The sequence below is a fragment of the Pongo pygmaeus genome, chromosome 13 (genome assembly GCF_028885625.2).
Source record: "Pongo pygmaeus isolate AG05252 chromosome 13, NHGRI_mPonPyg2-v2.0_pri, whole genome shotgun sequence".
NCBI lineage: Eukaryota > Metazoa > Chordata > Mammalia > Primates > Hominidae > Pongo > Pongo pygmaeus.
Window position 1 is genome coordinate 113,093,177 of NC_072386.2, and position 144,179 is coordinate 113,237,355.

Sequence of the window (144,179 nt, forward strand, 5' to 3'; positions counted from 1 at the left end):
TTTCTACAACAAGATTTATTACTAGACATTCTATAGAATTGCAATAATTCCGATAAGATGCTCTTGAAAGGACACTTGCCCAGTAATGGCATCTTCACCAATGAACCAGTAATGACTCTGGCTTTGATCCTCTGAAACCAGTGAACTCTGTTTCTAAGCAGCTTAGATGAATCTTTCCCTTTTTAACCAATAAAAGCTTCCCTTTACGCTTCCCTCTTTGGATGCACCAGTTCTTGCACCCCTGGTTGTAATACTCATTTCTCATTTCTGAATAAACTCAATGTAGTTGGACATTTCTTTAATCTCAGAGAAATGTCAGTACTCTTTAAAAAAATTTCAATAAGTTTTTGGGGGAATGGGTGGTGTTTTGTTACATGAATATTTTCTTTAATGGTGATTTCTGAGATTTTGATGCACCTATTACCTGAGCAGTGTACATTGTACTCAATGTGTAGTCTTTGCTCCCTTCCACCCCTCCCACCCTTTACCTTGAGTCTCCAAAGTCCATTGAATTAGATTGGTGCAAAAATAATTGCGGGTTTTGCCATTAAAAGGGGCTTTTAATGGCAAATAATGGTAAAACCCATACTTATTTTTGCACCAACCTAATACTATTCTTGTGACTTTGCATCCTCATAGCTTAGCTCCTGCTTATGGGTGACAACATATGATGTTTGGTTTTCCATTCGTAGGTTACTTCAGTTAGAATAATGACCTCCAATTCCATCCAGGTTGCTGCAAATGCCATTATTTCATTCCTTTTTATGGCTGAGCAGTATTCCATGGTATGTATATGTGTGTGTGTGTGTGTATATATATATACACACACATATATATATATATATGTATATATATATACACACACACACACATAAACATATTATATGTGTATTGAAGTCCTTGATGTATATATGTGTTTACGTCCTTGATTCATCTTGAGTTGATTTTTGTATAAGGTGAGAGATGAGGATCTAGTTTCATTTTTCTACATTTGGCTTGCCAATGATCCCAGCACAATTTGTTGACTAGGGTGTCCTTTCCTCACTTTATGTTTTTGTTTCCTTTGTGAAAGATTGGTTGACTGTAAATATTTGGCTTTATTCTGGGTTCTCTATTGTTTCCTTGGTCTATATGCCTGTTTTTATACCAGTACCATACTGTTTTGGTGACTATGGCCTTATAGTACAGTTTGAAGTCAGGTAATGTAATGCCTCCAGATTTGTTCTTTTTGCTTAGCTTTGCTTTGGCTATGCGTGCTCTTTTTTTGGTTCCATATGAATTTTAGGATTGTTTTATCTAGTTCTCTAAAGAATGATGGTGTTATTTTAATGGAAATTGCATTGAATTTGTAGATTGCTTTGGGCAGTATGGTCATTTTCACAATACTGATTCTTATGAACATGGGATGTGTTGCCATTTATTTGTGCCATCTATGATTTCTTTCAGCAGGGTTTTGTAGTTTTCCTTGTAGAGGTCTTTCACGTCCTTGCTTAGGTATATTCCTAAGTATTTTATTAATTTGTTTATTTTGCAGCTATTGTAAAAGAGGTTGAGTTCTTGATTTGATTCTCAGCTGGTCCCTCTTGGTGTATAACAGGGCTACTGATTTATGTACATTAATTTTCCATCCTGAAACTTTGCTGAATTTATTGACCAGTTCTAGGAGCTTTTTTGATGGGTCTTTAGGGTTTTCTAGGTATACAATCGTATCATCAGCAAACAGTGATAGTCTGACTTCCTGTTTACTGATTTGGATGCCCTTTATTTCTTTCTCTTGTCTGATTGCTCTGGCTAGGACTTCCAGTACTATGTTGAATAGAAGTGGTAAAAGTGGGCATCCTTGTTTTGTTCCAGTTCTCAGGGGGAATGCTTTCAGCTTTGCCCCATTCAGTGTAATGTTGGCTGTGGGTTTGTCTTAGATGACTTTTATTACCTTAAGGTATGTCCCTTGTGTTTTGATTTTGCTGAGGTTTTAATCATAAAGGGATACTAGATTTTTGTCAAATGCTTTTTGTGTATCTATTGAGATAATCATGTGATTGTCTTTTGTATTTTTTGTTTCAATTTCATTTAGTTCTGTTCTGATCTTGGTTATTTCTTTTCTTCCACTGGGTTTGGGTTTGGGATATTATTGTTTCTCCAGTTACACGAGGTGTGACCTTAGATTGTCTATTTGTGCTCTTTCAGACTTTTTGATGTAGGCATGTAATGCTATAAATGCTCCTTTTATCATTGCTTTGCTGTTTCCCTGAGGGTTTGATAGATTTTGTCACTATTATCATTTAGTTCAAAGAATTTTTAAATTTCCATCTTGATTTCATTGTTGACCCAATGATCATTCAGGAGTGGGTTATTTAATTACCATATATTTGCATGGTTTTGAGGATTTCTTTTGGAGTTGATTTCCAATTTTATTCCACTGTGGTCTGAGAGAGTACTTGTTATAATTTCAGTTTTCTTAAATCTACTGAGACTTATTTTGTGGTCTATCATATGGTCTTTCTTGGAGAATGTGCCATATGCTGATGAATAGAATATATATTCCGCCATTATTGGGTAGAATGTTCTGTAAATAAGTGTTAAGTCCATGTGTTCTAGGGTATAGTTTAAGTCCATTGTTTCTTTGCTAACTTTGTCTTGATGACCTGTCTAGTGCTGCCAGTAGAGTGTTAAAGTCCCCCACTATTGCTGTGTTGCCATCTATCTAATTCCTTAGGTCTAGTAGTAATTGTTTTATACATTTGGGAGCTCTAGTATTAGGTGCATGTATATTTAGAATTGTCATATTTCCTGTTGGATTAGTCCTTTTATCATTATATAATGTCCTTCTTTGCCTTTTTAACTGTTGTTGCTTTAAAGTTTGTTTTATTTGACATAAAAATAGCTACTCTTGTTTGCTTTTGGTGTCCATTTGCATGCAATAGCTTTTTCCACCTGTTTACCTTAAATGTATGTGAGTCCTTATGTGACATATGAGTGTCTTGAAGACAGCAGATACTTGGCTGGTGAATTCCTATCCATTCCGTCATTCTGTGTCTTTTAAGTGGAACATTTAGACTATTTACATTCAACATTAGTGTTGAGATGTGAGGTGCTATTCGATTCATCGTTCTATTTGTTGCATGAAATCCTTGTTTTTGTTTTTCATTGTTTTGTTGTTTAATAGGTCCTGTGAGATTTATGCTTTAAGGAGATTCTATTTTGGTATATTTCTAGAATTTGTTTTCAGATTTGAGCTACTTTAAGTAGTTCTTGTAGTGTTGGCTTGGTAGTGGTGAGTTCTCTCAGCATTTGTTTGTTTGAAAAAGACTGTATTTTTCCTTCATTTATGAATCTTAGTTTCACTGGATACAAAATTCTTGGCTGATAATTGTTTTGTTTATGGAGGCTAAAAATAGGACCCCGAACTCTTCTAGCTTGTAGGGTTTCTTCTGAGAAATCTGCTCTGTTAGTCTGATAGGTTTTCCTGTATAGATTACATGATGCTTTTGCCTCACAGCTCTTAAGATTCTTTCCTTCATCTTGACCTTAGATAACCTCATGACTATGTACCAAGGCAATGATCTTTTTGCAATGAATTTCCCAGTATTCTTTGAGCTTCTTGTATTTAGATGTCTAGATCTCTAGCAAAGCTGGAGAATTTTTCCTCAATTATTCTCTCAAATATATTTTCTAAACTTTTAGATTTCTATTCTGTCTTGGGAACACCAATTATTCTTAGGAACACCAGTTATTCTTAGGTTTGGCTATTTAACATAACCCCAAACTTCTTGGAGGCTTTGTTCATTTTTAAATTCTTTTTTCTTTGTCTTTGTAGGAGTGGGTTTATTCAAAACCCTTGTCTTTGAGCTCTGATTTTCTTTCTTCTACTTATTTGATTGTATTGCTGAGAATTTCCAGTGCATTTTACATTTCTCTAAGTGTGTCCTTCATTTTCAGAAGTTGTGATTATTTTTTATTTATGCTATTTCATTAGAGATTTTTCCATTCATATCCTGTATCTTTTTTTGATTTCTTTAAGTTGGACTGCATCTTTCTCTGGTGCCTCCCTGATTGGCTTAATAGTTGATCTTCTGAATTTCTTTTTCTGGCACTTCAGAGATTTCATCTTGGTTTGGATCCATTGCTGGTGAGCTAGTGTGATCTTTTGGGGGTGTTAAAGAACCTTGTTTTGTCATATTGCCAGGACTGTTTTCCTGGTTCCTTCTCATTTGGGTAGTCTTTGTCAGAGGGAAGTTTGGAACTCAAGGGCTGCTGTTCAGATTCCTTTGTCCCACAAGGGTGCTCCCTTGATGTGGTGCTCTCTCCTTTCCCCCTGAGATAGAGCCTCCTGAGAGCCAAACTGCAGTGACTGTTGTTTCTCTTCTCAATCTAGCCACCCAGTGGAGCTACTGGGCTCTGGGCTGGTACAGGGGAGTGTCTGCAAAGAGTCCTGTGATGTGATCCCTCTTCAGGTCTCTCAGCCACAGATACCAGCACCTGTTCCAATGGAGGTAGCAGGGGAGTGAAGTGGACTCTGTGAGGGTCCTTGGTTGTATTTTTGTTAAGTGTGCTGGTTTTGTGTTGACCTCCAGCCAGGAGGTGGTGCTTTCAAGAGCACTTCAGCTATATCAGCACATCAGCACATCAGTATAGGGAAGATTAGGCAGTGAGTGGGACCATAGGGCTCTCAAGGGATTATGTTTTTTGTCTTTGGCTACCAGGTCAGCTAGAGAAAGACCATCAGGTAGAGGCAGAGTTAGGCATGTCTGAGCTCAGGCTCTCCTTTGGTGAGGCTTGCTGTGGCTGCTGTGGGGGCTGGGAGTGTGGTTCCCAGGCCAATGGAGTTATGTTCCCAGGGGGATTATGGTTGCTTCTGCTGTGTCACACAGGTCACTAGGGAAGTGGGGGAAAGCCAGCAGTCACAGGTCTCACCCAGATCCCATGCAGCCCACAGCCTGAAAGGCTGGTCTCACTCCCAAGGTGGACCCCCGCCCCCACCGCCCACCAGCAGCAGCGAGTTTATTTCTAGGTAGCCGGTGAGCAGGGCTGAGAATTGTCTGCAGGCTCCAAGCCTCTCAGCTGAGAAAGCAAGCAAACTCACAGTTCCTCAGTTGTCCCACGGAGCCTGCAGCGGCAATCCACCTCCCTCAAAGGGTCTGTGGATTCTCTCAGCTTTCCTGGTATGTTCTTGTGGTGGTTCTTAGAGCTAAAGTTCATGGTGTGTGTCTACACATGCCACTCTGTCCATCCTAGTGGGGGCTGCAAGTTAGTTTTGCCTCCTATCTGCCATTTTCCCTCTATTGGAAGTACTCTTGAAGTGAGAGTACCTTTGGAAAAGATTGGTTACTCTTGGAACTGGGTGAGGAACTGGGTGAGGTAACCACAATTGAGCCCTTGGCAATCTAAGCTTCCATGGATCATCTTTCTTCTGCCCAGGTAAATCGTCTTTCAGATTGCGTTCCCTCCCTTTGGTAGCAGCTCCCTGTTGACTTATTCAGGATCTGATTGGGTTAACATGCCTTGCATCCTTTTTGGGACTATATAAGACTTTTTGTCTTTTTTGGAAAGTTATTTCTATTAGAAAGACAGTTTGTCTTTCTGGTCCTGGTAAGTGCACTTTTGGTTTCAGTTTTGTTCTGACTTGTTTGTGTATGCTTACACTTTCATTTGTTGCTTGATTCTTTTCTTCCTCTGTATCTAAACATCTTTTGAAAGAAAAATTTACTTTCTCAAAAGGTAGGCACGAGTTGGCCGTTTAAAATCGCCCATTAGGGCGATTGCCACCATTCTATGAGGGATGTCAGTATCCGAAGAAAAAAATCTCTTGTGTCAGGATAAACTAGTGCACAAACAGCCAAGTTACCACTAGGGGGCCTGCCAATCTCAAGAAAAATTTTGTGCGTCTAGGGAAAACTTGGTCATGGGACAGGCAATGAGAATGCAGATTGCTTGCCAAGTAAAACAAAAATCCGGTGCCAGGCACACTGTAAAACAAAACACCAGTCCAAACACCTATCATTCCCTGACAGGGCTCTGCTCTTAGGGCTTTTATTTTGCTCTCAAGAGATTAATAAGCAGAATGGGATCCCAAAATCCTAAAGCACGTAATTATAATCCTCCTGGGACCCCTGCTCTCTCTATGTTTAAAAAATTATGGTCCTCTGTCTTGTGTACAATTTTAAATCAATAGCTATAGCACACCAAAACTAATTTGGATCCTCAGTGGTCATACTAGGGGGCATTTGAGCTCCCCAAACTTGTTTTGTTAGAACAAAATTAGGAGACTGTGGTCCTAATATTAAACAATCTGAATGGGAAACATACTTTAATTGGTATCTCGAAGCTTCTAAGTACATTCAGGATTCTACAATTGCCTCCTTATGAGATACCATGTCAAAATTAACTGAGACAAACAAATAGTTAAGGAAGGACAAGGCTTGAGGATCCCAGACTTGTTCCTCGTTGGAGGAGACCTCCTCTTCTCTTTCCCCTGTTCCTCCTCTCTATTTCTTCTTTGAGTGAATTACCTTTCCCTCTGGATTCCTCAGCTCCAACTACCCCTGAACCTGGTCCTGTTAAAACCTGTCCCTTGAAAGTTAAATTCACTGATGATTCCTCTAAATCCTAAATTTATTTTGTTCCTTGGAGCAAGGCTGAACTTTAAGCCATTGCCACAGAATTCCCAAAGGTCATGGAGACCTTTCCAATTTGCTGATAAAATTAACACAGTATTATAATTTCGACTTATCATCCAGGTTTTTCTCACCTATGCCAGTTGGTTCATATACTTTTTGTGAAGGCCAGGCCCAATATTGAACGGCCCAGGCTCCGTGATGTGACCCTGAGAGGGCTTTAGGCAAGAACACCCCAAAAGACTATGACAGAGCCTGAAGCATAGTGAGCAAGCAAGCAAACAAACAAACAAAAACAACAAAACTTCATGAGGCTATTCTTGAGGCTTTTCCTGAAACCTGAGATGAATAAAATCCAAGACTGTACCCAAAACCTAATGAACCAGATTACGACTATTACAGTTGGCTCCAGGTTGTATTTGTAGAAAATTCTGGATTACCTATGGATGCCGAATCTACTCAAGTAGGCTGTAATTCTAAGTTTGCAAATGGCCTTACTCAAGAACTTTCTCAGCTTGTCAAAAGAGCACACATGGAATGGAAAACTATGTCCACTTCTGATTTGGTTAATCTGGCAAATCAGCTTGCCTGCACCCCTGAGGACAGTACTAAAAAGAAAACCACTAACATTCTTAATCTTCAATTACAGCAAACCGAGGCTCCCAGACATAACACTAAGCAGAGACTCCCTGGGTTATGCCAACATTCCAGATGGCTGGAAGAGAGATTGCTGCAAGAGAAAGGGGGAATTTCATTCTCAACTACCCCATCTCCTCTCCCATCTGAGAGCACTTTCAGTGAAGGGGCTCCAAGGACTTATGGGGGATTTTCCCACTTCTCCCACTTAATTTTCTGAGTGAAATGATCCTTCAAATTAGGAGTGGTTTTCTTTTTGAGATAGAGTTTCTCTCTTATCTCCCAGGCTGGAGTGCAGTGGTGCGATCTCGGCTCACTGCAACCTCTGCCTCCTGGGTTCAAGCAATTCTCCTGGCTCAGCCTCCTGAGTAGCTGGGATTACAGGTGCCCACCACCATGCCCAGCTAATTCTTTGTATTTTTAGTAAAGATGGGGTTTCACCTTGTTGGGCAGGCTTGTCTCCAACTCCAGACCTCATAAGCCACCTGCCTTGGTGTCCCAAAGTGCTGGAATTACAGGCATGAGCCACCGCATCCGGCTGGGAGTGTAGTCTTAACTGTGTTCATTGATGCCACACAATATTTATCGTCCTTAATCCCCCTAGCCTCAGTCAGCCCCTGCCTCAGAGTAATAAAAAAATTACAAATGGTGAGCGTTTCCAACAAGCCACTGACTGCTTTTGTTTCACAGCCCATTTCTTTCCATCTTGGCCTTCTGTCCAAGACACCCACACCTTTTGCTTGTTAATTCTGCCCCGCTCCACCACCTTGGATGTGATTTTTTTGAAAAATACCATGCTAAAATTTCTTTTTCCCAAAAGGGGGAAATAATTTTAGACTTTGATAAACTAAACTGTCCTCACTCAACAGACTCCCCCAATTCTGTCATTTGTTATGTCATTCCCTGTTCAGAAAACAAAAATAATGTCACTCATTTAGTGCTAAATTAAATACCTGTCTCTTTAAAGGCAAAATCTTTCACTGATATTTTCAAAATTCATAGTGTACCTCTTATTAAAATCCAGATTAACCTATTAAAACCCTTGCTTAATATTAAACAGCCACTAAACCAGATGGCACTGCAAGGTATTAAACTTATTATAAAAGAATATAAAAAACAGTCTCATTATTCTCTGTACCAGTCCTTGGAGTACCCTGTTCCTACCTACTAAAATACCAAACAACCATGGGAGGAGGTTCGTTCAGGAACTCTCTCTCAGTTATAAACTATAGTATTATTACAAAGCACCCAGTGGTTCCAAATCCCTGTACTGTATTAAACCCAATACCCATTGATAGCAGATTCTTCACCATCACTGATCTGTGTATTACATTATTCATTATTCCAGGGGATCAAGCCAACCAATATCTTTTTGCCTTCACCTGGGAAGGCCAACAGTTTACCTGGATAGTAATGCCTCAGGGTTTTACTGAAAATTCTTCCTATTTTCTCAAATATTAAAGGCAGACTTAAAGGATGTAATTTTTCTCCAAGGCTCTTGTTTACTACAATACGTAGATGACTTCCTTCTTTGCTGTCCTTCACAGGCAGCCTGTGAAAAAGACAGTGTACATCTATTAAAGCAAATGGCTGCTTAAGGTCATAATGCCTGTAAAGAAAAACTGCAGTGAATAAAAACTCAGGTGAAATAATAAAGCCATTTAATTTCAGAGAATGAATTACATTTAGAACCAGAACAGATTCAAGGCATTTTACTATTTCCTCAGCCCAAAACAAATGCCAACTTTGTGAGTGGATTTCTTGGACTCACTGGCTACTTTTGAAACTGAATTCCCAACTTTTCTCTTCTGGCCCACTCCTATGTGCTTTATATAAATTTACCAAACCTGACCCCATTACTTGGACAAAATCATAAGGGTAAGTTTTTAAAAAGCTAAAGGAGAAATTGATAAATTCTCCAGTTCTAGGTAATTCTAATCATAAACTCTTTTTTTTTCTCTTTGTCTGTGAAAAGGAAGAAAATACTTCAGGGATCTTAACCCAAAAGCAAGGAGGCCCACACCATCCTTCAGGATACTACAGTTAACAACTGGATCCCATCTCCTGTGGATTCCCTCTCTGCCTAAGAGCAGTCCCTGCTGCATCCTTGTTAGTCAAGGCGACTGAGGAGATAGTCATGGGATTCCTCCCTGACTGTGTTTTTTCCTCATGCCATGGAAGCCCTTTTACACACTCATCACACTCGGCATTTTTCTGCTAGCTGACTAACCTCCTATGAGCCTCTCCTACTTACTATTCATCATATTATTCAATCATGCTGCAATAACCTTAACCCTGTGGTTCTTGGGACCTCTCCTGCAGATGAAACAACATATGGCTGCTTAACTCTGACAGACCAGCTTTCAATTCCTTGGGAGTGATTCCTGTGGACAATGCTGAGTTGTCCTGGTTTACAGACGGCTCACATTTAAAGAATGAGTCTGGCAAGTATTGTGCAGGCTGTGCAGTCATGACTTCCTTTGAGATTGTGAAAGCAGCTCATTTACTATTAACTACTTCAGCCCAGCAGGCAGATCTGTTCGCCCTTACTTGAGCCTGACTCTTTGCTACAGGAAAGACTATGTTTATGTAAGCAGCAGGTAAGTGATATGGTTTGGCTCTGTGTCCCCACCCAAATCTCATCTTGAATTGTAGTTCCATAATTCCCATGTGTTGTGGGAGGGACCCAGTGGTAGATAATTTGAATCATGGGGAGCAGTTTCCCCCATACTGTTCTCATGGTAGTGAGTAAGTCTCATGAGATCTGTCGTTTTATCAGGGGTTTCAACTTTTGCGTCTTCCTCATTTTCTCTTGACACCACCATGTAAGAAGTGCCTTTCACCTCCCATCATGATTCTGAGGCCTCCCCAGTCATGGGGAACTGTAAGTATAATTAAACTTCTTTTTCTTCACAGTCTTGGGTATATGTTTATCAGCTGCATGAAAATGGATTAATACAGTAAATTGGTACTGGAAGTGGGGCACTGCTGAAAAGATACCCGAAAATGTGGAAGCGACTTTAGAACTGGATAACAGGCAGAAGTTAGAACAGTTTGGAGGGCTCAGAAGAAGACAGGAAAATGTGGGAAAGTTTGGAACTCCCTAGAGACTTGTTGAATGGCTTTGACAAACATATTGTTAATGATATGGACAATGAAATCCAGGCTGAGGTGGTCTCAGATGGAGATGAGTAACTTTTTGGGAACTGGAGCAAAGGTGACTCTTGTTATGTTTCAGCAAAGAGACTGGCAGCATTTTGCCTCTGCCCTAGAGATCTGTGGAACTTTGAATTTGAGAGAGATGATTTAGGGTATCTGGCAAAAGAAATTTTTAAGCAGCAAAGCACTCAAGAGGTGACTTGGGTGCTTTTAAAGGCATTCAGTTTTAAAAAGGAAGCAGAGCATAAAAGTTTGGAAAAATTTGCAGCTGGACAATGTGATAGGAAAGAAAATCTTATTTTCTGAGGAGAAATTCAAGCTGGCTGCAGATATTTGCATAAGTAATGAGGAGCTGAATGTTAATCTCCAAGACAGTGGGGGAAGTGTCTCCAGGGCATGTCAGAGACCTTTGCGGCAGCCTCTGTCATAACAGACCTGGAGGTCTAGGAGGGAAAAATGGTTTTGTAGGCAGGGCCCAGGGTCCCCATGCTGTGTGCAGTATAGGGACTTGGTGCCCTGTCTCCCAGCCACTCCCACTGTAGCTGAAAGGGGCCAACGTAGAGCTCAGGCCATGGCTTCAGATGGTGCAAGCTTCAAGCCTTGGCAGCTTCCATGTGGTGTTGAGCCTGTGGGTGCACAGAAGTCAAGAATTGAGGTTGGGAACCTCTGCCTAGATTTCAGATGTATGGAAATGCATGGATGCCCAGACAGAAGTTTGCTGCAGGGGTGGGGCTATCATTGAGAACCTTTGCTAGGGCAGGGTGCAAGGGAAATGTGGGGTTGGAACCCCCACATAGAGTCCCTACTGGGGCACTGTTGTTGAATGGCTTTGACATTGGCCTAGTGGAGCTGTGAGAAGAGGGCCACTGTCCTCCAGACCTCAGAATTGTAGAGCCACCCACAGCTTTTACCAGGTGCCTGGAAAAGCCACGGACACTCAATGCCAGCCCGTGAAAGCAGCTGGGAGGGAGGCTGTACCCTGCAAAGCCACAGGGGTGGAGCTGCCCAAGACTATGGGAACCCACCTCTTGCATCAGTATGACCTGGATGTGAGACCTGGAGTCAAAGGAGATCATCTTGCAGCTTTAAGATTTGACTGCCCTGCTTGATTTCAGACTTGCATGGGGCCTGTAGCCCCTTTGTTTTGGCCAATTTCTCCCATTTGGAATGGCTATATCTACCTAATACCCATACCCCCATTGTATCTAGGAAGTAACTAACTTGCTTTTGATTTTACAGGCTCATAGGAGGAAGGGACTTGCATTGTCTCAGATGACACTTTGGACTTTTGGGTTAATGCTGAAAAGAGTTAAACTTTGGGGGACTGTTGGGAGATTGGTTTTGAAATGTGAGGACATGAGATTTGGAGGGGCCAGGGGTGGAATGATATGGTTTGGCTCTGTGTCCCCACCCAAATCTCAACTTGAATTATATCTCCAATAATTCCCATGTGTTGTGGGAGGGACCTAGTGGGAAATAATTTGAATCACGGGGTGGTTTCCCCATACTGTTCTCATGGTAGTGAATAAGTCTCACGAGATCTAATGGTTTTATAAGGGTTTTCTGTTTTTTCATCTTCCTCGTCTTCTCTTGCTGCTGCCATGTAAGAAATGCCTTTTGCCTCCCACTGTGATTCTGGGGCCCCCTCAGCCACGTGGAATTGTAAGTCCAATTAAGCCTCTTTTTCTTCCCAGTCTCAGGCATGTCTTTATCAGCAGCATGAAAATGGACTAATACAGTAAGCCTTTGGAGTTGTTCATAATTTTGGTATGGTTTGGAAGTAAAGAGGTTCCTCACTTCCAATGGAGAAAAAATAAAGAATGTCCCTTATGTGCAAGAATTATTAGATGCTATACAGTTACCTGATGCCCTAACCATGATCAAAGTCTCTGGCCATTCAAAATTAGAAACTATGGAATCTAGGGAAAATCACTTTGCTGATAATGCAGCAAAGAATGCTGTCCTTAAAAGATCCTATTGATCAAATTTCTATCATGGCCCAGCTAGAAAGTTCCCACCAAATAATTCTGAAACAATTACTAAAGAAGCACAGAATTGGGCATCTGGGGCCAAAAAAATAAACTGGAGAATAGTGAATACTGATTCACTGGTAAAGATATACTTGGGTTTGGGCCAAATAAACAAACCTGTCCTGCTAGACTCCATGAAATTTCCATTGTTTACTACTGTACATAACTTAAACCACTGGGCTACATAAAATACAATTACTTCTATAAAACAATACTGGTCAGGTACCATCAATAAAGGAGCCAAAAATACTTATTTTACCCTGGCTTACATTCCCTAAATCCAATCCTGGGAATGTGGGGTGCATAACCCTGGACATTTTAACCTCCCTAATGGGCCTTTCAAAGTTGGGTTTTATCCAGCTCCCTCCCTTGCATGGATACAAATATGTGTTAGTCTTGATCTATGTGTTCTCCCCCTGGATTGAAGCATTCCCCTAAAGATAAGCCACCACATTAGCAGTAGTTAAAGTCCTATTAGAAAAGATAATCGATACCAGGGCCATCTCTTGAGCTCCCAGCAACTGAGGAACTGATTTTACAGGATAGGTTATAATACAAATGTGGGCCATCTGGCCAATCTTACAGCACTTTAATTGTGCTTATCATCTCCAGCCCTCTGGACTAGTTGAAATGCACCAATAGTACTCTTAAGACCCAACTGGCAAATTTTGTAGAAACCTTATACTTGCCATGGCCAAAAGCCCTGCCTATAGTGCTTCAGAGCTAAAAGGTCTCCCTTTGGAATACATAAGATCTCACAATTTGTAATTATTACTGGGCACCCCATGCATTTGGCCCCAACTTAAAAGACCCAAAGTTCATAAAAGGTGAAATGCTTCAATATTATAAAGGTATAATCAAGGCTATGGATAAAAAGTATGCTCTGGTAGAACAATCTTTCCACAGTGCATTCCCAGGAAATGAAGACCTAAAACACCATAATCTACAATCAGGAGATTTTGTCTATTTGAAAAGATATTTAAAAAAAGACTCCCTCCAACCTCATTGAGAGGCCCATTTCTGGTCCTGTTAACCAACCTTTGTGCTGCCAACCTTAAAGGAATTGATTCTTGGATATATGTATCTTATCTAAGGAAAACATCAGCTCCTGGGTGGATCTGCACTCCTGTCAACGAATTAATACTAAAAATTTCTAAGAACTGAACTTAGTTTATAAAACTAAAAATTTCTAAGATTTGAAGCAGGTGGCATCTGTTTCTCCCAAGGTGTTTGGATGACTTCTGTATACCCTTTCCTTATTTCTAATTCTTACTTTATCTTATCCTTTTTTTTCCCCTGGAAGATGATATTCCTGTCCGCATTTCCCAGTCTGTTGGTACAGGGGAAAACTTACTGATTGTTGGATCTGTCATAAAAAATCCTGACCTGTTCATGACTCTAGTGATCTTTTAGTACAATCTGTAACAAATTTTGCTAACATCTCAGCTCCAACCCTCTGTACAAAGTGTATCATGGGACCGTCCTATAAGGTTAAGCTTTCTCGTTCACCTTCTACTCCTGTCTCCTGTCTCATATACTCAAAACAATGATCTCCTAGTAGGGCCCTAGAGATGTGCAATGAATCATCTCTCTTAAAGTGTTCCTTGGGTCTCTTTACCATATGTACGAAAACTTGTTGGGACTGATTTTAAGAGAAAGGGCCATTAGCAGTTTATAGTAATATAACTGACCCCTGGTTTAATCCTGCCATACACGGAAAATTTACAGATGGAAGAATTCTTTGTTTTCCTATCGGATATATTTACTTTTGTGGGTGGGATATGTCAATATGGGCCTCCAGATATTTAGACACTTGGACAACAGGAGGCTAATGTGTGTTAGGATGTTTTGTTTCTCTGTTGTCAATGCATAATAGATCTGAAACTGGTCACGGGACTAGTCATTGGACTAGTCCCCTCTTACTATATCAAAGGGTTAAACATGAGTTACCAGGTGGGCATGGGACTCTGGATTGCTTTCTTTGTCAGGAACTAATGAAGCCACTAATGAAGAAATGGTAAAAGATTTATTTGCTACCCTAGGAATTCTTGCAGACTTCACTGCAAGTATACAATAGCATTCATTGGCTTCTATTGCCAGGGTAGTGTTGACAGAATTGCTCTTGATTATCTATTAGCCGAGCAAGGTGGTATCTATGCGATTGCTAATACTGCATGTTGTACCCAGGTTAACTCTTCCAGATAAGTTGAAACTCAGTTACATAAACTAAAAGAACAAGCCTATCTGGCTACAAGTCTCACCCATTTCTCTGGGGTCATTTTATCTATTTAGTTGGTTGCCTTTGTTCATGGTTCGAAAGCATCATGCAAACTGGACTCGTCATATTGTGGCTGTTTTTGCTCTGTATTTTCCTTTTTAAACTGTATACCTGTTGTCTGTTAAATCTTTGCAGAAATACAACTCCTGACAAAATAACATTGGCCCAGCAATTTGAGATGATAGTCAATGCCTATGGAACAGACAAAATTAAATTTAATGATGAAATCCAGATGAAATAAGCCTAAGAGCTTCTCCTTCTGGCCTCCTTCTTGCTCAAATGTGGCTAAAAGGGTCTTGAGACTGACTTCCAGCTTCCGCCTGATGTGGGATGAGATCAACTAACTACAACAGGTCTATCCCAGCACCAAAGGACAATTCAAACCTGGCTACAGGCTAGTTGATCAATATTTTTAGAGAAAAATCGTTATCAAAAGAGGGAAATGTGAAAGTTGCAGGTATCAGGATGAAATAACTTTTGTCACACCCAGACAAAATAGGGCTGGGAAGGCATGAAGGAGAGGGGGCTCATGCTTACATGTCTGAGATAAGAACTATTTCCAAGAACTTTCTAAGAGCTCCAGAAGACATCTCTTTGTATCTTTCACTCATCTGCTTTGCACAGCTTGCAGGTTTCACACATATACATATGCTTCTATGGCAAGGTTTATCACTAGACATTCTTTAGGACTGCGGTAATTCAGATAACATGCTCTCAAATGGTCATTTGCACAGTAACAGCATCTCTACCAATGAACTGATGACAACTTTAGCTTTGAGCCTCTGGAGCCAGTGGACTCCGTGTCTAAGCAGCTGACACGAACCTCTTCCTTCTTGCCAATGAGAGCTTCCCTTTACCCCGCCCTCACCAGATGCACTGATGGCTTGTCATTTTGTGCACCCTGGGTTGTAATCTTCATTTCTCATTCCTGAATAAACTCAACATATTTGGACATTTCTCTAATGTCTTTTTTTTTCCTAGGTGAACACTTGGCAGGACAACAGGCAGACAAGGAGCAGCCTGGGCTACACCCTCCTCCATCCAGCTTGGCAGGGAAGGTTGGGGCAGGGGCTGGCTAGGAGATAGGGGCTGGAGGGCCAGGCCAGGGGCAGGGTTAGGCATGGGGACAGCACCACGGTGGGGCCTTCCTGGCTAACTGTCCACTACCAGGTACTGGGACCCCCAGTTATTTTATTGCCTCACCATGAAAAGAAGTGAAAGCATTCCCTAAACATAGTTTCATCATTGTCTGTATCTCTCTCCCACCACATTTCTTCTTTTCTATTGCTCTTTCTCTCACAAAAGCAGGGGATATATATCAAACTTGCTAAGTGGTTCTATTGAAGCTTCTTCCATTAAGCTTGAGATAAGGAGAAAAACACCCCTCTCCCTGTTAGGAGGATTTGGGGTTCACTATGCAGCTTTCTCCGAAAGAAGACTCTTTACAGGACACTCTCTTACCTCCAGCTCTCAGCTCTTTTTAGATCCACATTAGATTGAGAGGCTCAAGTGTTACGATATTGATTATTATTATTGAGTATTTCCTATCAATATCTTCATTTTGTGTGTCACGATTCACTTTAATATCTGTTGTCTCCCAGGTCTTGGTGCCTCAGTTGAAACTTCCAATTTAACATCCTGACACATACTACTCCCTCTTCCTGTGATCATCAGAACAAGATAAAACCTTGTGTGTCTGGATAGTTCTCATCTGATAAGATTCAGGTAAAGAAACGCCTTCTTTGGGAAGTTGTTTATATCCTCTTCCATCAGACTGAGCTAATTATTCCTCTTCAAACCCACACAGTGTTCCATGTAAACTATTATAGTCTTTGCTACACTGAGTCACTCTGGAATCAGATGCCAAGATTCAAGTCTTCCTTTCACGAACTATATGATCTTGGGGTATTCTTCCCCTTTTAGAGCCTGAGTTTTTTAAACTTACCTTTTGGAGTTTTTGTTGGGATTAAGTTAGATGATTTTAAAGTATATTAAGTTCTTAGATCAGTCCCTGAGAGAACTGAGGTGACATTTATTTTGTCACTGAACATCTGTATGTGTTTGGGGAGAAAGGAAGTGTGGGCTATATTCTGGAAGGACAAGAAAGCAGTGTGTTAATTATTATGTAAGGAGTGAGAAATGTCATATGTTTTTCTTAAAATTTCTGAAAGGGCTTCAGCTTCCTGGATATCTGGTGCCTGGGCGAAAGAAGAGCCATATCTTCACAAAAGTGGAAAATTCCTAAGAAATAGAGGTATGAAGGGCCAGACACATTTTATAACAAATTTAAAATTTGGGAAAGGTCAGCCCTGATGACTTCCTTTTCATACCAGCCAAAGTGACATAACATGCTCAGAATATTTTCCAATTCCATTACCCAAGAAAAGAGCAAACAAAGTCCTATACAACATATCCTATTTTACTAGTCCCTCAAACAGATGCAAGAATAATATCAGGAAAGCATTTCAGAGTGACAGCTGTGGAAGAAAGAAAAGTGAGATATATTTTCAATAATTTGTATTTCTGTATTATTGAGGAAAAATATTACATGGGATGTTTTAAAAGAAAGGTAAGTATCAGTTAGAATAATGGTTTTTTTTTACTCAAGAATTTTTTTTTCTTTTTTTTTTTTTTGACAGAGTCTTGCTCTGTCACCCAGGCTGGAGTGCAGTGGCACGATCTTGGCTCACTGCAACCTCCGCCTCCTGGGTTCAAGTGATTCTTCTGCCTCAGTCTCCCGAGTAGCTGGGACTACAGGCATGCGCCACCATGCCCGGCTAATTTTTTTGTATTTTTAGTAGAGACGGGGTTTCGCCATGTTGGCCAGGCTGGTCTCGAACTCCTGATCTCAGGTGATCCATCTGCCTCGGCCTCTCAAAGTGCTGAGATTACAGGCATGAGCCACTGCGCCTGACCTACTCAAGAGTTTTCTTAGGGCTCCTTTAATGTCTTTATTTCTCAGACTGTAAATGAATGGGTTCAACATGGGAGTGACTACTGTGTATATCACTGAAGCAATTATGTTCTTGTCATTGGTGTTGCTGGATGGGGGAAGAAAATAGAGACCAATAATTGTCCCATAATAGATAGTCACCACTGAGAGGTGGGATCCACAAGTGGACAAGGCTTTGCATATGCCCTTGGTGGAGGGAATCTGGAGGATGGTGACCCCAATGTGACCATAAGAAACCAGGATGCACAGGAATGGAAGCATAATGGCTGTCAATCCTGCTGTAAAGATTGCTAACTGATTGAGGGAGGTGTCTGAGCAGGACAGCTTGAGCAGGGCACCAAGGTCACAGAAGAAGTGAGGGATGATGTGGTCAGCACAGAAGGAAAGCCGGGCCAGAAGGAGGGTATGCAAAAGAGCACACGCACAAGCGATGACCCAGGACCCAGCCACCAGCATGACACACTGGCTCTGACTCATGATGGTGGCATAATGTAGAGGGTGACAGATGGCCACATACCTGTCATATGCCATTGAAGTGATAAGGAAACTGTCTAAGTCAGCAAAAAATATGAAAAAATATGTCTGTGAAATGCACCCCTTGTAAAAGATGGCTAGGTGCTGGGTCTGCATGTTCATCAGCATCTTAGGGACAGTGACAGATGAAAAGGATATGTCAGTGAGGGCCAAGTGGCTGAGGAAGAAGTACATGGGGGTGTGAAGGTGAGAGTCCAGCCGGATGAGCAGGATGATGAGCAGGTTCCCCAGCACTGTGGTCAGGTACATGCCCAGGAATAGGGCAAAGAACATGGCCTGCTGCTCTGGCCAGATGGGGAGGCCCAGGAGGAGGAACTCGGACATGCTGCTCTGGTTCTCAGGGCTCATGTTTATATCAGCTGGAGGGCACTAGGGAAATTTGAAGGAAAGAAGTGGTATGTCTTAGAATAAGAAATGATAACCGTGGCATAGTATAATAGAGATGTTCTTTTGACTTAGGGAATGTCTTCATATTTTCTTACATTTGCCACATATTTTGCTGCAAATGTGCTGAAAAAGAAATGTAAGTTTAGTTGATATAGCTACTTTCTTTCTGAATCTGGTCTCTGTAAATGATAGTACTAAAAGTTGTTTGCTAAATGTTTTTTAATACACTGTTCCAATAGCTGATGTATTGTAAGTGATTCAATAGCCTTCAATATATGAGCTGGGTGGTACTGTTATTATTTCTACTCTTTAGATGTGAAAGCTAAGGCGGACAGTCTTATAGTCACAACAATAGGAAGAGGAGAAGCTGGGATTTGGACCCAAGTATCTTGACTCCATAGTTTCTTCTGTGGAAACAAAGCAATTATTTGACATTGGAAATCTCATTGCCTTATTTTGTGTGTAATGACCTATTTAATTCTGTATACCCTGCTTGTCTACACAATGCATGAGTATTTCTAATTTATTCATTGTTTATAGACCCCTAATCTTTTTTTAAGACATAACACTTTATTTATTAAAAAACTCTTCCATGTAAACAATTACTCCAAAAGACAACAAAACAAGTTATTTTGAGTGATTTTTCGAAGGACATGCCCACACATTTTATCATGATATATATGTACTATTCTAGAAGGTGGGGAGGGTGGTACTGTTGAAAGTCCAGGTAAATAAATCATAATACGAAGTAAGCAACAAGATAGAAAATCCTTCTTATGGTTTCAGATCCATACATTAATTGCTCTGATCTTTTGTTTGTTTGTTGTTTGAAACAGAGTCTCGCTCTTTGCCCAGGCTGGAGTGCAGTGGTGAGATCTCAGCTCACTGTAACCTCCGCCTCCTGGGTTTAAGCGATTCTCCCAGCTAATTTTTTATTTTTAGTAGAGATGGAGTTTCACCATGTTGGTCAGGCCGGTCTCGAACTCCTGACCTCATAATCCACCCGCCTCAGCCTCCCAGAGTACTGGGATTACAGGTGTGAGCCACTGCACCCAGCCTAATTGCTCTGATCTTTTTAAAGTTTAAGTGTAAGATAAGTGTAAGATATTTAATTCCATGTTTGAATATTAATGTGTAGCATAAAAACATATATATATATATTCCTCCTGGCTCAACCACACATGTGACAATGTCTCTTGGGGACCCAGTGGTGAATTCTTCTCACAGTATGTCTAAGGAGCATTGGCTAAGTGAGATTTCACATTCGGTGGATTTCAGCCATCTCATCAATTTCTCCATGCTACTGAAATCTCATTGTTCCACTCAGAATTTGTCTTTTCCCCAGGATGGCTTTCAAAGCATTTTACTGACTGTGTCAAGCCAGAGTAAGCAAAATGCTGATGAGTTTGGATTTCCTCCTCCAGTCTCTCAGCCTTTCTGTTTTATTGTTTGGTATCTCATTTCTATATGACATCAGATGCCATATTAGAAATTCCTGCTTGATCTTGAAATAGGTACTGACTGATGAGGCATTAAACACAACTTAAATTCAGTCTTTAATCACTACCACTTTTAAAACATTTAATAGTGTAATTAGGAAAAATTCATAAAGACTTGGAAACTTCACATCATAATAAATTCAGATATTAGCGAGGCTGTCAGATGCTGTTACTCTATTCTAAATACCAGTACCAGAAGGACGAGACAATATCTCAACATACTTGGAAATAATACTTCAGGTTAAGATATGAGCTGGGTGTCTTATTTTTTGTCTGTTCTTTTTCATGTTTCCATGTTCCTTTCTCTTTTTGTTGAAAGATTAGACCTAGAATCTATCATAACCAACTAATGCATACTCTATATAAATTTGTTGATCAAATAAAATGTTGGATCTATTTAAATTTATCATAACAGCTTTATTAAAAAATTTTTACTGGGCTTAGTTCAAGAACCAGCTTTTGCTCTAACAATCCTGGGGCCCCATGTTATTTAGTTGCTACATGGCCTCACATTCAAAGAAATACAATCTGAAAGCTAAAAGTAATTTTAACAGGAATTCTATTTTTTCAGCATCTCTGAAATAGCTTATAAGCGATTTATTTTTCAACTCACATCAATATTTATCAAAGTACTCTTTTTTTATAAAAAGAGAAGGCAGGGATTCACCATAACATATCATGGCTTGTTACAAATAATAAATATTTGCAAGTGATTAAAACAAACAATAAATATTTGCAAGGATAAACCAATAAAATAATGAAGAAAAATACAGAGCTTAGAAATAGACATGTTTATGGGGGAGGAGCCAAGATGGCCGAATAGGAACAGCTCCGGTCTACAGCTCCCAGCGCGAGCGACGCAGAAGACGGGTGATTTCTGCATTTCCATCTGAGGTACCGTGTTCATCTCACTAGGGAGTGCCAGACAGTGGGCGCAGGTCAGTCGGTGAGCGCACCGTGCGCCAGCCGAAGCAGGGGCAAGGCATTGCCTCACTCGGGAAGCGCAAGGGGTCAGGGAGTTCCCCTTCCAGGGGTGACAGACGGCACCTGGAAAATCGGGCCACTCCCACCCGAATACTGTGCTTTTCCGAAGGGCTTAGGAAACGGTGCCCCAGGAGAGTATAGCCCGCACCTGGCTCAGAGGGTCCTACGCCCACGGAGTCTCGCTGATTGCTAGCACAGCAGTCTGAGATCAAACAGCAAGTCGGCAGCGAGGCTGGGGGAGGGGCGCCCGCCATTGCCCGGGCTCGCTTAGGTAAACAAAGCAGCCTGGAAGCTTGAACTGGGTGGAGCCCACCACAGCTCCAGGAGGCCTGCCTGCCTCTGTAGGCTCCACCTCTGGGGGCAGGACACAGACAAACAAAAAGACAGCAGTAACCTCTGCAGACTTAAATGTCCCTGTCTGACAGCTGTGAGGAGAGCAGTGGTTCTCCCAGCACGCAGCTGGAGATCTGAGAACGGGCTGACTGCCTCCTCAAGTGGGTCCCTGACCCCTGACCCCCGAGCAGCCTAACTGGGAGGCACCCCCCAGCAGGGGCAGACTGACACCTCACACGGCCGGCCAGGTACTCCAACAGACCTGCAGCTGAGGGTTCTGTCTGTTAGAAGGAAAACTAACAGAAAGGACATCCACACCAAAAACCCATCTGTACATCACCATCATCAAAGACCAAAAGTAGATAAAACCACAAAGATGGGGAAAAAACAGAGCAGAAAAACTGGAAACTCTAAAAACCAGAGTACCTCTCCTCCTCCAAAGGAACGCAGTTCCTCACCAGCAACGGAACAAAGCTGGACAGAGAATGACTTTGACGAGCTGAGAGAAGAAGGCCTCAGACGATCAAATTACTCCGAGCTACGGGAGGATATTCAAACCAAAGGCAAAGAAGTTGAAAACTTTGAAAAAAATTTAGAAGAATGTATAACTAGAATAACCAATACAGAGAAGTGCTTAAAGGAGCTGATGGAGCTGAAAACCAAGGCTCGAGAACTACGTGAAGAATGCAGAAGCCTCAGGAGCCGATGCGATCAAATGGAAGAAAGGGTATCAGCCCTGGAAGATGAAATGAATGAAATGAAGCGAGAAGGGAAGTTTAGAGAAAAAAGAATAAAAAGAAACGAGCAAAGCCTCCAAGAAATGTGGGACTATGTGAAAAGACCAAATCTACGTCTGATTGGTGTACCTGAAAGTGACGGGGAGAATGGAAACAAGTTGGAAAACACTCTGCAGGATATTATCCAGGAGAACTTCCCCAATCTAGCAAGGCAGGCCAACATTCAGATTCAGGAAATACAGAGAACGCCACAAAGATACTCCTCGAGAAGAGCAACTCCAAGACACATAATTGTCAGATTCACCAAAGTTGAAATGAAGGAAAAAATGTTAAGGGCAGCCAGAGAGAAAGGTCGGGTTACCATCAAAGGGAAGCCCATCAGACTAACAGCGGATCTCTCGGCAGAAACCCTACAAGCCAGAAGAGAGTGGGGGCCAATATTCAACATTCTTAAAGAAAAGAATTTTCAACCCAGAATTTCATATCCTGCCAAACTAAGCTTCATAAGTGAAGGAGAAATAAAATACTTTACAGACAAGCAAATGCTGAGAGATTTTGTCACCACCAGGCCTGCCCTAAAAGAGCTCCTGAAGGAAGCGCTAAACATGGAAAGGCACAACCGGTACCAGCCACTGCAAAATCATACCGAAATGTAAAGAACATCGAGACTAGGAAGAGACTGCATCAACTAACGAGCAAAATATCCAGCTAACATCATAATGACAGGATCAAATTCACACATAACAATATTAACTTTAAATGTAAATGGACTAAATGCTCCAATTAAAAGACACAGACTGGCAAACTGGATAAAGACTCAAGACCCATCAGTGTGCTGTATTCAGGAAACCCATCTCACGTGCAGAGACACACATAGGCTCAAAATAAAAGGATGGAGGAAGATCTACCAAGCAAATGGAAAACAAAAAAAGGCAGGGGTTGCAATCCTAGTCTCTGATAAAACAGACTTTAAACCAACAAAGATCAAAAGAGACAAAGAAGGCCATTACATAATGGTAAAGGGATTAATTCAACAAGAAGAGCTAACTATCCTAAATATATATGCACCCAATACAGGAGCACCCAGATTCATAAAGCAAGTCCTGAGTGACCTACAAAGAGACTTAGACTCCCACACATTAATAATAGGAGACTTTAACACCCCACTATCAACATTAGACAGATCAACGAGACAGAAAGTCAACAAGGATACCCAGGAATTGAACTCAGCTCTGCACCAAGCGGACCTAATAGACATCTACAGAACTCTCCACCCCAAATCAACAGACTATACATTTTTTTCAGCACCACACCACACCTATTCCAAAATTGACCATATACTTGGAAGTAAAGCTCTCCTCAATAAATGTAAAAGAACAGAAATTGTAACAAACTGTCTCTCAGATCACAGTGCAATCAAGCTAGAACTCAGGATTAAGAATCTCACTCAAAACCGCTCAACTACGTGGAAACTGAACAACCTGCTCCTGAATGACTACTGGGTACATAACGAAATGAAGGCAGAAATAAAGATGTTCTTTGAAACCAATGAGAACCAAGACACAACATACCAGAATCTCTGGGATGCATTCAAAGCAGTGTGTAGAGGGAAATTTATAGCACTAAATGCCCACAAGAGAAAGCAGGAAAGATCCAAAATTGACACCCTAACATCACAATTAAAAGAACTAGAAAAGCAAGAGCAAACACATTCAAAAGCTAGCAGAAGGCAAGAAATAACTAAAATCAGAGCAGAACTGAAGGAAATAGAGACACAAAAAACCCTTCAAAAAATAAATGAATCCAGGAGCTGGTTTTTTTGAAAGGATCAACAAAATTGATAGACCGCTAGCAAGATTAATAAAGAAAAAAAGAGAGAAGAATCAAATAGATGCAATAAAAAATGATAAAGGGGATATCACCACCGATCCCACAGAAATACAAACTACCGTCAGAGAATATTACAAACACCTCTATGCAAATAAACTAGAAAATCTAGAAGAAATGGATAAATTCCTCGACACATACACCCTCCCAAGACTAAACCAGGAAGAAGTTGAATCTCTGAATAGACCAATAACAGGAGCTGAAATTGTGGCAATAATCAATAGCTTACCAACCAAAAAAAGTCCAGGTCCAGATGGATTCACAGCCGAATTCTACCAGAGGTACAAGGAGGAGCTGGTACCATTCCTTCTGAAACTATTCCAATCAATAGAAAAAGAGGGAATCCTCCCTAACTCATTTTATGAGGCCAGCATCATCCTGATACCAAAGCCTGGCAGAGACACAACAAAAAAAGAGAATTTTAGACCAATATCCTTGATGAACATTGATGCAAAAATCCTCAATAAAATACTGGCAAACAGAATCCAGCAGCACATCAAAAAGCTTATCCACCATGATCAAGTGGGCTTCATCCCTGGGATGCAAGGCTGGTTCAATATACGCAAATCAATAAATGTAATCCAGCATATAAACAGAACCAAAGACAAAAACCACATGATTATCTCAATAGATGCAGAAAAGGCCTTTGACAAAATTCAACAACCCTTCATGCTAAAAACTCTCAATAAATTAGGAATTGATGGGACGTATCTCAAAATAATAAGAGCTATTTATGACAAACCCACAGCCAATATCATACTGAATGGGCAAAAACTGGAAGCATTCCCTTTGAAAACTGGCACAAGACAGGGATGCCCTCTCTCACCACTTCTATTCAACATAGTGTTGGAAGTTCTGGCCAGGGCAATTAGGCAGGAGAAGGAAATCAAAGGTATTCAATTAGGAAAAGAGGAAATCAAATTGTCCCTGTTTGCAGATGACATGATAGTATATCTAGAAAACCCCATTGTCTCAGCCCAAAATCTCCTTAAGCTGATAAGCAACTTCAGCAAAGTCTCAGGATACAAAATCAACGTGCAAAAATCACAAGCATTCTTATACATCAATAACAGACAAACAGAGAGCCAAATCATGAGTGAACTCCCATTCACAATTGCTTCAAAGAGAATAAAATATCTAGGAATCCAACTTACAAGGGATGTGAAAGACCTCTTCAAGGAGAACTACAAACCACTGCTCAAGGAAATAAAAGAGGATACAAACAAATGGAAGAACATTCCATGCTCATGGGTAGGAAGAATCAATATCATGAAAATGGCCATCCTTCCCAAGGTAATTTACAGATTCAATGCCATCCCCATCAAGCTACCAATGACTTTCTTCTCAGAATTGGAAAAAACTACTTTAAAGTTCATATGGAACCAAAAAAGAGCCCGCATCGCCAAGTCAATCCTAAGCCAAAAGAACAAAGCTGGAGGCATCACACTACCTGACTTCAAACTATACTACAAGGCTACAGTAACCAAAACAGCATGGTACTGGTACCAAAACAGAGATATAGATCAATGGAACAGAACGGAGCCGTCAGAAATAATGCCACATATCTACAAGTATCTGATCTTTGACAAACCTGACAAAAACAAGAAATGGGGAAAGGATTCCCTATTTAATAAATGGTACTGGGAAAACTGGCTAGCCATATGTAGAAAGCTGAAACTGGATCCCTTCCTTACACCTTATACAAAAATCAATTCAAGATGGATTAAAGACTTAAATGTTAGACCTAAAACCATAAAAATCCTAGAAGAAAACCTAGGCATTACCATTCAGGACATAGGCATGGGCAAGGACTTCATGTCTAAAACACCAAAAGCAATGGCAACAAAAGCCAAAATTGACAAATGGGATCTAATTAAACTCAAGAGCTTCTGCACAGCAAAAGAAACCACCATCAGAGTGAACAGGCAACCTACAAAATGGGAGAAAATTTTCGCAACCTACTCATCTGACAAAGGGCTAATATCCAGAATCTACAATGAACTCCAACAAATTTACAAGAAAAAAACAAACAACCCCATCAAAAAGTGGGCGAAGGACATGAACAGACACTTCTCAAAAGAAGACATTTATGCAGCCAAAAAACACATGAAAAAATGCTCACCATCACTGGCCATCAGAGAAATGCAAATCAAAACCACAATGAGATACCATCTCACACCAGTTAGAATGGCAATCATTAAAAAGTCAGGAAACAACAGGTGCTGGAGAGGATGTGGAGAAATAGGAACACTTTTACACTGTTGGTGGGACTGTAAACTAGTTCAACCCTTGTGGAAGTCAGTGTGGCGATTCCTCAGGGATCTAGAACTAGAAATTCCATTCGACCCAGCCATCCCATTACTGGGTATATACCCAAAGGACTATAAATCATGCTGCTATAAAGACACATGCACACGTATGTTTATTGCGGCATTATTCACAATAGCAAAGACTTGGAACCAACCCAAATGTCCAACAATGATAGACTGGATTAAGAAAATGTGGCACATATACACCATGGAATACTATGCAGCCATAAAAAATGATGAGTTCACGTCCTTTGTAGGGACATGGATGAAATTGGAAATCATCATTCTCAGTAAACTATCGCAAGAACAAAAAACCAAACACCGCATATTCTCACTCATAGGTGGGAATTGAACAATGAGAACACATGGACACAGGAAGGGGAACATCACACTCTGGGGACTGTTGTGGGGTGGAGGGAGGGGGGAGGGATAGCATTGGGAGATATACCTAATGCTAGATGACGAGTTGGTGGGTGCAGCGCACCAGCATGGCACATGTATACATATGTAACTCACCTGCACATTGCGCACATGTACCATAAAACCTAAAGTATAATAATAATAATAATAATAAAAGAAAAAAAAAAAAAAAGAAGTACAAAAAAAAAAAAAAAAAAAAAAAAAAGGAAAAAAAAAAAAAAAGGAAAAAAAAAAAAAAAAAAAAAAAAGTAACCAAATGACTATTCAAAGTAAAGCCTGATGGGTCAATATGTTTTCTGATTTTGGCCTAGTTGAAACCATAGGAACAGAAGGGTATTAGAATAACTTGGAGTCACATTAGTTAAATTACCAGTTTAGAAGCTATTGAAAATGTTCCTGATATTTAATGTCATACAAGTTTTGGAAAAATAAAATTATTTATCCAATTTAAAAAAATAAAAAAAAAAAAAAAAAAAAAAAAAAAAGAAATAGACATGTTTATAATGAAGACCATGAGATTGACAAAAATGCATTATAAATCAGTGATAAAGTAGTAAAAAGGAAGAACTGCTCAATAAATGGTGCTGAGGAAGTCAGCTATCAATAAAGGAAAAATAATACTATATCCCTACCTCACATCGTTAGAAAACTTTATAGATTATGTTTATGGCCTTAGGGTAAAGCATATTTCTTTCTAACTTGTATTTTATGTTCAAGGGTACAAGTGCAGGTTTGTTACATAGGTAAACTTGTGTCATGGGGGTTTGTTGTACAGATTATTTCATCACCCAGGTATTTTTTTTTTTGGCTGTTGAATCCTTTTGAAGGATCTAAAAACAAATTTTATTAGAAAGAAAATGTATTTGCTTCTTTTTTTATTATTATACTTTAAGTTCTAGGGTACATGTGCACAACATGCCGGTTTGTTACGTATGTATACATCATCACCCAGGTATTAGGCTTAGTACCTATTCGTTATTTTTCCTGATCCTCTCCCTCCTCCCACCATCCACCCTCTAAAAGGCCCTAGTGTGAGTTATTCCCCTCTATGTGTCCATGTATTCTCATCATTTAGCTCCCACTTACAAGTGAGAACATGCAGTATTTGGTTTTCTTTTCCTATGTTAGTTTGCTAAGCATAATGGACTTTGACTCCATCCATGTCCCTGCAAAGGACATGATCTCATTCATTTTTCATGGTAAAGCACATTTCTTAATCAAGATCCCCAAAGCACACAGGATGAATGAATCTTCTGTTAAGTTTGATAACATTAAAATGAAGTTTCATTACGACAGCAACCACCAACACCACAAAACCACAGATGGGAGAATATATACTGCCACAAATCAACAAAACACTAGTATTCCGGACACATAGAGAACTCCTATAAATCAATAAAGAAAAGACAAAAGCTCAATAAGGAAAAGACAAGCTCAATTAAAATATGGCAAAAAATACAAACTAGAAACTCTCAGAAAATGAAGTCCGAATGGCCAATAAACATATTAAGCATGTGAGGGGTCCACTTTCAAAGTGATAAAGTAAATAAAAGTTAAAACAATGGTAAGATAGCACTGATGAAATTTTAAAAATATACATGAAGACACCATGAATTGGCAAGTATATGAAGAAAAGGAACTCTCATACATTGCTATAAGATAGTTAAATTGGGAAGGATAGTCTCTTCAATAAATGGTGATGGAAAAACTGGATATGCACATGCAGAACGATGAAGCTAGACCCCTATCCTTTATCATATATAAAAATAAACTATAAGAGGATTAAGGACTTAAATGTAAGATCCAAAACAGTAAAACTATTAGAAGAAAACACAAGGGAAATGCTTCATGACATTAATTTAGACAAGGATTTTTTTGACAAGACCTCAAAAGCACAGGTAACAAAAGCAAAAATAGACAAATAAGATTATATCAAACTAAAAAGCTTCTGCACAGGAAAAGAATCAACTGAGTAAAAAGACAACCTACAGAATGAAAGAAAATATTTTTGAACTGTGTGTCTGACAAGGGGTTAATATCCAGAATATATAAGGAACTGAAACAACCCAATGGCAAAAGCAAACAAAAACAATAAATTTTAAAATGTGCAAAAGACCTGAATACATATTTCTCAAAAGAAGACATACAAATGGCCAATAGGTATATAGAAAGCCACTCATATAACTAATTATTAAGGAAATGCAAATTAAAACCTCCATGAGCTGTGACCTCACCCCAAATAGAATGGTTATTATCAAAAAGACAAAAAAAAAAAAAAAACAAATACTGGCCTGGATGTGGAAAAAGGGGGAGACTTATACATGGTTGGTGGGAATATAAATTATATAGTCATTTTGTAAAACACTATGGAGATTTCTCAAAAAATTAAATGGAGCTACCATATGATCCAGCAATCTCACTACTGAGTATATATTCAAAGGAAATACAGTCAGTAACTTGGAGAGATATCTGCATGTTTATTGCAGCACTATTCACAATAGCCAAGATGTAGACTCAACATAAATGTCCATCAGTGGATAAATGGATAAAGAAAATGTATATATACACAATGGAATACTATTAAGCCATAAAAAGGAATAGAATCCTGTCAGTGTGGCAACAGGATGAACCTGGAGGACATTACGTTAAGTGAAATAAGTTCTGGCACAGAAAAACAACTACTGCATGATCTCACTCATATGTGGAATCTAAATAAGTTGATCTCATAAAAGCAGAGAGTAGAATAGTGGTTACCAGAGCCTGGGAGGGTAAGCAGGATGAGAGATGGGAAGAAATTGGTCAACAGCTACAAAGTTACAGTTAGATAAGAGAAATAAGTTGTCATGCTCTATTGTACAGTAGGGTAAATATTGTTAACAACATTGTATATTTCAAAAGAGCTAGAAGAGAGGATTTTGAATGTTTTATTCACTAAGAAATGATGAATGAGGTGATGGATATACAACTTATTATACAATGTATATATGTATCAAAACATGACACTGTACCCCATAAATATATACAATTATTGTGTGTCAATTAAGCATAAATAAAAAGGTTCATCGATTTAAATCATCTATTTGAACACTTTAAATTGGCTTATCTTTTAAACATTTCTCATAAAACTGAAGATGTACTTCTCTTGATGTGTTTCTCCATAGATGCTGTAAAAAATTGCTCCCAATTCTCCAGAAGGAAAAAGGCCACATTACTATTTAGAGCTTTGTTTGTAATAGTGAAGAACTGACACAATTAATTGCTCAGTAGTCAAGAACTAGATAAACAGAAGTCAATTTATTTATGTAATTCTATCCTGCGATAAAAAAGGAATAAACTGTATGCCATATGTGTCTACATAGATAGATATTTAAAAATTAATTTAGGGTTAACATGCAAACTATGCTCATGTGTAATATATCAATTAAAACGTGGAACAACACTATACATTATTTATGGGCACATATATGCAGTAAAAGTACAAAAACAAGTATAAAAAGTATTTAAAAAGGTATTAAAAATTTCTTTGTAGTGGTTAACCCTAGAAAAGGAGAAAGCAAAGGGGATATGTGGGGTGCACCTTTGGCTGTGCTGATAACATTCTGTGTTGTTTGTTTTAAAGGTCAGAAACAAATGTGACGACATGTCGATGTTTGTTAAATCTGAATGATTTAGGTCATATGTTTTACTTCTCTTTATTTTTGAACTACTAAGTAATTAAGCTATTTCTCTAAATAAAAAATAAATGCTTCTAAGGTCACATTCTCTAAAAAATGTCATTAGTTTAAAAGGGTGAGAGTGTAGAGAATTAGGTTTTTTCCTTAGCAGACAGGAGGTCAGACAGGAAAAATTTGTCTCAGGTAAACCCAATTTATAATAAGAGTTATTAGTTTGGTGAGTGCACTGTATATCTCAGTAATATATATATCTTAAAAAGCATGGCTTCATGAAGTAATCAATATTAGCAACGCATTGTGCCTTCCTCTCTTTTTCTCCATCAATTTCCAAGGTTCTCTTATTAATGTTTTCCCATCAGCAGTTAAAATAAATTTTACTATTTTTTTGGTTTTTTTGTTTTTTTTTTTTTTGAGACGAAGTCTTGCTCTGTCACCAGGCTGGGGTGCAGTGGCGTGATCTCGGCTCACTGCAACCTCTACCTCCTGGGTTCAAGAGATTATCCTGCCTCAGCCTCCCAAGTAGCTGGGACAATGGGCATGCACCACCATACCCAGCTAATTTTTGTATTTTTAGTAGAGATGGGATTTCACCATGTTGGCCAGGATGGTCTCGATCTCTTGACCTTGTGATCTGCCTGCCTCGGCCTCCCAAAGTGCTGGGATTACAGATATGAGCCACCGCGCCTGGCGAATAATTTTTACTATTAAATTTAATGGAACTACTTTGGCCAATCTATACAGCCAATGGGCAGATTATCCTATTGGCCTATGGTAAAGAACAAATCTCCTCCTCTTAGGCCAGGTAGTCAAATCTAAAGAGATTCTTAACATAAAGACACTATAATGAAGCACAGAATCCATGCTCTGAAAATTCTCTCCCATTTAAAGAAGGGGCAAAAATTTCTGCTGTTCATTCCTACCTAGTCACGAGCTATCCAACAAGAGAAAAAGAAAAAAAAGTAGGACAAGAAGACAGAGTGTAGGACCAGGTGCGTTGGCTCACACCTGTAATCCTAACACTTTGGGAGGCTGAGGAGAGTGGATTGCTTGAGCTCAGTAGTTCGAGACCAGCCTGGGCAACATGGTGAGACCCTGTGTCTACCAAAGATATAAAAAATTAGCCAGGAATGGTGGTATGTGCCTGTGGTCCCAGCTACTCAGGAGGCTGAGGTGGGAGGATCACTTGAGCTCGGGAGGTCGAGGCTGCAGTGAGTTGAGATTCTGCCACTGCACTCCAGCCTGGGTGACAGAGCGAGACCATGTTTCAAAAACACAAAAAACAGTGTGCAGAAGCCCCACCATCACTTTCTCAACTGGATTCAAAAGGCAACCATGTCCTATTAGTCCTGGTTCCTCTTCCCCACCGAGTGACAGGAAGAGTGTAAACATGAGCCAACTTAATCTAGTAGGTGAAAATTCATGCCAAATGATAACTTTCAGTAACTACAGCAAAGTAGCCAACTGGCTCCATGTAATATTGAATTAGAATTTCAGCAGAATTAGAATATTTATGAATGCTTTACTATTAATCCCAGAAACATGTGAAAGCTAGTTTGCTACTTAGTCTTAGAGGCTAAAGGCTTTCTGCACAGACTCCAGCACTTTGGACTCAAACTTGACCCCCGAATCTTCATAGATTGTAGAAAATGAGTGATAGAACCATGTCTCTAAGTTTCTCACCATTCTTCAGATTATCTGGGTTAGTTTTGTTTTCCAAGTTAACGTGCAATGTGATGTGATTTTCAGAACAATATTGAGCCTTCTCTATCCCTACCCAAGACATCACCCTCAATAGCTTGCTGATATCTGAAATTCTTTTAGCAAGAGAAAAAGGGCTTTAAGTTTCCAACTAGAGATTAGGTTACAAGGTAAGTTTTCCTGGGAGAGAGAGCCCTATGGCCAACACTCTCACTCAGGTAGAATGGCTGAGAGCAGTTTATTTGGGGATCCAGGTTTGGATGGCAGAACAAATGCACTGGCTTCCTCAGACAAAGTGAGGAGACAAGGTTGGGGATTACAGGCAGAATGAAAGCAGAGGCTGCAGACACTGAACAAATTTACTATCTTTCTAATTTGGCTGTGATGACTGCTATAAGGCTGGGCTGTAGAAATAGTTGCATTGTTAAGAAATCTGATATAGTGCTTAATTTGTACCAGGTGATTTTCAAATAATATTCACCTGTTCCCACATAGCCTTTTTTTTTTTTTTTTTTTTTTTTTTTTTTTTTTTTTTTTTTTTTTTTTTGAGGTGGAGTCTTGCTCTGTCACTCAGGCTGGAGTGCAGTGGAACCATCTCGACTTGTTGCAACCTCTGCCTCCCGGGTTCAAGCAATTCTCCTGTCTCAGCCTCCCAAGTAGCTGGGATTACAGGTGCCCACTACCATGCCAGGCCAATTTTTGTATTGTTAGTTGAGAGGGGGTTTCACCATGTTGGCCAGGCTGGTCTTGAACTCCCAACATCAAGTGATCCACCGACCTCGGCCTCCCAAAATGCTGGGATTACAGGCATGAACCGCTGTGCCCAGCCAGTGTAGGCATTCTGATCCTCACTTTGGAGAGGAGAACACTGGGATTCAGTGATGAAACTTGCCCAATGTTATAGCACTAGTATGTTGTGAGCCTGGGATTTGATAGCAGGTCCATCTGGTTTCAAAGACTATATTCTTCCCACTCTATTAAAAGCCCTTATTAAATATATCTTCAAATAGGACAATATTTGCTGCCTGAGAGCACTCAAGAATTTCATGAAGTAAATCGGAGAGTTTAAGGATGAATAAAAATCTATAGTTTCAAGATTTGTGCCATGATGGTGATGTCAATAATACTGATAATAAAAATTAGAATAGCAATCATTCATTAATCACAGGTTTATTGTGTGAATAATAATATAGGCCAGCTGCTGTGATGCAATTTATATCATATCAGCCTAACAGGATCACAAAATAGCATTATTCTTATTTAACCAATTGGAAAGTAGGGTTTACAGAGTATAAATAATTTGCCTAAAATTCTACATCATGAAAATGGGGAGGTCATTCAATCCTATGTTTGTCTGATTTCAGACTCATGCTGCTAATCATCATGTCTTATTGCCTCCAGCAGACCATTGATGGAAAAGACGTCTGGATGTGCACCTGTCATTAAAGAGGTGGTATTTGTAATTTCTTAAAAGCCTTTGCATAGATGTATTGCTTCAGTCTTTAATCAGATGATCAGAAGAGAATAGAGAAACCAGGAAATCGGTTACTAGATTTACGAAGGCAGCTTCCCAGAAAGTAAATTTCTCGGGGTCCCAGGAAAAAAGCAAATAAGACCCTGGCCAATGTTTTTGATGGATACCTAGTTTCCATCAGTAAGGGAAAGGTTAAGGCAACTATGGTACACATTATTGAAACGAATATGTAGTCAATAAAATAAATTCATTAAAAGTTTATGATATAATTTTTAAAGGACATAATAGGAGATTGCATATAGGTATGTTTATAACTATTTATAAAAATGCAGATTATTATTATTTTTTAAACCTTGAAGAATGTGCTCATAGCTGGGATGCAGGCCAGATATTCAGCAAAACTGTGAGAGAACATTTTCCTAAAGAGGAAAGTACAAACACCAGAGAATAATAATAATGATGTCCACCCTAAATTATTTGATGTGATACAAAAATTATATAAACCACCTGGCACATGTGTACTCATCTGCAAGATTTTGGAGGAGATGATTAACACACATGCGTGCGCACACACACACACACACAAACTGCTTAGTGGAGTCTGTAAGCATTGGTCTTACCTAGTTCAGTGATAAATTCAAATATTGTCAGCTCCTTGGTATGAACTAATTATTCATTTTCTCTCCAAAAGTCTTAGAACGGGAACAGTGAGAAAAGTCATGAGCTCAACCCTGAATGGAGAAGAGGCACATTCTTTGTTTTTCACCAGCCACAAGGCTACAGCAAGAGTATCTCCCTTTACCTGCCTGGTTGGGAACCCAGGGGACTGGTGCCGGAAGTCTGTGGTGAGAGACAGTTAGGGGCTAATTACTGTATTTCCCTTAATATTCCCAGTCGAGATGTGCCTTTGCCAGACACCAAAGACAGTCAACTCCTATGGGAATATAAATAAGAACTTTTATTATGTACAGATTTTTTTATTTATAAAGAATTTTCACATCTATAAGATTTTTTAACCATCACAATAATATTTGATGTAGATAGTATTTTTCCCATTTATTGAGTTTGACAATGTCTCAAAAGTAAATGGTTAAACGAGTATTCAAACATAAACACGTTAACTTCAAACCTAAAGCCTGGTTTCATTCTAGGCTTTCTTTCATGTTGCCTCCCTTATATTAGTGAGCTCTATATTTTAAATAATTATTTTGGGTTTTTTGTTTGTTTGTTTTGTTTTTGTTTTATTTTTGTTTTGAGACAGTTCTGTTGCCCAGGCTGGAGTGCAGTGGCATGATCTCAGCTCACCGCAATCTCTGCCCCCCGGGTTCAAGTGATTCTCATGCCTCAGCCTCCCAAGTAACTGGGATTACAGGTGTGTGCCACCAAGTCCAGCTAATTTTTTCTATTTTTAGTAGAAATGGGGTTTTGCCATGTTGCCCAGGGTGGTCTCAAACTCCTGAGCTCAGGTGATCTGCCCACCTCAGCCTCCCAAAGTGCCTGGATTATAGGTGTGAGCCACCGCTTCTGGCCTATACAGACTTCCTCCTTCCCACATTCAATTTGGACCTGGGAGGAGAGGTGTTACTAGTCCCTGAGGAATAAGAACACTTTTCAAGGACTAGAGATTTATTTTCCTCATGGGAAACACCTGAATACATGCAGGATTTATTTTTGGTTAGTGATGACACATAATAATAGTTGGAACAGACTCAGGGCTCAAAAAGTATTCTTTGACCATAAAAATGAGTGTGAGAATCTTCAGAAACCTACTACATTCAGATTGGCAAAAATATAAAAGAGATGGAGAATTAAGTGGAGGAGATTGCTTTTTTCATTATTTCTTTCAATAATTTGTGCATTCATTTACTCATTCAGAAGAATATTGTTTAGTATGATGTGGCAAGAATTTTGTGAGGCACTGTAAAGAAAACACAATTTTCTTTTTTTAAAATTTATTATTATACTCTAAGTTCTGGGGTACATGTGCAGAACGTGCAGGTTTGTTATATAGGTATCCACATGTCATGGTGGTTTGCTGCACCCATTAACCCATCATCTACATTAGGTATTTCTCTTGATGCTATCTTTCTCCTAACCCCCCAACCTATTGACAGGCCCTGGTGTGTGTTGTTCCCCTCTCCGTGTCCATGGGAAAACACAATTTTCTATCCCCAAAGAGCTCCCAATCCATTGAATGAGATCGACAAAACCGTACACATCAGACACTGTAATGAAGGTAAGAGCCGAGTGCTGTGGGAGCACAAAGCAGGGCATCAAACCCAAATTAAAGGCATTAAGCAAGTGTTCTGTGTGGGAAACTCATGAGGGGAGAAGAAAAGACACACACACCATACCTTTATTCCATATATAAATATATATATATTTACACTCACCAGACTGTGGAGGATTCACCACCAGACTGGGAAGAAACAGCCTGGGCTCCAGAGTCGGCCACTTGGCCGTGCACAGACAAGGAGAGGTCTCATGAAGCTTTGGCGTGGTCTGGGACCCTAGCTCTTTTTGTAAGAAGTTGTTTTGCATGAGGCCCAGTGACGAGGGCCCTTTGCGACTGGGCTCAAGGAACACAAAAAGATAACTTGTTTTTGCAATTATCTATTGTTTTTCAATAACTAATGTATAGGAATGGATTGAAATAGAGATTTCTCCGAAACAGTGCTGGATGAATGCCTCAAGGGGCTCACACAACCTGTCCCGGGACTTGGTGACCATTGTTTGTGTCCACGTTCAATTGAGTTCAAATTAATATTTAACTTTTTCTCCACATTGGGCCTCAATTTGATACTCAATTGTAGGAAAATACCCTTACAGATACATGGGGAAGGCACAATTGATAGATTACAGATACATGGTAAGCACAGGAGAATTAAAAACACAATTAATAAAAACCACACCCACGATAGCTTTGCAAGGAGAGTAATATTGTGAGGATTGTCAGGAATAGACACATAACATTTAGTATGCAGTAAGGCACAAACCCCTCCTTGGGCTGCGGTAAGCATATCTAATGCCTCTTGATTTTGCAATACAACAGTGCACGGCTGAGCAAATTCATCTGATAACAACATAAGTCCAGTGCTACTATCATTAAGAGCTTTTTCTACATGTAAGCTTAATATTTTAATTTGTTGCTGAAGCAGGATTGTACTGGTGGCAGGGGAGAATACTGTGATAGGGTACCATCATCAGGGAGTCTGACGCATTCATAACCAGTGATATTTGTAAGCATCTAGATTACTGGGGAGGGAATATTATCCCAGATGGTGAATGGAATTAATGGCCATCCCCAAATGCATCTCCCCATCCAATGTGGGATGGTGAGTGTAAATATATATATCTCTTTTCCATTATCCCCTTCCCATCGCAACTTGCTTATTATATCAATTTGCTTATTATATCATTGGCTTGTTATATCTGCATTGCCATTTACATGGGATAAAGCTTGTTTACCCTTAAAGATATTGTGTGTATGTCTTTTCTTCTCCCCTCATGCGTTTCCCACACAGAACATCAAGGTAGGCTTGTAGAAAGTTACAAGTAAGCAAAAACTCAAGAAAATCAAAGCAAGTAGAAGGTGATGTCAACAACATAGAGGCAGAGCAAGTGAAAGGGAGAGAAACAGAGGAATAGGAAAAGACCTAGAGAAGAGAAAGGATGGCAAATTTAGGAAACAATTATCAGAAAAATTAGAATGGCTGAAATGTATGCTTGAACAGGGGAAGAGGTTCAGGATGAGTCCAGAGAAACTAGAAGGAATAAATCATGCAGGACCTTAGAAGCCATATTGAAGAATTTGCATGTTACTTAAAAGGAAAGAAAGAGCCATAGAAGGACTTGATCAGCAGATTGACAATCGTACCAAACACAGTTGGTATAGTTCAGAAGTGGATAATGAGCATGTGTTTGCAGTGGGCGGAGGACATGTTGGCAGAGCAGGCATGGGGTAGTGGAATGCAACACCAGAAGCAAAGAAACTCATTAGGAGAGATGACAGTCATTTAGGTAAGAGATTATGAAAGTCTGTATAAGAGAGTGACCATGATGTTAGAGAGAACTATATTGATTTAAGTCTCCATAGTCAGAATCTAATGGATATAGTAATTTTGATGTGAGTTGATTTTGATAAAGATGTAGAAAATAAGGAGAACAAAGGAGTTGAAAACCTCTCTAAATTTATGGCTTGGACAGCTGAGGGTATGGTTGTGCTATTCACTGAAGGCAATATAGAAGAAGAAAAAGATTTGAGAAGTTTTATTGCATAGAGTATGAGGCACCTATAGGTCATCCATGAGACAAATTTAGTAGGCAGGTGGATATATTTTGGATAGAGACAGAAATTCATAGACTGTCAACATAGAGGAGGATGAGACTGCCTAAAAACAAATGAGGTTAGTAAAAGCTGAGGAAAAAGAAGGAGGGGAGAGAAAGGGAGGAGAGGAGAGGAAAGGAGAAGGGAGAAAAGCAAGGAAAGGGAAGGGAATAGTTGCTGAGGACAGACCATAGGGAACATTGACAATTAAGATAGTAGCGGAGAAGTAAAGTCCCCAAAAGACATCAAATAACAACCAGAGATGGAGAAGGAGAATATAAAAATGTAGAGCCAAGGTTAAGTGCTGAAACCATTCACTGGATTTAGTAATAATGAGGATTTCAGTGGCATGACTAGGAGCAATGCGAATAAAAGGTGGGAATGGAATCTAGATTACAGTGGATTGAATAATAAACAGGATGTGCACATGGTGGATGGTTAGATTGATTCAACATTGAAGCTTTGGTGGAAGAGTGGAAAGGAAGGACCTTGTGGTAAAGACAGGCAAATTGGTAAGAGAGCTATAAACCTTGCAGTTCATCCTGAAGAGGTAAGAGTGAAGGAAAAACAAATTTTGGGGAAAAGTGAACAGGATCAGAGACTGGATAGATTTATGAGGCTAAATATCCTATATAATGGGTAGGATAAAAGAGAGAGAAAAAAGAATTGAATGTTTAGATTTAACATTTTTTCTTTTTTAACTTTTATTTTAGATTCAGGGGGTACATGTGCAAATTTGTTATCTGGGCATATTGCATAATGCTGAGATTTGGGGTATGAATGATCCCATCACCCAGGTACTGAGCATAGTACCTAACAGTTTTTCAACTGTTGCCTCCTCCCTCCCTCCCTTCTCCAATAGTTCCCAGTGTCCATTATTGCCACATAAGTCCTTGACTACCCAATGTTTAGCTCTCACTTATAAGTGAGAACATGTAGTGTTTGGTTTTCTTTTCCTGAGTTAGTTCACTTAGGATAATGACCTCCAGCTGCATTCATGTTCCTGCAAAGGACATGATTTCATTCTTTTTATGGCTTCATAGTATTCCATGGTATATATGTACCACATTTTTTTATTTAGTCCACCATTGATGAATACCTGGGTTGATTCCATGTCTTTGCTATCATGAATAGTACTGTGATGAATATGCAAGTATATTTGTCTTTTTGGTAGAACAACTTGTTTTCCTTTGGATATATACCCAGTAATAGGATTTCTGGGTCAAATGGTAGTTCTGTTTTGAGTTCCTTGAGAAATCTACAAAGTGCTTTCCACAATGGCTGAACTAATTTACATTTCCACTAACAGTGTATAAACATTCCCTTTTCTCCGCAGCCTCACTGACATTTATTGTTTTTGACTTTGTTCCTCTTTACTGATTTTACTATTTCTTTCTCTTGTCTGATTGCTCTGGCTAGGACTTCTAGTACTATGTTGAATAGAAGTGATGAAAGTGGGCATGCTTGTTTTGTTCCAGTTCTCAGGGGGAATGCTTTCAACTTTTCCCCCTTCAGTATAATGTTAGCTGTGGGCTTGTTGTAGATGGCTTTTATTACCTTAAAATATGTCCCTTGTACACCAATTTTGCTGAAGGTTTTAATCATAAAAGGATGCTGGATTTTGTCAAATGCTTTTCCTGTGTCTATTGAAATGATCATGTGAGTTTTGTTTTAAATTCTGTCTAAGTGATGTATTACATTTATTGACTTACGTATGTTAAATCATCCCTGCATCCTGGTACGAAACCCACTTGATCATGGTGGATTATCCTTTTGATATGCTGTTGGTTTTGGTTCACTAGTATTTTGTTGAAGATTTTTGCATCTATGTTCATCAGGGATATTGGCCTGTAGTTTTCTTTTTTTGTTATCTTTCCCTGGTTTTGGTATTAGGGTGATACTGGCTTCACAGAATGTGTTAGGAAGGATTCCCTCTTTCTCTACTTTTTGGAATAGTGTCAATAGGATTGGCACCAGTTCTTCTTTGAATGTCTGATAGAGTTCAGCTGTGAATCCATTTGGTTTTGGACTTTTCTTTGTTGGCATTTTTAAAAATTACCATTTCAATCTCGCTACTTGTTATTGGTCTATTCAGAGACTCTATATCTGGTTTAACCTAGGAGGGTTGTATATTTCCAGGAATTTGTTCATCTTCTATGTTTTCTAGTAAATGAGCATAATGGTTTTCATAGTATCCTTGAATGATCTTTTGTATTGCTGTGGTATCAGTGGTAATAGCTCCCATTTCATTTCTAATTGAGCTTATTTGGATCTTCTCTCTTCTTTTCTTGGTTAATCTCACTAATGGTCTATTAGTTTTATTTATCTTTTCAAATAACCAGCATTTTGTTTTATTTATCTTTTGTATTGTTTTTTGTTTGTTTCATTTAGTTCTGCTTTGATCTTCGTTATTTCTTTTATTCTGCTGAATGTGGGTTTGGATTGTTCTTGTTTCTCCAGTTCCATGAGGTGTGATCTTAGATTGTCTATTTGTGCTCTTTCAGAGTTTTTGATGTAGGCATTTAATGCTATGAACTCTCCTCTTAGCACTGCTTTTGCTGTATCCCAGAGGTTTTGATAGATCACGTCACTATTATTCAGTTCAAAGAATTTTTAAAATGTCATTGTTGACACAACAATCATTCAGGAACAGGTTATTTAATTTCCATGTATTTGCATGATTTTAAGGTTTCCTTTTGGAGTTGATTTCCAATTTTATTCCACTGTGGTCTGAGAGAGTACTTGCTATAATTTCGATTTTCTTAAATTTACTGAGACTTGTTTTGTGGCCTATCGTATGGTCTATTGGGAGAATGCTCCATGTGCTGATGAACAGAGTGTATATCCTGAAGTTGTTGGGTAGAATGTTCTATAAATATCTGTTAAGTCAATTTGTTTTGTGGTATAGTTTAAGTCTATTGTTTCTTTGTTGACTTTCTGTCTTGATAACCTGTCTAGTGCTGTCAGTGGAGTGTTAAAGTGCCCCACTATTGTTGTGTTGCCATCTATGTCATTCCTTAAGTCTAGTAGTAATTGTTTTATAAACTTGGGAGCTCCAGTGTTAGGTACATATACATTTAAAATTGTGATATTTTCTTGTTGGACTAGTCCCTTTATCATTATATAATGTCCCTCTTTGTCTTTTTAAACTGCTGTTTCTTTAAAGTTTGTTTGGTCTGATATAAGAAAAGCTATTCTTGCTTGTTTTTGGTGTCCATTTGCATGGAATATCTTTTCCACCCCTTTACCTTAAGTGTATGTGAGTCCTTATGTGCAAGGCGAGTCTCCTGAAGAGAGCAGAAACTTGGCTGGTGAGTTCTTATCCACTCTGCCATTCTGTATCTTTTAAGTAGAGCATTTAGGCCATTTACATTCAATGTTAATATTGAGATATGAGGCAGTATTCTATTCATCATGCTATTTGTTGCTGAATACTTTGTTTTATTTTCATTGTGTTATTGTTACATAGGTCCTGTGAGATTTATCCTTTAAGGAGATTCTATTTTGGTGTATTTTAAGGATTTGTTCCAAGATTTAGAGCTCCTTTTAACAGATCTTGTAGTACTGACTTGGTAGTGGTGAATTCACTCAGCATTTGTTTGCCTGGAAAAGATTGTATCTTTCTTTCATTTATGAAGCCTAGTTTTGCTGGATACAAAATTCTTGGCTGATAATTGCTTTATTTAAGGAGGCTAAAAATAGGACCCTAATTCCTTGTAGTTTGTAGGGTTTCTGTTGAGAAATCTGCCGTTAATCTGATAGGTTTTCCTTTATAGGTTACCTGATGCTGTTGCCTCATAGCTCTTAAGATTTTTTCCTTCACGTTGACTTTATATAACCTGAAGACTATGTGCCTAGGTGATGATCTTTTTACAATCAGTGTCCCAGGTATTCTTTGAACTTCTTATATTTGGATGTCTAGATCTCTACCAAGGCTGGGGAAATTTTCCTTGATTATTCCTTCAAATATGTTTTCCAAAATTTTAGATTTCTCTTCTTCCTTGGGAACACCAATTATTCTTAGGTTTGGACATTTAATATAGTCCCAAACTTCTTAGAGGCTTTGTTCATTTTTTAAAAATTATTTTTTCCTTGTCTTAGACAGATTGAGTTAATTCAAAAGCCTTGTCTTTGAGCCCTGAAGTTCTTTCTTCTGCTTGTTTGATTCTATTGTTGAGACTTTCCAGTGTATTTTGCATTTCTCTATGTGTGTCCTTGATTTCCAGAAGCTTTTTTTTTAAATGTATGCCATCTATTTCACTGAAGAATTTTCCTTTCATATCCTGTATCATGTTTTTGATTTCTTTAAGTTGCACTTCACCTTTCTCTGATGCCTCCTTGATTAGCTTAATAATCAAACTCCTGAATTCTTTTTCTGGCAATTCAGAGATTTCATCTTGGTTTGGATCCATTGCTGGTGAGCTGGTATGATCTTTTGGGGGTGTTAATGAACCTTGTTTTGTTGTAGTACCAGCATTTTTTTCTGGTTCCTTCTCATTTGGGTGGACTATGTCAGAAGGAAGATCTGGGATTCAAGGGCTGCTGTTCAGATTCCTTTGTCCTACCAGGTGCTCCCTTGATGTGGTGCTTTCCCCCTTCCCCTAGGAATGGGGCTTCCTGAAAGCCAAACTGTAGTGATTGTTTTTCCTCTTCTAGGTTTAGCCATGCAGTGGAGCTACCAGGCCCTGGGATGGTACTGGGGAGTATCTACAAAGAGTACTGTGATGTGATCTGTCTTCAAGTCTTGCAATGTGGGTACCAGCACCTGCTCTGGTGGAGGTAGCAGGGAATGAAGTTGACTGTGTGAGGGTCCTTGGTTGTGTTTTTATTTAGTGTGTTGGTTTGTGTTGGTTGAACTCCAGCAAGTAGTTGGTGCTTTCAAGAGCACATCAGCTGCGGTCCTATGGGGAGGATGCAAACTTGCCCTAGAGACACCTAGTTAAGTATTCAGGTTTCTCAGGTGGGCAGGGCCATAGAGCTACCAAGAGATTATGATCTTTGTCTTCGGCTACAGGGTGGGTAGAGAAAGACCACCAGGTGGGGGCAGGATAGACGTGTCTGAGCTTAGACTCTCCTTGGGTGGGGCTTGCTGCAGCTTCTGTGGGGGTCGGCAGGTGGTTCCTAGGCCAATGGAGTTATATTCCCAGGGGGATTATGGCTGCTTTTGCTATGTCATACAGGTATGAATCCCAAATATCTGAGACGGTCTCAGTTAATTTAGAATATTTATTTTGCTAAGGTTGAGGACATGTGCCTGAGACACAGCCTCAGGTGGTTCTGATGACACGTGCCCAAGGTGGTCAGAGCACAGTTTGGTTTTATACATTTTAGGGAGACATGAGACATCAATTAACATATGTAAGATGAACATTGGTTTGGTCTGGAAAGGTGGGACAACTCAAAGCAGGGAGGGGGCTTCCAGGTCATAGTAGATAAGAGACAAATGGTTGCATTTTTTGTTTCTTATTAGCCTCTCCAAAGGAGGCAATCAGGCATGCATTTATCTCAGTGAGCAGAGGGGTGACTTTGAATAAAATGGTAGGCAGGTTTGCCTTAAGCAGTTTCCAGCTTGACTTTTCCCTTTAGCTTAGTGATTTTGGGGCCACAAGATTTATTTTCCTTTCACACAGGTCACCAGAGAAGTGGAGGAAAGCTGGCAGGTGAGAAAGACTCACCCTGCTCCCATGCAGCATGCATCCTAAAGGCCAGTCGTGCTCACACCGTGTCTCCTTCCCCTCTCTACACCCCGACAGCACTGAGTCTATTTCCAAGCAGCAGGTGACCAGGGCTAAGAACTTTCCCAGACCACAAGTCTTCCTGTTGAGAAAGCAAGCAGACTCACAGTTTTTCGTCATCTCAGGGAGCCTGCAGCAGTGATCCAGTTCCTTCAAAGGGTCTGTGGATTCTTTTGACTTTCCTGGTATGTTCCTGCAATAGTTCTTGGAACAAAATTTCAGGATGTGAGTCTCCATGTGCTTCTCTGTCCATCAGAGTGGGAGCTGCAAGTTAGTCCTGCCTCCTGTCTACCATCTTCCTCCTGATATTGGCCTATTCAGTGTTTCAATTTCTTCCTGATTCAATCTTGGGAGATTGCATATTTTCAGGAATTTATCTATTTCCTCTAGATTTTCTAGTTTGTGTGTGTAGAGGTATTCATAATAGTCCCTGAGGATCTTTTGTATTTATGTGGGATTAGTTGTAATGTCACCTTTGTCATTTTTTATTGTGCTTATTTGGATCTTCTCTTTTTTTTGTTAATCTAGCTAGTGGTCTATTGGTATTTTTTATTCTTTCAAAGAACCAACTTTTGGTTTCATTTATTATTTGTATGCATTTTTGGGTCTCAGTTTCATTCAGTTTTGCTCTGATTTTACTTATTTGTTTTCTTCTGCCATCTTTAGGGTTAGTTTGTTCTTGTTTTTCTGGTTCCTCTAAGTGTGATGTTAGCTCATTAATTTGAGGTCTTTCTAACTTTTTGAGGTAGGCATTTAGCACTATAAACTTTCCTCTTAATACTGCTTTTGCTGCAGTGTTTGTGGCATTCCAGAGATTTTGGTATGTTGTGTCTCTATTTTCATTTATTTCAAAGAATTTTTTGATTTCTGCCTTGATTTCATTGTTTACCAAAAAGTTATTCAGGAGGAAGTAATTTAACTCTCATGTAATTGTGTGGCTTTGAGAAATCTTCTCGGTATTAATTTCTATTTTTATTCCATGATCGTCTGAGCATATGATTGGCATGATTTTGGTTTTTTTTTTTAATTATTGAGATGTGCTTTACAGCCAAGCATGTGGTCAATTTTGTAGTAGGTTCTATGTGCAAATGAGAAGAATGTATATTCTGTGGTTGATGTATACCTCTCTAGCAATATTAGAAAAGTTTTCTTGAATTATTCCCTCAAATATATTTTCCAAGTTGTTTGTTTGTTTTTTTCCTCCTTCCTCAAGGATGCCAATAATCCATAGGTTTGGTCACTTTACATAATCCCAAGGACTTTGCTCATTAAAACAAATTTTTAAAAATTATTTTTTCTTCATTTTTATTAGACTAGGTTGGTTCAAGAAGCTGATCTTCAAGCTCTAAAATCTTTATTCTGCTTGGTCCAGTCTATTGATAAAGCTTTCACTTATGTTTTGAAATTCCTTAAGTGAGTTTTTCAATTCCAGAAACTCTGACTGATTTCTTTCTAAGAGGTTTATCTCTTCTTTCATTTCCTGGATAGCTTTAGAAGATTTTTTGTGTTGATTTTCAACCTTTCCTTGAATCTCATTAAACTTTTTTGAAATCCATCTTTGAATATTTTATCTGTCATTTCTGAGATTCCATTTTGGCCAGGGACCTCTGCTGGAGATCTAGTGCAATCCTTTGGTGGTGTCACTACATTCAGATTTTTCATGTTGCCGGAATTCTTGCATTGGTTCCTTTTCATCTGGAGATGCTGGCACTTCTAATTTTTGTGATTATTTTTGTGCAGATAGGATTTTTTCTTCTTCTTTCTTTCCCTATAATGTTATTATTTATTATTTCCCTTTTCTTCTCTCCCCATGGGGTGTAACTGTAGAGAATACTGGTGGGTAGGGTATTTTGGCATTGCTTCTACAGCTCTATGTGCTGCTTTTTGGCAAGTTTTATATTGGGCTGTGCAGTTCATCCCACAAGCCTATAGAAGGCACTATAGGTAACAGCTGGCTTCAGCCAACAAGGTTGGGTCTGTACTTAATCCTTGTTTACTGGCAGAAGCTCCCTCTTGCCTCAGGCAGTGATCTGATTTGAGGAATGCACAGTAGTCTGAGCTCCCTGCCCAGGCCTGTGGGTTGAGCCATGAAGGGCAGGGCTGGACTGGGCAGGTTTACCTGCAGGTCCCTTGATGGCAGGCATAAGAACCAATGCCAATGGAGAATCCAGTGAGTGGCCACCAGGATCCCAGAGGTGTGTCTAGGTGTGGAGCAGGGAAACCTCCTTAGTTCCAAGTTCTCTGCATGGGGACAGGGGGCTGCCTAAGCTTTTAATCCAGGAGAGTAAGGGCTCAGATCCCTGGAGATTTGCATGGCATGAAGCAGAGGGGAGCCCCCTAAACCAAGATCTCTGCACAGGAGGGATGTGGCATCTCAGGTTGCTGAACCAGGCAAACAGGTGCTTTGAATGCCTGGAGATCTGCCTGGGCATGGATCAGAGAGAGCCCCTTTGCACCAAGATCTCTGCACAGGAGGGGTGGAGGCTACTCAGGTTGCTGGATGAAGCAAGCAGGTGCTCTGACTGCCTGGAGATCTGTCTGAGCATGTAGCAGTGGGGTCTCCCTGCACCAGGATCTCTGCACAGGAAGAATAGGGTGGGTCAGGCTGCTGATCCAGGTGAACAGGTGCTCTGAATGCCTGAAGATCTGCCTGGCTGTGGAGAAGGGAAGAGCCTCGCTGCACCAAGATCTGTGTCCAGGAAGGGTTGGGCAGCTCAGGCTGCTAGTCTGGACAAACAGGGATGCCAAATGCCTTGATTTCTGCCTGGAAGTGGAGCAGAGAGGGCCCTGCTGCACCACAATCTCAGGGGAGCAGGGTGGGGCTTCCATCAATGGCACACATAGATCAGTTTCAGGGCACCAGGCTGGCCTTGGCTGCAAGTGTTGCTGCCCAGGAGAAGCCGCAGCTATAGCAGCTCTCCTCCCACTGCAGGCTTGCAATAGGAGCACAATTATAGCACCTGCTGCTGAAACACTTTCCATAGTTCTGGCTATGGAGATTGTTACTGTGTTCCAGAGCAGGTGCTCCAATTTCTGGCCTTAGACTAAAATGCTTGCACAGCCACACTGCCAAAGAATAGCTGACTTTATATGCACTTGGATTAAAAATGGCATCTGGCTCTCAGTCCTGGGTCTGGGAAAATGTCTGCAGTTTTTTTGGTGTGTTTTCCTCACGGTGTCTCCAAGCTTCTCCCCAAATTAACTCCAGGGCTTGAGAGAAGTGAAATTGTCTCTCTCAGCCTGGGTTGCTCAGATCTCCAGTGGATAGGGGAGTCACAGAGGGAGGCTGTCTGCCTCTCTCACGTACTGGAGCTTTACTCACTTTTAGCAGCTGGATGCAGTCACAGGGTCCATTTGCCGGCATTCCCCTCTCTGGGATCTGGGGTGTCCTTCATGATTCTGGTGGATTCTCATTTTCCTTCTTGAATTAAAGTGCACAGAGTTGATCTCTATGTACTATCTTGCTATTTCCAAGTGGCTATGGCACTAGATTTAACATTTTTTAGGTAAAGGAATTTCTGATTTCATGATATGGCCATGAGAAAAGATGACTAAACTGCACGGGAGGTCAAGGTCATTGAAGATGAGGTCAAAGACTAAAGCTGTTATGATGGTGAATGGTTCACTTAAGCAAATGTTGAAGGCACTCAAGTTGATAGCTAATTTGTAGGGGAGAAGTCAACTGTGATCTAGGTGCCACCATCTGTAACAAAATAGGAGTCAGTGAAGTTTGATCATTGATGGTATAGGCTTTGACTTTTGAAAGTTTCTACAGTTTTGCTCAATACTGAAAAAAACTTTATGCAGAAAGATGTCTAATTATAGCATAATTTTAAGAGATAAGAATTAGTTACAGACTCGTTTCCATCAATAAGGGAAAGGTTAAGGGAACTATGATACATATTCATTGGAAGTAATACTACATAGTCATTAAAATGAGGTTTATGAAAAACATAATTTTTGAACACAAGAAAAATTATATATAGGCAGGTTTATAGTTATTTGCAAAAGGCAGATTATTATTTTTTAAAAACCTGCACATTCTCCAAAATGTTAATAAAAGCTGTATTTTTCTGTTGAGATTAGAGACATTTATGTATTTTAAAAATATTTTTCTGCCATAACATTTATATAATCATGCATTTCTTTTATAAGTAATAAAGACATTGGACAGTTTTGTGAACCGTTGTTGAATTTCATAGGAAAGACTATGGTCCATGAAGAAAGTTTGTCCAAGGTTGACAGACTTCAAGAGGAAGAAGGCAGCTGCCCTGTAGACACTGCTGCTGTGTCTTCTTTGTCTTTGTGTTGATTGATCTTCTCCCAATCACCATACACCACAGGCATTAAGCATCCTCACATAGGACCCTGAGAATCAAGGCACAAAACCCTCAATGGACAAGTTTCTGAAGCCTCAGGGAACAGTTCCTCTCCTCAAAATAACCTTCAACTAACAAGCACATGCTTATTCCTACTATAAAACAGTTTATATCTTACTGCTATGTGAGGCCTTAGCCCTTCTTAATATATGCCGAGAGAAAAGAAAGTAAGATTTTTTTTTCATTCATTCCTGAATTTTTAGACTTTAGTATTGGGCACATAGAGATCCACTTAAAAATGTTTACTGAGTTTCAGAGAATGTAAGGACATTGTTTCCTGACAAGTAACCAATAATAAAAAATTATTATTAAGTTACAGAAGTTTAGTTTGTATTGCTCCAGAAGTCAACTCTAAACCAAGAATTAAGGGCAAGTAGTTTATTTGAGAATCAAAGGAAACAGCAATAGGAGAGTGGGAAAATAAGACAGGGAAAAGTGAGGAGTAAAGGAGGTCAACAAAATTATCACCTGGTAACTGAAGCTGATCCCACTGAGAAAACACTAGACTCCAACACACCTCAGATTTTTCCACCCTACAGGTGAGTGAGCTGGGGGATTCATGTACCAACTCCTGTCTGTTTGTAACTGAGGACTGATGGATATGGTAGTGGTGGATAGACAGAACAAATTCTCCAGCACTTTTAGCTTGCTATCTGTGTAAACAAACTGGGCTCCAGTGGCCAGAGAAAACCCTTAAGAAAGGAAATAAAAATACTGATAGTTGAAGCTCTGGACAGAATGCACTGAAGCAGTAAGGTAAACCGTTATGAGTGGGGAGTTCTCAGAGTCTGTGACATTCACGTCCTGCATTGTTCAGATCCATTCATGTCTTATTACAGATTCTTCCAGATGGTGGCCAACCTAATTTTCTTTAAAAAAAAAAAAATCACTAGAGAATTAGATGGGTGTAATGCAATTTATACTGCTTCAGTTGGTCTTAAGGCTGCAACTTAAATTCACCATCTCACTTCTCCACCATCCATCCTAGATTCCCCTTACTTTGTTCATTAGAACACATACCTTGTTCCAGGATGCTTGTCTGGAGGGATCACGCAGACCTTCATCTGTGAGGATGCTGAGGCCTTGGAAGATTGTGGTTGCTGCAAGAGCAGCCAATGGGCATGAAAACACCAAAAAGTGTTCCAGTGAATCCCCAAAATTCCAGATGTTTCTCTGCCTTCATTATGTAGCAGAACCTTCTCATGATAAGTTAGGGTCAAGTAACCTGCCAACATAGTACTTTTTTTTTTTCTGCAGGTCTACTAACAGGAGGAATTCAAGTGATTAAGCAGTAACCATATCTTTAGGCTTAGTGGAATCTTTACTGTGTTTCCTGGTAGGAGTATCCAGGATCTGGAATTCCAGTTCAGCAGAGCAAAATGTTCAAGATACCAGAAGCATAAATGCCTCCAAGACAGTCATCAGGAAGTTTGGTAAGAGGGGCTACTCCTTCCACCTTTCAGTTCCTCGTCTAAATGCGTTCTTCTTATGGAGGACCTAATACCTTATAATGGTCATTGGTTCAAAGAACATATTGCATCTTGAAGAATAGCATTCCAACCCTCCAGGAGATCATCTACAGGTGGTTGTGTTAGTTGATTTTTTAAGAGGACATTCCAATATTCTATCAAATCAATTTAAGTGATGTGGTATATGATAGGAGCAAAGAGCTTTATAGCTGTATATGCATTGTACCACCTCCTTCACAATGTGAGATGATGTCATGTGAGATACAATGATAAATGAGATCTTGAATAGTGGTAGTGGCTAAGGCATGGTGGAGGGAAAGGAAAATCCAAAACAAGAGTATCTGAAAATCCCAGTGAAAATGAATCATTGCACTCAAGTCTGAAAGGTGTTGAATGTAATTAACTTGTCCCAGTAACCATTTGGTCCCCCAGAAGAATAACAACATATTGAGGGCTCCGCATCTGTCTGAGCTGCTATTAGGTTAAACATTCAGCAGTGGCAGTAGCTAGATCATCCATGGTGAGAGGAAGTCCATGCTGTTGGACTCATGCATAGCCTCTACCTCCACTGCCATAGGAACTTTACTGATGGATCCATTGTACACCACATTGGTGAAGGACAGAATGTGGTTAACCACCACTGGATAAATAATTATATTAATCTTTTTGTTCAGTGTCTTCTCTGAAGTGGATGCTCTCTGGTAGGCATTGACATAAGATATAAAAACCTATGTACTTTGTGTCTAGTCTCATAGGTTCATCCACTTTATTTTTCAAAAATACTCTATCTCTTAACTTCCACTCTTACTCCCTCCAGGCCACTGACAAACAACTAAGTCATTCACCAACAGCAAAGAATCCATGCATATCTTTACCTCAGGCCATTTACACAAGATATGACCAGGTATACTGCACAAGAACTTTTTGAGCAGGGAGTATTTCCCTTGATCACAGTTGTTTAGAGCCATGCTGATCAGGTCTGAACTGGCCAATCCGTCTATGAACCAAGCCCAGGACTTTTTTTCTCTTTTTCAATTAGTTGTATGGAAATCCTCATGAGGCCATAGGTAAGGGCTGAGGGATAGACTTCAGTACAACTTAGTTAGATGATCTGGGGGTCCAGGCTACCTGTTTCTGAAGTTTACTTTTGCTCTCCAGACCTACTAAGGCCCCATGCCAAATTTGCTGCTGTGTCTATCTGACCTTACAACTTTTTGTGCCTGACAATTCTCAGGTTCTGTCACTGGATGTCCCATGGTTAGGCACTCTGCTCTGCTAAAGCCCAGTAGCTCCCTAGCAGTTCCTGGCTCCAGAAACACTGCTTTGCAACTCTTCTATTGGAGTTTACCAGAGGCTCCATATAATGCCACTATCTACCACGGATACCTCTACCACCATGAGTTCTGCCCATTCAGATGATCCAATTAGCATGGTCCCTTGTACCACTGTCTGAACCAGCTGCAGAATCTTATCTTGTTCTGGAGCTTACTTAAGGCTGGAAGTTTATCTAGTCATTTGATAAATTGGTCAGAGGAGTATTACAAATGTGATGTGTGCTGTCTTCAAAATATGAAGAGGCCTACCAAATGCTGTGCTTTTTTCTTAGTGGTAAGAGGTGTGAGATGTAATAACTTGTCCTTTGCTTTCCGGTGAGAATGATGTTTTTCACCACTCCTACTTTAAATTCCCTTGTGACCACATACATGTCATTTCTCTGTCTGTAATGTGTCAGACTTTAGTCCAAGGTGCCTCCATCTGATCTATTGTATTTCAATCTGTCCAAACCCACCACAGGTACCTTTGTCTTTGCCTTACAGTCTACGCTGTCTATACTGCTTGCTTTCATAGCTTCCTGTATCTGGCATCTGAGCTCCCTGCATCCTGTAACTGACTCTGTCTATTCATCTGCCCACTTGCCATACAATGGAGTTGCCCTTCCGAGTGCACCAAGTGTCTGGCGTGTCCTTCCCAGGGCATCCAGTTCCTGTAGCTAAACTATCTTACAGCCCACTTTGAGTTTGCAAAGCTGCTACTGGCCAATATTCTTTTAACCGTCTTCCCTGGGTTTTGCCTAGAATGCTGTTGGACTTCAATGATACTGAGTTGACAGAGTCTCCAAGTCCTTCTGGTCCAAGTTATATAAAGTTATGGTAGTAAATACAGGGTCATCACACCTAGAAAGAAGCTGCCCACATATAAGCTCTCTCAGTCTGTTATCTGTTGTTATAACTGAATACCTGAGACTAAGTAATTTATAAAGAAAAAGAATTTATTTCTTGCAATTCTGGAGACTAAGTCTAAGGTCAAGAGGCTGCATCTTGTGAGGACCTTCTTGCTGGTGAGGACTCTACAGAGTCCTGAGGCAGTTCAGGGCATCACATAATAAGGGGGCTGAGTATGTTAGCTCAGGTTTCTCTTTCTCTTCTTACAAAGCTACCAGTCCCGCTGTCATGATAACCTATTAATCAATTAACCCATTAATCTATGAATGGATAAATCCATTCATAAGGGCAGAGCCCCCAAGACCCAATCACCTCTTAAAGGGCCCACCTCTCAATGCTGACACATTGGGGATTAAGTTTTAACATGAGTTTTGAAGGGGACAGACATTCAAACCATAGCATAAACTTTGCTGTATCTATGATGTCTTAGACCTAGATATGAAAGAGGCCAAAATAAATCCTCAAGCATTATTATATCAAGCTATAAATACTTCTTTATTTGTCCTATATACCTATATATCTCACCCCTAAGAATCACAACTGGCATGATAAATGACCATTTTCCTCAAAAGATCAATTTCAGAGAACCTGAAGCTTTTCAATCTTGAGTCATTTTTTTCTAGATTTTGTGTGTCAACTTGTTTTTTTTTCTATTTGCAGGTTTGTTTTCTTTTGTTTTTGTTCATTTAGTTTTCTTTCCCTTCTCTTCCTTCTCTCCTTGTTTCATTTCTTCCTTGAAAACTATTTTTATTTGATATAACCATACCTAAGTTTGTCAACAAAACAATAAAACCTCAAAAAAGATGATTATCTCTGCCTCTTCTCCTTTTGTATTTCCTCATGTTCACCAGAGAGAAGAAACACAAGTCATTTCCTTTGGGCTGCCTGGTGAGTAGGACTCAATAAGATCCCTTTGAACGGGATATGGTTCAACCTAAATTCCCAGAGCCCAGCAGTCATATGGATTTCTATTTAAACATGGTTGGAGTCAGTATTTCTTTTTTAACCTCCCTGGGATTTATCCAAAGTGTGATTAAGACTGGAAAAACAGAGAGTAGAACAGAAGAGAGACTGAGGGTACTCTGAGATCTTTTCTTTGTGTACTCACCCTCTAAGGTTCCCAGGACAAATATCCTCCCACAGAATACCTTTCCCAGTGGAATCAAGGGGAAAATTGGAAAATTAATCCGTGTTTTATGGATATCTTTAACTGGAGATTACCAGTTCGATCTCCTACTCCCTAGAGTTTTCTCCTTAGTTAAGCTCTTCGATTCACAGCTCTGGGACTGTAAACAGGAATGAGTTTACACTTGTAGCTTTTCTTCTTGATGCCTGAGAAATGTCTAGGATCTTGGAAGCTGGTTTTTAGGTCCCATAATGAGAACCTTAGGACACACTTATCCACCAAACATTGGATCATAAATGCAGGGAAGGTAAGCATTGGGGATGGAATGGGTATTTTTTTCCTCTCAGCAATAGATGAGTTTATAAGTGGATATAGATGAGGAAGAAACAGAAGGCAGCAGTTGGCATGGGGAGAAGAGATAGAATGTAAAAAGACACACACAGAGAGAGGAAGAGAGAGAAGGAAGGAACAGAGAGATATTGAGTGGCAGACATAGACAGGATGAGAGAAAGGGGCAAAAGGAGAAACAGATGAACGAAGAGAGAGACTGACATACTGGAGGAATATTTTTCTGCCTTGGATCCTGACATAGAAAACCAGATCTAAACAGCACAGAATCCAAGCATTCCAAAGTTGTTTTGGTGTTTAAATCAGGAATTTTGGGAAGGCCTTCTACACTTACAAAATGTGTCCTTCATTGGCTATAAAAATTATTCAACTGCCAACATTTGGGATAATTTTTCTTTGATGACAAGCATATTCCTCTCTGTTTAGTTAGGACAACACTAATATGATGCCTTATCTGTGGTAGGTTTCAAGGGTCTGGTTGTTGAACGAATGCATGTGCCTTATAGGGACAAATGTCTTTCCAAAGGAGTCACTTGTTTAGTTCCTGATGTTTGCCTGTGTCAGAACTGTCAGATAAATCATGGCCTTTGAAGCAATCAGAGGGCACCTGAAGATGAAAAGAAGAATGGAGTTAAAAAGGGTCATTAAAGGGGAAAATACTTAGGAGGCTGGGATTAGGGTAAACAAAGTCATCTCTTTATATCTTGCTGAACACTCAGTTATCCTCTTGCCATTGGCTTTGAGTCTTGGTAGGCTGCTGAGGGACTGGCACTTGGCTGCCTTATAAATTATCCAGCTTATCCCCAAATACAGTCTACACCAAGGCATTGCATTCAGCTGCTGGGCATCAGAATATAAGCTACTTATGTGAGAACAAGCCTCTCTCCTGAATTTCCCTTTTGTTTTCCCTCCCTGGTAAGTAGTGCCTGTTTCTCACTTGTCTGAATGAGAGCTCCAGCAGTAGAATGATCATTTTCCCCCTGTGCTCATATGTGTTCTATGTTTGTGCTCTTGGTTTGCCAGCAGTTTGTATACTCAATTCCACAACTTTGTCTAAGGAATCCACACCCAGAATCCAGCAAAGGAATTGATATGAATAATTTTCTCCTGTGTGTAAAAGGACGTAAATTCCTCTGGCTCCTCTCTGGGTAGATTTGCATTTTGTCTTTAATTGTGGCAGGAGGGAAACCAATATTTGCTGAGCACTATGCAAGCAAATGTACTAGGGGTTTCAAATATGTCATCTCACCTCATCTTACAGTAACCTTATGGGGTATAATTGCATCCTGTTTAAAGATCTTCATCTTCCTGAGATTCGCAAGAGTTAAGAGACCTGCTATGGACAAAAATGCCACAATCAAAGTTTTATGATGACCAAGCCTATCTTATTCCAAAATCTGTGGCTTTTTCTCTAGTCTCACATTGCCTTCAAAGTGGGGGTAGAGGGCAGAGAGGGAGGGAGGGAGGGAGAGTGAGCGGGGGAGAGAGAGAGAGAGAGAAAGGAGGAGAAGGAGAAGAAGGAGAATGGGAAGAAGAAGGAGGAGAAGGAGGAGGAGAAGGAGAAGATTAGGAAAAGGAAGATGCTTGAGCCTAGCACCCTTTGAACACTGTGTTTACTGACCTCAATATGTATGTTAGGGTGGGGATGTCTTTAAGGAGTTAGGATGAGGTCTGTATAGCTAGATTTAAAAACTGAAAGATTTGAAACCTGCCACCGACTTGTCTTCTGCTGAATTTTTGCTCTAGGCCAGAAGCCCATTGGATGGATAAGAGCCCTCTCTAACTCTCTGCCTTTTCTTGTTAAAGGAATATTCCTTATTAAAGGAATATTGAAATTTGTAGGAGAGGGATGGCATAGAGTCTCATTTATGATTAGTGACAAATGCTTCCAATGAGATAGCAGCCTTATTTCCCTACTGGTTAGGTAAGGATTAGCTCTGCTGAGTGATTGCTTTGTTTTGTTGGATGCAAGATGGAAGTTGGGGAAGGACACATGAATTTTGTTGCATTGTGGTCCCTAGATAACCAGAATATTTGGATATACCTGAAGTCTTTCCAATGCTAATGTATCAGTTTTCTATTACTGCTTTAACAAATTACCACAAGCTTAGTGCTTTAGAAAAACCTCACAAATGTTATTGTATCACAGTTCTGGAGGTCAGAAGTCTAAAATGGGTATCACTGGGTTAAAACTGAAGAGGTTGGCATTTCTTCGAGAGGTTGTAGAGCATAATCTTGTTTTCTTGCTTTTTTCTAGCTTGTAGAGGCCACTTGCATTCCTTATCTCATGGCCCCTTCCTTCATCCTCTGAGCCAACAACATAACATCTTCGAATACCTCTCTGATTCTGAGTCTTCTATGTCTTCTTCCACATTTAAGGGACTCATTATCACATCGGGCCAACCCAGATAATCCAGGATAAGCTCCCCATTTTAAAGTCAGCTGATTAGCAACCTTAATTCCATCTATAACCTTAATCCCCCCTTGGAATGCACCACAGCAGATTTACAGGTTCTGGAGATTAGGATGTAGACATCTTTGGGGGTTCTTATTCTGCTTACCACAGCTGACTAGCAGGTGTTGTGTTTTAAGATGACAGGAGTACCCAAGAGGGAGCTGAAAACTTGGAGTACACCCAAAATCTCACTTATTTTGCCATCTTTTGATAATAGCCTTCACAGTTTGTTATGGGATGAGTGTTATTGCCTAGGGAGGAAAGGGAGACTGGATTGGAAAAGAACTAGGAAATGCATACTTTGAATATAATTTAAGATAATGTCACTTAAACTGCTTTGTGTTGACAGTTGACAATAAAGCATAAATAAATTTCCCTAAAATATTTTCTCATAGCCAGTCTGGTCTTTACTTTCTCAGCATGCCAGGGAATCACAAGAAATCCACAACCACCAAGGGGAAGAAGTCTAAATGACATTAAATGGAAATGTGCCTTCCCACAAGGTTGGAACAGAGAGGTTGGCAAGGGTGAGGGGAAAGGGAGGGCAAGAAAGAAATGGGAAATGTAGGAGAGATGCAGGTTTTGCAGGGCCTTTAAGCCATATTAAGGTTGTTACACTCTAATCTTAAAGGTCAATGGGAATCCTTTGAGAATTTTTAGACAGGGAAGTCATGTTGAAAGGTAGTTTAAAAAAAGATCTCCAAGACTGAAATAGAGAAAATGAATTGATACAATCCATGATTTCTTAGGAACTCTCTACATAATTGAAACAAATAAAAATGTATGCATAATGATAACTGTTCTAATGAGAACACATGGACACAGGGAGGGGAACAACACACACTGGGGCCTGTCGGGGGGGGGGTGTGCGGGAGGAAAAGCATCAGGATAAATAGCTAATGCATGTGGGGCGTAATACCTAGGTGATGGGTTGATAGATGCAGCAAACCACCACGGCACACGTTTACCTGTGTAACAAACCTGCACGTCCTGCACGTGTACCCCAGAACTTAAATTAGGAATACTATTCTTTACATACTTTTATTTGAAAAGGCCACCTCTCATCTGAAATTTAACAATGGCTGGTGAAGTCAGATCTTCTAATGGTTGCTGTACCATGATTGATGGCTTGGAATACTCGCCACATTAACTTTTGGGAGCAGTAACTTGGCTGAAACACCTTTCTCCACAGCCTAGTCCTCAGTCTCACAGGTGCAAGATTTCTGTTTTGTTATAGAACCAAGAAATGCTGACTCTCAGTAACATTTGCCTCAATACTTTTTTTTTCTTTTTATTATTATTATTATTATTATTATTATTATACTTTAGGCTCTATGGTACATGTGCGCAACGTGCAGGTAAGTTACATATGTATACATGTGCCATGCTAGTGCACTGCACCCACCAACTCGTCATCTAGCATTAGGTATATCTCCCAATGCTATCCCTCCCCCCTCCCCCCACCCCACAACAGTCCCCGAAGTGTGATGTTCCCCTTCCTGTGTCCATGTGTTCTCATTGTTCAATTCCCACCTATGAGTGAGAATATGCGGTGTTTGGTTTTTTGTTCTTGTGATAGTTTACTGAGAATGATGATTTCCAATTTCATCCATGTCCCTACAAAGGACATGAACTCATCATTTTTTATGGCTGCATGGTATTCCATGGTGTATATGTGCCACATTTTCTTAATCCAGTCTATCATTGTTGGACATTTGGGTTGGTTCCAAGTCTTTGCTATTGTGAATAATGCCGCAATAAACATACGTGTGCATGTGTCTTTATAGCAGCATGATTTATAGTCCTTTGGGTATATACCCAGTAATGGGATGGCTGGGTCAAATGGTATTTCTAGTTCTAGATCCCTGAGGAATCGCCACACTGACTTCCACAAGGGTTGAACTAGTTTACAGTCCCACCAACAGTGTAAAAGTGTTCCTATTTCTCCACATCCTCTCCAGCACCTGTTGTTTCCTGACTTTAAACAGCAGACATTTATTTGTTACAGTTCTGGAGCCTGGGAAGCCCCAGATCAAGGTACCAGCAGATTTGGTTTCTGGTGCGGGTCCACTTTCTGATTAGCAGATGGCTGCCTTCCTGCTGTGTCCTCACGTGGCAATGCCTGAGACACTCTTGTGTTTCCTCTTATAAGGGCAATAATCCCATTCATGGGGTTCTACCCTCATGACCTAATTACCTCCCAAGCTCTCACCTTTAAATATTTTGTGTAAGATTTACTTTTTTTTATGGCAGTGATATTGTAATCAATAGACAAGTTTTTTTTCTCATCAACTTTATACATAATGAAAACTTTGGCTGTTTATCTTTGATCCAATTTGTTTTGGATATGTGTTATTGAAACTTCATCCCTATATGTTGCTTACTAATAGATTTGAAGTCAAATTTTAAAAAGTTCAATATGTTACAACATGAAGGCTCATGACTAGCCTGATGATTGTTTTTAAAAGTACATAAACAATGGAAATTGGAAAGACGTTATCTTACGATCCATCTGCTAAGATGGTGTGAGGCTTTCTCTTTATTGACTAGACATGGCTGGTCTTCTCTTCTATTTCAAACCCTCTACTGTCTTGGCGAATTATCCCATTTTGTGTGATAAAACCATCTACTTTAAATGATTTTTTGTAGGGACATAGCAATGTAGACAGACATTGGCATATTCATCAGTAGCAAGGATCTTATTCTTATCTGCTGCTGTAAATCAACATTTGTTTGTTTCTGCCTTTTTCAATGTCCCTCTATTCCCAGCAGAGAGAAGACTATCAGCATGAAGAGGGAGAATCAGAGCAGCGTGTCTGAGTTCCTCCTACTGGGCCTCCCCATCTGGCCAGAACAGCAGGCCGTGTTCTTCACCCTGTTCCTGGGCATGTACCTGATCACGGTGCTGGGGAACCTGCTCATCATCCTGCTCATCCGGCTGGACTCTTACCTTCACACCCCCATGTTCTTCTTCTTCAGCCACTTGGCTCTTACTGACATCTCCCTTTCATCTGTCACTGTCCCAAAGATGTTATTAAGCATGCAAACTCAGGATCAATCCATTCCTTATGCAGGGTGTGTAACTCAGATGTATTTTTTCATATTTTTCACTGATCTAGACAATTTCCTTCTCACTTCAATGGCATACGATCGGTATGTGGCCATCTGTCACCCCCTCCGCTACACCACTATCATGAAAGAGGGACTGTGTAACTTACTAGTCGCTGTGTCCTGGATCCTCTCCTGTACCAATGCCCTGTCTCACACTCTCTTCCTGGCCCAGCTGTCCTTTTGTGCTGACAACACCATCCCCCATTTCTTCTGTGACCTTGTTGCCCTACTCAAGCTCTCATGCTCAGACATCTCCCTCAATGAGCTGGTCATTTTCACAGTGGGACAGGCAGTCATCACTCTACCACTGATATGCATCTTGATCTCTTATGGCCACATTGGGGTCACCATCCTGAAGGCTCCATCTACCAAGGGCATCGTCAAAGCTTTGTCCACCTGTGGCTCTCACCTCTCTGTGGTGTCTCTGTATTATGGCACAATTATTGGACTGTATTTTCTCCCCTCATCCAGTGCCTCCAGTGACAAGGACATAATTGCCTCTGTGATGTACACAGTGATCACCCCATTGCTGAATCCCTTCATTTATAGCCTAAGGAATAGGGACATAAAGGGAGCCCTGAAGAGACTCTTCAACAGGGCAATAGTCTTACCTCAATGACATTTACTCTTCTTTATAACAGACATATGTATTGACCTATTTCAAGATGATAGATCCTTAATCCTGATCCCAGCAAGGGATAAGTGCTCAGTAACTCTCTGATGACTTGAATTGAATTCTGTTACAGTTATTTTCCCTTTTCCTCTTTAGTGCAAATTGTGAATTCTGAGTTTATATAATTGGTTATTTATCTTGCCTATTAGATTCAGAAATTACATAGTTAACAGAACTTAAATCTTTCCTTTTATTTCCTGGAAATTTATTTGTTCTTAGGAATTGTTTAAATATGTTGACTAACAGATTCCCTTGCCATAGAAAAGTTGAAGGATTGGGTACTTGTAAAGGCATTTTCCTTTCTTTCTTCCTATTCAGTTCTCTTCTCACATTTTTTATTGTTGTTGCTCATGGTGGTGGGTAAGGAGAAGAAACTATATAGTACCCTTTACAGATCCAAAAAACTATTCACTGTCATAAGTTCAGCTGTTCCACTTCAGAACTTGAGGTTCCTCTTCTAGACTACAATAACTTTCATTCAACAGTTCACTTTTAGACCAGAAGTCTATGAAGCTTTCTGACTACACATGTGAGTTTCAATCATGCCGCAGACTCACTCCAGGTAACGAATGAGAAGAACAAAAAAGTCTTCACAGTCAGGAGCCTTCTGTTGCCCTTACTAAATTTGATCCCTTTCCCATTCAGTCTCTTCGTTGTCTGTCTTATTGAAAAGCATTTCTACTCAGCTTAATGGCCCCTGGTTTGTATTATTTGCCCAAGTCATCTTCTATCATTTTCTTCTATCTTCTATGGTCTTTGCCATCCAGTGAAGGGCATATAGGTCTCTTTTTTCATTCCTCTACTTAAAGATAAACAGAACTACAAATGCTTCTGAGAATCAGCAACATGTAGCTGCAAAAGAAGAATATTTGGAAAGATAGATCTCATTTGTAATCTCTATATACCAGGGTGGTGGCTGCGTGGCCTCAGACAATTCACCTAATTCCTTTGAACCTCAATTTCTTCTTCTGTAAAGGTGAAAAAATTTCTGCAACACCTAACATATTTTTTATTTGAAGTAAATGCAATGATAAATTGGGCTTAACACTACAGCTGACCAAGAATAATGAATGTTAATTTTCTCTACCTTCTCCATCAGAGATGAGTTTTGAAGCAGAACTTGTGCAGACACTCCTGAATTATGGTGACGATGGGCAGCTTGGCATGTTGCTTTTAGTCCCAATTCAAAAGCAATAACATGCCCTAGGACACAGCAACATATCTGTTCTGGCTTGAGCTAGAACCCAATAACTAAAGGGCAATGAACGAGTGAGTTGATGTGTGGGTAGGTAAGGAAAGACAGATCAGAAAAATAACTTAGTCTTCACTTGTTTGATATTGACTCAAAGAGTGATCCTTCATCGGAGGCTCATGTAGCTGCCTTTTGGCATCCCATATTCCTTTGTAGAACAAGAAAGAGTGCCACCCCCACTCCTTGCTGCAAGCACAGGGTCACTTTGTTTACAGGCTTAGCCCCAACCTTTTCTGGAGCCAAAACCTGAACAGGGATAGAATCTTTATTGTTGGTTTATTGTTGGTCTAGATAAAGCATGCCTTGATAGCCTCAGCACAATCATGACCTGCTGTACACTCTCATCTCTGCTATAGTGATGTGATCTGTAGAATGAAGTGCCTGACTCAGTTTCCCTGCCAGCACCCCAGTTCTGTTGTTCAGCTCCCTCAAGATCTGCCTAGTCTTGTCAGGCCCATCCTCCAGAGAGACCAATATTGTCATTTATGTTTTTAGTCACAGGCTGGTGACACTTCTCTGAATGACTTTTCCTCAAGAAATGGCAAGCTCACTTGTCTGTTGGGAAGTGTTTCATCACTATCTGTCTTACTAGTCCACCTCATCTCCCAGATCAGTTTGTCTTGGTTTTGGACAGCCCAAAGCACACTGCGGTGCACCGTATTGATTTGAATATGCAAATAGAACTGAACATCAATCACATAGGAAGTGTGCACTTTATATGAGTGCATTTCCCTCTAGCCATGCCAGGGCTAAGATTCATGACCTTTTCCAGTGAAGCACCTCATTGAGTTTAGAACAAAGCTTGCTGCAATTTTGAAATCCATGAATGTGTGATTTGTTCACAAGTTAACAAATAGTTCTGAAAATTGGCAGTTATGGACGTTTCAAGTGACCAGTGTACGTCCTTCTCAAAAGTTAACACTAATTCTTTCACAGTGTGACAATAGAACAATCTTTCTCAGAGGGGAGGAATCAAAACATCCTAGAACCAGGAGCTCCAGCACTTGATTTTAGCACATATGTAACACACAATTCTGACATGGAAATTTTAAGAGTAAACAAAAATTATTCTATTTTCTCACAGCTGGAAAGTGGAAGGGGAATTTGCTAAATAATTAAGTTCACTTAGCTTTTGAAGAAAAAAATAAACCCATTAATGTTGTGATGGTTATATTCTTTGAATCCAAGAACTGTGTGCACGTGTGTGTTTGTGTGTGTGTAACTCACATATACATACAATTTAATTTGTGTGTAATTAAGGACAAATGTTGGAATTAATACTAAAAATAGTAAAACTTTATTTTATAGATTGTGCTCCTCAGTAGCCATTTGGCAAGTTACCTGTCTGTGCCAGGCAGTGTGCCTATTCTTGGTCAAACAGATCTGGATAAAGAGAAAGCCTCCAGGCAAAAGAAGCTCATATTCTGATAGTGTAGCAACAGGTAAACTAAGAAATATACAAGAGTACCAAAAGTGCCTTAACGTAATAACACCACGAATAGTTGTGCTTATTTTAAATGGCTACTGTGTGTAAGGCATTGTAGAAAAGCTGTACCTGTATTATCTCATTTAATCCTCATAATAATTCTACATACATACACTGTTACTATCTATATTTTACAGTTGGGAAAATTGAGGCTTAGAGACGATGAAATACTTACATGGTAGTAACACAAAGGCGTATAGTTAATGCTGCCTGGATATCAGCAAAAGCTTTACAGGGGAAGTAATTCTTCAGCTGGGGGTTGAAGGATGCTCAGGATTGATAAATAATGGAACAAATGAGTCTAAATAGAGTGGACAGAGTGGGCCAGGGCACTGAAATTGCATGGTATGTTCAGGGAAATGTAAGAAAAATGATGTTGCTATACATAGGTGTGTATGAGTCAAGGGAGCATCAAGAGGTGAGTCTAGACAGGGAGACAAAGACTATATCGTGAGGGGGCTAGGATGTCCTGTTAAGAGGTTTAGACATTGCCTTGCAAGTGACAGGCATCATTGGCTAGGGGTGGGGTGGAATCGGGATTAGTCCCAGGGAAGGTTATGTTTGTGTTTTCAAAAGATTACTCAGGTAACCAATGTGTGAGATGGTTTGGCAATGGATTGGAGTGCCTTGAGTCCAGAAGCTTAATTAGAAGGTCATTGTACATTCAGGTAACAGATAATGTGTGCCTGGATGAAGACAATGGCGTAAAGATAGAGAAGAGAATACTCTTGAAGGTAGACTAGGCGGTATTGGTAATTGATGGGAAGTAGGTGATAGAATGAAGGATTGCTCTTGATTTATGGTTCTGTGGACTGATATTTAAGAACAAATGGAAGACTAGGCAACTTAAATAATTTTATTTAGGTTTAACAATCTTAAGGAAATGAGGAAACAAATTGAAGACCATTTGCTTCTTAAAAATGGGTTCTGAGCAAGAAGAAAGCAAAACCCCTAAATAGGCAAGGGACACTGGGAAGCTTTCTATCATGCCACCTCTCTCCATTACTCCACCTCTGATTCAGAGCACACCCTGCTCACACTACCCTACCAAAGTGCAAAGATTTATAAGTAACCTGTATGTCAGCGGGAATTATTTTAATGCTAACATCACGTTAATTCTCTTTGACATGGATGACCTTAAAGGTATAGAAATTTGAGCTTAGGTTTTGGGGATGGGTGTAATAAGATAGTCATGTGCCTCATAATGATGTTTTGGTCAACAACAGACTCCACATGCCATAGTGGTTTCAAGCTCATAATGGAACTGAATAAATCCTATCACAGAAATACTTACCATAGTGTTACAATTGCCTACAGTATTTAGTACACTAACAAGCTGTACAGGTTTGTAGCCTAGGAGCATTAGTTATACCATATAGCTTAGCTGTATACTAGGCCATCCCATCTAGGTTTGTGTAAGTACACTTTATGATGTTTGCACAATGACAAAATTGCCCAGTGAAACATTTCTCAGAACATATCCCCATAGTTAAGTAATGTATGACTGTATATCAAGGGAGGTATAAGTTTGGAACTTTGAATACATTGATAACTCTTGGCCGGCTGGAATCGAGGAATGTTAGATTGTTGAACAGTGATAGGCAACAGTGTCCCTTGATGAATCTTTGTATGCTCAGTGCTGACCTAACTCCTGATGGACACAGAATTATATTAAGTAAACTGAAGTGGACACCCAGTCACATCTTCTAGTTTGCTTGGGGCCTGTGAGAAAGAACTTAAACCATACCCAAACAGGGTTCAGAAATTTACTGCACTATCAGTGAGTGGATTGAAGGTCCTGAGGATCAGAATGGTGAATGAAACCAGAAGGCTACCTAGAGAAACCACCACAAGTAAAGAAGGTAAAGTTGATGGGGTGAATCTGAGCAGCAGATTTAGAGTATCAGGGTGGACATAGGTTTCAGATATAGTGTGAGGCTGTATCTGGTGATCTCACATCTCAGCCTCCCTCATGTCCACTAGCTGTGTCATCAGGGGCCTTAGTGCTCTGCTAGGGGACCCTCTTCTGAAAGAGCTGATCATGAGAAGTGGAGGATAGTCCATTGCCAGTTCAAATGCTAGAAGAAAGCTAGAGGTCAATGGCTTGGAGGAGACTGTCAGTGGTCTTTGGTCAGCAGAGCGATAGATGTCAACAGAATGGAAGGAGAGTTGTAGACTAAGGAGATGAGGGCAGGAGGGCTCCACGTTTGCAACCATCTCCAGCTCTGGTTAATGATGATGCCCTGCTCATCCTACTCAAGGACTCTCTGAGGGAATAGCTGGAAGGGAGTTCTAGAGAGAAGAACAGACTTCCAGTTCCAGGTCATCAAATAAATGGAATCCTTGTGTGCTAAGATGTGGCATCTAAATGATTCACATTTGTATTTACTAACAGCTGAAGCCTGGAACAGTTTGATTCCATGAAAGATGCTCCATAAGTTTTCATTGAAAAAGTACAGCGATCATAAAACATTTTAGAATAGGTTGGGTGTGAGAAACAAACTTAAATGAGGAAGGAGTTTAGGTAGCCAGTGGACACCTGGTGATACCAGATGTAAGAAATCAAAACTATTTAGCCGTTGTATTTAAAATAATATTTTTAACATTTCTAAGACTCTTGGAGACAGACAGAACCCCATTTACCTTCAAACATCATTTTTTCCATCTCCGCAACTAATTTAAGCTGTGGTGCCCCTTTTAGATGTGGACACAAACCTGCAGTCAAATAAGGAGAGAGGATTTCCATGTTCCTGTCATCTAATAGTCACTAAAAGGATTGTGGCATTGCACGTTTCTGACCAGCATGGGGCAGAGGGAGCACAAAGAGCTTTAGCCCCCTTCCTAGTGAAACATTAGCGAACCATGGGGTGGGCAACCCGCATGGAAACCTAAACATTGAAGTTGAACCTTTTGATGGGCATCTCTTTAGCTATTCTGCAGCACGTGGAATGCAACCTCCATCTTTATTTCTTTTGTCTTAATCCCCACTTAGTGCCACAAACAAAACAAGTGCCCCCCAAATTTTAATGATTGACAAATTAATAACCTAGAATGAAAGTGTCATGAAAGCAGGGACTTTGTCTTGCTCAGTGTCATAACCCTAGCACTTAGAATAACTTCCAACACACCATAGATAGTAAATATTTATTGAACAAATATATCTCAGAGAAAAGATTTTTTGACTTCTGAGTTGGGGGAGGAATGAAGAATAATAATAGTAATAATAATAGCTATCCCTTATTGAACACCTACTATTATTCACTACTATACTGGATGTATTTCATATTTTATTTCAGTTAATCCTCCAAGTTACCTCATTAGATAGAAACTGTTATCTCCATTTTATAAATGAGAAAACCAAGGCTCAGAGGCTAAGTAACCAGACTACAATCTTATGGCTAGTGTGTGGTAAACCCCAAAATGAAGCCCTTTTGTCTGACTCCAAGCCTATGTCTTTTCATTAAATGTTGCTGTCACCACATCTAAGAGGAAACAATACTCCTGTGACTGAAGAGCCTCTTTAGGGCCCCCTTCATGTCCTTGTTCCTTAGGCTATAGATAAAGGGGTTCAACATGGGAGTCACTATGGTGTACATTGCAGCTGCTGCAATGTCCTTCTCTTCAGAGGCAATGGAGGGAGGACACAGGTAGGCACTGAAGAGGGTCCCATAGAACACACAAACAACGCAGAGGTGGGAACTGCAGGTGGAAAAGGCCTTGTCCGCCCCACCACGGGTTCGGACCCTCAGGATAGCAGGCACAATATGGATGTAGGAGGTGACAATGCATAAAAAGGGGACAATGAGTACAGTGCCTCCCAAGACAAAAACCATCATCTCGTTGATGTGGGTGTCAGAACATGACAGCTTCAGGACAGGAGTGATGTCACAGAAAAAGTGAGCAATTTCCCCAGTCACACAGAAGGACAACCGAGCCATGAGGAACGTGTGAGTCAGGGCAACGATATTGGTGAGGACCCAGCACAATACAAGCATTAGGGCACAGACTTGGGGGCTCATGACTGTGGAGTAGTAGAGGGGGCGGCAAATGGCCACATAGCGGTCATACGCCATGGCAGCAAGGAAGAAGCTGTCTAGATCACCAAACATCAGAAAGAAATACATTTGTGTGAGGCAACCCGTATAGGAGATGGTGTGATGCCAAGTCTGTATATTCACCAGCATCTTGGTAACTGTGGAGGACGTTAAACCCATGTCAACAAAAGACAGGTTGGCCAAGAAAAAGTACATGGGGGTGTGGAGGTGCAGGTCAGAGCCAATGGCCAGGATGATGAGCAGGTTCCCAGTCAAGGTGACAAGGTACATACACAGGAAAATTCCAAAGAGGGACTGCTGTTGCTCTGGAGACGCCAATATTCCTCGGAGGAAAAATTCAGAAACGCTGGATTTGTTTTCCATGACTCTGCAGCATCTGGAGCTGAGGGAAGACAGTTAGAATGCTAGATTTAATCTACAACTGTATGGGCTGACTCCCAAATCTCCCTTTAAGTTCATTATATTTCTAATCCTGACTTTATCTTCATTCTGACCCTGCTTCTTTTCTCTCTTCCTCAGAGTCTTATTTTCCCCCCTTTTTCCCCTCTTTCCTGCTATTTAATCCTTTACACAAAGAGTTCCCTTCCAATAAGGTCCGGGCGTATTCTTCCTTGGCATGATCATGCCTTAGACTAGGTCTATAGCCTCATGTTAGTTTCATTCTTGCATTAGGCTGTCTATGTGAGTAGATTGAGGTCAGCTAAATTTTACATTCTTTTGGGAGGTAGCCAAAAAATGCACACAAAATTCTTATTTTTGACACATCCTCATTCATTTTAGAGTAAAGGGCATATGAAGGACTCATGCCTCTTTATTTTTTCATTATTTCTTTTGAAAAAGAAAATAGGAAGTCCTGCATTTCTCCCTGCATTAGAGTTTTTGTCATTGCATCATCATCATCCTGTAACTAATGCATATTACATGTTAGCCACACATATGACAGTTACTCTACTAAGTACTTTATGAAGATTGTTTCCTTCAATCCGTAAACAACACTCAGATACAGAGATTGTTATTCTTACCCTTATATAAGAAAACTGAGTCTAAGGATTTTTAAGTAAATTGTACAAGGACCCAGAGCTCATAAATATTTGCGACAGAATTCAAACCCACAGCATTGGTTTCCAGAGACTGCACCATCAGTCAATATAGATAGAAAGTAACTTTCTACCACCGCATTTATATTTAATCCCTCAGTATTCTTAATTTAACATATTTAGTCTCACTTGCCTTTACTATCTTTTATATGTGTCTTTTACAGAAGAACAACAAAATTTAAGAACTAGATAGAACCTGAAAGATCCCCTGGTCCAGAGGTCTCAAGCATTGGTCTGTAGACCAGCTTATCATAATCAAGTGAGATGCTTATTTAAAATCCTGATCCCGGCTGGGCACAGTGGCTCGTGCCTGTAATCCCAGCACTTTGGGAGACTGAGGCAGGCAGATCTACCTGAGGTCAGTAGTTCAAGACAAGCCTGACCAACATGACAAAACCCCGTCTCTATTAAAAATACAAAAATTAGCCGGGCATGATGGCACGTGCCTGTAATCCCGGCTACTTGGTAGGCTGAGGCCAGAGAATCACTTGAGCCTGGAAGTTGGAGGTTGCAGTGAGCCGAGATCGTGCCATTGCACTCCAGCCTGGGCAATAGAGCAAGATTCTGTCTAAAATAAATAAATAAATAAAGATAAAAATCATAATCCCTACCTCAGACCTGTCAAATTTAAATTTCTAGGATACAATTTAGGTACCTCTATTTAAAAACTAAAACTGAAGCCTTCTCAGGTATTTTGATGCTCAGTGAGGATTAAGAAAATTTTGCTTAGTCCAACTCCTCCCTTTGATTCAGATAAATAAGCTAAAGTTCAAAAGACTGAAGTGATTGAAAAAGTTTACACTATGTCTTGGAGGAAGATATGGTATGAAAACCAGTGTATCAATGCTCTCAGACAGGTGTTCTTTTTAAAAATCAGCTATCTTTTCATTTTTTGAATTATTCTTTGTTATTAATATCTTACAGATCTAAATGTGTTTCTTTATCCTGATTTATATTTAGAGTCTATACCTGAATAAAAATTTGTCTTCAAATTGATAGCTTTACCAAATCACTGTTCGTATTCTGAAGTGGACAGCAGCATCTGAGAACTATTGTATATGTATCTATCCCTGAACCCTACACTGACTGAAGAACGTCTCAGGGTTTTACAACTTTTCTGAGGGATCTGAAGGCTACAATCCAAGTTATTTTCTCCCCTACTTCATCACTTGATAAGGCACCCTCTGACAGGGCACATTCTAATAGCCATGTCCAGAAGGGTAAGAGATCAGCTGATTATTTGTCTCATCAAGAGAAGGGCTACACAGTGGCAGACAACGCCATGTTTTCCTGGCATGCAGACCCTGCCTTCAGCAAGCAAGTCCTTTCATTGAGGTTTTCAAAGGGACAGTAAGTTATTTTAGGGAAGAGCAGCATCTTTTTGATCATTCGTGGTGGCATATACTGCCTTGCTCAGGCTATTTCTATGGAGGTTCTTTGATCGAGGGCACCAACTGCTTAACATCAGAAAACTCCCCAAATCCTCAAAAAAGGGTCCAAAGCAGCCTAGCTTTTTACCTTCTGTCATATTTTTTGGTCTCTACTCAAGCATCTTGCACCATCTCTTGCCTATCGTTTGGTTTTTCTCTTTCCCTAAAAGGGTTTCTCATCCTTCATCCTATCTATGGCCTCATAAACTCTGTAGATCCTTGAGACATCAATGGGGTTCTTCCAGAAACTTGGGGCAATCCTTCCCTCTGTCATCCCAGGGTGATGAGGTCCCTTTACTTACCTCCACTGCCTCTTCATCTACTGTGTCAGCCAACAGGTAAGAGCTAGCTGGAACATGATGGACAGAGTATTCCAAACATAGGACATGCCCACCTGTGACTGTTTGTCTCAAGTGACTCTGCTTACCACTACCCTGGTAACAGAGAAGAAGGCAAAGCAGATGTCCTTAATTTGAGGGGAAGAGCTCAGATTCTTCCTGACAATCTTTGCGATGACATTAACTGAAATGAGGGTACAGGATCAAGAATAATGAATACAAATGGCAAACAGCTGGAAGCAGAAGTCAGATTGCTAAACCAAGATTAAAAATATATTTAAGGGGGCTTAGGGGACGGATAGAGAGACTAAGATTGTAGATAAGAAATCCATGAGATGAATAAAGGACTGTAAAGCCAAGTTAAGGCCAGATCAGTAGGGGAGGCTGGAGCAGTGGCAGTTACGTTCATCAGCTGGAACAGAAAAAATCAGAAAGAGGAGTATTTGAGATGACCTGGGACACATTGCACTGTGATCCCACCTAACGAAGATCTTCTGGGACTTTTGAAGTTTTTTATGTTTACATTTTGAATCCTGAACCAATAAACTCAGAAACAGAGAGCTGCTGGCTCCTCAGGCTACTACCAGGAGGAGGCTGAACGTACTACACTTGGGGCATCTACAGATACAGGGAGTAATGGGACAGAGTTCCCTAGTGCCCTGTTAGTGTTAACTCTCATAATTGCCCAATTTTCTCTCTGTTTTTCTTAGACCAAATTAGTACAGTGCTGGCTTTATTTAAAAATTGGGAAACTTTACTTCTTTCTGTATGAAAAGTGGTAGTGTTAGGATGTTATGGTATTTTTCATGCACGTCCGTGTGAAGAGACCACCAAACAGGCTTTGTGTGAGCAACAAGGCTGTTTATTTCACCTGGGTGCAGGCGGGCTGAGTCCGAAAAGAGAGTCAGCAAAGGGAGATAGGGGTGGGGCCATTTTATAGGATTTGAGTAGGTAAAGGAAAAAGGGGGGTTGTTCTCTGGTGGGCAGGAGTGGGGGTCACAAGGTGCTCAGTAGGGGAGCTTTTGAGCCAGGATGAGCCAGGAGAAGGAATTTCACAAGATAATGTCATCAGTGAAGGCAGGAACAGGCCATTTTCACTTCTTTTGTGGTGGAATGTCATCAGTTAAGGCAGGAACCGGCCATCTGGATGTGTACGTGCAGGTCACAGGGGATATGATGGCTTAGCTTGGGCTCAAAGGCCTGACATTCCTGTCTTCTTATATTAGTAAGAAAAATAAAACAAAATAGTGGTAAAGTGTTGGGACGGTGAAAATTTTTTGGGGGTGGTATGGAGAGATAATGGGCAATGTTTCTCATGGCTGCTTTGAGCGGGATTAGGGGTGGCGTGGGAACCTAGAGTGGGAGAGATTAAGCTGAAGGAAGATTTTGTGGTAAGGGGTGATATTGTGGGGTTGTTAGAAGAAACATTTGTGATTTAGAATTATTGGTGATGGCCTGGATACAGTTTTGTATGAATTGAAAAACTTAACGGAATAAGAGAAGGAGAAAAACAGGTATTAAAGGACTAAGAATTGGGAGGACCTAGGACATCTAATTAGAGAGTGCCTAAGGAGGTTCAGCATAGCCTTGCCAGCAAAGATTGTTTATTTACTTTAAGAGTTAAGAGTGGCGGTTTGGGGATAGCACCAGGAGATATCAGCTGTGATGGCTTGGAGAAACAGTGTAAACTGGCAGTGTAAACAAGAGCAGGGCATGTATGAGTAGTTGAGAACGGTGAATAGTAGCATGACTAGAGAGAAGACAGTAGGGATGGCAAGTTTTCTGGGGCACAGTCCAAATTGGTCTGGTATCTGGAATGAGACTGGGGCCTAATAAAAAGGAGCATCTATACAGGAGCTCAAATGGGCTGTACCTTGTAGCATTCTGAGGACAGGCCTGAATTCTGAGAAGGGAAAGTGGTAAAAGTATTGTCCAGTCCTTTTTAAGTTGGTGGCTGAGCTTGGTAAGGTGTGTTCTTAAAAGACCATTAGTCTGTTCTACCTTTCCTGAAGACTGAGGACTGTAAGGGATATAAAGGTTTCACTGAATACTAAGAGCCTGAAAAAATGCTTGGCTGATTTGACTAATAAAGGCCAGTCTGCTATCGGACTATATAGAGGTGGGAAGGCCAAACTGAGGAATTACGTCTGACAGAAGGGAAGAAATGACCGTGGTGGCCTTCTTCGACCCTTTGGGAAAGGCCTCTACCTATCCAATGAAAGTGTCTACCTAGACCAAGAGGTATTTTAGTTTCCTGACTCGGGGCATGTTGAGTAAAGCTAATTTGCCAGTCCTGGGTGGGGGCAAATCCCTGAGCTTGATGTGTAGGGAAGGGAGGGGGCCTGAATAATCCCTGAGGAGTAGTAGAATAGCAGATGGAACACTGAGAAGTTATTTCCTTGAGGATAGATTTCCACGATGGAAAAGAAATGAGAGGTTCTAAGAGGCTAGTGGCTTGTACTATAGCATAGCCTGCCTTTGCTGGTGTGTGGCGATTAGGCCTGGTGGAACTGCCATCAATAAACCAAGTGTGATCAGGATAAGAAACAGAGAAGAAGGAAATGTGGGGAAATGGGGTGAACGTCAGGTGGATCAGAGAGATGCAGTTATGGGGGTCAGGTGTGGTATCAGGAATAATGTGGGAGGCCGGATTGAAGTCCAGGCCAGGAACAATGGTAATTGTGGGAGACTCAACAAAGAGTGAGTACAGGTGAAGGAGCTGGGGAAGCAGAAAGTATATGCACCAGGTGTGAGGAAGAAAATAGATTTTGGAAATTATGAGAGGTGTAGAGAGTGAGTTGAGCATAGTTTGTGATTTTAAAGGCCTCTAAAAGTATTAGGGCAGCAGCAGCCACTGCACGGAGACATGATGGCCAGCCTAAAACAGTAAGGTCAAGTTGTTTGGACAGAAAGGCTACAGGGTGCGGTCCTGGCTCTTGTGTAAGAATTCTGACTGCACTAACCATGCCTAGGAAGGAAAGGAGTTGTTTTGTAAGGGATTGAGGTTTGGGAGATTAGTCGGACACGATCAGCAGGGAGAGCATGTGTGTTTTTATGAGAATTATGCCGAGATAGGTAACAGATGAGGATGAAATTTGGGCTTGACTGAATTAAAGGGGGCTGTCTATGAAGCCTTGCGGCAGTACAGCCCAGGTAATTTGCTGAGCCTAATGGGTGTCAGGGTCAGTCCAAGTGAAAGCGAAGAGAGGCTGGGATGAAGGGTGCAAAGGAATAGTAAAGAAAGCATGTTTGAGATCCAGAACAGAATAATGGGTTGTAGAGGCAGGTATTGAGGATAGGAGAGTATATGGGTTTGGCACCATGGGGTGGATAGGCAAGACAATTTGGTTGATAAGGCACAGATCCTGAACTAACCTGTAAGTCTTGTCTGGTTTTAGGACAGGTAAAATGGGGGAATTGTAAGGAGAGTTTATAGGCTTTAAAAGGCCATGCTGTAACAGGCGAGTGATAACAGGCTCTAATCCTTTTAAAGCGTGCTGTGGGATGGGATATTGGCATTGAGCGGGGTAAGAGTGATTAGGTTTTAATGGGATGGTAAGGGGTGCATGATCGGTTGCTAAGGAGGGAGTAGAGGTGTCTTATACTTGTGGGTTAAGGTGGGGAGATAGAAGGGGAGGATGTGAAAGAGGCTTTGAACTGGGGAAAAAGGCAGCAATGAGGTGTGGCTGTAGCCCAGGTGTAGTCAGGGAACAGATAATTTAGTTAAAGTGTCTCAGCCTAATAAGGGAACTGGGCAGGTGGGGATAATTAAAAGAGTGCATAAAAGAATGTTTTCTAAGTTGGCACCAGAGTTGGGGAGTTTTAAGAGGTTTAGAAGCCTGGTCATCAATACCCACAACAGTTATGGAGGCAAGGGAAACAGGCCCTTGTAAAGAAGGTAATGTGGAGTGGGTAGCCTCCGTATTGATTAAGAAGGGGACGGACTTACCCTCCACTGTGAGAGTTACCTGAAGCTCGGCATCCGTGATGGTCTAGGGGCTTCCGAGGTGATCGGGCAGCATCAGTCTTCAGCTGCTAAGCCAAGAAGATCTGGGAAGGAGTCAGTCAGAGAGCCTTGGGCCAGAGTTCCAGGGACTCTGGGAGTGGCTGCCAGGTGAGTTGAACAGTCCGATTTTCAGTGGGGTCTGGCACAGATGGGATGCAGCTTAGGAGGAATCCTGGGCTGCTGGCATTCCTTGGCCTGGTGGCCAGATTTCTGGCACTTGTAGCAAGCTCCTGGGGGAGGCGGGCCTGGAGGAACACCTGTCCACTGCGGTTTAGGTGTTTGGAAGTTCTTGTGTGCTGGAGATGTGGCTGGGGTTTGTTTCACAGTGGAGGCAAGGAATTGTACACCTTGAAGGGGAGGTTAATTAAGTCCTGTTGTGGGGTTTGAGGGCCGGAATTTAATTTTTGGAGTTTTATTTAATGTCAGGAGCAGATTGGGTAGTAAAATGTATATTGAGAATAAGACGGTTTTTTGACTTTTTAGGGTCTAGGGCTGTGAAGTGTCTCAGTGTTGCAGCCAAACGAGCCATGAACTGGACTGGGTTTTAATATTTGATGAAAAAAGAGCCTAAATGCTATCTAATTTGGGATAAAGAAAAAGGAGCATTAACCTTGACTATGCCTTTAGCTCCAGCCACCCTTTTAAGAGGATATTGCTGGGCAGGTGGGGGAGGGCTAGTCACGGAAAGAAACTGTAAGCCGGACCAGGTGTGAGGAGGGGAGGTGATAAAAGGATTATAGGGTGGAGAAGCAGAGACTGAGGAAGAATTGGGATGTAGCTCGGCCTGGCGAGGAGGGGAGAGGTCAGATAGGTCTGTAGAAAAGGAAGATTAGAAAGACTCAGCAATGCTTGGGGTTGGAGTGTGGGGACAGGTGGGAGGGAAAGAAGGAAGATTTGGGACAAGTTGCATCGGGAACAGAGACTAGGAAGGAGCCGATATATAAAAGAATGCCTGGACGTCAGGCACCTCAGACCATTTGCCCATTTTATGACAAGAATTATTTAGATCTTGTAGGATGGGAAAATTGAAAGTGCCGTTTTCTGGCTATTTGGAACCACTGTTGAGTTTGTATTGGGGTCAAGTGGCATTGTAGAATAAAATAAGGCATTTAGGTTTTAGGTCAGGTGTGAGTTGAAGAGGTTTTAGGTTTTTAAGAACACAGGCTAAGGGAGAAGAAGGGGGAATGGAGGGTGGAAGCTTGCCCATAGTGAAGGAGGCAAGCCTAGAGAAAAGAGAGAGTAGAGACATGGAGAGAAGGGGTGGGGGGTTCTTGCCCTCCAGAAAAGCGGGAAAGGGGTTGGGGCACAGAAATAAAGGGTTGGGTGCAGAGATAAGAGGTCGGGGCATGGAAATAAGGGATCAGGGTGCAGAGATAAGAGGTTGGGATTCCTGCCCCTCCCCCAGAAAAGCAGGACTTGCCACTAAGGGTGAAGGACCAAGGCAGGCGTCCCTGCGTGGTCTGACACCTCTGAAACCTGGGTGAATAATCAGAGAGGTGTCCCTGCAATGATTAAACACCAAGGGAAGGCTGCCTTCCCTAGTCTGTGACCGGCGCCGGAGTTTTGGGTCCATGGATAAAACGTGTCTCCTTTGTCTCTACCAGAAAATGAAAGGAATTGAAATTAAGAGAAGGGAGAGATTGAAGTGTGGTGCCAAGATTGAAAGGAGAAAGAGGTTGAGGGATAGTGAGGGAGGTTGGAGAAGAGAGTAAAAAGAGGCCGCTTACCGGATTTGAAATTGGTGAGATGTTTCTTGGGCTGCTGGGTCTGAGGACCTGAGGTCGTAGGTGGATCTTTCTCACGGAGCAAAGAGCAGGAGGACAGGGGATTGATCTCCCAAGGGAGGTCCCCCGATCTGAGTCACGGCACCAAATTTCATGTGTGTCCATGTGAAGAGACCACCAAACAGGCTTCGTGTGAGCAACAAGGCTATTTACTTCACCTGGGTGCAGGTGGGCTGAGTCCAAAAAGAGAGTCAGCAAAGGGAGATAGGGGTGGGCCGTTTTATAGGATTTGGGTAGGTAAAGGAAAAAGGGGGGTTGTTCTCTGGCAGGCAGGAGTGGGGGGTCACAAGGTACTCAGTAAGGGGAGCTTATGAGCCAGGAGAAGGAATTTCACAAGATAATGTCATCAGTTAAGGCAGGAACAGGCCATTTTCACTTCTCTTTGTGGTGGAATGTCATCAGTTAAGGCAGGAACTGGCCATCTGGATGTGTACTTGCAGGTCACAGGGGATATGATGGCTTAGCTTGGGCTCAGAGGCCTGACAGTATTGATTTGTAACCACAGTCTATGGCAAAAATGAACTTTCTGTGTAAATGCATCTCCTTGCTGCCCCCTTACAACAAGGTTCCTGCTCCTAACTTCCTCTAAAAACAAAACAAACAAACAAAAAACTCACAAGCTGCCAATATCCACCTTTACAAACAGTTTAATGGCACATGACATATCTTTAAAGAATTCTTATGCTGCTGGTTAATGATGTTATACTAAACTCATGCATCTAATTTCACTCCCTCCATAAACTCTACTAAAATAAAAAAGACATAAAACCCAAAAGGACAGAGAAGAGAGGCAAACAAATAATAACAACAAAGTTTGGAAACCAGAAACCAGATGGATGCATCAGCGATGATCAACACTGCCCTCAGCTTGACCAAACTTTAGATAGATATTTTCCTGACTATAGGCCCCTGGCTTCCCTATTCTTTGCATTTGCATTCGAGAACTGACAATTGTAATTTTTTTCTGGGCCTCTTGAGATGTAAATATTCTCCCAGACTCAATAGTTTTACAGCCTAGCAATGTCTTTCTCAAGGACCTGGGAGCTATCTCTTGGAAATGTAATCAAGAAAGATAGATAGGTTCCAGTTTCATTCTTCTGCATATGGATAGCCAGTTTTGCCAGCACCATTTATTGAATAGGGTATCCTTTCCCCATTTATTTTTGTTGACTTTGTCAAAGGTCGGTTGGTTGTAAGTATGTGGCTTTATTTCTGGGTTCTCTATTCTGTTCCACTGATCTGTATGTCTATTTTTGTAATAGTACCATGCTGTTTTCCTTACTATAATCTCATAGTATAGTTTGAAGTCAGGTAATGTGATGCTTATGTAGCAGGACAAGCCACAGACAAAACTTCTCAGACACCGAGTTGTAGAAGGAAGGGCTTTATTCAGCTGGGAGCATCAGCAAGCTACTGCCTTAAAATCCGAGCTCCCCAAATGCACAATTTCTGTCCCTTTTAAGGGCTCACAACGCTAAAGATTTCACATGAAAGGGTCGTGATTGATTTCACATGAAAGGTAGTACGTGACAGGGGCTGCATGCACCGGTGGTCAGAGAGAAACAGAACAGGGCAGGGAGTTTCACAATATTCTTCTATACAATGTCTGTAATCTATGAATAACATCAGGTTCTAAGTCATGAGTTGATTTTTAACTACTGGGTTTAGGCCAGGCAGGCCCAGGCCTGGTTTCGGGCCTGGTGCCGGGCTGCCTGTCTTTGGTTTTACTTTCTTGTTGTTTTTTCTTAAAACAGGTACTGAGTATAAAACAATATGAGAGGGTCTCTCTCTTCCCTCACTTCCAGCCTTACGCTTTTGCTTCAGTTTGCCCTGGCTATTTGGGCTCTTTTTTGGTTCTATATGAATTTTAGAAGTTTTTTTTCTAATTTTGTGAAAAATGATGGTAATTTGATAGGAACTGCATCAAATCTGTAGATTGCTTTGGGCAGTATATTCATTTTAATGTTATTGGTTCTTCCTATCCATGAGCACAGGATGTTTTTCCATTGGTTTATGTCATTGAAATGGCTTCATTTCCTGGGCTGGCATCCAAAATTCTTGGTCTCATCGCTGAGGAAATCAAAGATGCAGACACACCAAGGATAAGGTCAGAGCAGAAGCAGAAGGTTAATAGGCAAAAGAAAGAGAACAGCTCTCTGCAGCAGAGAAGGGTCCTGGAAAGGGTTGCCATTTTTACAGTTGAATGCAAAGGCTTTTATAAGAAAGTGATGAGGGCTGGGCATCTCATTTGCATAAGGTGCGAATTTCTGGTAGCTCCACCTTGTCCTCCTAATGTTCATGTGGGCCCTTAGCTTGAGTTACTCCATATTGCTTTGTTCCTCTTACTGCACATGTGTCAGGGGATGGACTTTTCCATTGTGGGCATGTCTATGCAAGTCACCTGTGTAGCCTTTCTTATCTGTGCAGCTGTGGGCAAGTCTCAGGCAAGCCCACCCCCAACAGCCCCCCATCCCCCTGCCCCTGCCCCATACAAGTTCCCTTATCTGTGCCTGCAGGCTGTTCTTTAGTTTGAAATAATTCAACCGAGGACCCACCCTGATTGTCTGCCTGACTGGGTTTCTTCCTTTCTCTTCTCTCATCTTCTATGATTTCTTTCATAAGTGTTTTGTAGTTGTCCTTGTAGAAGTCTTTCACTTCCTTGGTTAAATGTATTTCTAGGTATCTTACTTTGTGTGTGTTTGTGGCTATTGTAAATGGAATTGGGTTCTTGATTTTGTTCTCAGCTACAGTGTTGTTGGCATATAGAGATGCAACTGATATTTTTGTGCTTTAATTTTGTATCCTGAAACTTTACTGAAGTCGCTTATCAGATCGGAGAGTCTTTTGGAGTAATGTTTAGGTTTTCTAGGTGTAAGATCATGTCATCAGTGAACAGAGATTATATGACTTCCTCCTTTCCAATTTGGATACCTTTTGTTAATTTTTCTTGCCTGATTGCTCTGGCTAGGACTTCTACTACTATGTTGAATAGGAGTGGTGAGAGAAGACATCTTTGTCATATTAGGCAGCCATAGAAAAGAATGAAATCATGTCCTTTGAAGGAACATGGATGGATCCTAAGTGACATAACTCAGATACAGAAAATCAAATACCATATATTCTCACTTATAAGTAGGACCTAAACAATGGGTATACATGAGCATAAAGATGGAAATAACAGACACTGGAGACTCCAAAAGCAGGGAGACAAGAGTTGAAAAACTACCTATAGGGTACAATGTTCACTATTTGGATGACCAGTTCACTAGAAGCCCAAAGCTCAACATCATGCAATATACCCATGTGCCAAACCTGCACATGTACCCCCTGAATCTAAAGTTAAAAAAAATACAAAGATAGTACACCTATCCCTCAGTCTCTGTGGGAGGGTAGGGGCCTGACTTTCAAAAGTGTCCCTTTTGTTTTTATTTATTTATTTATTTTTTAATTATACTTTAAGTTTTAGGGTACATGTGCACAACGTGCAGGTTTGTTACATATGTATACATGTGCCATGTTGGTGTGCTGCTCCCATTAACTCATCATTTAACATTAGGTGTATCTCCTAATGCTATCCACCCCCCACCCCACCCCACAACATGCCTCGGTGTATGATGTTCCCCTTCCTGTGTCTATGTGTTCTCATTGTTCAATTCCCACCTATGAGTGAGAACATGCGGTGTTTGGTTTTTTGTCCCTGTGATAGTTTGCTGAGAATGATGGTTTCCAGCTTCACCCATGTCCCTACAAAGGACATGAACTCATCCTTTTTTATGGCTGCATAGTATTCCATGGTGTATATGTGCCACATTTTCTTGATCTAGTCTATCATTGTTGGACATTTGGGTTGGTTCCAAGTCTTTGCTATTGTGAATAGTGCCACAATAAACATACGTGTGCATGTGTCTTTATAGCAGCGTGATTTGTAATCCTTTGGGTGTATACCCAGTAATGGGATGGCTGGGTCAAATGGTATTTCTAGTTCTAGATCCCTGAGGAATCGCCACACTGACTTCCACAATGGTTAAACTAGTTTACAGTCCCACCAACAGTGTAAAAGTGTTCCTATTTCTCCACATCCTCTCCAGCACCTGTTGTTTCCTGACTTTTTAATGATCGCCATTCTAACTGGTGTGAGATGGTATCTCATTGTGGTTTTGATTTGCATTTCTCTGATGGCCAGTGATGATGAGCATTTTTTCATGTGTCTTTTGGCTGCATGAATGTCTTCTTTTGAGAAGTGTCTGTTCATATCCTTCGCCCATTTATGGATGGGGTTGTTTGTTTTTTTTCTTGTAAATTTGTTTGAGTTCATTGTAGATTCTGGATATTAGCCCTTTGTTAGATGAGTAGATTGCAAAAATTTTCTCCCATTCTGTAGGTTGCCTGTTCACTCTGATGGTAGTTTCTTTTGCTGGGCAGAAGCTCTTTAGTTTAATTCGATCCCATTTGTCAATTTTGGCTTTTGTTGCCATTGCTTTTGGTGTTTTAGACATGAAGTCCTTGCCCACGCCTATGTCCTGAATGGTATTGCCTAGGTTTTCTTCTGGGGTTTTTATGGTTTTAGGTCTAATGTTTAAGTCTTTAATCCATCTTGAATTAATTTTTCTATAAGGTGTAAGGAAGGGATCCAGTTTCAGCTTTCTACATATGGCTAGCCAGTTTTCCCAGCACCATTTATTAAATAGGGAATCCTTTCCCCACATCTTGTTTTTGTCACGTTTGTCAAAGATCAGATAGTTGTAGATATGCGGCATTATTTCTGAGGGCTCTGTTCAGTTCCATTGGTCTATATCTCTGTTTTGGTACCAGTACCATGCTGTTTTGGTTACTGCAGCCTTGTAGTGTAGTTTGAAGTCAGGTAGTGTGATGCCTCCAGCTTTGTTCTTTTGGCTTAGGATTGACTTCGCAATGCAGGCTCTTTTTTTGGTTCCATATGAACTTTAAAGTAGTTTTTTCCAATTCTGAGAAGAAAGTCATTGGTAGCTTGATGGGGATGGCATTGAATCTATAAATTACCTTGGGCAGTATGGCCATTTTCACGATATTGATTCTTCCTGCCCATGAGCATGGAATGTTCTTCCATTTGTTTGTATCCTCTTTTATTTCCTTGAGCAGTGGTTTGTAGTTCTCCTTGAAGAGGTCCTTCACATCCCTTGTAAGTTGGATTCCTAGGTATTTTATTCTCTTTGAAGCAATTGTGAATGGGAGTTCACTGATGATTTGGCTCTCTGTTTGTCTGTTATTGGTGTATAGGAATGCTTGTGATTTTTGCGTATCGATTTTGTATCCTGAGACTTTGCTGAAGTTGCCTATGGAAAGCAAACACAGATGGCCTAATCACATTGACCAACCTCCCTGCTAACACCCTCCAGTAGTTTTCTACTAGCTCACCCCAGCTCTTAAAAGTCCTCCTGCCTTTTGTTTCAGCAGAGTTGAGTTTACTCCGTCTCCCCTATTATAGTAATCTTGACTCCTACTGCAATCATGTTAAATAAAGTCTTCCTTGCCTGTTCAACTCTGTGCAGGGCAATTTTTCTTTGACAGTTCACTGAGTTAACAGATGCATGAAAACTAAATCCTAAGCTGGCAGTAGATAAAATAGAGGAAACAATCTGATTAACACCAAAAAATCCTCAAAAGGCCCAGAAACCGGCATCTTTCGGTGCCTCTGGACTTGAGAGTGAAAGGGAAATAAACTAAGAAGAAAGAGATGATAGCTATTTCAGAAGAATTTGAATCCCTAATTTCCCCGTTTTCACTGCACACTGCTCAAATATTGTCCCTCTCCTATCCCAACAGAAGTTGGGAGATTTACTTTCTGAAGAAGTTTGGGTCTTGGGGTGGCCATATACAGCTAAGATTAGTGAATCATATCAAAAATAAGAGAATTACATAACTATGTATGCATACCAAATGCTGAATGCCGAAATGCACAGCCCTTTATCTACATTTAGCTGCCAAGCCTCCACCTTAAATACAGAATATTAAAAGAATTTTCTTGGAGTTTGACTAGCCCAAGACAAAAGAACTAAAATACTGACATTGAGGGATTTCTTCCCCAAATTGTGGTTCCCAGCCAGATTACCCTATGGTGAAACTCGAAGAAGACAGCTCCATCTACAAGCACAGAGCTTCCCATCAGTTTCCACAAATGTTATTTGGTTATGGCATATATCAGCAAAGTCTATGAATCTGAAGTGCACAGCTCAATAATTTTTTCATATGTATACACCAATGTAAACACTCCACAGATCAATATATATAACATTTCCATAAAGCCAGAACACTCCCTCTTGCCCTTCTGAGGCACTGTCCTCTCAGAGGTAATCGCTTTGTGATTCATATCACCATACGATTAGTTTTGCCTGTTTTCGAAGTTCGGGTAAAAGGAATTACACTGCAGAACTCTTGTATTTGGCTTCTATAGCTCAACATTACATCTGTCAGACTCAATCATGTTTGTTTCATATACCAGAAGTTTGTTCTTTTTATTGCTGTGTAACATTTTATTATACAAATAACCCATAGTTTATTCATTTCTCTGTTGAATAATGGTGGGCAAATGGATTGCTTCCAATATTTTGGCTATTATGAGTAAAGCTGACAGAAATATGCTCAAACATTTTGTGGGACATTTCGCTTAGAATGTACACCTAGAATAGCAGTAATATTTCTGGGCAATACGGTAAGTAATATTTAGCTTTAGTAGATGTAGACAAACTGTTTTCCAAAATATTTATATAAATGCACACTCTCATCCAAATCATTGAGAGTTTCAGTTGCCCCGTATTTTCAACAGAACTAGTAGTTTCAGTCTTCTTTCCCAACATTTTATTAGAAAATTTTAAAAACACACAGCAAACTTGAAAGAATTTTACAGTAAACATTCCTATATCAGCCACCTAGATTTAACCTTTAAAACTTTATTATATTTGCTTCCACACATCCATTTATTCATCCTTCATTCTAATCTATTTTAAAATCAACTTTATTGGGGTATTATTTACATAAAATGTACCTGTTTTAGGTGCACATTTTAAGAAGTTTTGACAACTTTATATACCTGTGTAAACTACCACAGTCAAGATACGGACTTGACTCCAAGTCCCATGCAGCCAGCCATCTGAATTCTGTCATTGTAGATTAAGTTTGCTTTTCCCAGAGTCAAATAAATAGAATCTTACAGTATGCACACTTATGTCTGGTTTCTTTGGCTCAACAAAGTGTTTGAGATTTATCCATGTTGTGGTGTATGTCAGTAACTTATGTTTTCATTACCTAGTAGTATTCTATTGTATACCACAATTTGTTTATGCCTTTTATAGCTGATGAGCATTTTGGCTGTAACTATTTTTGATCATTATGAATAAATGAGCTATAAACACCCATGTACAAACTTTTGGGTGGACACATTTCATATGATAACTGTTCAGTATTGTAAAAAAATTCATTTTCCAAAGCCTTTATATTTCTACCAGCACTATATGGGGATTCCGTCGCTCATATTTTTGTTGTTGTTTAGACAGGGTCTTGTTCTGTCACCCAGGCTGGAGTGCAGTGGTGCAATGATCTCAGCTTACTGCAGCCTCGACCTTCTGGGCTCAAGCAACCTTCCCAACTCAACCTCCTAAGTAGCTGGGACCACAGGCATGTGCCACCACGCCCAGCTAATTTTTGTATTTTTTGTAGAGATGGGGTTTTGCCATGTTGCCCAGGCTGGTCTTGAACTCCTGCGCTCAAGTGATCTGCCTGTCTCAGCCTCTCAAAGTGCTGAGATTAGAGTCGTGAGCCACTGTGCCTGGCCCAGGTGCTCATATTCTTGTTAGCACTTGGTATTGCCAGTCTTTTTATTTTAGGAGGTAAACTGTAATATTACACTGTAGTTTTAATTTGCATTGTTCTGATGACTGATGATGTTGAGTATCTGGAAACTTGCCATTGGAACCCGGTCGTCATGTTGTGAGAAGGCCTAGACTACAGGGAGAGGCCATGGGAAGCTATTCTAGTTGACTGTCCCAGCTAACTTCCTATCCATAAGGTCTAACACTCAACATCAACAACCAGAGATCTGATTAAACAAGAGAACAGATGGTTCAGTCTCCAGCCTCTTAGCCATCAAGGATACATCACATGGAGTAGAGATGAGGTATCCAAACCAGTTCTGCCCACACTGAAAGTGAGTAAAATAAATGCAGTTGTTATTTAAAGCCACTAAGTTTTGGAGTGGTTTGTTACACAACCACAGGTAACTGGTACCGATTTTGGTTATCATCATCATCATTTTCTTTTTTCAAGTTTTGTTAGCCTCATAAAATGAGGTGGCAGCTGTTTCCTTTTTGTTTACCTTCTGTAGAATTTGTGTAAGATTAAACGGAATCTTTCTACAATGTATGTGTGGATCAAAATGTTACATTGTAGCTCATAAATATATAAAGTTGTCAATTGAAAATAATGAATAAATTAAAATTTTACTTAGATTAAAATTTTTTTTAATTTAATTTTTTTAAATGATTGAGGGAATTAAACAGTGAAACCATCTAACCTTGAATTTTTCTTTGTGGTTAGTTGATATTGATTTCGTTAATAAATATAGGAATATTCAGCTTTCTGTCTCAAATTACAATATCTGCACTAGGTTTTAAAAGCTCTGTTTTTCAAGAATTTTGTTATCAAATTTGTTAGTAAACGTATTTTTCAAAATATCCTCTTTTTTTCTTTTTCTTTTATTTTTTTGAGACGGAGTTTCGCTCTCGTTGCCCAGGCTGGAGTGCAATGGCACAATCTTGGCTCACCACAACCTCTGCCTCCCAGGTTCAAGCGATTCTCCTGCCTCACCCTCCCTAGTAGCTGGGATTACAGGCATACACCACCATGCCTGGCTAATTTTGTATTTTTAGTAGAGACAGGGTTTAGTAGAGACAGGGTTTCTCCGTGTTGGTCAGGCTGGTCTCGAACTCCTGACCTCAGGTGATCTGCCCTCCTCGGCCTCCCAAAGCAAAATATCCTCTTCTTATCCTTGTAATGCCTGTGAAACCTGTATGGACAACCTTGTGTTCTATTTCTTTTCTCTTGATCAGTCTGGCTAGGGGTTAATCAATTTTGTTGATTTTCTTCAAAAGGCCAACTTTGGCTTTGTTACTTTTCTCTAGTGTTTGTTTTTTATTTCATTGTTTTTATTTCCTTCTTTTTACTTACTTAGGGTTTACTTTGCTTCTTTTCTTCTAGCTTTTAAATTTAGAACATTGTTATTAACTGTAGACTTTTTCCCTAATTCAAGCACTTAAAGCAATAAATTTCCCTCTAAGCACAACTTTAGCTGCATTTCCAACATTTTGATGTTACATTTTTAATATAATTCATCTCAAAATATTTTCTAATGTCCCTTAAATTTATTCTTTGACTCATAGACTTTCTATTTGTGTTGCTTAATTTTCAAATATCTTGATTTTTAAATTTATTGGTGTTATTGATTTATAATTTAATTTCATCTTAGTTGGATATAATATTATGTATGATTACAATCCTTTTAATTTATTACCATTTATTTTATGGCCGTCTCTCTGGTTTATGTTGGTGAGTTGACCATATGATTTGAAAGAATGTGCATTTTATAAGTGGTTGTTTATGGTATTCCATAAGTATCAGTTAGGTAAAGAAAGTATGATTCAAATATTTTATATATTTATTAATCATTCTATCCACTTGTTCTACCAGCTTTTGGGAAAAAATGTTAAAATATCTAGCTATAATTGTGTAATCTCCTATTTCTCCCTTTAATTCTTTTAATTTTTGATGCATGTATTTTGAAACTCTTTCAGAAGATGCAACCACATTTATTATTATATCTTCAGGATGAGTTGACCATATTATTATTACGAAACATCTTCCTTTATCTCTGGTAATACTCTTTGTCTTGAAGTCTATATTGTCTAATTTTAACATAGTCACTCCAGCTTTCTTATACTTAATATTTTTGTGTTATTTCTAACCACTGTGTGAAAAATCACTCTGAAAAACTAACGCTGAACATATGCAGAAACTGGGACCCCAGAATTCTGCTTCTATATTCAACCAAAATATGTATGTATACTCTTCAAGGTCATGTACTGGAATGTTTATGTCACTACTATTTGTGAAATACCAGACTGGAAATTATCTAAATACCTATGAATAATATTAATATAATAGATGAATTGTGGTATATTTATCAGTGGAGAATTAGCAGCAAAAGAATGAAAGAAACAAAGCTCTGTGCTTCCTGCCCTCCTCCCTGTCCTGAGAATTGGGAGTGTCTATTATAGTTATTCCATGTCTATATCACCATTATGTTAGGCACATGTGTGTTGGGGGGTGGATAAACTTGTCGCTTACATTCTCAGGTCTTCAGATTGAGAGGAACCGTACACAGGGAACTGCATCTGAGAAAACTCATTTTTACCTGGACCTCATTTAGATGATAAGATTGTGGACATTAACATGATGTGACAATGGGATGAGATTCTCAGGCTCTTGGGAGGGGCCGAGTCTATTTTGAATGTGGGAGGAAAGTAAATAATTTGTGGCAAGTGTGCAGGCTGTGGCAAATTAAAGAGGACCAACAATTTTTTGCCACTCTTCCTATTGAGAGATAGAGCTTAATTTTCTTCCCTTAGTGACTTGTTTGACCAATAGAAGGCAGTGAAAGTGAGATTCTGGGATTTTCATAGGCTAGTTTGGGAAGCTTATGAAGTAAAGCAGCTTCCGCCTTGGTCTCTTAGAACGTTTGCTCGCACGGTGCTTGCTTTCAGAACCTGCTGCCTTGCTGTGAGCTGTCCAAGTGATGACCACCTAAAGGTGTTCAGACCTAACAAACAAACGGAGAATGCAGGAGTTATTTCAAAAAATGCTATGGATACAACTAGGCTATTTGTTAAAAAATTAAAAGTAAAAGCAGATCCTCTTCTCTCACTTTACCACAATATAAATGGCAGGTAAATTAGAGATTTAAATGTAGTACTTCTTAGAATTTAGAAGAAATAACTACGTGAAATTTTCCTCATTTATGCATGAAAAGGACTTTTGTGTGTAAGAATAATGGAAAAATAACACAAAGCAAAATATCTGTCAATTTTGAAAACAAAAATTATTTAAAACTTATTTTTAATGGACAAATAATAATTGTACGTATTTGGGGGGTACATAGTGATGTTTTGATACATATATTGTATAGCGATCAGATCACAGTAATTAGGATATCCATCATCTCAAACATTTATCATTTCTTTCTGTTGGGAATGCTCAGTATCCTCCTTCTAGCTACTTGAAACTATATAATGTATTATTGTTAACTATAGTCATCCTACAGTGGTATAGAACACTAGAACTTATCCTGCTATTAGCTGTAATCAAAAATAATTTTTTAAAAAAGAATATTAATAAAGAATAAGCAGTGAGCCACATAAAAAATAATAATTTTAAAATACATAATGGAATGACTAGTAAAGAAAAAAAGTACCCATAATAAAATACTTTACTTTGTTTTATTGTCTTTGATAACCATTTAAAAAGGCATGAACACCCCAGCGAAAAGGGCAAATATATTAACAGGACATTCTGAGGTTAAAAATCAGATGAAACAACCGTTCAATCTTACTAGTAACAAAGGAAATGCAAGTTTTAAAAACAATTTGATTGTTTTATTTTATTTGTTATATACTGTTTGTTTTATTTGTATAAATTTAGAGGATACAAGTGCAGTTTTGTTACCTGTAAATATTGCATAGTGGTGAACTCTGGACTTTTAGTGTAACCATCACCAGAATATGGTACATTGTACTCATTAAGCAATTTCTCATCCCTCAGCCCCCTCCCACCTCCCATCCTCCTGAGTCTCCAATGTCTATTATTCCACTTCTATGCCCAGCTTGATTTCATTTTTTATGGCTGAGTAGTATTTCAGTGTGTGTGTGTGTGTGTGTGTGTACATACACACTACATTTTCTTTATCCAGTCATTCGTTGATAAACACTTAGTTTGATTCCATATCTTTGCTATTGTGGATAGTGCTACAATAAACATACAGGTGCAGGTATCTTTTTGATATAGCAATTTCTTTTCCTTTGAGTATATACCTAGTAGTGAAATTGCTGGATCAAATGATAGTTCTATTCTCAGTTCTTTGAGAAATCATACTGTTTTCCATAGAGGCTGTATTAATTTACATTCCTACCAACATTGTGTAAGTATTCAATTTTCTCTGTATCCCCACCAAAATCTATTATTTTTTGACTTTTACAATAGCCATTCTGACTGGTGCAAGATGATATCTCATGGTGGTTTTAATTTTCATTTCGCTGGTGGTTAGTGATGTTGAGCATTTTTCTCATATGCTTATTAACCATTTGTATGTTTTCTTTTGTTTTGCTCAAAACAGAAGTGTACAAATTTATTTAATACAAGTTTTACATGATACAGAGCCTTAAGGAAATGAAGATCCAAGGATGCAGTTAGAGTTTGAACACTTACATACTGAATTAGATGAAGAATAGTAAATTGTGAAAATGTGACAAGGCAAAGGGGTTTGGGCTGGGGTAGTTAATTGGGTGGAATTGACTAGAAAGATAAGGGTTAGTCTAATAAGGTTTCTTTATATACATTTCCCTTAGTCTCAAGTTCTGTCCTTGATAATAAAAATGATAGTTTCCTCTAGTATAGGGAGGAAATTTTCCACAAGGAAATGTCATCTCTTGTTTTTAAGAAACAGAAAACAGGCCAGAGCAATCTTCTTGCACCTGCTGTTTTTCAAGTGCCTTCAACTCAAAATAGTCATTATGCCAAAGTGACTCATTAGGAGATGGTTATGTTTTCTTTTGAAAAATGTCTGTTCATATCCTTTGTCCAATTTTTTAAAATTTATATATATATTTTTTATTATACTTTAAGTTCTAGGGTACATGTGCACAATGTGCAGGTTTGTTACATATGTATGCATGTGCCATGTTGGTGTGCTGCACCCATTAACCGGTCATTTACATTAGGTATATCTCCTAATGCTATCCCTACCCCCTCCCCTCTACCCCCACCCCACAACAGGCCCCGGTATGTGATGTTCCTCTTCCTGTGTTTGTTTTTTTTTTATTGTTGTTGTTGTTGTTGAGCTGTTTGACTTCCTTGTAGATTCTGAACATTAGTCTTCTGTCAGATGCATAGTTGGCAAATATTTTCTCCCATTCTTCAGGTGGTTTGTTTACACTGTTAATTATTTCTTTTGCTGTGCAGAAGCTTTTTGGTTTAATTTAGTTCCATTTGTCTATTTCTGTCTTTGTTGCCTGTGCTTTTGAGGTGTTAGTCATGAATTATTTGCTTAGATCAATGTTGATATGATTTGGATGTTTGCCCTCTCCAAACCTCATGTTGAAGTGAGATCCCCAATGTTGGATGTGGGGCCTAGTGAGAGATGTTTGGGTCATGAGGGCGGATCCCTCATGAATGGCTTGGTGTTCTCCCCGCAGTAATGAGTCCATGTGAAAGCTGGTTGTTTAAGACAGCATGGCATCCCTCCTGTTACCTCTTTTGCCATATGATATGCTGGCTCCCCTTCACCTTCCACCATGATTGGAAGCTTCTTGAGGCCTCACCAGAAGCAGATGCTGGCACTATCCTTTGTGTACAGCCTGCAGAACCATGGGCCAAATAAACCTCTTCCTTATAAATTACCCACCCTCAGATTTTCCTTTGCAGCAATGCAAATGGACTCACACAAATGTCTAGGGGAGTTTTTCCTCAGTTTTCTTCTAGGATTTGTATAGTTTCAGGTCTTACAGTTAAGTCTTTAATCGATCTTGAGTTAATTTTTGTATACGGTGAGAAATATGGGTCCAGTTTCATTCTTCCGCATATAGCAATCCAATTTTCCTAGAACCGTTTGTTGAATAGGGTGTCTTTTCCCCAGTGTATGTTTTTGTTAACTTTGTCAAATATCAGTTGGCTGTAAGTATGTGGCTTTATTTCCAGGTTCTCTATTCTTTCCATTGATCTATGTGTCTGTTTTTATACTAGTACCATGTTGTTTTGGTTACTATAACTTTTTAGTATAATTTGAAGTCAGGTGATGTAATGCCTTCAGCTTTGTTCTTTTTGCTTAGGATTTCTTTGGCTATTTGTGATCTTTTTTGGTTCCATATGAATTTTAGGATTTTTTTCTAATTCTATGAAAAATGGTGTTGGTATTTTGATAGGAATTGCATTTAATCTATAGGTTGCTTTGGGCAGCATGGTAATTTTAACAATATTGATTCTTCCAATCCATGATCATGGGATGTTTTTCCATTTATTCGTGTCATCTAAAATTTCTTTCTTCAGCGTTTTGTAGTTTTTCTTGTAGACATTTTTTACCTCCTTGGTTACATATAATCCTAGGTATCATCAGAGACTATTATAAACAACTATGAATTCACAAATGAGAAAACCTTGAGGAAATGGATAAATTCTTGAAATATAAAACCTCCCAAGATTGTGCCAGGAACAAGTAGAAATGCTAAATAAACCAGTACTGAGTAGTGAGATTGAATCATACAATCTCCCAACAACAACAAAAAGCCCAGGATCAGTTTAATTCACAGCTGAATTTCACCAAACATACAAAGAAGAACTGGTACCAGTCTTCCTGAAACTCTTCCAAAAAATCAATGAGGAAAGAATCCTCCCTAATTCATTGTACAAAGCAAGTATCACCCGGATATCAAAGCCAGACAAGGACACAAAAAAAGAAAACTACAGACCAATATCTATGGTGACAATAGATGCAAAAATTCTCCATAAAATACTAGCAAACTGAATCCAACAGCACATCAAAAAGATAATACACCATGATCAAGTGGGTTTTTTTTTTTTTGAGGAATACAAGGATAGTGAAATTTATACAAATCAATAAATGTGATTCACCACATAAACAGAATTTAAAATAAAAACCTTACAATCATCTCAATAGATATAGAAAAAGCAACTGATAAAATTCCACATCCCTTCATGATAAAAATGCTCAACAAACTAGACCTAGAAGGAATATACCTAAATATAATAAAAGCCATATCTGACAAACCCATAGCCAGCATAATACTGTAGGGGGAAAGCTGAACGCATTCCCCCTAAGAACCAGAGAAAGACAAGGATGACCACTTTCATCACTCCTATTCAGTATGGTACTGGAAGTCTTAACTGGAAGTCCTTAACCAAAACAATCAGGAAAAAAAAAAGGCATCCAAATTGGAAAAAGGAAGTCAAAGTATCTTTGTTTGCTGATGATATGATCTAATACCTAGAATACCTTAAAGATTCCTCCAAAAGACTCCTAGATTTGATAAATGAATTGAGTAAAGTTTCATGATGCAAAATTAATGGACAAAAATCAGTAGCATTTCTACACACTAATAACAATCAAGCAAGAACCAAATCAAGACCTCAATCCCATTTATAATAGCTACAAAAATTTTGATTATTTTAGACCTATGAAATTGCTTATGATTGAAACCAACAATGATACTGGAACAAAGCATAGTGGATAATAGCATGTACTCCAGTCATTACAGACCTAGGTGGGAATTCCACCCTCTCCACTTAATAGAATTAATTAAAATACAGTAGATATGAGTAGCTTTTTTTGAGCAGCTGTTTTGTATGAGGCACTATGGCTGGTGTGCTTTATTTAGGTGGCCTCATTAATTGAGTTTTGGAGTTTTTGAGGATATTGTTTCCATTAGGATTATTCTCTTTAAAGAAATCGCCAGCAGAAATAGTTGTGTTATAGTTTATACTTCTGATTTCTTCTTCAATGCAATTTTACCCAGGACATGGGACAAGTGCTGAATTGCCTAATGCATATAGGCAGGAGTTCCCAGGTGACCTGCTAGTCAGGCTGAAGTACACTGCATTGCCAGCAAAGAGGCTTCAGAATCACATTCCCGAGACCCACATTTGAGAGCTTAACCCCTGGGAAAGAGAGGTCCTCAGGTCCCCTAGGATCCAGCCAGAGTTGGCTGGAGAACAGGCTGTACAATGACACTAAGATCGGCCTTAATGAGCACATTGGGAGATGGTGTTCTAGGAACCTTTATAACCTTAAGAGATATCCCTGTCTTCTTATGCCTGGGGAAGCTGAAATCGAGCCATACGCTTCAGGTATTTCTAATAAACTCTGGACTCAGTAGACCCCGACTTTATTGCCTCTGAGTCAGAAAGGTCTCAGAGAGTTTTTTATTATGAATTATCCATCCGAGGAAGAGAATTGGAGAATTTGAAGACGCCTAAAACTGATCCATAATCTGACAGGTGAGGATTTGGAAGGGGTAGGAGACACACACACACACACACACACACACACACACACACACACACACACACACTCTCTCTCTCTCTCTCTCTCTTTCTCTCACACACACACACACACACACACACACACACACACACACACACACACACACACACACACACACACACACACACACACCTTCCTTCCCAGTCCGATGACCAGGTGACCAGGCAAAAGTTTCCTGGGAAAGTGCTGAGTCTCTGCCTAAGGTCAGAAGCTTCTCTATGAACCAAAGAACAAACGGAGGACTAAAATAGTTACAAAAGCTTCTAAGGCCAAACTTCTACAAGATTAATATGAAATGGTTTCTCCTACCAGCTCACTAGGGCAGCAGAAAAACAGACTGATTATTTTCAAGCCAAAAAGTCAGGGCGATACCTTTCACCTTCCCTCCCTCTGGTTAAAAGTAAATATTAGACAAATGTAGTACAAATGTAGGGGTGAAGGCACAGGTGGACTAAAATATCAGTTCCCAGAGCAGATAGAGATGCATAGCAGCAAAAAAGGGAAGAGGACAGGGATAAAGGAGAGGAAGTGATGGAAGGGAGAGAGTGGCTCCCTGTCCTATTTGTGTGCATGTGTGTGGGAGGGAACATCCTAACAGTGGATGGGGGAGTACGACACCAGACACCTACCGCCCTCTACTCACATATCCTTTGCCGCTAGTTAGGAAAGAGTACAGGACTGGTTTGAATGGGTGAGGTCAAATTCTAGGGACTGAAAGGCAAGTGGGGAGGAAGGTATCTTGTCTTAAAAGTCAATTTCAGCCCCCACAAAGAGGGCTTGAGAGTGTGTGTGTGTGTGTGTGTGTGTGTGTGTGTGTGTGTTGGAGGAGGGGTAGGAGTTTGATGGAGATCATGCACCTTCTTTCCAATTGACAATAACAAATGGCTTTTCTAATCTTGCCATTGAGCTATTCTCAATTCTCACTTCCTCTAAATAGCCCATGCCAGTTTCTCTGGTCAAACAAATCTCTTCTTTGGATTCTGCTATAGCATATAAAGCACAATTGAGATTTGAATGGATATTATCTTAACTGTTCTCTAAATGTCTCTTGGGTATTTCCTTGCATTCCCAATGAGATTCAGAGATTCTTATTGGCAAAGACCATTTATTTTTCTTTTCTTTTTTCTCCCACCACAGTTCTCGCCACACAGATGCGTATCTGTAAATTGAGCTAATAAATAAATACTGACACATGGAAGGTTTTTATCTGCGCAGATAACACAAACTACAAGGGATGGGAAAACCAGGCAGAGTGAACCAAACCACTGTTTCAGACTTCCTCCTTCTAGGACTCTCTGAGCGGCCAGAGGAGCAGCCTCTTCTGTTTGGCATCTTCCTCAGCATGTACCTGGTCACCATGGTGGGGAACCTGCTCATTATCCTGGCCATCAGCTCTGACCCACACCTCCATACTCCCATGTACTGCTTTCTGGCCAACCTGTCATTAACTGATGCCTGTTTCACTTCTGCCTCAATCCCCAAAATGCTGGCCAACATTCATACCCAGAGTCAGACCATCTCCTATTCTGGGTGTCTTGCACAGCTATATTTCCTCCTTATGTTTGGTGGCCTTGACAACTGCCTGCTGGCTGTGATGGCATATGACCGCTATGTGGCCATCTGCCAGCCACTCCATTACAGCACATCTATGAGTCCCCAGCTCTGTGCACTAATGCTGGGTGTGTGCTGGGTGCTAACCAACTGTCCTGCCCTGATGCACACACTGTTGCTGACCCGCGTGGCTTTCTGTGCCCAGAAAGCCATCCCCCATTTCTACTGTGATCCCAGTGCTCTCCTGAAGCTTGCCTGCTCAGATACCCATGTAAACGAGCTGATGATCATCACCATGGGCTTGCTGTTCCTCACTGTTCCCCTCCTGCTGATCGTCTTCTCCTATGTCCGCATTTTCTGGGCTGTGTTTGGCATTTCATCTCCTGGAGGGAGATGGAAGGCCTTCTCTACCTGTGGTTCTCATCTCACGGTAGTTCTGCTCTTCTATGGGTCTCTTATGGGTGTGTATTTACTTCCTCCATCAACTTACTCTACAGAGAGGGAAAGTAGGGCTGCTGTTCTCTACATGGTGATTATTCCCATGCTAAACCCATTCATTTATAGCTTGAGGAACAGAGACATGAAGGAGGCTTTGGGTAAACTTTTTGGCAGCGGGAAAACATTCTTTTTACACTTAGATGTCTAGACAGTGATGTCTAATCTTGATCAACCCCTCCCTGTCTTCCATCACTTCAGTAATTCTACTACTGTCGTGTTGATATTAGGGGAAGGTTATCCGTTGACTCTGAGTTAGGGATGTAAAAAAAAGAGTGTTTCATTCTTTTATTAGGCTGTGGAATGAGATGTTCTGTCTCAGCCTCTTTCCTGACCCCAGTGAGGTAACCATTACTAACAGCAAAACTACTATTCCTCCTCACACCTCTAAAACCAGCATATTAGCCATAGTGAACAAGGCATTTGTTATGAGGCTCTGGAGCCGAGCAATTCTACCCCAGTAAGGCAGGCATGGGATGAGGTGAAGGAACAAGAATACAAACATTTATTGACTATCCACAATGTTCCTCATTATTCCTTACATCAGTTACTTTAGGTAGAATTGTGAAAACTGTGAATTAGGATGCTAAATAACTTCACAAGTCAATTTATCCCAGTATCGACTCCCTTTCTATTTTACCACTTTGTGAGGATCATGACAAGGAAGGTGTGAGTGCACATCTAAGGTTAATATTGAATGATAACAATAGGAGAAAAAGAATTAAATTAATATGTTATGGTATTCCTTACTATTTCATTTCTTTAACTTAAAAGCACTCTTCTGTTGTAGTAAATAGATTAAAAGTAACGAATATTTGTTGTACACCTACTAGTGCCAGATTTGTACTAACTACATCATCCATTCTCTGAATTATTTCATAAAAATATTCTAGAATAAAAAATGATAAATCAAGCATGCTGGAAATTTTTAGGGCAATAATTTGATGCAAAGCAATCTAGTGGAAACTGATATTATGAGAAGTCACAAAGCTTAACAATTGTTTTCTTTTTGCAATGAAATTCTAGGTTATTAATTTCTTCTTTATAGCTACATGCTTTGAAACATGTAGATATTTTTCAAAAAAGGAAATGAAATTTGAGGGTTGGCACAAAAAAATGTTTCAGTGATAACTCACAGAGAAAAAGAAGCAGTGAAACAGATCTCTGAGATCAAATTCATCCTGGGCCAAATTTTTTAAAAACGAAGGTATGCCCTTTTGGTGTTGTACGATAAATATTGCTTAAGGATCTTCCTTTAAGGAAGATCAGGCACCAGCACGCATTGCTCTTTGGTCATTCTACCTCTCTCCTTCTGTCCCTTCTGTTTGGATAGAAGAGAGGAATAATGAGACAACTGGGGAAACCAGACAAGACCATCTTAGCCTTGAATTAGGTAACTTGGCCCTGACCACAGCAATCTACTGCTGCAATTTCTAGTACCAAGGCAAAGGTTGGAAAAGGCAAGTTTTGTGTTTGTGAATAATATCTCTCCTTTTTGGGAACTAATTTCTGACCTCTAAGATCCCCACCTTTGCCCTCCAGTCACCCAGCTACACCATGCCATTTACAGTCTATTTATATATAAAGATATCTACTTCAAGGAATTGGCTCATACAATTGTAGAGGGTAGCAAGTTTGAAATTTGTAGGGCAGGCTGGAAACTCAGGCAGGCATGAACATTGCAATCTTTTTTTAATATATAGACTTTACTCTTTTAGAGCTGTTTTTGGTTTATAGAAAAATTGAGCAGAAAGTTCCTGTATACCTTCTGCCCCAACACATGCACAATCTTCCGAACTAATCCTCAACAGAGTGGTACATTTATTACAATCCATTAGCCTCCATTGACACATCATCACCCAAAGTCCATAGTTTACATTGGAGTTCATTCTTGGTGTTGGCATTCTGTGGGTTTTGACAAATGCTTAATGGCATGTATTCATCATTATAGTATCATACAGAATAGTTTCACTGCCCCAAAAATCCTCTGTGCTTCATCTAGTTACTCCCCTCTCCCCATAACCCTGTGGTAACCACTGATCTTTTTACTGTCTCCATAGTTTTACCTTTTCCCAGAATGTTATGTAGTTGGAATCATACAGTATATTGCCCTTTCGGATTGGCTTCTTTCACTTAGAATGTGTTTAAGATTTCTCCATGTCTTTTCATAGCTTGATAGTTCATTTCTTTCTGAGACTGAGTAATATTTCATTGTATGCAATATTCAGGGAAAGGTGTAATGTCTGTGTCTAGATTCTTTTTTTTTTTTTTTTCATGTGGATGTCTAGTTGTTTCAGCACTATTTGTTGAAGAGACTATGTTTTCTCCATTGCATTCTTTAATCCTTTGTCAAAAATCAGTTGACTCTACTTATGTGGGTCTATTTCTGGGCTCTTTATTCTGTTATATTGATCTATTTTTCTGTTCTTTTGTCAATGCCACACTATGTTAATTACTGCAGGCTTACGGTAAGTAGTGTCTACCGGGGCCTGTTGGGGGGTAGAGGGCAAGGGGAGGGAGAGCATTAGGACAAATAACTAATGCATACGGGGCTTAAAACCTAGATGACGGGTTGAAAGGTGCAGCAAACCACCATGGCACATGTATACCTATGTAACAAACCTACACATTCTGCACATGTATCCCAGAACTTAAAGTTAAAAAAAAAAAAAGTAAGTAGTGTCAGTCCTCCAAACTTGTTCTTCCATATTGTATTAGCTATTCTGAGTCTTTAGCCTCTGCATTTTGTTGATATCTACAAAGTAACTTGCTGGGGTTTTGATTGAGGCTATGTTGAATCTATTAATCAAGTTGGGAAGAATGACACCATGATAACATCGAGTTTTCCTATGCATGAACATGGAATATCTCTCCATTTATTTCATTCTTATTTGACTTTTCCTATCAGAGTTCTGCAGTTTTTCTCATGTTAATCTTGTATATAGATTTATATCTAACAAATTGGGGGCTGCTAGTGTAAATGGTATTGTGTTTTTAATTTCAAATTCCATTTGTTCATTGCTGCTATATAAGAGAGCAATTGGCTTTTGTATATTAACCATGTGTCCTGAAACCTTGCTATAATTCCTTACTAGTTCCAGGAGAGATTTTTGGATATTTTGGATTTTCTGTAAACATCATGTCATCTGAAAATAAAGACAGTTTTTTTTATTCCTTCTGAATCTGTATACTTTTCATTTTCTTGTCTTATGCATTACTAGGACTTTCAGTATGATGTTCAAAAGCAGTAATGAGAGGGGACATTTTTTTGCCTTGTTCCTGATCTTAGTGCAGAGCTTTTAGTTTCTCATCATGAAGTATGATGTTAACTGTAGTTTTTAAAATAGATATCCTTTATCTCTCTATTCCTAGTTTTCTCAGAGTTTTTAATCATAAATGAGTGTTGGATTTTTGTCAAGTGCTTTTTCTGCATCTATTTATATTATTATGTAGTTGTTCTTTAGTCTATTGATGTGATCAACTAAATTAATTGATTTTCAAGTATTAGAGTAGCCTTGCATTCCTGAGATAAATCCCACTTGGATATAGTGTATAATTCTTTTTGTACATTCTTGGATTCTATTTGCTAAGTAGTTTATTAAGGATTTTTACATCCATATTCATGAGAGATATTGGTATATAGTTTTCTCATAATTACCTTATCCACTTTTGGTATTAGAGTATTGCTGGCCTCATAGAATGAGCTAAAAGTTCTTCTTTACTCTATTTCCATCTTCTAGAAGAGATTGCAGAGAATTGGGATACATTCTTCCTTAAATGTTTGATAGAATTCACCAGTGATCCCATCTAGGCCTGGTACTTTCTGTTTGGGAAGGTTATTAACTATTGAGTTAATTTCTTTAATAGAAATAGGTCTATTAATTTTCATTTCTTCTTGTATGGGTTTTAGTGGATTGTGGCTTTCCAAGAATTGGTCCATTTCATTTAAGTTATCATGTTTGTGGGCACAGATTTGTTCATGGTATTCTTTTATTATCCTTTCAATGTTCATGGGATTTGTAGTGATGTTTTCTTATTCATTTCTGATATTAGTGACTTGTGTCTTCTTTCTTTTATTTTCCTTAGTTAGACTTATTAATGGTATATCAATTTTATTGATCTTTTCAAAGAACTAGCTTTTGGTTTTGTTGATTTTCTTTATTGATGTCCTATTTTCAATTTCATTGATTTCTGTTTTAATTTTTATTATTTTTTTCTTGTGCTTACTTTGGATTTAGTTTCCTAGGGGGGAAGCTTAGATTATTTATTTTGGATTTCGCTTTTTTTTTTTTTTTTTTTTTTTTTTTTGCAAAAGAAGGTTAAATTCAAGTGGTGTTTTATCTCTCACCTTTTGGATAGTTTGAGGGTATTTACTTCTCTGTAAACCATAGCTCAGTTCCTTTTTTTTTTTTTTTTTTTTTTTTTTGTTTAAAGGTTTGACAAATGCTTTCCGGGCTAAAGTGGCTTTGAGTGCTGAACCTGTCTATTTGAATTCATACTTTCTGCAGTTAGAACTTTTCTAAGTAATTTCTTATTATTTTATGCTTGTGATGTCTTCAAGAACATATTTAAAATATTTCATCTGAGTTTTATTAGTTTTCTCATTGGGAAGGTTGGTCCAAATTATTAGGTTTGCCATTACCAAAAACTTTATAATAGACGGATATATATATATATACACTCTAAGAATCCCTGGGCTTTTTTCATACAAATTTGTCCTTTAAGGTTCATGTAATTATTAATATATTTGTGGTTGATTTTGATATTCCATTTCCTTTTTCTTTGTTCCTATATATCTTGCTTTTAAAATTTTTTCTTTTAATTTTCTCTTCTTGTCTTCATTTCATTCTTTCCCTTATAATGTGGAAATTTCATATCTTTTTAAAAGTTTTATTTTATCCTTAATTGACACAATGATTATACATATTTATAAGGTACAGGGTGATATTTCGATACCTGTATACATTGTGTAATAATCAAACCAGGATAATTAGCATATCCATCATCTCAACATCTGTCATTTCTTTGAGGTGAGAACATTCACAGTCCTCTCTTCTGGCTATGTTGAAATTACAATACATTATTGTTAACTATATTCATGCTTTGGTACAATAGAACACCAGAGCTTGTTAATCCTGTCTAAGTATAACATAGATCTGTTGACTAACCTGTCCCTGTTCCCCACTCCTCCTAAATCTTCACCTTCTAGTAACACTATTTTACTCTCTACTTCTATGAAATCAACTTTTTGTTGTTGTTTTTTCTATATGTAATATTTATTTTTATTATTTTATTTTACTTTAAGTTCTAGGATACATGTGCAGAATGTGCAGGTTTGTTACACAGGTATACGTGTGCCATGGTGGTTTGTTGCAACTATCAACTGGTCATGTAGGTTTTAAGCCCTGCATACATTAGGTATTTGTCCTAATGCTCTCCCTCCCCTTGCCCCGCACCCGACAGGCCACTGTGTGTGATGTTCTCTTCCCTGTGTCCATGTGTTCTCATTGTTCAACTCCCATTTATGAGTGAGAACATGCGGTGTTTGGTTTTCTGTTCCTGTGTTAGTTTGCTGAGAATGATGGCTTCCAGCTTCATCCATGTCCCTGCAAAGGACATGAACTCATTCTTTTTCATGGCTGCATAGTAGTCCATGGTGTATATGTGCCACGTTTTCTTTATCCAGTATATCATTGATATGGGCACTAAAATACCAAAAGCAATCACAACAAAAGCCAAAATAGACAAGTGGAATCTAATTAAAGAGCTTCTGCACAGCAAAAGAAACTATCATCAGAGTGAATAGGCAACCTACAAAATGGGAGAAAACTTTTGCAATCTACTCAGCTGATAAAAGTCTAATATCCAGAATCTACAAAAGACATGATTAAAAAAATTTTTTTGAGACAGGGTCTCGCTCTGTCACCAAGGCTGGAGTGCAGTGATGCAAACACAGCTCAACCTCCTGGGCTCAAGTGATCCTCCTACCTCAGCTTCCCTAGTAGCTGGCACCAGAGGTGTGCACCACCATGCCCAGCTAATTCCTTTTTATAGCAGCATAGTATTCAGTGGTATATATGTACCATGTTTTCTTCATCCAGTTTATCACTGATGGGCATTTGGGTTGGTTCCATGTCTTTGCTATTGTAAATAGTGCTGCAATAAACATACGTGTGCACATGTCTATAGCAGAATGATTTATATTCTTTGGGTATATACCCAGTAATGGGATTGCTGGTATTTCTGGTTCTAGATGCTTGAGGAATCACCACACTGTCTTCCACAATGGTTGAACTAATTTATATTCCCACCAACAGTGTAAAAGTGTTCCTATTTCTCCACAGCCTTGCATCTATTGTTCCCTGACGATTTAATAATCACCATCTGAATGGGGTGAGATAGTATCTCATTGTGGTTTAGATTTGAATTTCTCTAATGATCAGTGATATTGAGCTTTTCTTCATATGTTTGTTAGTCGCATAAATGTCTTTCTTTTTTTTGAGATGGAGTCTCGCTCTGTTGCCCAGGCTGGAGTGCAGTGACACAATCTCGGCTCACTGCAAGCTCCGCCTCCCGGGTTCATGCCGTTCTTCTGCCTCAGCCTCCCAAGTAGCTGGGACTACAGGTGCCTGCCACCACGCCCGGCTAATTTTTTTGTATTTTTAGTAGAGACGGGGTTTCACCATGTTAGCCAGGATGGTCTTGATCTCCTGACCTCATGATCTGCCTGCCTCGGCCTCCCAAAGTGCTGGGATTACAGGCGTGAGCCACCGTGCCCAGCCAAATGTCTTCTTTTGAGAAATGTCTTCATATCCTTTGCTCACTTTTTGATGGGGTTGTTTTTTTTCTTGTAAATTTGTTTAAGTTCCTTGTAGATTCTGGATATTAGACCTTTGTCAGATGGGTAGATTGCAAAAATTTTCTTCCATTCTGTAGGTTGCCTGTTCACTCTGATGATAGTTTCTTTTGCTATGCAGAAGCTCTTTGGTTTAATTAGATCCCATTTGTTAATTTTAGCTTTTGTTGCAATTGCTTTTGGCGTTTTCATCATGAAATTTTTGCCCATGCCTATGTCCTGAATGGAATTGCCTAGCTTTTCTTTCTAGAGTTTTTATGGTTTTGGGTTTTACATTTAAGTCTCAAATCCATCTTGAGGTAATTTTTGTATAAGATGTAAGGAAAGGGTCCAGTTTCAGTTTTCTGCATATGGCTAGTCAGTTTTCCCAGCATCATTTCTTAAATAGGGAATCCTTTTCTGATTGCTTGTTTTTGTAAGGTTTGTCGAAGTCCAGATGGTTGTAGATGTGTGGTGTTATTTCTGAGGCCTCTGTTCTATTCCATTGGTCTAAATGTCTGTTTTGGTACCAGTACCATGCTGTTTTGGTTACTGTGGCCTTGTAGTATAGTTTGAAGTCAGGTAACGTGATGCCTCCAGCTTTGTTCTTTTTGCTTAGGATTGTCTTGGCTATATGGGCTCTTTTTTGGTTCCATATGAAATTTAAAGTAATTTTTTTCTAATTCTGTGAAGACTGTCAATGGCAGTTTGATGGGAATAGCATTGAATCTATAAATTACCTTGGGTAGTATGGCTATTTTCACAATATTGATTCTTCCTATCCGTGAGGATGTAATGTTTTTCCATTTGTTCATGTCCTCTCTTATTTCCTTGAGCAGTGGTTTGTAGTTCTCTTTGAAGAAGTCCTTCACGTCCCTTTTTAGCTGTATTCCTAGGTATTTTATCCTCTTTGTAGCAATTGTGAATGGGAGTTCATTCATGATTTGGCTCTCTGCTTGTTCATTGTTGGTGTATAGGAATGCTTGTGATTTTTGCACATTGATTTTGTATCCAGAGATTTTCCTGAAGTTGCTTATCAGCTTAAGGAGTTTTTGGGGTGAGATGATGGGGTTTTCTGAATATAGAATCATATCGCCTGCACACAGACAATTTGACTTCCTGTATTCTTATTTGAATATGGTTTATTTCTTTCTCTTGCCTGATTGCTGTGGCCAGAACTTCCAATAGTATGTTGAATAGGAGTGGTTAGAGACAGTATTCTTGTTTATGCCAGTTTTCAAAGAGAATGCTTCCAGCTTTTTCCCATTCTGTGTGTATTGGCTGTGGGTTTGTCATAAATAACTCTTATTATTTTGAGATATGTTCCATAAATACCTAGTTTATTGAGTATTTTTAACATGAAGGGATGTTGAATTTTATCAAAAGCCTTGTCTGCATCTATTGAGATAATCATGTGGTTTTTGTCATTGACTCTGTTGATGTGATGGATTACATTTATTGATTTGTGTATGTTGAACCAGCCTTGTATCCCAGGGATGAAGCCAACTTGATCGTGGTGGATGAGGTTTTTGATGTGCTGCTGGATTTTGTTTGCCAGTATTTTACTGAGGATTTTTGTATCGATGTTCATCAGGGATATTGGCCTGAAGTGTTCTTTTTTTTTATTGTGTCTCTGCCAGGTTTTGGTATCAGGATGATGCTGGCCTTATAAAATGAGTTAGGGAGGAGTCCGTCCTTTTCAATTGTTTGGAATAGTTTCAGAGGGAATGGTATCAGCTCCTCTTTGTACCTCTGGTAGAATTCAGCTATGAATCTGTCTGGTGCTGGGGTTTTTTTGGTTGGTAGGCTATTAATTACTACCTTAATTTCAGAATTTGTTTTTGATCTATTCAGGGCTTTAACTTCTTCCTGGTTTCATCCTGGGAGGGTGTATGTGTTCAGGAATTTATCCATTTCTTTTAGATTTTCTAGTTTATTGGCTAGAGGTGTTTATAGTATCCTCTGATGGTAGTTTGTATTTCTGTGGGGTCAGTGGTGATATCCCATTTATCATTTTTTATTGTGTCTGTTTGATTCTTCCCTCTTATCTTCTTTATTAGTCTAGCTAGCAGTCTATTTTGCTAATTTTAAAAAAACAGCTTCTGGATTCATTGATTTTTTTTTGGAGGGTTTTTTGTATTTTTATCTCCTTCAATTCTGCTCTGATCTTAGTTATTTCTTGTCTTCTGCTAGCTTTTGGATTAGTTTGCTTTTGCCTCTCTAGCATTTTTAATTGTGATGTTAGAATGTCAATTTTAGATCTTTCCTGCTTTCTCTTGGGGGCATTTAGTGCTATAAATTTCCCTCTTGACACTGCTTTAGCTGTGTCCCAGAGATTCTTGTACGTTGTCTCTTTGTTTTAATTGGATTCAAAGAACTTCTTGATTTCTGCCTTAATTTCATTATTTACCCAGTAGTCTTTCAGGAGTAGGTTGTTCAGTTTCCATGTAGTTGTGTGTTTTTGAGTGTTTTTTAATCTTGAGTTCTAATTTGATTTCACTGTGGTCTGAGAGACTGTTATTATTTCAGTTCTTTTGCATTTGCTGGGGAGTTTTTTGCTTCCAATGATGTGGTCAATTTTAGAATAAGTGCCATGTGGCACTGAGAAGAATGTACATTCTGTTGATTTGGGGCGGAGAGTTCTGTTGATGTTTATTAGGTCTACTTGATCCAGAGCTGAGTTCAAGTCCTGAATATTCTTGTTAATTTTCTGTCTCATTGATCAGTCTAATATTGACAGTGGGGTGTTAAAGTCTCCCACTATTATTGTGTAGGTGTCTAAGTCTCTTTGTATGTCTCTAAGAACTTGCTTTATGAGTCTGGGTGCTCCTGTATTGGGTGCATATATATTTAAGATAGTTAGCTCTTCCTGTTGCATTGTTCCCTTTACCATTATATAATGCCCTTGTTTGTCTTTTTTTATTTTTATTGGTTTAAAGTCTGTTTTGTCAGAGACTAGGATCACAACCCCTCTTTTTTTTGCTTTCCATTTGCTTGGTAAATTTTCTCCTGTCCTTTTATTTTGAGCCTATTTGTTTCTTTGCACGTGAGATGGATCTCCTGAATATAGCACACCGATAGGTCTTGACTCTTTATCCAATTTTCCAGTCTGTGTCTTAATCAGGGCATTTAGCCCATTTACATTTAAGGTTAATATTGCTATGTGTGAATTTGATCCTGTCATCATGATGCTAGCTGGTTATTTTGCACACTAATTGATGCAATTTCTTCATAGTATCATTGGTCTTTATATTTTGGTGTTTTTGCAGTGGCTGGTACCGGTTTTTCCTTTCCACATTTAGTGCTTCCTTCAGGAGCTGTCGCAAGGCAGGCCTGGTGGTGACAAAATCCCTCAGCATTTGTTTGTCTGGAAAGGATTTTATTTCTCATTTACTTATGAAGCTTAGTTTGGCTGGATATGAAATTCTGGGTTGAAAATTCTTTTCTTTAAGAATGTTGAATATTGACCCCCATTCTCTTCTGGCTTGTAGAGTTTCTGCTGAGAGATCCTCTCGTAGTCTGATGGGCTTCCCTTTGTAGGTGACCAGGCCTTTCTGTCTGGCTGCCCTTAATATTTTTTCCTTCACTTCGACCTTGGAGAATTTGATGATTATGTGTCTTGGGGTTGATCTTCTCATGGAGTATCTTACTGGGGTTCTCTGTATTTCCTGAATTTGATTGTTGGTCTGTCTTGGCTAGGTTGGGGAATTCTCCTAGATAATATCCTGAAGTGTGTTTTCCATCTTGGTTCCATTCTTCCCATCTCTTTCAGGTGTTCCAATCAATCATAGGTTCTGCCTTTTTACATAGTCCCATATTTCTCAGAGGTTTTGTTCATCCCTTTTCATTCTTTTTCCTTTAATCTTGTCTGCCTGCCTTATTTCAGCACGATGGTCTTCAAACTCTGATATTCTTTCTTCCGTTTGATCGATTTAGCTATTGATACTTGCGTATGCTTCATGAAGTTCTTGATGGAGCTGTGTTTTTCAGCTCCATCACATCATTTATGTTCCATTCCATCATTTATATTCCTGGTTGTCCTAGTTAGCAGCTCCTGTAAGCCTTTATCAAGGTCCTTAGCTTCTTTGCATTGGGTTAGAACATGCCCCTTTAGCTCAGCAAGGTTTGTTATTACCCACCTTCTGAAGCCTGCCTCTGTCAGTTCATCTATTTCATCCTCCATCCAGTTCTGCGCCCTTGCTGGAGAGGTGTTGCAATCATTTGGAGGAGAAAAGGCACTCTGGCCTTTTGGATTTTCAGCGTTTTTTTCATTGATTCTTTCTCATCTTCATGAGTTTGTCTAGTTTCCATCTTTGAGGCTGCTGACCCTTGGATGAGGTTTTTGTGGGGACGTTTTTTGTTGATGCTGTTGTTGTTTTGTGTTTGTTTTTCTTTCAGTGGTCAGGTTTGTTTTTCTTTCAGTGGTCAGGTCCCTCTTCTGTAGGGCTGCTGTGGTTTGCTGGGGGTTCACTTCAGGCCTTATTCATCTGGTTCGCTCCTGCACCTGGAGATGTCACTGGGGGAGGCTGGACAACAGTAAAGATGGGTGCCTGCTCCTTCCACTGGGATCTCTGACCTTGAGGGGCACCGACCTAATGCCAGCAGGAATGCTTCTGTATAAAGTGTCTAACAACCCCTGTTGCAGGGTCTCACCCAGTTGGTGGCACTGGGAGCAGGACCCATTTAATGAAGCACTTTGGCTGTCCCTTGGTGGAGGGGGTATGCTGTGCTGGAGGGAAACTTACTTGTCTGGGCTGCCCAGATTCCTCAGAACTAGCAGGAGGAAAAACTAAGTCTGCTGGTCCGTGGAGACTATGGCCACCCCTTCCACTATGGGCTCAGGCCCAGAGAGATCAGAGTTCTGTCCCTGAGCCCCTGGCGGGAGTTGTTGGAGTTCCCGCAAGGAGGCCCTACCAGTGAGGAGGGATGGGTTAGGGTCTCGCCTGAAGAGGCACTCTGGCTGCAGTCTGCCACAGCCGGTGTGTTTGGCTGTGGGGAATATTTCTTGCCACCAAGTCTCCCTGGCTCAGCAGGGGAAAATAGTGACCTGGAGCTATAGAGATGGCTGTCGCCCTTCCCCCGCCATGGGAGCTTAGTGTATTAGGCAGCTAGCAGTCCCAGTGTTGGCTGCTGCACCTCCCGCAGGGAGCTCAGACAGCTTAGGCAGCAGGCAGTCACAGCTGTGGTGATGGCTGCAACTCCTCCCAGGAAGTCAGGCTTAAGCAGATTCTAGCTGAGTGGTTATTGAGAATCTGCATAGCTCCGTGGTTGGGACCCTAGGCCCTGGTGCCAGGGGCTCTCGAGTGGGATCTTCTGATCTGTGGGTTGCACAGTTCTGTGGAAAAAGCACGGTTTCCCAGGCTGGGTAGCACGCTCACTCACCACCTCCCTTGGCTGGCGAGCGGGGACTCCCCTGCCCTGTGTGGCTCTGAGGTGGGCTGGCACACCACACTGCACTTCCTTCCTCTCTGTGGGTCATACCAACTGCCTAGTCAGTCCTGGTGACAGCACCTGGATACCTTGGTTGCCGGTGCAGGGTTCGCATGCTGTTTTGGTTGTTTTCTGAATTCAACTTTTTAAAAATTCCACCAATAAGTGAGAATATGGGTATTGGTCCTTCTGTGCCTAGCTTATTTTATTTAACATAATGTCGACTAGGTTCATCCATGCTGCCACAAAAGAATAAAAATGATTTTATTCTTTTTATGGCTGCATGGTGTTCCATTGTGCACATATAGCACTTTAAAAAATCCATGTATCCACTGATGGACATTTTGGTTGATTCCATATCTTGGCTGTTGTGAATAGTGCTGTAATAAACTTGAGGGTGCAGATGACTCTTTGACATACTTATTTCTTTTCCTTTGGATATATAACCAGTAGTGGGACTACTGGATCATATGGTAGTTACATTTTAATTTTTTGAGGAATCTTGACACTGTTGACCATAATGGATGTACTAATTTATATTCTCACCAACAGTGTATAAATGCTTCCCTTTCTCCACATCCTCACTAGCATTTGTTTTTTTTTTTTTTTTTTGTCTCTTTGATAATAGCCATTCTAACTCGGTTGAGGTGATATCTCATTGTGGTTTTAAAAAGTTTGTTTTTATTTTTAAATTTTGTGGATACATCATAGTATATTTAACAATAATTTATTGTATATTTCATTGTGATTTTGATTTGCATTTCCCTAATGATTAATGATATTGAGCATTTTTCCATATACTTGTTGACCATATGGGTGTCTTCTTTTAAGAAATATCTATTTAGGTATTTTCTCCATTTTAAAAATCATTTATTTGTTTTTTTGTTGTTATTGAGACATTTGAGTTTCTTATATATTCTACATATTAACCTCTTGACAGATGCATAGTTCGCAAATATTTTCTCCCATCCTGTAGGCTGTCTCTTTGCTCTGTTGATTGTTTCCTCTGCTGTGCAGATGCAATTTAGTTTTATGTAAATCCATTTGTCTATTTTTGCTTTTGTTGTCTGTGCTTTTAAGGTCTTATCCAATTAATCTTTAGCCAGATCAATGTCATAAAGCATTTCCCCTATGGCTTTGTCTAGTACTTTCATAGTTTCAGGTCTTACAGTCAAGCTGTTAATTTCTTTTGAGCTGAGTTTTGTATGTGGTAAGAGATAGAGATCTAGTTATTCTTTTGCATACACATACTCAGTTTTTCTAACATCTTATATTGAAGAAACTGTACTTTTCCCAATGTGTATTCTTCACACCTTTGTCAAAAATCAGTTGGCTATAGATAGATACATGATTTATTTTTGGGTTGTCTATTCTGTTTCATTATCCATATGTCTGTATTTATGACCATGCTGTTTCAGTTACTATAGCTTTATAGTATGTTTTGAAGTCAGGTAGTGTGATGCCTCCCATCATTTCCCAAGGTAACTGTGCGTTGGGGAAAGGGAAATGATCTGATCTTTTGAGGACTACTGGACACTGGCTGTCAACTGATGTTGATTCCAGGAGACCTGAAACATCACTGTTGCCTTCCAGTTAGAGTAGGCAATTATGGGGGTCATATGATTAATGAAATTTTAGCTCAGATCCAACTTACGGTGTGTCCACTAGATCCCAAAACCCATCTTGTGGTTATTTCCTCAATTCTAACTGTGGTTATGTCCCCAGCACAACTGTGGTTATTTCTCCATTTCTAATATGCATAATTAGAATAGACATACTTAGCACCTGGTAGAATCCCCACATTTGTTTCCTAACTTGTGGAGTGGGGGGTATTATGATGGGAAAGGCCAAATGGAAGCCAATTAGGGCTTCCTCTACCTAGGGAAATAGTAAATGAAAAGTAGTGTTGTATCATTGGAGAAATTGCAGAGATTCGTGCCACCATCAAGGACATAAAAGATGCAGGGGTGGTGATCCCCACCACATCCCTGCTCAACTTTCCTATTTGGCCTGTGCAGAAGATAGACGGATCCTGGAGAATGACACTGGATTATCATAAGCTTCACCAAGCAGTGACTCCAATTGCAGCTGCGGTACCAGATGTGGTTTCACTGCTTGAGCAATTTAACATTTCCTGGTACCTGGTGTGTAGCTATTGATCTGGCAAATGACTTTTTCTCCATCCTTGTCTATAATGCCCATCAGAATCAGCTTGCTTTCAGCTGGCAGGGCCAGCAGTACACCTTAACTGTCATACCTCAGGAGTATATCAATTCTGCAGCCCCATGTCATAATCAAGTTCACAGAATTCTCAATCACTTGTCCTTCTCCACAAGATGCCACACTGGTCCATTATATTGATAACATTGTGCCAATTAGACCTAGTAAGTGAGTCTGATCTCATTGGTAGAACATTTGTGTGTCAAAAAGTACAAATAAATCTGGCTAAAATTCAAGGGACTTATACTTCCTCAGTGAAATTTATAGAGGTTCAGTGGTGTGAGACCTGTCCAGATAGCCCTTTTAAGGTGAAGGATCGGTGTCTGGCCCCTCTTACACCCAAGAGAGAGGCACTATGCCTAGTGCATCTATTTGGATTTTGGAGGAAACACATTCTGAGTGATCAGGGATTTGGAAGCAACATGATTGGAAAATTGATGACAAAGATATTTGGGGAAGAGGAATGTGAATAGACCTCTATGAATGGGCAAAGATATGAAGATATCTGTGTCCCATGTAAATACTCACCAAAGCATGACCTCAGAAGGGGAGGTTTTAATAAGTAGATAGGATGACCCATTTTGTGGATACCATTGAGTCTCTTTCCCCAGCCACCACTGTCATCGCCCAATGGGCTCATGAACAAAATGGCCATGGGGGCAGGGATGGAGGTTATGTATGGGTTCAGCAGCATGTACTCCCACTAGCCAGGGCTGACCTGGCCACTGCCACCTTTGAGTGCCCAGTCTTCCAGCAGCAGAGACCAACGCTGAGCCCCCCAATGGCACCATTCCCAAGGGTGATTAGCCAATTACTTGGTGGTATGTTGATTACATTAGTCTGCTTCTGTCATAGAAGAAATAGCACTTCGTCTTTACTGGACTAGGCATTTACTCTGGATATGGATTTGCCATCCCTGAATGCAATGCTTCTGCCAAAACTACCATATGTGGACTTGTGGAATGCCTTATTCACCATCATTATATTCCATACAGCATTGCTTCTACCAAGGAACTCACTTTGCAGCCAAAGAAGTACAGCAATGGGCTCCTGCTCATGGAATTCGCTGGTCTTACCATGTTCCCCATCATCCTGAAGCAGCTGGCTTGATATAATGGTGGAATGTCCTTTTGAAATCACAGCTACAGTGCCAGCTAGGTGACAATACTTTGCAGGGATGGGGCAAAGTTCTTCAGAAGGCTGTATATGTTTTGAATCAGCTTCCAATATATGGTACTGTTTTTCCCATAGCCAAGATTCATGGGTCCAGAAATCAAGGGGGTGGAAATAGTAGTGGCACCACTGACCATCACCCCTAGTGATCCACTAGCAACATTTTTGCTTCCTGTTCCTACGATATTATGTCCTGCTGGACTGACTTGCAGAAGGAGGAGTGCTTCTACCAGAAGACACAATAATTCCATTGAACTGGATATTAAGACTGCCACCCAGCCACTTTGGGTTCCTCATGTCTCTGAGTCAACATGGTAGGAAGGGAGTTATGGTGTGGCTGGGGTGATTGATTTGGATTACCAAGGGGAAATTGGACCACTACTCAACAATGAAGGTAAGGAAGAGTATGTCTGGAATACAGGAGATCACTTAGACTGTCTCTTACTATTACCATGCCCAGTGATTAAGGTCAGTAGGAAACTATAACGAGTCAATCCAGCTAGGACTATGAATGGCCTAGACTCTTCAGAAATAATAGTTTGGGTCACTCTGCCAGGTAAAGAACCATCCCCAGCTACAGTGCTTGCTGTAAGACAAAGGGAATACTGAATGGATAGTAGAAGAAGGTAGTTATAAGTACAAGCTGTGACCATGTGGCCAGTTACAGAAATGAGGACTGTAATTGTTATGAGTATTCCCTATTTTGCCAAGAATAGTTTGTATATACACATATATTAAGCAAATATCTTTGTTTTCTTTTCTCTTTTATTCCTTTGTCACACAACATAGGCTTTATTGACTTCATATCAGTATTTAAGTATTGCTAATTTTATATCTCAGTATTTAAGAGATACCAGAAGAAAAGTAAATACCACTCAAGAATTCTACCTTTTTGGGGAATGAGATTAGTGTGCTTTTGGTTGTATATATAATAGCTGTATTACATTAGGTGGAATCATGACCTTGTTATTGTTTTTATTTGGAGATTAAGTATGGTTTAAGGAGACACAATCTTGCCAAGGTGACAAGGGTGGATTTTTGGTGGTTAATATTATATGTCAACTTGACTGGAATGAGGGATGCCTAGTGATATGGTTTGGCTGTGTCCCCACCCAAATCTCATCTTGAATTGTAGTTCCCATAATCCCCACGTGTTGTGGGAGGGACCTGATGGGAGGTAATTGAATCATGGGAGTGGTTACCTCCATGCTGTTCTCATGATAGTGCATGAATTCTCACAAGATCTGATGATTTTATAAGGGGCTTTTTCCCACTTTTACTCTGCACTTCTCTTTGCTGCCGCGATGAAGAAGGACGTGTTTGCTTCTCCTTCTGCCATGATTGTAAGTTTCCTGGGGCCTCCCCAGCCATGCTGAATTGTGAGTTAATTAAATCTCTTTCCCACATAAATTACCCAGTCTCAGGTATGTCTTTATTAACAGCATGAGAACAGGCTAACACACCTAGAAAGCTAGTGAAGCATTTTTTTTCTGGGTGTGTCTGTGAGGTTGTTTCCAGATGAGATTGACATATGAGACAGCAAACTGAAAGAAGACTCACTCTCAATATGGGTGGACACCATCCAATCAGCTGGGGGAACAGCTAGGATAAAGCAATTAGAATAAGGGGGATATTCAGCTTACTCTTTTTTTTAAATTTAACTTTTATTTTAAGTTCAGGGATACAGGTGCAGGTTTGTTTCATAGGTAAACTTGTATAACAGGGATTTGTTGTACAGATTATTTTGTCACCCAGGTATTAAGCCTGGTACCCATTATTTTTCCTGATGCTCTCCATCCTCCCACCCACCACCCTCCGATAGGCCCCAGTGTCTGCTGTTCCTCTGTATGTGTCTATGTGTTCTCATCATTTAGCTCCCACTTACAAGTGAGAACATGTGGTATTTGGTTTTCTGTTCCTGTGTTAGTTTGCTAAGGATAATGGCTTCCAGCTCAATCCTTGTTCCTTAAAAGAACATAATCTCATTCTTTTTTATGGCTGCATAGTATTCCATGATGTATATGTACCACATTTTCTTTATCCAGTCTACCATTTATGGGCATTTAGGTTGATTCCATGTCTTTGCTATAGTGAATTGTGCTGCAATGAACATATGCATGCATGTTTTTTTGTAAGAGAATGATTTACATTCCTTTGGGTATATACCCAGTAATGGGATTGCTGGGTCAAATGGTATTTCTGTTTTTAGGTCTTCGAGAAATCACCACACTGTTTTCCACAGTGGTTGAACTAATTTACATTCCCACCAACAGTGTATAAGCTTTCCTTTTTCTCTACAACCTCACCAGCATCTGTTATTTTTTGACTTTCAAATAACAGCCATTTTGACTGGTGTGAGATGGTGTCTCATTATGATTTTGATTTGCATTTCTCTAATGATCAGTGATGTTGAGCTTCTTTTCATATGCTTGTTGGCTGCACGTATGTCTTCTTTTGAAAAGTGTTCATGTCCTTTGCCCACTTTTTAATGGGGTTGTTTGGGTTTTTTCATGTAAATTTGGTTAAGTTTCTTACAGATGCTGGATATTAGATTTTTGTCAGATGCAGTTTGCAAAAATTTTCTCTCAGTCTGTAGGTTGTCTGTTTACTCTGTTGATAATTTCTTTTGCTGTGCAGAAGCTGAAAAAAAAAGCAATGGGGAAAGGACGGCCTATTCAATAAATGGTTCTGGGATAACTGGCTAGCCGTATGCAGAAGATTGAAACTGGACCCCTTCCTTACACCATATACAAAAATTAACTCAAGATGGATTTAAGACTTAAATTTTAATCCCAAAACTATAAAAACCCTGGAAGACAACCTAGGCAATACCGTTCTGGACATAGGAACAGGCAAATATTTCATAATGAAGACACCAAAAGCAATGACAAGAAAAGCAAAAATTGACAAATGGGATCTAATTACACTAAAGAGTTTCTGCTTAGCTTACTCTTGCTTCCCCTCTCTCTTCCTTTTAGAGTAGATGTATTTTAATCCTCTTGCTCTTGCACCAGACTTCAGGTTCTTTGGCTTTTGAACTCTGAGAATTGCATCAGCCTCCTCCTGAGGTTCTCAGGTCTTTGGCTCCAGACCAGAGTCTATGTTGTCAGCCTCCCTAGTTCTGCGGCTCTAGGATTTGGACTGAGCCATGCTACCAGCTTCTCTGGGCACCATGCTACCAACCTCTCTGGGAACCACACTACTGGCTTCTCTGGTCCTCCAATTTGCAGATGGCCTATTGTGGGACTTAACCTTTGTGATCATGTGAGCCAGTTTCCCCTAAGTTTTCTATTACATATATCCTATTTGTTCTGACCCTCCAGAGAACCCTGACTAATACAATTGTATTAATGTGAAATATCAGGTTTATTTATTTGTGTATGTTGAAACATTCTTGCATCCCTGGGATGAATCCCACTTGATTACAGTAAATTATCTTTTTTATGTGATCTTGAATTCAATTTGCTAATATTTTGTTCAGGATTTTTGTGTCCATGTTCATCAGGGATATTGGCCCACAAATGCGTGTACGTGTGTGTCTATGTGTGTGTGTGTCTGTGTGTTTTTGTCTCGTTTTGGCATCAGGGTAATGCTGGCCTCAAATAATGAGTTTGGAAGAATTTTCTCTTTTTCAATTTTTTGAAATAGTTTGTGACTAATTGGTATTAGTTCTTTTTTAAATGTTTGATAGAATCCAGCAGTGATGCCATCAGGTCCTGGGCGTTTCTTTTATATTAGATGTCTTATTGCTGATTCAATATTTTTACTCTACTCAATATTTTACTACCTGTTTAGGCATGTACCCAAGAATTTATCCATTTCTTCTAGGTTTTCCAATTTGTTGTCAAGCAGTTGTTCATAATAGTCTCTTATTATTCTTTTTATTTCTGTAGTATCACTGGCAATTTTCCTTTTTTGTCTGATTTTATTTGACTCCTCTCTTTGTTTTTTAGTTAGTCTGGCTAAAAAGGCCATTGATTTTGTTTATCTTTTCAAAAACCAATTCTTCATTTTGTTGACATTTTGCATTATCTGGTCCCTATTTCTAATGTGATCTTTATTTCCTTTCTTTTACTAATTTTGAATTTAGTTTGTTCTTGTTATCATTTCTTGGCCTTTTGGCTAAGAAGTGTAGTTTTACAAGTGTAGTTTTTACAAGTGTAGTTTTTTTCTCATTTTCATAGGTCTTTGAGGTGCAACCTCAGGTTTTTTATTTGAGAGCTTTCTGCTTTTTATGTATTTATTGGCATAAGCTCTCCCTTAGAACTGCTTTTGCTGTATCCCATAGGTTTTGGTGTGTTGTGTTTCCATTTTTATTCATCTCAAAAATTTTCTAAAGTCTTTTTTTATTTCTTCATAAATTCATTGGTTTTCCAGGAGCATGTTGTTTAATTCTCATATATTTGTATGGGTTCCACAGTTCCTCCTGTTATTGATTTCTAGTTTTATTCCATTGTGATCAGAAAAAATATTTGATACGATTATGGTTTTTTAAAATTTGCCATTTAAAGAACATTATATAAATAGAATCACACATTATGTAGCCTTTTTGGGAATTGAATATTTTCACACAACATAATTACCTGTTACGTTGTCGCGTGTATCAGTAGTTCATTTTTTAAACTGCTGAGTAATATCCTATGGTATGGATTGCCATAGTTTATTTAACCATTCATTTGTTGAAGGACCTGGGCTTTTCTTTCCAGTTTTGGGCTGTTACGAATAAAGTTGCAAAAAATGTATATATTTGTGCACGTTTTTATGGCAACATAAGTTTTCATATCTTTGGAATTAATGCAATTTCTGGATTGTATGGTAGTTGCATGTTTAGTTTTTAAATAGACTTCCAAACTGGTTTCTGAGTAGCTATATTACTTTGTAGTTTCAACAGGCAAAGTATAAATGGTTCAGTTTCTCTGCATCCTTATGAACATTTGATGCTGTCAATACTTTATATTTTAGCCATTCTGATATGTATGTAGTCAAATCTCATTGCCATTTTAATTTTCATTTCTCAAATGACTAATGATATTCTATATCTTTTTCTGTCTTACTTGCCATCTGTATATCTCCTTTGATGAAATGTCTCTTCATGTCTTTTTTTTAAAGTTCCAATTGGATTGTTTAGTTTTTTACTATTGAGTTTTGAGAGCTTCCTATACATTCTAGGTACTAGCCCTTTATTGAATATATGGTTTGCAAATATTTTCTCCCACTCTTCAGCCTCCCTTTTCATTCTCTTAACAGTATCCTTTACAGAACAAGTTTTTAATTTTTAAATTTCAACTTTTATTTTAAATATAGGGGTACATGTGCAGATTTGTTACATGGGAATATTGTGTGATTCTGAGGTTTTAAGTATGGATCCCGTCACCCAGGTAGTGAGCATAATACCTGACAGGTAGTTTTTAACTTACCTTCTCCCCACCTTCACCTTCTAGTAGTTTAATTTTTATGAAGTTCAACTTTAAAATTTTTCCTTTTATGGATCATGCTCTTTGCTTTTGATTTCAACTCTAAGAACTGTTTGCCTAGTATTTTATTTTTTACCTTTTTGTTACATGTTAACACCTATGAGAAAACACCCAGTCAAGAACAATGACTGGGCTCCTAAACTCAGGCTTGGAGTAAAGTAGGTGGAATCAGGGTCTGCTCTTCCAAGGCCTAAGCAGTGGCAGCATAGCCATGTTTGGTGTCAGGGATCTATGGAGTATGATCCAATGAGAAGGAAATCATTACAAACGAACACAAATTAGGGTGACCTCTTATTTATCACTGAAAACACCCAAGGCATTCGAATAATATAGATGTATCTTCAAAAGATCTGAAAGAAAAGCTTTGGACCTAGAATGCTGTATCCTATCAAATTATCAAATTGTCTACTAAAGTAAACGTGCCAAAATCGTGTTTTTAGATATGCATGCACTCAGGAAGTTTTTCTTCAACTGGTAATTTATGAAGTCTTTCACCATTGCATAGGTCATCTTGTTTATTAATAATTTTCTATTCCATTGGCAATAAATATTTATTTGAAGAAATTCAGACATTACAACTGCGTATAAAGAAGAGGAAATACTCTCCCTCCATGTTTCCTCCTGCCCTTCCATTCTCACCCCAGTGGCTACACACATATGTACATTCATATTCATATAATTTTTTAATGTAATGGATTCATACTTTTACATTTGTTCCACATCTTAATTTTCCTACTTAATAGCTTTTCAAGGAAGCAGTAAAGATGTATTTGATTCTTTGAACATGCTGCATATAGTTACACTTTATGGAATTAATCATAGCATCTTTCTCCATTTCCCTATTGAAAAGGTTTTAGGTTGTTGTCATTTTTACCTATTATAAACTGGGATTTTCCTGAACATCTTTGGAGATTATATATACATATATCTCACAATATTCAATACGCATTTACAATAATATTACTCAACACAAATTTATAATAATATTTCTATAGGCTAGAGTCCTAGAAATGAAAGTTTCTAGATGAAGTATTAAATCACACATTTTAAACACATAGTTTATGGGAAGGTGAACCAGAAGAAACGTTTCAACCTCCCCTGTGTGAAATAGATAATTTCCATGTTATCACTTGTGGTTTTTGTTATTTCTGACCATTAGCATTTTTAAATTGTATGATAAAATATAAGAGGAAATTAAAAGTAAATAAAACTACAGCAATATAATAAAGGAAGGATAGAAAGGTAAAAGTAAAAGTAAAAGCTTAAGATTTAAGCAATAAAACATTTTTAGAAGGAGAAAAATAAAAAATTATAAAAATCCTCAGGAAGAGAAAATTAGCTAAAATATATATCCTCCTCTTCCTTCTCTTCCTTCTCTTCCTTCATTCTTTCTGTTTTCAATTTTTTTGCAAAAACATTCAATGGCTAAAAATTACGCATTTTTCAGCAATATATTGAAATGTGAAGAATTTTGGAGGATCTGCCTTAATAAAAAGAGAGAAATTTATTTAGGAAATATTCTTTTTTTTTTTTTTTTTTTCGGGGAAAGGATTAGATTAAAGTGGTTTTTGGAAAATGAGAAAGTGGAAAAAATAAATCTTTCCAAGAAAGAGGAGACACAGACAGGAAACGATTGTGATTTAAGAGATACAGGCCAAATTGTTGGGTCATCATCAATGGATGTAAGTGCCCACAATAGCCTTGTCTCACATGGGTCAGAAGTGCTAGCTTCCAACAGCTTGACTGTTCACCAGAAACCAGTAGAAAACAGGTCCAAGTTGAGCAGATTCCACTTACGAGTTTTTCAAGAGGGTGCTTCCTAAGATCTCTTGCTCATAAGCTTCCTCAGGCCCTGTTTCAGGTCTTTGTTTCTCAAGCTGTAGATAAAAGGATTGAGCATGGATGACAAAACTGTGTAGACAATTGTTGACATGTGGTCCTTGACAGTGTAGGTGGATGGGGGCTGTAAGTAGACATAGAAGATGCTTCCATAAGAGTGTCACCACGGTGAGATGAGAACCACAGGTGGAGAAGGCTTTGCATTTCCCAGAAGTAGAGGGAATCTTGAGAACTGTAGTGAGGATTCATATATAAGAGAAAGCAATGCAGAGAAAAGGAGTCACCAAAACAATAGGTGTTTCTGTCATCTGCACAATTTCATTGACAAATATGGAAGAGCAGGACAATTTCAGCACAGGGCTGAGGTCACAGAGAAAGTGGTGGATAACACTGGAGTCACAGAAGGTGAGACGATTCAGCAGAAGTGTGTGCAGGAGTGAGTGGAGGTGAGGAAATGAGCAGGAGAAGGCCAACAGGAGGACACAGCAGTGGTGGCTCATGGTGGTGACATAGTGGAAGGGGTCACAGATGGCCACATAGCGGTCAAAGGCCATGACTGCCAGAAGGCAGCTGTCACTGTTGCCCAAGGCATAGAGAAAATACATCTGTGTCAGACACCCAGCATAGGACATGGTCTTCTTTTCTGACAGGAAGTTCATCAGCATCTTGGGGACAATGCTTGTTGTAAAGCAAATATCAGTGAGAGACAGAAAACTCAAGAAGAAATACATAGGGGTCTGAAGATGGGGGTTGAAGCGAATGGCCAAGATGATGAGCAGGTTCCCTGTTATGGTGACCAGGTACACGATGAGGAAGAGAACAAAGAGTGGCTTTTGGTCCTCAGGCCAGGAGGAGAGTCCCAGGAGGATAAACTCAGAGACACTGCTGGTGTGGTTGATTCTTTCCATTGACTTGGGCTCAGTTATAAACAAGAAGTTTTGTTATTTAACATGCTCTGATTTCATAACACCAATCATGAGAACCTAGCAAGTCTTCGTTTCTTCTGTTTGGTCACAATTAGCTACTGTGCTCATTGTGGGATGGCTTGTTCACCTCATGGTCCTTGATGGGGTCCTCCCTTCCCAACTCTAAGGGCTCCATAAGGGCATTATATTGAAATCTGGAGGGACAGAGGGAGAGTTTTCCTTTAGAAACTTTCAGAAGTGGACTCCTCTAATTCAGACTCAGTATTTCCTGTTCTGTGAAAAGCACTGTTCACCTGCTGGGGACATAGCAATAGAGCAGACAGATTCCTGCTTATGTGGAGCTTTCTAGTTGGGGAGGTAGATCATTATACTACAAAATATGTAGTATAGCATCAGTTAGGGATACATTTTGTGAACAAAATAAAACAGTATTAGAAGATGGAGGTTGATGGGGAGTCAGACTGGGGGTATTTTAGATGGGGAGGTTTCAAGACACTCTCTCCCTATCAAAGCATACTCAGTTGTGTCACGCTGAAGTTTATCTTTGCATTGTCTTGAAAAAACTAATGGTTTTTCAAAACAGCCAACAGGGCAAATCTAAGACGAATGTTGAACCCAATCAATAGAGTGATTTTTTTTCTGCTCTGCTCACAGAATGAAAGGTTCATCCTCCCTAGCTCATGACATGCTATCATCATTAGTTTGCACAAGTCTCCCTTTTTTTGTACATTGTTTTTTCCTTCTTTAATTCTCTGTCCTAAATCACATTTGTACAGAATAAGCACCCATTGTTAAGTGTTAATCTGTTTTTAATTTATCTTTTATGTGTTTATTTAAAAATATGAGAAACATGTGAATTTTTGGTATATATATTTTTCATCCCGATCCAGTTACCTACCAATGGATATCAAAGTGGCCTCCATTTCTTGCTACTATAAAAAAATCTCTGCAATGAGAATTTTTGTATCAGCAAAATGTTGTCACAATTTTTTTGTAATTAAAGTTTTTGAGTAAGCATATTCATTCATACCTTGTGAATAGGCATATTACATAGAGATTTTCAAGCATTTTTAGATATTGGTTATTTATACACTTTTGGCTACCATAAAATCTCTACAGTGAACATATTTGCACTACCAAGATGTTTGAAACAACTTCTTTAGAGCAGTATATTCTTTTACACATTGTGAATGGGCCTTAATACACCAGAATTTTCACATATTTTTAAATGTTGGCTATTTATATGTTGATGTACTAAAAAATTAAATGCTTACATTTTTCTTGTAAGTTACTAAACACCTTTAAATCTCAGGTTTTTCATGTATAAAATCAAACACAAATATCCACATTGTCTTGAGGATTTAATGAGATAAAGCATTTGAAAAACTTAAAAGAGGGACAAGCGTATTGTAAAAACATTCAGGACAAGCTGTTCCCCAGCCACCTCAGTGTCATCATCCTTTATCTGATATCCCTGCATGTTCTCAAAACTAATTATCTCACATGTTTAAATATCATAGCCCTCACTGTCTATCAGATTAATGTCATGATATTGCAAGATTTTATAGAAGGAAAATTTGTTGATATATTGAGTGAATCAGTAATTAAAGTCAATAATAACAAATATTTATTGAAAATTTATTAGTATTAGGTATGTGGTAAGCATCTCACTAAATCCTATAATAAGGAATTAAGAGGCATAAGCTATTACTGTTGCCATTTTTACATACAAGAGGCTTAGAGAGATGAAGTGATCTGTTCAAGGTCAGTAAGGAAGTGAATAGCAGTAAGAATTTGAACCTTAAGCCTCTTCATGTTTTGGTAAAGCTATACATATCTTATAATCATGCATTGGTGCTATGTTTTCCCCACTCTGATAAATTTCTACAGAATTACCCTCTTGCCACACAAATACACAACTGACAAACTTTCTTGTCCTGTGTTCAGAATCCACTCTTGCAGCTGTAAGGGTGATGACCAATCTTTCTGTGTGGTACAGATGGTGGGCTTTGAAAGCTTGAACACTTGTGAGGGACTGGCCACAATCAGGTGGGTAAAATTGGCCAGGCACGCCGGGCACGGTGGCTCACGCCTGTAATCTCAGCACTTTGGGAGGCTGAGGCAGGCAGATCACAAGGTCAGGAGATCAAGAGCATACTGGCCAACACGGTTAAACCCCGTCTATACTAAAAATACAAAAATTAGCTGGGCGTGGTGGCAGCGGCCTGTAATCCCAGCTACTCGGTAGGCTGAGGCAGGAGAATTGCTTGAGCCCAGGAGACGGAGGTTGCAGTGAGCTGAGATTTTGCCACTGCACTCCAGCCTGGCTGACAGAGCCAGACTGTGTCTCAAAAAAAAAAAAAAATTAGCTGGGTGTGGTGGGGTGCACCTGTAGTCCCAGCTACTCGGGAGGCTGAGACAGAAGAATTGCTTGAACCTGGGAGGCAGAGGTTGCAGTGAGCCGAGATCATACCACTGCACTCCAGCCTGGCGACAGAGCAAGACTCAGTCTCAAAAAAAAAAAAAAAAAAATTGACCATGCATGGTGGAGGTGGGTCTGGTGTGTAGGGTTGTGGTGGTGCAGTGGACAGTGCCTTGGACTTGAGGCAGAAGATGCAGGCTGGATTTGTCCTCCATCACCTGCTCATAGGCTGATTCCTGATGTTTTATGAAAGGTGTATTAGCCTATTCCTACACTGCTATAAAGAAATACTCCAAACTGGGTAATTTTTAAAGTAAAGAGGTTCAATTGCCTCACAGTTCTGCAGAGTTTACAGGAAGCCTTGCAGTTTCTGATTCTGGGGAGGCCTCAGGAAACTTTTATTCATGGTGGAAGGCAAAGCCGGAGCAGGCATCTTACATGGCAGGAGCAGGACAGAGGTTGGGGGAGGTGCTACACACTTTTTAAACAAGCAGATCTTGTGAAAACTCACTCAATAACATGGTAATAGCACCAATGACAGTGCTAAACCATTCATGAAGGATCCATCCCCATGATCACCTCCCACTAGGGCCCACCTTCAACACTGGAGATTAAAATCCCACATGACATTTGGGTGGGGACTCAGATCCAAACCATATCAAATAGCAAGTGAGATACCATGTCTGAAAAGCAGTGTGTCAAACACAGATGATTATTAAAAAAGCAGTCATTCGTGAAAAGGCTGCCTTGGGAATACAGAATTTAAAAAATAATGGAGATTTGGGTTAAGTGGGTTTGGATGCTCCAGACTGTAGACATGAGGATCACCCATGCCTATCACTAGGAAAAAGGAAGAAGGTTTAGGATATGAAAATCAGGTAGAATGGTTCTAAAGTACAGGGTGAGTGTATGAGGCTGGGAATGCAATCATTGTTTGGTTTTTTTGGTTTTGGGTTTGGTTTTTTTTCTACTGATAAGGTTTTGCTTCTCTTAAAACATGTGGTGTAGAGGTCCTCAAGATCAAGCTCAATGAGTCTAAATGAGTCAGATGGTGGTTATGACTTCTTAATTCATGAAATATTTGAAACTTTCAGAAAGGAAAGAGAAAGTGCCAAACTGGGTTGGCTAGGTAGGTGGCTATCTCACTGAAGCTCACCACTGTATCCAGGGGTTTTTCTTTGCTTCAATGTGTCTCAAGAAGTGGATCTTCTGCACGTCTGTGATTTCCAACTCTGCTTCTTGGCCAAAGCTCAGCTTCCTCATGTTTCTCCTCTGAACTTCTGGACTGATTAGCAAGGAGGGAAGAACTGAAACACTACTCTAAAGGAATACCACATTTCCCTTTTCTGACCTTAACTCGCTGTTTCTTTGCTAATCTGTGGTTCCTAACATAATGCTGCCTTTCTCAGCTGCACATCTCAGAAGGCAGGGATACCCTGAGTCAAGTGGCAAGGACTCTTTAGATTGTGGAAGCCCAGTGAGCTTTCCATGGGTTTGAATTCTGCCCTCCTGGCCTATGGGATCCTTGTTAGGCTGATATAGCTGTGGTGTGCTGACCCCTCAGGGGAGTTTTTCCTGTGATCTCCCTCAGCAAAGAAAGCAGAATGGAAATAACAGTTAGCAGAGCTGACTCCAAGGAGACAGGGACCCCTGAGGCTTCTCATTTAGATGTTAGGGCTAAACTCAGAGCTTCTTAACTTCACTGCAATATCCCAAGGGAATGCTTCTCTTTCCTCAAGTAATGGTTATCAAGAGTGGATAAATACTTACGTGAGTGAATATTTTTATGTTTAGGAATGTTTATGTTTGGCCATTCTAAAGGGTATACAGTGGTATGTCATTGTTGTTTTAATTTGAATTTCCCCGATGACATGAGATGGAGCATCTTTTCACATGCCTGTTTTCCATCTGTGTATCTTTGCTGAGTGTCTGTTAAGACCTTTGGCCCATTTTTAATTGGGTTGTATATTTTCTTATTGTTGAGTTTTAAGAGTTATTTGTGTGTTTTGAATTACAGTCCTTTATCAGATACGTTTTGTGCAAATATTTTGTCCCAGTATGTGGCTTATTATTTTTGTTCTCTTGACAGTGACTTTTGCATAACAGAAAAGTTTAATTTTAATGAAGTCCGGCTTATGAATTCTTGCTTTTATGAATCATGCCTTTGGTGTTGTATCTAAAAAGTCATCTCTAAACCCTAGATTATCTAGATTTTCTCTTATGTTATTCTCCGAGTTTCACAGTTTTGCATCTTACATTTAGGACTATGATCCATTGAGTTAATGTTTATAAAAGGTGAATTTATTTTTCTTTTTGGTATGTGGACGTCCAGATAATTTAGCACCATTTGTTGAAAAAACTATCTTTGCTCCGTTATATGTCTTTGCTGTTTGTCAAAGATCAGTTGTGTGGGTCCATTTCTTGGTTCTCTGTTCTGTACCATTGATCTATTTGCCTATTCTTTTGCCAGTATATATTGTCTTGATTACTGTAGCTTTGAAGTCAGGTAGTGTCAGTCCTCCAGTTTGTTTTTCTCCTTTAATATTGACTTGGCTACTCTGGGTCTTTTGCCTCTACATATAAACTTTAGAATTAGTTTTCTGACATCTGCAAAATAACTTGCTGGGATTTTGATCGGTATTGCATGGAATTTATACATCAAATTCAGAAGAATTGACCTCTTGATAATATTGAGCCTTCTTATTCATGAACATGGAATTACTATTTAGTTCTTTTATCTTTCATCATGGTTTTGTAGTTACCCTTGTGTTCATCTTGTACTTATTTTGTTAGATTTATGCCATTATTTTATTTTGGGGGGTGCTAATGTAAATGATATTGTGTTCTTAATTTCAAATTCCACTTGTTTATTGCTAATATTTAGGAGAACAATTAGCTTTTGTATATTAATCTTGCATTTTGCACTGTTGCTGTAATTGCTTATTAGTTCCAGGAATTTTTTTGTCAGTTCTTTTGGATTTTCTATATAGACAATCAAATCATCTGTGAACAAAGATAGTTTCATTTCTTTCCTTCAAATCTGTATATCTTTTATTACTATTCTTGTCTTATTGCATTAGGTAGGATTTCCAGTATGATATTGAAAAGCCATGGTGAGAGGGGGCATTCTTATCTTGTTCCTGAACGTAATGGGAAAGCTCCTAGTTTCTCACCATCATGTATAATGTTAGTTGTAGGATTTTTTTGAGGGGGGTAGTTTTTTCTTATCAAATTGAGGAATTTTCCTTCTATTCCTAGTTTACTGAGAGTTTTTAGAATCAATCATAGATGGGTGTTGGAGTTTGTCAAATGATTTTTCTGCATCTATTTATGTATTCATGTGGCTTTTCTTTCTTAGTTTATTGATGTGATGCATTACAATAACTGATTTTGGAATGTTGAACCAGGCTTGCATACCTAGGATAAGTTAAACTTGGTTGTGATGTATAAATCTTTTTATACATTGTTGGATTCAATTTGCAAACATTTTATTTAGAGTTATGCATGTATGTTTATGAGAGATACAGGTTTATAGTTTTCTTATAATGTCTGATTTTGGTATTAGGATATTGTTGGCTTCATAGAATGAATTAGAAAGTATTTCCTCTGCTTCTATTGTCTGGAAGAGATTATAGATAATTAATATAAATTCTTTAAATGTTTAGTAGAATTCACCAGTGAACCCATCTGGGCCTGGTGCTTTCTGCTTTGGGAGTTTATTAATTATTGAGTCAATTTCTTTTGTAGATACAGCTCTATCAATTTCATGTATTTCTTCCTGTGTGCATTCTGACATATTGTGTCTTTCAAAGAATTTGTCCATTCATTTAGGTTATCAAATTTGTGGGTACAGAGTTGTTCATAGTATTTCTGTATTATTCTTTTAATGTCCATGAGATCTGTAGTGATGTTCCCTTATTTATTTCTTACATTAATAATTTGTGTCCTCTGTCTTATTTTCATAGTCAGCATGGTTAGAAGCTTATCAATTTTTAAAAAATAAATTTTATTGTGTATATTTGAGGTTTACAGCATGATGCTATGAGATACACATAGAGAGTAAAATGGTTATTATTATGAAGCAGATTAACATATCTATAATCTCAGTTACTTTTTTGTGATAAGAGCAACTAAAATCTACTTATTTAACAAAAATCCCTAATACAATACAATATTATTAACTGGTTCTCATGTTGTACATTAGATCTCTAGACTTGTTCATGCTTCATGTCTGTATCCTTTTGATCTACATCTCCCAATTTTATCCCTCCCCCTACCTGTGGTAACTATTGTTTCATTCTCTATCCCTGTATATTTCTTTCTTTTTATTTCACATATACATGAGAGTGTGCAATATTTTTATTTCTGTGTCTGGTTTATTTCAGTTACCATAATGTCTTCCAGGTATATCTGTGTTGTGGCAAATGGAAAGATCTACTTCTTTTTTAAGTCTTAATAATATTGTAAGGCTGAATAAATATACATTGCTCCTTTTAAGAACAGATGATTCATTTTTTTGCTATTAACTTGTAAGAGTACAGAAAGTATATACATATATATGTATGTAAGTCTACATATAACATTTTCTTTTTTACTTTTTTATTTTTTAAGACAGAGTCTTGCTCTGTCACCCAGACTGGAGTGCAGTGGCATGAGCTTGGCCCGCTGCAACCTCCGCCTCCTGGGTTCAAGCAATTCTCCTGGCTCAGCCTCCCGAGTAGCTGGGATTACAGGTGTGAGCCACCACGCTCAGCTAATTTTGTTTTTTTTTTGTATTTTTTAGTAGAGATGGAGTTTTGCTACATTGGCCAGGCTGGTCTTGAACTCCTGACCTCAGATGATCTGCCCGCCTTGGCCTCCCAAAGTGCTGGGATTGCAGGCGTGAGCCACTGCACCCAGCCAACATTTTCTTTATATTCACTCATTGTTGGGCAGTTAGGTTGTTTCCATATCTTGGCTATTATGAATACTGTATATATCTTCACTGTGATAACCAGGTAGAACTCTGGGAGGTAAAACTCACAACAGTGTGTGGGCCTTTCTATGACTGGGTCCCCCTAGAGATTTTAACTCTCAGACTTGTCTATACTAAGCCTCCAGCAATTCATCAATTACAGTTCAGGTTTTCCTACCTTAGCACTGATTCCTGCAGAGGCTTCTGTTTGTGGGTTTCTGCTCCAGTAAGCCGTGATTCTTTGTATTTTCTTGTCTGTCTCTCCAATTTGGGGGGCAGTGGGTTGCCATGTGACCTCACTTCTCTGATGGATCTAAAAAGAATGTTGATTTTTCAGTTTGTTAGGCCTTTTACTCTTTCAGGAGTAACAACCTCCAAGATCCACACATGTTGGACCAGAAACTGGAAGTAACTCTGATGTATAATTGGGTTTTTAAATGACAATAATTGATTCTGGGTGGAGGCAGGAAAAGGAGATATTTTCAACTGCTGCTAGTAGTGTGAATGCAAGGTGGCATATGCTTCTAGGAAATAAATTGACAGCATGTGTTATAAACATTAAAAATATTTGTTTCTATGACCTAGTCTTTTTTTTTTAACCTCTAAAGAAGCATTTAATCTATTCATACATTGGTGCCTTAAATTTAGTCTTTCGGTATAAGCCCGTATAGACATAGACAGTGTTAAGCAATTTAGAAAAGTCTCCAAGTTGTGTTGATACTATTATTGTAGACAGACTTCAAATTTAAGGGCTTACAATAACTTTACTTAGCCAAAAGTCTTCAGCAGTTTTACACATATGACCTCCACATACAAAAATCATTGTGATAGTCTGTGTTTAAATTTAAAAACAGAATTATAAAAGAAAGCAAACACCTCAAGAAAAAAGTGCAAAGAACACGAACAGGCAATTCACAAAAGAATACAAGGGTTCGGTAAGCATGTGAACAAGTAATTAATGAAACTAATGAAACTAGCAATAATGAAATACTGGATAAAATGATAAAATAACAGTGATACCATTTTTTCACCAATCATATTATCTATCAAAGATTGAAAAGAACCATAATACCTAGTATTAACACTGAGAGTGCAGGTGGAAATGTAAAGTATCACAATAACTCTGTAGAGAATTTGACAGTATTTATTTAAATATTTTTCACTTTAAGAAATTTATCCAAAGGAAACAGTTGAAAGTGGTACAAACATATCTGAAGAAAAATGTTCATAATTACATTAAGCCATATACATTCTTGTTTTTGTTCCCCATCACCTTCATATCATCAGTACCAAATACAGTGTTTGGCATAGAAATTCAATATGTGGTTAATTGATTATATATATTGTCTATGACCTAGTCTTTCACTTTCAGGAATCTGATCATATAAATACTAAAAATATTGCCAAGTGTGGATGTGGAAGGAAAACAAACACTTTTACACTGCTGGTGAGAATGTAAATTAGTACAACCACTATGGAAAACAGTGTGGAGATTCATTAAAGAACTAAAAGTAGATCTACCATTTGATCCAGCAATCCCACTATTGGATATCCACTCAGAGGAAAAGAAGTCATTATACAAGGCTGAGTGCGGTGGCTCACGCCTGTAATCCCAGCACTTTAGGAGGCTGAGGCAGGTGAATCATGAGGTCAGGAGTTTGAGACCAGCCTGGCCTACATGGTGAAACCCCGTGTCTACTAAAAATACAAAAATTAGCTGGTCGTGGTGGCAGTCACCTGTAATCCCAGATACTTGGGAGGCTGAGGCAGGAGAATAGCTTGAACCTGGGAGGCGGAGATTGCAGTGACTTCAGATCATGCCACTGCACTGCAGCCTGGGTGACAGTGCAAGACTCCATCTCAAAAAAAAAAGGACATCATTATACAAAAAAATACTTGCACATGCATGTTTATAGCACCACAATTCACAATTGCAAAAATATGGAACCAGCCCAAGTGCCCCTCAATCACTGAGTGGATAAAGAAATCGTGATATATATATATACCATGGAATACTATTCGGCCATAAAAAGGAACAAAATAATGGCATTCACGGCAACCTGGGTGGAATTGGAGACAATTTTTCTAAGTAACTCAGGAATGGAAAACCAAACATCGTATGTTCTCACTCATAAGTAGGAGCTGAGCTATGAGAACAAAAGGCATAAGAATGAGACAATGAACTTTGGGGACTCAGGGGAACGGGTAGGAGAAGGTGAGAAATAAAGACTACACACTGGGTACAGTGTACACTGCTCAGGTACACCAAAATGTCAGAAATCACCACTGACGAACTTAAACATGTAACCAAACACCACCTGTTCCCCAAAAACCTAAAATTAAAAAAATTCTAAAAAAAAAAAAATCTCAGAAATTACCACTAAAGAACTTACTCATGTCATCAAACACCACCTGTTCCCCAAAAACCTACTGAAATAAAATAGAAAGTCATGAAAAAAGAAAAAAGAAAAATACTGCCAAGAATATATGTACAAGGATAGTACACATAAGAGAAACAGAAATCATCCAAGTTTTAGTCAGTGGGGCTTGGTTAAATTATAATATGTTGATATAATTGACTATTTTGTAGACTTTCTAATTATTTGATAGCATATTTTGGATATAGAATAATAATCTTAATAATTATAAATTTAAATTATAATTTTAATATAAATTTGAATACATTTTAATTGAATTATATTTAAACTTAATTTGAATACATTGTAATTGAATTTTAAAAATTGAACACATTTAAAAATTTTGCACTAACTTTTTAAGGCAATACCTATCCTTTGTCTGGAGATGGCTTTGGAGATAAAGTCGCTCTTTCTCTCCTTTAAGAGAGAATTGAAGTCATTTCCTTGTACTAGAGCAAAAGGCAGCTAGGAAATTTCAGGTTGTCAACTAATAGCTGCTGGATGAGGTTCTTACACATTCTATTACAAAGGGTATAAGTGAGGGTTTCTTAGAGAATATTTAGTACTTCAAAAAGAGAATTCTTCCGTTTTAATTAGATATTAGTTGTGATGTTTACATTTGAGACTGAAGGAGTTTTCTGTCTATATACATGAGCATAAGGGGTATGGTGTCATAATTATTTCAGGATTAAGCCTACATTTTATTATCTGTTGTATTAGTCAAGATTTGTGTAGGGAAGAAAAAATTGTCATTGATGTTTTAAGCAGAAATGAAGTAAATAAAATACTGAAATATATATATTTTTAAGCACTTTGAGTGCTTACAAAGTCATTGGAAATGTTATAGAATCACAGGCTCTAGGATGAGTCTCTAGGAATAAACTTAAGTGCAGTAATAATCTGACCCACCTAGAGTACTTCTCTTACCCAATTAGGAAGGAGGAGAATCAGAAGGTCGCCATTGAAACTATTGAATTCAAGAGCTTATCGGTGCAACTGCAGCCCAAGTATCAGGAATCAGCATCAAAACTACTTCCTGTCTCTCACTAACTGGGTAATTAGTCACAAAAAGTGGACTCCAGCTGCCGCTCCTAAAGCAAATGTCTGTCCAGCAATAATGTACCTAGTAACTGGACAATGAAAATCTGCTGCAGAAAAAAAAAATGTTCCAAGAATATTTCTGACAGTACAAAAAACAAAAACATAGAACATCTTCCACGTCATTTTAATATTCTAAATTTCATATAAGTGCACCCAACTAATTCATATTGAGGACTCTAACTGTAAAGAATTCTGGGAAATGTATTCTTTTTTATTTCTAGCCTTTGATGTACAGGATGGCACACTAGAATGAGGTTAGAATGAATGCCGAGTGCCAATGATCATTTACTAATAAAACCATTGAATAATAACCTTTGTTTCCCTTAGTTGATAGGTCTGATCCATAATAATTTAAGTTTCCATATGGTCAAAGCAGAGGAACACCAGTGCTAAGATATTTAGTACAGTCTGCATTTTTCAGGGCATATGGACTGATGCTGAAGATCACACAATGCCAAGAAGACATAAGAATATGAGAAAGGAATTCCTAGAAAAAGGGCAAAGGTTTCAATGACCAAGCTAATTTTTTCTAAGTCTACTGATAACATACTCCCTACCCTATCCTCCATTAATAAAAGAATGGTTGTTTTTGTATTATGAGGGAGTTAAAAGTGTGATAAGACTGTGCTGGTGTCAGGGTTTGTTTGTGTTGTATTTGTTTTTTGTTTTGGGGTTGTTAAAAAATATACTTTTGTTCTAGGCTGAAGCTACTACACTGTGGATCAATAAAACTACTAAAGTGTCCCAAGTAACTACTATAATGGTAATTTGCTTTCTTTTAGTAATAAGAACACACCACAGCACAGCTACAATAAAATAAGGTCCTAGAATGAGCAATAGGCCTTTATTTATAAAATTAAGCAATACTCAGTGTCTCTCTAAGGCCGGCTCTAAAAAGAATTTGATTGAATATTAAATATAATTGTAATGGTTTATATTTATTTCATAATAGTGACAAATATGGGCCGGGCACAGTGGCTCACACCTGTAATCCCAGCACTTTGGGAGGCTGAGGCGGGCGAATCATGAGGTCAGGAGATCGAGACCATCCTGGCCAACATAGTGAAACCCCATCTCTACTAAAAATACAAAAATTAGCTGGGTATGGTGACATGTGCCTGTAATCCCAGCTACTCGGGAGGCTCAGGCACAAGAATCTCTTGAACCCAGGGGGCGGAGGTTGCAGTGAGCCGAGATGGCGCCACTGCACTCCAGCCTGGCAACAGAGCAAGACTTTGTCTCAAAAAAAAAAAAAAAAAAAAAGGAAAAAAAAGTGACAAATATTATATTATGATCATCAGTCAAAGCAATTACAGTTAAGTAAAAAGGTAGGTCATTATAACTAGAATTCCAAAAAATTGTCAAAAATCTTTGTAGGACTCCTGTTTCTAGCAATTAGGCAAACTAAATGCATAGAACACATCTTCATTTCAAAACTGCTAGATATATATACTTCCTAGTAAGAAAAATAAAATTTAGAAGTCTAGAAATACCAAGAAAATGTGAATTCACAGAGGTAAGTGCCAATCTTCTTTAAAAATAAAGACAGAGGCCAGGCACAGTGGTTCACGTCTGTAATCCCAGCACATAGGGAGGCTGAGGCAGGTAGATCACCTGAGGTCAGGAGTTTGAGACCAGCCTGGCCAATATGGTGAAACCCTGTCTCTACTAAAACTAGAAAAATCAGCAGGATGTGGTGGTGCACATCAGTCGCTTGAACCCAAAAGGTGGAGGTTGCAGTGAGCCGAGATCACACCACGGCACACCAGCCTGGGCGATGGAGTGAGACTCCATCTCAAAATAAATAAATAAAATAAAGACAGAACTTTATTTTTTAAAGCTTCACAGGAAACAAGAGACAAAGCACAGTGTCAAAGCATGGGGAGGAGATCACGGTATTGGAGACCTTTACCTAAAGCTAGGACCACTGAAGGACTAAGCTCATAGCATAAGAATTATTTTATTTAAGTCTAATTTATTTTTGGAGATAGATAGCAAGAAAAAGCAAATTTCTTTTTCTGCATTTTTGACTTAACCATATTTTTTAAAACTTCTGAGAAGTGTTGCGTTTTTGACAAGGATATATTTTTAAACTTCTGAGAAGTATCAACGTCTAATGAAAGATTGAGAATACACTCAAATTGCATCCATGGTTTAAAAATAATAAACTAAGAAGAATTTGGTTTACATTGGAATTAGGTAAAAGTAAACAAAAATCTTTTCTGGAAAATGGCTTAAGCCCAGACTTCAAAGACTTTCTAGAGATAAAGTTCCAAAATTTATGAGTTTAAAAAATACAAACAAGGCTTGGTGCAGTGGCTCACGCTTATAATCCCAGCACTCTGGGAAGCCTAGGCAAGAGGATCACTTAAGTTCGGGAGTTTGGGGCCAGCATAGGCAACATAGCAAGACCTTATCTCTACATAAAATTAAAAAAAAAAAATTAGCTGGGCATAGTAGTACACACCTGTAGTCCCAGCTATGCAGGAGGCTGACATGGAAGGATCACTTGAGCCCAGGAGTTTGAGGCTGCAGTAAGCTACACACCATTGCACTACAGCTGGGTTGACAGAGTGAGACCCTGTCTCTTAAAAAAAGTTATTTTTTTAAGTTAAAGGAAAAAAAGACATAATGAGCAAGAGTTAGCAGAAATAACAACAGAATGAGACTAAAAAAGTTAGTAGCCACAATTTAAAAATAATCAGGAGTACATATATATGAGAACAAAATAAAAATCTCTAGAAATAAAGTGTAATTAAAATGAAAACTAAAAGCAGCTCAACAGCAATTTAGATACAGCTCAAAAGAGAATGCATTAAATTAAAAATAGAGCTAAATCATATAGATTATAGCAGAGAGAGAAATAATATAAAAGAATAAGGAAATGGGATTATTATTTTAACATAATATAATCAGAGACTCAATAAACAGGAATAGCCATAGGTTTTGATGTGTAATTATTTTATAAATACTTTCCAAAAGAGGCAAAAGACCAATGTTCAGGAAAACTTCCATCTGAGACAACATGGAGTAAACAATAAATGGATATGCCCCTATTCACTGTAGTCTGATTTTGCAAAACAATCAGGCAAATCCCAACTGAGAGACGTTCTATAAAACGCTTCACCAGTATTAAAACTGTCAGGGTCATCAAAAAAAAAAAAAAAGTAAAATATGAGAAACTGTCACAGTCAAGAGAAGCCGAAGGAGACAGGATGACTGAATATAATATAATATCCTCGATGGGATCCTGGAACACAAAAAAAGAATATTAGATTTTAAAAGTAAGGAAATAGGCCGAGCGCACTGGCTCACACCTGTAATCCCAGCATTTTGGGAGGCCGAGGCTGGTGGATCACCTGAGGTCAGGTGTTCGAGACCAGCCTAGCCAGCATGGTGAAACCCCATCTCTACTAAAAATGCAAAAAATTAGCCGGGCGTGGTGGTGTGTGCTTGTAATCTCAGCTACTTGGGAGGCTGAGGCAGGAGAATCACTTGAACCTGGGAGATGGAGATTGCAGTGAGCAGAGATCATGCCATTGCACTCCAGCCTGGGTGACAAGAGCAAGACTCTGTGTTTAAAAAAAAATAAATAAATAAATAAAAAAGAAAAAGCAAGGAACTAGGAATAAAGTGTGAACATTAGTTAGTAAATAAATAAATAAATAAAACATCAGGAAAGCCAGACTAAATGTACAAAGCAAGTGATTTTAGATATTGAAAAAGGCAGCGTGGGGAGATAGAATTTTCAGAATGAAGTGTAAGGACTTCAGAAAATCTGTTCCTAAAAAAAGGAACAAGAAAAACTGGCATGTAATCCAGCACTCTAGGAGGCTGAGGTGGGAGGTTAACTTGAGTCCAGTAGTTTGAGACCAACCTGGGCCACAAAGTAAGACCCCATATCTAGTTAAAAAAAAAAAAAAATACCTGGCAAATGTAGCCAGAAAGATAGAAACTGTTTCTGAGGAAGTCCAGATGTTGGAATTACTAAACAAAGACTTTAAATCAGCTATGTAAATGTATTTATAATAAATTAGGTAGTAAAATATATATTCATAAATTATAGAAATCAATCAATATAATATACCATATTAAGAATAAAAATGCAGAAAACCATATGATCATCTTGATAGGTGAAGAAAAAGCATCAAACAAACTTCAACACCCTTTCGTGATAAAACACTTAACAAGCTGGGAACACTTGAAAACTTTTTTAACCTGATAAAAGGTGTCTATGAAAACCTCACAGCTAACATCATACTCAAGGATAAAATACTGAGTGCTTTCCCCCTAAGATCAAGAACTAGATAAAGATGACAGTACTTGCCACTTCTAGTCAACTGTGATGGTTAATAGTGAGTGTCAACGTGATTGGATTAAAGGATGCACAGTATTGCTCCTGAGTTTGTCTGTGAGGGTACTGAGTCATGCTACAACATGGACAGACCTTGAAAACATCGGCTGGGCATGGTTGCTCACGCCTGTAATCTCACTACTTTGGGATGCCGAGGGGGTCGGATCTTTTGAGGCCAGGAGCTCGAGACCAGCCTGGCCAACATAGTGAAATGCCATCTCTACTAAAAATACAAAAATTAGCTGGGCGTGGTGATGCACACCTGCACTTCCAGCTACTAGGGAAGCTGAGGCATGAGAATTGCTTGAACCCAGGAGGTGGAGATTGCAGTGAACCAAGATTGCACGAATGCACTACAGCCTTGGTGACAGAGCAGGACTGTCTCAAAAAATATATATATATATATGTGTGTGTGTGTGTGTGTATATGTGTGTGTATATATGTATATAATGTGTATATATATATATACACAACATTATGCAAAATGAAAGAAGCTAGTATAAAAGGGCCACATTATGTGATTCCATTTACATGACATGTCTATAAGAGGAAAATCCGTAGGGAAAGAAAGTAGATGGGTTGTTTCTAGGGCTTGCGGACAAGGTAGAATAATGACTTACTGCTAATGGGTACTAGATTTTGGGTTATGAAAATGTTTCAAAATCAGATAGTTGGGAGAATTTTACAACTCAATTAAATTTACTGAATTTACTGAAATTACACTGAATTTTATGGTATAGGAATTATATGAATAAAGCTGCTATTTTTAAAAGGCTATGCAAAACAGTTATCCTCAACAAGGTTGGAAACCCAGGGATGATCTTTCTTATTTTCAGTCCTACTATCTGGAGAGCAGTTCCAGGCTTCAGTGTAGAAAGGAAAAATCAAAAATATTCCAGCAAACTCTTTTAGTTGAGGAGACAATGTTTGAAGACCAGGGAAGCCTCAGCTTCCCGAGTAGCTGGGACTGCAGGTGTGCACCACCACGCCCAGCTAATTTTTGTATTTTTAGTGGAGACCGCGTTTCACCTTGTTGGCCAGGGAAGCCAAGAAAGCTAGAATTCTTGGGACAATACCAGAAAGAAGGAAATTGTGCAGAGAGAAATATCAGATATTTTCTGGTGGGCTTTCTTGGGCCTTTGACTGGGTTTAGATCTGAACATGTGTGTGAATAAACTCCTGAGGCTGGAGAAAGTATCACTAGAAAAGGCTGGGTGGAACATTCATTTTGATGTACCTCTAGTAGTTTCTAGCACCATGGGGAAGGTAAATGGGAGTGACTGCTAATGGGTGCAGGGTTACTTTTTATGGTAATGAAAATATTCTAATGCTAAATAGTTGTGATGGTTGCACAATCCTGTGACTATATTAAAAACAACTGAATGGAACACTTTTTAAAGTATTATACTGTTATAAAGTAAATTTTATTGTATGTGAATTATATGTTAATAAAGTTATTTCTTAAATTCATAAAAAGTTTCCTAGGTTTTCTTCTAGGACTACAGATGCGTGCCAAACATGCCCAGCTAATTTTTGTATTTTTAGTAGAGATGGGGTTTCACCATGTTGGCCAGGATGGTCTTGATCTCTTGACCTTGTGTTCTGCCTGCCTCGGCCTCCCAAAGTGCTAGGATTACAGGCGTGAGCCACCACACCTGGCCGAAATTTGTTTAAGGTTAAGAGTGAAATGAAAATATTATTAGAAAAATGGAAGAGAAAACCAACACCAGGCTTTTCTAAATGAAGTCCTTCAGGAAAGGGAGAATAGTCCAAGAAGAAAGAACTGAGAATAGTTAAAGCCTGCAAATAACAGTATTTTTTTTACAAAGAAGATAGAAGTATTGACTAAGCTTAAAATGCAAGTTAAATATGAGTAATAAATCTTCCATGTAAACAAAAATTAAAATACCTATTTTACAAAAACTGCCGAACCTACCAAAAGAAAACAAATTTAAAAAGAGAAAATTTGATCAATCCAAAAAAAGGAAAGTAGAAAATAAATGAAACATGGAAAATGAAAAAATAAAAAAGTTCACATATTAAAATATCAATATATCAACAATCAAGTAAAATACAAAAGAACCAAAATCCCTGGTTAAAGATGGACATTTAACTTTCTTGGCTGTGGCAATTATTTTACTATATAGATGTCTATCAAAACATCACATTGTAAACCTTAAATAAATGCCATCTTGTTTTAAAAATATGGCCTGAATTCTTAAAATTTTAGAACTATGCAAGTAGTTATATTTTGACTAACCCTATAGACTAATTATCAAAGGCGATGACATCTTAAAGCACACTTTGATATAGCTATAATAGCTTTCCTTTGGTTAATATTTGCATGGTGTATCATTTTACTATCAAATTTTCTGTGCTTTTATGAAGTTCTCAAATTTTGAGATGTGTATTTTTATATAGCTTTTATGTATCTTTCATATATCTATGTATAAATGTTTTCATATTTCTCTTATGATTGATTATTTGGCCCAAGACTTTTTTATATGTCCACTTTAATTTTCAAATATATGGAAATTTGATTATCTTTTATGATTGATTTCTAACTAATCATACTGTGACCACAGAATGTGATCTGTATGATCTTAATGGAATCTTTGAATCTTTCTTATAAGCTAATATATCATCCATTTTTATAATTGTTTAATCTGGGAGTGAATATTCCCATGATTTTGGAGGAAGTGCTCTTGATATATTTCATTAGATCAAATATGTTAATTATATTATTAAACCTGCCATGTTGTCTTGTTGCCTAATTAAACCCCAATATAGTTGGAAATTAAAATCAAATCCATTAAAAAACACTTAGGTTTTCCAAATGGATATTCAACTGACCCAGCAATTCCAAGTAAAATCCTGCCAGTATCTCTGTGTACCTGTGTGCACATGTGCACGTATGCAGGCATGTGTGTGTGTTTGTGTATGTGTGTGTGTGTGTTTTTGTATGTGTATGTGTGTGTCAGAGAGAGAGAACTGACAAAACTACTTTAAAAATATTCATGAAAATACAGAGTCAGGCCGGGCGTGGTGGCTCACGCCTGTAATCCCAGCACTTTGGGAGCCCGAGGCGGGTGGATCACCTGTGGTCAGGAGTTCGAGACCAGCCTGGCCAACATGACAAAACCCCATCTCTACTAAAAGAATAAAATAAAATAAATTAGCCTACGTGGTGGCAGGAGCCTGTAATCCCAGCTACTCGGGAGGCTGAGGCAGGAGAATCGCTTGAACCCAGGAGGTGGAGGTTGCAGTGAGCTGAGATTGCGCCATTGCACTCCAGCCTGGGCAACAGGAGCGAAACTCCGTCTAAAAAAAAGAAAATACAGAGTCAAGGTAACCTCTTAAGAAGAACAAATTAGGAGGAATTACACTACTAGATGCTAAGGTTTATCATAAGTGTATTGTAATTACAGCAGTGTAGTATTGTCATATAAGGATAGATAAGCCAATAAAACAGAACAGACCCACATATGTACAATTGCCTCATATGTAACAAAACTGATACTGCAGTGCAGTGAGGAAAGAATGGCTCTTTCAATAATGATGCTGGTGTATCTATCAATATAGGAGGAAGATGAATTGTAACTCATACCACAAACAAAAATCACATCCAGAAGTACTGCAGATATAAAAGGTAAAAAAGCAAATGCTTTTTGGAAGGAACATAGGAAAATATATATTTATATGGCTAGGTAAAAACAAAACACAAAGTACTAACCGTAAAGGACTAAATAGACAAACTGTACTAAATTAAATTTAAGAACTATTATTCATCAAAATATATCATTTAGATAGTGAAAAGGCAATTCACAGAGTGGGAGGATTCTATCTACCTACCTATCTTCAACAAAGAAATCAAATCTAGGATATACAAGCAACCTTCACATCAAAGAAAAAAGAAAATGCAAAAGAAAAATAAGCAAAAGATTTGAATAGCTACTTCACACAAGAAGATATCCAAATAACCAATAGACATATTAAAAGATGTTCATATTCAGTTGATAGCAAAGAAATACAAATTAAAACCGCCATGAGATACTATAACTTACCCCACAGTGTGACTAAAATTTAGAAGACTAACAACCTGTCTTGATAAGTATTTGCAGCAACTAAAACCTTCTTGTGCTACAAATAGGAGAATGTGTTGGTAAAAACCCTCTGGGATGCCACTGGGTGGTATCTGCTATTGTATTTCCCATGACTATACACATGTTCTTATGTATATGAATTATAATACATTAAAAATGGCATATTTGTATGATGGAATTCTAAACAGAATGACAATAAATAAATACTAAATGTTGGTGAATCTCACAAACAAAATGTTGAGCAAAGTAAATCAGACAAAACCGACAAGTTGATTTACATTAAATTTGACATTTTCTGTTCCACAAAAGACACCCTAATTGCATGTTAGAGGGAGAAAATTACACAGAACGGTGAGAATATTGGCCAAGACACTTGGGCTAAGGCAGGAGTGTCCAATCTTTTGGCTTCCCCAGGCCACATTGGAAGAAGAAAAATTGTCTTGGGCCACACATAAAATACACTAAGACTAATGATAGCTGATGAGCTTAAAAAAAAAAAAAATTCACTTAAAAATCTCATAATGTTTTAAGACAGTTTACAAATTTGTGTTGGGTCGCATTCAAAGCTGTCCTGGGCTGCGGGTTGGACAAGCTTGGACTAAGGCAATGTCAAAATCAGATGTGGAAATAGGTGCCTTATCTCTACCTGGACAATTTACCCAAGTTTTTCCATCTGATTCACCAATTGAGGTTAATGAGGTGGCAGTAGCAAGCCCAGAGCAGTGGCCCTAGGTGATGAACAAGAGAAACAATCTCTGAGAATCCACAAGTGAAACAGAAATCGCATTGGAAAACACCACTGCGCCCTCCTTTCTTTAGGGATTTAGAAACAGATAGTCTCTGTTCCCACTAATAAGAACAGAGACTTATGTTCTGGGAACTCCAAATCTGGTAAATAGTCCCACATGAGCCCCCTTGGGGCCTTCCACTGCCACCTATTGTAACTCCAGAAACCTAATCCACTGTTACCTACAGCCCTGAATTTCTTTTCCATTCTGTAAGAGGGAGAGGCTGAGTCTCAGATGGGGCTGTGAGGTGAATTTGCCGTTATCCAAGAGGAGCGTGTTGAGGCAGCAGAGCCACAGCTGAATAACCTCTGAGCTTGGTTGATGTCAGCTGGGTAAGTGCTGAATTAGATAGACCAGAGTTTAAGTATAGGGTTTTCTACCTACCAGCTGAGTCACCTTGGACAGTTACCTTATCTCTTTATTCCTGTTTTCTTATCTGAAAAAATACTTTATCTTATAAAACAGTGAATATCCAATGAGATGATAAGTCAAGCACTTTTGGAAGAGTACCTGGGCAGGATGTTAACAGTCAATACTTATTAACTCTTCTTGCTGCTGTTGTTGTGATGATTGAGATGTTTTGTAATTTTCCACTTAGGTAATAAGTGACAGGAGCAAGATTTACATCTAAGTCTGTCTTACCATAGAATCTACAATCCTGGGCACAGGGTCGTTCCACCTCTTTTTATAGGGAAATAAAAGACTCAAGAGTATGAAATTAAACTGGAAAATCAAGAAGCAGCTATTCTGTGTCTTTCTGGAATGTCAGACCTCTTGGCTGCTCCAAGTTTTTTCCAATGTTCTCTCTGCAGATACATCTCAAAAGTTTATGCAAGGCTGTGGTGGCCAGAACGCTGCTTCTTTTCTCAAGTCTGCATGAATTTATATCGTCACAGCTCAAACGAACTGGCTAAATTAAATCAGTAATTGCAAGTTTTGAAAAGAAACCCACTGACTCACTTTGATTCAGCTTATTCCATGGTTCATTCATCTGTGGCCAGACAGCCTCAGTCATACTGCATGTAATTCATCATCTTCTCACTACTTTCCAGCCACCCTGGTCTTCCCATTCTGATCAGGTGCTGTATTACCTTGGGATCTTCACGTGGCCTGGAAAGTTTGTAGCCTTACTCTTCTTGCTTTTACTCTTGATATAGCTAATACTACTTCAGATCCCAAATTATGTTTAACTTTCTCTACGGTGTTTTCCTTGAACTCTATCTAAATTAGGCCATCCAATTATACTTTCTTTTTTAAAAAATTTTTTAGTTCCCTACGTTTTTGGGGAACAGGTAGTGTTCGGTTATATGAGTAAGTTCTTTAGTGGTGATTTGTGAGATTTTGGTGCACCCATCACCGGAGCAGCATATGCTGAACCCAATTTGCAGTCCCCTATCCCTCACCCCTTTCCTACCCTTTCCCTCCGAGTCCCCAAAGTCCATTGTGTCATTCTTATGCCTTAGTATCCTCATAGCTTGGCTCCCTCTTATGAGAACGTATGGTGTTTGCTTTTCCATTCCTGAGTTACTGCACTTAGAAAAATTGTCTCAAATTCCAGCCATGTTGCTGCAAATGCCATTAATTCATTCCTTTTTATGGCTGAGTAGTATTCCATCATGTTCCATCCACAGGTTCTTTATCCACTGGTTTGTTGACGGGCATTTGGGTTGGTTACACATTTTTGCAACTGCAAATTGTGCTGCTGTAAACACGTGTGTGCAAGTATCTTTTCATATAATGACCTCTTTTTCTATGGGTAGATACTCAGTAGTGGGATTGCTGGATCAATGGTATATCTACTTTTAGTTCTTTAAGGGATCTCCACACTGTTTTCCATAGTGGTTGTACTAGTTTACATTTGCAGCAGGAATGTAGAAGTGTTCCCTTTTCACCACATCCATGCCAACATCTACTTTTTTTTTTATTAAGGCCACCTAATTATACTTTCTTAATGGTACCTCCTTTTCAGTGGTAATCAAACTTTCTGACTATGTGTTTACTTGTTTAATTGCTTGCCAGTCTCATCGAGTAGCCTGTAAGCATAGGAAATGTGCTTGTTTTGATTAATCTTAAATATCCAGTGCCCACAAGTATTCTTGGCATTAGGTAGCCAATCAATAAACATTTGAACAGATGATGACAAATTACAACAAAGCTCACTAGACCCACTGTGGAGACATTTTAAAGAATAGATCTATTCCATAAGGTTACATTCCCAAAATAGTTAACAAATATCTGTGGTACCCACCAGAAAAATGAGCCTGTCTCAAGAGGTGGGATTGTATCATGGCCTAACTTCCAAGAAGAAAGATCTTAATTTGAATGTTGACTTATCCCCTCATTGGCTGTGTGATCTTAGGCTGGTCAGTTAGCCACTCTGAGCTCTTTGTTTCCTGGTCTGAAAATGTAAGGAAAAAATATGTAGCATATAGGTTATATGGATTAAATGATATAAATTATTGGTGTATAGTAAACACATCATAATGATTTTTATAGCTCTGATCCTGCCAATTGTCCCTGAAGCCTTTGCCTTTTTCCTTGTCTTCCCTTCTAGGAATAAGTCAGAGTCATCCATGTCTCTCACACCCTTCCTCTCAGTCTTTATGTGTCCAGGACATTCCAGGTAATCTGCCATTTGAGAAGTATCCCAGAGATCATTTCTCAGATACTTTTAGCTATGTAATTTTTAAAGGCCCCCTACTGATGGAGGAAATCACCTGAATCCTTTCCTATAACTTTAGAGAATTTTAATATTTGTATCCCCGAGGGTACGGCTGGAGGAGTGGAAAGTGTATTCTGGGGCCCAGATCTAACCCATATGGTTCCTTAAACAAGTTACTAACCTCTCTAAAACATAGCCCACACCACTCCACCTCACTTTGTCTCCACACCTTCCACCCTGGGTCCTGGATGTGTTTCCTCACTGGCTTCCCCGTTTGCAGTCTTCCTCCTACCATCCTTCTCTACAGAGCAGCAGAACATCTTTCCATGTCATAAATCACACCACGGCCATCTGGTGCTTAACCACCCACACATCCCCACAGGGCTCTGAGAATAAAATCCAGACACGAATCTGCTCTCTGTGGCCATATGCAACCTGCTCCCTGCCACTCCTTCAAACTCCTCTCCCACCATGAGCCTTTTCTTACCTTTCTTGAATCACATCTGCCTTGTTCCTTCTCATCCAAATGCATATGTTCATTCCCATGTTTGCACTTACTCTTCCTGCTTCCAAAACACTTTTCTAACCAATGCTTTATTTGACCAGCTCCTTTTTATCCATTCCTCCGTCGTGAGTTACTTGCTCACCATTCAATTTAAAGTAATCTGCTAGCCATCACTATATTTTGTTTCATTTTAGCACTTTTTAAATGTGTTTTTTAATTACAAGACTCCTCTGACTAAAATATTATCTACATGAGGGAAGGAACCTTGATGTGTTCTTTGGCACCTAAAGCAGGTACACATAGTAAGTAATCAATGGACGTGGAGTGGATACATGAGTTAGTTCTACTTGCCTTATCAGAAGCAGATTAATAGACAGGTTAAGATCAAAGACTCTAATGTCAGAATTGCCAAGATTATACTTTGCCTCTGCCTCTTTCTAGGAGACACAGTTCCTTCATCAATCAAATGGGCATAACAATAAGCCTCATAAAGCCCTTTCAGGTTTCAATTAGATGATGCACAGTTATTAATATTTCGATGCTATCTTTTCTTTTGAGATGGAGTCTTTGTTGACCAGGCTGGAGTGCAGTGGCCTCATCACAGCTCACTGCAGTCTTGAACTCCTGGGCTCAAGTGATCATCCTGCCTCAGCCTCCGATGGGATTTGCTATGTTGCCTAGGCTGGTCTCAAACTCCTGGCCTCAAACAATCTTTCTGTCTCAGTCTCCCGAGTGGCTGGGATTACAGGCTCATACCAGGGCACCTGACCCTGCTGCCATCTTTATTTCATGCCTTTGTTTCCTTCGAGACAATATTAGGGCAAGGAAAGTTTTTGAAATGTCATCCTTCATTTTATTCTTTAGTTACACCGTGACATGAAACCAGGAAACCACACCAGTGTCTCTGAATTCCTCCTCCTGGGCCTCTCTGAGAAGCAGGAACAGCAACCTTTCCTCTTTGGCATCTTTCTAGGCATGTATCTGGTCACCACGGTGGGGAATAGTCTCATCATCCTGGCCATTGGCTCTGATCCACGCCTCCACACCCCCAGGTACTTCTTCCTAGCCAACTTCTCCCTCACTGACCTGTGTTTATCATCTACCACCGTCCCCAGGATGCTGGTGAACATCCAGGCTCACAGGCATACCATCCCCTATGCTGGATGCCTGTCTCAGATCTATTTCTTCCTGTGGTTTATTGGTCTAGATGTTTTCCTCTTGGTGGTGATGGCATATGACCAGCTTGTGGCTATATGCTATCCCCTTCACTATACCTTGGTCATGAGTCCCAGATGCTGCATCCTGCTTCTGGTCATGTCCCTAGTCCTTGCTCTTGCCTCCTCTCTGACTCACACCATTCTCCTAGCTCAGTTATCTTTCTGTGATGACAATGTCCTTCCCCACTTCTTTTGTGAACTTCTCCCCTTGTTGAAGCTCTCTTGTTCCAATGCTTATGCCAACCACTGTGTACTGATGTACTGGGGAGGGGCATTAACCATCTTGATCCCCCTGCTAATCACCGTTTCGTATGTTTGCATCGTGGCTGCCATTGTGAGAGTCCCGTCAGCAAGTGAAAAGTGGAAGGCCTTCTCCACCTGTGGCTCCCACCTCTCAGCAGTTTGTTTGTTCTGTGTGTCTGCTATTGGAGTATACTTCATTCCCTCCAACTCTAGTGCTGATTCAGCCAGCAAGGACAAGATTGCAGCAGTGATGTATGCTGTTGTGACTCCCATGCTGAACCCATTCATCTATAGCTTGAGAAATAAAGACATGAAGAGTGCCTTGCGGAGATTCCCAAGCAGGAGGGCACTGCAGTCTCCATGAGGCCAGAGACGTCATTTTGGGAATTCAGGGGAAATCAACTTGTAGAGTTATCTTGGTGTCCAAATTCAAATCCTAGATTTTCCACTTGCTAGCTTTCCAACCTAGGGCGAATTAAGTAACTTCACTGAGCTGCAACTTCGTCACTCATAAAAGGGTTACTTAAAAAAGATCTATTGTGCAGAGGTTTTGATATATATATGTAAATGTGCTTGTTCCAGGTCTTATGCTTAGATCTTTATTATGTACAGCAATATTCAACATGTTCCTTTGAGGTAAATATTTTCATCTTTTTCATTATACTGAAAAAGAAAACCAAGGCTCAGAGAGGTTAAATTAGTTGCCTAAAGTTACACATCTGGTAAGTGGCAGAGCCAGAGATGGAACCCAGATACCTATTCCAATGTGCATACTCTTAATGATTACAGTGTGCCTAAGTGTACAGGAAATCTACATATTTTTATAAATTATTGGTTTTCTTTCTTTTCTTGTTTCCCTCACATTGTTCACATATATCACTCTAATCAACGATTTCTCTCAATATTAACAAATGATTTGAAGATGAGACAAAGCAAATAAGAAGCTAGAGGACAGAAGTGTAAAACCCCTCAAATATTCTGATACTGCCTCAAGGGAGTATGTCCTCTGCTTCAGCATAAATTTCTAGTTAGATATTCTGAAATGACTTACGAGTCAAGCTACATGATCAGAGATAAGACTACTTGAACCACGTTATTCTGGGCTCCCACTGAGTTTCTTGTACTGAACTATTCTTCAACTACATATTAACAGCCTATGTTTAGATGTCTTTTAAACTGTAACTATCCATTGTATTATTTCATCTTCCCTAGAGATGCTGCTAAGGATATATTCTAACAACCTCCAGAGGATTTTTCAATAACCCATAAGAGAAAGGTGGAAACTTGCACCACAGTCTGTCAATTTTTTCCTATATGATTGTCACTCTACTGAGAGGTCACTGATGAACTCATATTTTTAAAATAATTTTTAAAATAAAAATAAGTCTTACACTGAAGTCAGCAATACTTTGGCTTATGTATTGGATCTGTCACTCACATGTGTGACTTTCAGCAAGTTATCAACACCCCTGAGTCTCAGTTTCCAAATACAAACAAGTGAATGGTAATGGTAACTATCATCAAAGGCTGTTGTGAGAATTAAAAAATATAACACATACAAATTGCTTAAGTGCAGCATCTAATAGATATACCATAATCTGCATGTTCTGCTTCAAACACAAATCATACTCAACCTTTCCTTCCCTCCCCCTCCTCTCCTCCTCTTCTCTCCTCCTCTTCTCTCCTCAGCAACCCTAACCCTCCTGCTCAGCTTGACATTTGCTATTTTAAATGCATAAGGTGACATGTCCACTCTAATATTTGTCCTAGTGAGTGAACATCTGGTACCAAGAAACTCACCTTCAGCCTTAAAACCATATTGGGGATATTGCCTTAATATTAATACCATGCCTTATGCCATGACCGTTGACCACGTCGTTCTTGAATGGTGCATGCAATTGCAATTCTTTGCTACTAATGATGCCTTTTAGTGATGCCAATCAGGGTTACAGTGCCAGCAGAACATCCCTGAATTTTCCTGTTGCCCAAAGTCTAGCCAAATGCTGATTCCTCTACCCCTTCTTGCTTTCTAGTGTTTGAAGAACAATTGAATCATAAGCATACACTTAATTAAAGGTCAAGAACCATTTTAAGTGGCAGTTCCCAGTCTGCATACATTGTAAAATTAACTACATCAAGGAATTGGTTGAAGACCCTGAGACCAGAAATTTAGGTCCCATGTCACCTCACCTGCAGAATGACTGCCTCTCATTTTGC

At 39.3% G+C, this 144,179-nt stretch overlaps 6 protein-coding genes across 11 annotated transcripts; 3 read left to right on the forward strand and 3 right to left on the reverse strand.

The window, feature by feature from the left end:
* Window positions 1-9,505: 9,505 nt before the first annotated feature.
* Window positions 9,506-60,499, forward strand: LOC129044459 (olfactory receptor 1J4). Of its 6 annotated transcripts, XM_063649914.1 has the most exons (9): window positions 9,743-9,850; window positions 10,030-10,134; window positions 15,699-15,775; window positions 16,319-16,442; window positions 16,889-16,971; window positions 33,497-33,582; window positions 34,298-34,451; window positions 49,388-49,480; window positions 58,437-59,555. In XM_063649914.1, exons 7-9 carry the CDS (start codon window positions 34,342-34,344, stop codon window positions 59,395-59,397), a joined length of 1,164 nt encoding a protein of 387 aa, XP_063505984.1. In that variant the 5' UTR covers window positions 9,743-9,850; window positions 10,030-10,134; window positions 15,699-15,775; window positions 16,319-16,442; window positions 16,889-16,971; window positions 33,497-33,582; window positions 34,298-34,341; the 3' UTR covers window positions 59,398-59,555. The 6 variants fall into 6 exon arrangements, with proteins under 6 accessions (XP_063505983.1, XP_063505984.1, XP_063505985.1 ...); XM_063649913.1 differs by having other exon boundaries at window positions 9,506-9,850; window positions 15,699-16,442; window positions 58,437-60,499; XM_063649915.1 differs by lacking the exon at window positions 15,699-15,775 and having other exon boundaries at window positions 58,437-60,499.
* On the reverse strand, window positions 17,590-18,552 carry LOC129044384 (olfactory receptor 1J1; the record flags this gene model as incomplete). The annotated part of the gene is made up of 1 exon (XM_054502302.1): window positions 17,590-18,552. A coding segment is annotated over exon 1 (963 nt), but the record flags the coding sequence as incomplete, so codon positions are not given.
* A 5,172-nt stretch (window positions 60,500-65,671) lies between the features above and the next one.
* On the reverse strand, window positions 65,672-66,607 carry LOC129044460 (olfactory receptor 1N1). Its single transcript, XM_054502382.1, has one exon. The coding sequence runs from the start codon at window positions 66,605-66,607 to the stop codon at window positions 65,672-65,674; it is 936 nt and encodes a 311-aa protein (XP_054358357.1).
* Window positions 66,608-92,387: 25,780 nt separating this feature from the next.
* On the forward strand, window positions 92,388-93,490 carry LOC129044153 (olfactory receptor 1N2). The gene has a single exon (XM_054501829.1). It carries the CDS (start codon window positions 92,488-92,490, stop codon window positions 93,448-93,450), a length of 963 nt encoding a protein of 320 aa, XP_054357804.1. The 5' UTR covers window positions 92,388-92,487; the 3' UTR covers window positions 93,451-93,490.
* A 22,760-nt stretch (window positions 93,491-116,250) lies between these two features.
* LOC129044154 (olfactory receptor 1L8) lies at window positions 116,251-117,178 on the reverse strand. The gene is given in 2 exon segments (XM_054501830.1): window positions 116,251-116,425; window positions 116,427-117,178. Coding segments are annotated over 2 exon segments (927 nt in total).
* Window positions 117,179-141,378: 24,200 nt separating this feature from the next.
* On the forward strand, window positions 141,379-142,326 carry LOC129043541 (olfactory receptor 1G1-like). The gene has a single exon (XM_054500196.1). It carries the CDS (start codon window positions 141,379-141,381, stop codon window positions 142,324-142,326), a length of 948 nt encoding a protein of 315 aa, XP_054356171.1.
* The last annotated feature ends 1,853 nt before the right edge of the window (window positions 142,327-144,179 follow it).

Excerpts from the sequence above, each read along its gene's own strand:
- LOC129044459 (XM_063649913.1), top strand. The coding sequence starts at position 34,342 with ATGGAGAAGAGGCACATTCTTTGTTTTTCACCAGCCACAAGGCTACAG. Across the intron at positions 34,452-49,387 it reads ACTGGTGCCGGAAGTCTGTG|GAGTATCCAGGATCTGGAAT; the intron begins GTGAGAGACAGT and ends GTTTCCTGGTAG. Across the intron at positions 49,481-58,436 it reads GACAGTCATCAGGAAGTTTG|CAGAGAGAAGACTATCAGCA; the intron begins GTAAGAGGGGCT and ends CTCTATTCCCAG.
- LOC129044460 (XM_054502382.1), bottom strand. The coding sequence starts at position 66,607 with ATGGAAAACAAATCCAGCGTTTCTGAATTTTTCCTCCGAGGAATATTG.
- LOC129043541 (XM_054500196.1), top strand. The coding sequence starts at position 141,379 with ATGAAACCAGGAAACCACACCAGTGTCTCTGAATTCCTCCTCCTGGGC.
- LOC129044153 (XM_054501829.1), top strand. The coding sequence starts at position 92,488 with ATGGGAAAACCAGGCAGAGTGAACCAAACCACTGTTTCAGACTTCCTC.